The 116,571-nt window shown below is 46.4% G+C and overlaps 9 protein-coding genes, 2 long non-coding RNA genes, 2 other non-coding genes and 1 pseudogene across 26 annotated transcripts in view; 7 read left to right on the forward strand and 7 right to left on the reverse strand.

Annotated features, from left to right (window-relative positions):
• LOC100841752 (succinate dehydrogenase assembly factor 1, mitochondrial) overlaps positions 1 to 4,528 on the reverse strand; it is a 5,848-nt gene extending 1,320 nt beyond the window's left edge. The window contains exons 1-4 of one of the 4 annotated variants that reach the window (XM_014900051.2): positions 4,196 to 4,528; positions 3,959 to 4,082; positions 3,809 to 3,883; positions 214 to 519 (exon numbers count right to left, since the gene is read on the reverse strand). In XM_014900051.2, the coding sequence (XP_014755537.1) occupies positions 214 to 477 (264 nt within the window). In that variant the 5' untranslated portion in view covers positions 478 to 519; positions 3,809 to 3,883; positions 3,959 to 4,082; positions 4,196 to 4,528. The remainder of the gene's footprint in view (positions 1 to 213; positions 520 to 3,808; positions 3,884 to 3,958; positions 4,083 to 4,195) is intronic. The other 3 variants (XM_014900050.2, XM_003573603.4, XM_024462244.1) reach the window with 3 other exon arrangements.
• A 13,744-nt stretch (positions 4,529 to 18,272) lies between these two features.
• Positions 18,273 to 19,392, reverse strand: LOC100842052 (horcolin). 2 transcript variants are annotated; one of them, XM_003573604.4, is made up of 3 exons: positions 19,232 to 19,392; positions 19,043 to 19,102; positions 18,273 to 18,819 (listed from the first exon to the last, which is right to left on the reverse strand). In XM_003573604.4, exons 1-3 carry the CDS (start codon positions 19,232 to 19,234, stop codon positions 18,574 to 18,576), a joined length of 309 nt encoding a protein of 102 aa, XP_003573652.1. In that variant the 5' UTR covers positions 19,235 to 19,392; the 3' UTR covers positions 18,273 to 18,573. The 2 variants fall into 2 exon arrangements, with proteins under 2 accessions (XP_003573652.1, XP_024318295.1); XM_024462527.1 differs by having other exon boundaries at positions 18,905 to 19,102; positions 19,232 to 19,391.
• Positions 19,393 to 20,810: 1,418 nt separating this feature from the next.
• Positions 20,811 to 23,116, forward strand: LOC104583592. 4 transcript variants are annotated; one of them, XR_001407116.2, is made up of 3 exons: positions 20,811 to 22,287; positions 22,373 to 22,425; positions 22,546 to 23,116. It is a non-coding gene; the product is annotated as an uncharacterized LOC104583592 (long non-coding RNA). The 4 variants fall into 4 exon arrangements; XR_731428.3 differs by having other exon boundaries at positions 22,565 to 23,116; XR_731429.3 differs by having other exon boundaries at positions 22,587 to 23,116.
• A 303-nt stretch (positions 23,117 to 23,419) lies between these two features.
• On the reverse strand, positions 23,420 to 28,383 carry LOC100842359 (stromal cell-derived factor 2-like protein). Of its 2 annotated transcripts, XM_024461533.1 has the most exons (7): positions 27,767 to 28,383; positions 27,495 to 27,635; positions 26,357 to 26,497; positions 26,033 to 26,101; positions 24,365 to 24,414; positions 24,095 to 24,224; positions 23,420 to 24,000 (listed from the first exon to the last, which is right to left on the reverse strand). In XM_024461533.1, the coding sequence occupies exons 1-7, from the start codon at positions 28,346 to 28,348 to the stop codon at positions 23,917 to 23,919; spliced, it is 1,197 nt and encodes a 398-aa protein (XP_024317301.1). In that variant the 5' UTR covers positions 28,349 to 28,383; the 3' UTR covers positions 23,420 to 23,916. The 2 variants fall into 2 exon arrangements, with proteins under 2 accessions (XP_024317301.1, XP_003573653.2); XM_003573605.4 differs by lacking the exon at positions 26,033 to 26,101 and having other exon boundaries at positions 23,750 to 24,000.
• Positions 28,384 to 29,654: 1,271 nt separating this feature from the next.
• Positions 29,655 to 39,961, forward strand: LOC100841542 (histone H3.3). Its single transcript, XM_010238203.2, has 4 exons — positions 29,655 to 29,721; positions 39,328 to 39,376; positions 39,501 to 39,591; positions 39,727 to 39,961. Exons 1-4 carry the CDS (start codon positions 29,655 to 29,657, stop codon positions 39,895 to 39,897), a joined length of 378 nt encoding a protein of 125 aa, XP_010236505.1. The 3' UTR covers positions 39,898 to 39,961.
• LOC112271912 lies at positions 29,945 to 31,902 on the forward strand. The gene is made up of 4 exons (XM_024462162.1): positions 29,945 to 30,862; positions 30,949 to 31,593; positions 31,667 to 31,781; positions 31,853 to 31,902. The coding sequence occupies exons 1-2, from the start codon at positions 30,079 to 30,081 to the stop codon at positions 31,473 to 31,475; spliced, it is 1,311 nt and encodes a 436-aa protein (XP_024317930.1). The 5' UTR covers positions 29,945 to 30,078; the 3' UTR covers positions 31,476 to 31,593; positions 31,667 to 31,781; positions 31,853 to 31,902.
• An 8,383-nt stretch (positions 39,962 to 48,344) lies between the features above and the next one.
• Positions 48,345 to 56,443, forward strand: LOC100841850 (annotated as a pseudogene).
• A 2,560-nt stretch (positions 56,444 to 59,003) lies between these two features.
• Positions 59,004 to 60,927, forward strand: LOC100842665 (histone H3.3). The gene is made up of 5 exons (XM_014901158.2): positions 59,004 to 59,050; positions 59,817 to 59,892; positions 60,004 to 60,083; positions 60,175 to 60,265; positions 60,614 to 60,927. The coding sequence occupies exons 2-5, from the start codon at positions 59,818 to 59,820 to the stop codon at positions 60,782 to 60,784; spliced, it is 417 nt and encodes a 138-aa protein (XP_014756644.1). The 5' UTR covers positions 59,004 to 59,050; position 59,817; the 3' UTR covers positions 60,785 to 60,927.
• Positions 60,928 to 62,504: 1,577 nt separating this feature from the next.
• LOC100842144 (purple acid phosphatase 23) lies at positions 62,505 to 66,264 on the forward strand. 5 transcript variants are annotated; one of them, XM_010238204.3, is made up of 6 exons: positions 62,517 to 63,522; positions 63,626 to 63,849; positions 63,963 to 64,153; positions 65,271 to 65,552; positions 65,651 to 65,793; positions 65,918 to 66,264. In XM_010238204.3, exons 1-6 carry the CDS (start codon positions 62,657 to 62,659, stop codon positions 65,946 to 65,948), a joined length of 1,737 nt encoding a protein of 578 aa, XP_010236506.2. In that variant the 5' UTR covers positions 62,517 to 62,656; the 3' UTR covers positions 65,949 to 66,264. The 5 variants fall into 5 exon arrangements, 2 of the variants coding, with proteins under 2 accessions (XP_010236506.2, XP_014755646.1); XM_014900160.2 differs by having other exon boundaries at positions 62,518 to 63,522; positions 65,923 to 66,264; XR_002965754.1 differs by lacking the exons at positions 65,651 to 65,793; positions 65,918 to 66,264 and adding an exon at positions 64,407 to 64,534 and having other exon boundaries at positions 62,505 to 63,522; positions 65,271 to 65,409.
• A 3,053-nt stretch (positions 66,265 to 69,317) lies between these two features.
• Positions 69,318 to 76,243, forward strand: LOC100842453 (reticulon-like protein B21). The gene is made up of 13 exons (XM_010236243.3): positions 69,318 to 70,427; positions 70,530 to 70,562; positions 70,654 to 70,776; positions 70,866 to 70,934; positions 71,055 to 71,117; positions 71,278 to 71,349; positions 71,457 to 71,559; positions 71,672 to 71,746; positions 71,887 to 72,055; positions 72,160 to 72,229; positions 72,506 to 72,571; positions 75,519 to 75,641; positions 75,782 to 76,243. The coding sequence occupies exons 1-13, from the start codon at positions 69,788 to 69,790 to the stop codon at positions 76,030 to 76,032; spliced, it is 1,857 nt and encodes a 618-aa protein (XP_010234545.1). The 5' UTR covers positions 69,318 to 69,787; the 3' UTR covers positions 76,033 to 76,243.
• Positions 76,244 to 76,716: 473 nt separating this feature from the next.
• LOC100843279 (protein ROOT INITIATION DEFECTIVE 3) lies at positions 76,717 to 81,082 on the reverse strand. Of its 2 annotated transcripts, none has more exons than XM_003573608.4 (9): positions 80,816 to 81,082; positions 80,621 to 80,734; positions 80,400 to 80,527; positions 80,184 to 80,322; positions 79,817 to 80,016; positions 78,836 to 78,963; positions 77,731 to 77,924; positions 77,432 to 77,625; positions 76,717 to 77,188 (listed from the first exon to the last, which is right to left on the reverse strand). In XM_003573608.4, exons 1-8 carry the CDS (start codon positions 81,026 to 81,028, stop codon positions 77,473 to 77,475), a joined length of 1,269 nt encoding a protein of 422 aa, XP_003573656.1. In that variant the 5' UTR covers positions 81,029 to 81,082; the 3' UTR covers positions 76,717 to 77,188; positions 77,432 to 77,472. The 2 variants fall into 2 exon arrangements, with proteins under 2 accessions (XP_003573656.1, XP_010234546.1); XM_010236244.3 differs by having other exon boundaries at positions 77,432 to 77,628.
• Positions 81,083 to 86,675: 5,593 nt separating this feature from the next.
• On the reverse strand, positions 86,676 to 87,851 carry LOC104583593. Its single transcript, XR_731431.3, has 3 exons — positions 87,366 to 87,851; positions 87,131 to 87,282; positions 86,676 to 87,045 (listed from the first exon to the last, which is right to left on the reverse strand). It is a non-coding gene; the product is annotated as an uncharacterized LOC104583593 (long non-coding RNA).
• A 4,792-nt stretch (positions 87,852 to 92,643) lies between these two features.
• Positions 92,644 to 92,735, reverse strand: MIR9490 (microRNA MIR9490). Its single transcript, NR_127093.1, has one exon. It is a non-coding gene; the product is annotated as a microRNA MIR9490 (primary transcript).
• Positions 92,736 to 101,845: 9,110 nt separating this feature from the next.
• On the reverse strand, positions 101,846 to 102,234 carry MIR7709 (microRNA MIR7709). The gene has a single exon (NR_126989.1). It is a non-coding gene; the product is annotated as a microRNA MIR7709 (primary transcript).
• Between the last annotated feature and the right edge of the window lie 14,337 nt (positions 102,235 to 116,571).

Raw genomic sequence — 116,571 nt, forward strand, 5'->3', positions numbered from 1 at the left:
AAATATAGACTTTACTCTTCACTTGATTATAACACTTTTTGGTTGTTCAACATTCATGTGCAAACAACAATATGTATAGCGAATAGCTATCAACATTTTTTATTGCAAAAGAAAGAACTAATCAGTAAATCTCATGTTATCATGTAACAGCTTACAACATATCCTTTGAGCATTTATCAGAATTAGGGAGACAGAGCATTAGATTGTTAATACCTTATTTATTTCAAGAGTAGAAAGTCCAGTAATATCAGGATTCTTGAGCTGCTCAAGCTGCCGCTTCCCTCTTCTGACCAAGTACTCAATGTACACAAAGTTCCTGCGGTCGACATTCCTCGCATTCTCACGGAACTCTGCTGAGACAACAGACTCAATCCTGTGGCGCTCCTCTGGAGACTTGAGCCGCGCTGTGCGAAGAAATCCTCTGTATAATGCCAAGGCCTGCCTCTGAATACCAGATAACTTTGCACGGGTCGTCATTTCATCCTCTTTAAGCAATCATCAAAGCCTAAAAAAATGAAACTACCAAATGAGTTATCTCACAGTGATCTGCATATTTTGCAATAGAAATGATACTGCTCTGGATTTTGATACAATTCGACATGTGGCACTATTTTTGTGCCAATTCATCAGACATACTATAAAAGAGCCTCCCGGTACCATTATGAAAACACGGTTATTTGCAAGATCACACCACTACCACTAAGGGCTCGTTTGGTTACAAGGGGAGAACAAACGGTGACATAAATTCCCTAGAGGTGATTTTGAGGTGCAATAGGGATCCTATTTAACCACCGAGGAGATCTCCCCAGCTCCCTGTGTACATTTCGCACTGAGGGAAGGGTTGGAAATCCCAAGCACACACAACAGAACAGAAGAAGATTTCACTAAGAAGAATCAGAACCTTGCATTAGTTACCATTAGAGTAGGCCATACGATAAACTTGATCTGTTACACACATCCAAATGTAAATAAATTATCATGTGTGGAGCAACAAAACGATAATACATCACAACGGTCAACGGTACAAAACATTGACTTACTTATTGTGCTGAGAATTTAACAAGCATATTAGAGACATCGAGCAAAACCAAAGTGAATCTAGATCATCAGGTAGCCATCTCAAAGTTCAGAATTTAATACTCTCACAAATAAAAGTCCATAGTTTAAGAGAATACTACATGCATCAATTATCCATCAAAAGTTTAGAACTTAAAAGTACATTACATGCATCAATTAGCCATCTCAAAGTTCAGAATTTGAAGCATTCAAATGGTACATTACAGAAGCCATAAAACATCTGTGAAAGAATAGGACCAGGAATGAAAATAAATAAACCATAAAACATATCTACTACTCCCTCCGTTCCTATATGCATTAAAACCACGACAAGTATTTAGGAACGGAGGGAGTATCTACTATTCTAGCATACCAAGGTGGATTGTAGCTTTATTTCCAATCTTAATTCGTTATTAAAGACAAATTCAATTAAAAAATTGCAAGAAAATAGATCTATTCTAGCACGCACAATGGAGGGTTGCCCAGTTGGGAGAGAAGGGAAGTCGGTCGCTGGGGGGCGGCGTGGGTCCAATGGATGTCTTATTAATCGATGTATGTTTATTTATTACTCATAATGTAACACAAAATCCTTTTTCTCCATATACTCAGTAACACGACCTACATATTTGTTGATGTGCACAACACACCTGGTAAATCACATTCCTTTGAGTTTCAGATAAATAATTTCTTTTTAAAACCTCGGTGAATGTCAATTGTCATTGAGTAATTACCATTCATAGTTTCAGATAAACTTCATGTTGCTTACTCTGAGGATGCCTTGCTTATACTTTTTAGGTGGTAATGTCTTATCCATTGCAATTGGATCCTAGATGCATATGTGGTTGAGCATTGAAATTTCAATCTGCATTTTGTCTAGCTTGCAATCTGAATTTTGTCTTGTTTGCAATATTACGGTGAGATCTCCACCACAATTTCAGAAAATTTGGTACGGTTTATTTTTATCTTGCTTCTACCAGAATTTTGGTACTGTCTACACATATCCCATCTTTCATCTATTTTTATCTTACTTGTAGAAAAATTGAAATGGATAAGGTGCCAGACTATGAACTGGTTAGGAGGGACAGAATGGCCAGAAACAAGCAAGAAATGGCGTAACTTTCTTGGTCCTGATATAGAAAAGCAAGCTCCAAGCCTTTATCACGACAATCCTCAAGAATAAAACAAGGACAATATTGGATCCAATATTGTGGCAATGATGAGTGCATGATTCAATTCACTTTCCTTCCAATATTTACCGAATTTTACACTCATTGCTCTAGCCATTCCCTTCACATATTCACTTGTCTGCCAATGCCAATCTCTTAAAGCACGACGAACGCACAACACCACTTGCAGAAACAGATGTGTTGTGGGTTTTCTATCAGCTGAAACTATCTTTGTAGCTTCTGCAAAAGCTTTCAAAAATGCTCCAATTCCTTCAGCTGCAGTCCACTCTTCATCGGATGGTTCTGCCACTTCATTAGAATCACTTGCATAGCTATTCAAGACTGTCCTATAAGTCAGCGCTTCTTCAAGCATTGTGAATGTAGAGTCCCAGCGATTTGACGTATCAACGGCTAAGCCGGCCTTCTCAGGTAGATCAAACGTGGTAGCAATTCCATTAAATGCTTGAATTTGTGAGGGTGAGGAATTGATGTGCCTATAGAGATCACGAATCTTGGCAATTCCATTACGAATAATAAGCAAGCCATCTTGAACAAGTATGTTCAGAATGTGGGCGCAACATCTCACATGGAAATCTCTACCACCACGTAACAACCCATGATCTTGATTCTCTTTGAAGCATGCAACTGCTGCTGTATTGTTGCTAGCGTTGTCTAACGTAAGCGTAAACTACTTACGTTTGATTCCCCAATCAGCCAATGAACGAGATAAAGCCTCGGCAATTGCTAAGCTAGTATGTGGATATTTCACAACCTTAAAAGATATGATTTTTTTGTTCAGATTGAACTTGGCATCAATGTAGTGTGCCGTGACACACATATATCCTAATTTCTGGTTAGAAATCCACATATCTGATGTTAGACAGATCCGTGAGTCAAGACTTTCTAATGCACCTTGCAACTGTTTCTTCATCTCCTCATAGGCCTCAAAGCAATCATTCCGAATAGTTTGGCGCCCATGGGTATTAAAAGTGGGTTGCATTGACTCTACCCATATCTGAAAGTACGGGTCTTCAAATTTTCTAAAAGCTACCTCCGCATGTATACAGAACTTAGCAAGGAGCTCTCGGCTTTTTTTAGGATCAAAGACAAATCCAAGGACTGATTGCTTCTTTTTAAGACTTCCTATAAATTTTTTCCTCTCTTCTTCTGCGATTTTGGGGCAGGCCACACTAATATGATTGATTAGACTACTCGTGCCAGAACTGTGAGTATTTGTCAATTTGAGTCTACAATACAAGCAGACGGCCTTTGGAATCTCATCTACGAAAACCAAATTTGGCTCAAAATGCTTCCAGACTTTTGATCTCCTAGTATTGGACACCACTAAGGTCCCATTGGCAGAATTACTAGTACCAGAACTGTCAGACATATTGCTGATATGTTTACAAGCTAGCCTGAAACAATACAACTTAGCAACTTTAAACAAAACACAAACAACACTAAAAATAATTCTACCAACTAGGTTGTTATTTGTGCTGCAAAGCTACTGCACTTGTGCTACAAATCATCAAGAGGCAAAAGAAACCAGGCAAGCTGCGTACAGAATCCAAAAAAATTGCAGATACCTGTACTACGTCTCCTCCTTCTGCGTAGATAATCACAAGTCTTTCTCCTTCCCTTATGAATTGTGACCCCGAGTTCTACAAGAAACACACAATGAGATCAATAATCCAAAATAATTGCAGTTAACTAATTATATTCTTTAAAAAAGATACCTGTACTACGTCTCGTAGGATCTGCAGAAGCTTATTGGCGAGCCAGGCGTCAAAATCCTCCACAGACGAAGAGGAGGCAGAGGACGTCGGCGGGCGTGGGGCAGCCGGTGACGCAGTGTACTGCCTGCAGCCGGTGCCGCAGTGGACAAAGAAAAAAAATTAGTTCTTAATCAACCCCCAAGAAAGAACAAAACAAATCAAAGATCGAAAATAAGGAACAAAAATTCAGATTGTTACGGCGGCTTGGTACGTAGGGGAAGGAGCTCCGCACACCGAGATGGATCTACATGGAAGGGAGGCAGGGAGGGCGAGCAGGGCGGCGGGCGTGGATGAGCAGCTCGGTGGAGGGTCTTGGACCGGGACAAGATGAACTCCGAGATGAGCGCCACGCTGCCGGATCTTCGTGGGAGAGGCGGCGAGATGGGCTTCGGCCTGAGTGTGGAGGAGGGTGGTGGGCGTGGTGCCGCGATAGCCGGAGGGTGGAGGGGGCGAGTTGCCGTCGGGAATCGGGAGAGAAGAGGGAATCAGGGAGTAGACCAGACCAGACCAATCCAAACCGCGTATTCACCCAGACCAAACCGATCCAATAAAAGAAAAATTCTATCCATTCGGATCCACACCAACGAAACCTGTTTGAATACCCGCACCGTTAATCCGCACCATTACCAGGCAGGCCTAGGCGTGGCTGGTGCCAGTGGCTGAGTGGCGACTGCTGCTATGTGGTTCGCAGTGGCCGATTGGGGGAGACGGGGAGATGGGCCGACTGGGGGAGATCGATCGGATCAGGTCGGGAAACAGGGGATGGTGGGCTTTCTTTTATGGGCTGGGCTTTTGGGCTGGCAGGGAGGGGTTAAATCATGTAGGCCTTTTTTCATTGCCGTTCGGTTTCTTTGCTTCTTTCGTTAACCGAGGGTCAAAACCGACATACCCGAACTAGATTCCGTTCTTCGAAGTCCAAAACCGAATTATGAACCGGAAGCATCGGTTTTTGGTTTCGGTTATTTCGGTTCTGTTGTTGGGCACCACACGTTGGCATTTCGGTTATCCGTTAACATGGCCACCGTTTGTGTACCTGAACGGTTTAGATTATTCGGGCTAGACCCGCATGCTTCTTCATTCTCCCTTCTCCGTTTCAAATTAGTTGAAAATACTTGATTAAATTAAAAAAAGCCATCACATTAGGAATTAGGATTTCACATAGGTCACAGTTTACATTTTAGTTGCTAAAAATCACTGTAATTATTTAAATCCTCGCTCGCTAGCGTCCAAGCCCATTTCTGATGATACCGGTTCACCGGTGACGTCAACGTGGTGTGCTGACAATTGACTTTCTGACTTTCTCTTCTCTCTCCTGAAGCCCTGCCTCCTCTGCTTCCTTTTCTTCTTCCCCACCGAAACTCCTCGCCGCCATGTAGAGGCGCTCCGGACACCGCTCCCGCCGCCCCACAGCTCCAAGACGCGGCGCGCTGCCCGCCCCGCCCTGTGAAACCGCGTCTCCGCGCCCGTGCGTCGCCCGCCCCCGCGCCGCGCCCGAGCCGGCCGCCCCCGCTAAACGCGCCGCGCCTCCGGCCCCGCTGCTGAGCACGCCGTCACGGGCGGCCCCGCTGTTGAGCACGTCGTCACGGGCGGCCGCGCCGCCGCCGATGCCGCGCGAGGCCATTGCGTGGTTGACGTGCGGGCCGCAAGCGCCCGCCGCCGCCTCACCACGCGCGGGCCTCCACCATCGCTCCGTTCGCAGGCGCGAGCCGCCGCCGTTGTGCGGCTGCCCCACCAACGCCGCCTCGTGCGGGCTGCACCGCGCCACAACACGCATCGGCCGCGCCACCGGGCGGGGGCGGCGCGTGGTGTGCAGGGCGGGTGCTGCGTGAGCCGGCGGAGCGACAGCAGGCGGGAGGCGACGACGACTCTCGCGGGGGATTGCAGAGCAGGGCAGGGGCGGGCGGGCGGGGGATCTCGCGGCGGCGCCGGCCACAACGAGGGATTTCCGACCGCAGTCGTAGGGGATTTCCAGACGGCAGAGCCATCGACGTGGACCGTGGTTCGGTTGATTGCCACGTTGGCAACCACGGTGGCCTGACCGGTGGGTCCTTCCTGTCAGTTTCGGGGTTTATCGCTAACAACTCCAGACTTTGCGTAATCCGGTGGTTTTAAGCAACTAAAACATAAACTGGTACCAATATGAAATCCTAGCCTGTAACGTGGTGGTTTTTTTAATTTACTCAAAATACTTTTACAAATAAAATAAGGCATTTTCATATTCCCATACAATTTACGCGTTATGGATTGGATTTTGCCTCTGTGGTAGTGCTCCTGTCTAATCTACCTGTCTAATCTAAATGCCGATCTGACTTGTCTGTCTCCGACATTTCTTATTTGACTTATCTAATTGTTGCATTCGATGCTCTCGATTACTTGTGTATATCGAGCCCACCCTTGTCCTACCAAAATTTGACAAATCAAATAATTGGTTGTAGTTTTGGTTATTCAAGTCAAATAATCGAGGACCATTCAAACAACTCCTCACGTCCTAGACACCAAACCAAACACACACCGAATCTTTGGTGGCTGCAAGCACGGTGCCAATACGATGGTTTCTTCCTCCCCATGCTGGCCATCAACGTGTTTCCTTGTCATCCAATCCAATTCAACCACTGCTTTCTCCCTGTTGATTCCATTCCCTAGCTGTTGTATCTATGGTTGTATGCGTATTCAACACATGTTACATAAGTATCTAAATGAAAGAGTCATCCGAATAACATGCGCGCACACGCTGCAAGCTATACAATCACGAGAGAGACACGTTGAGAACTTGAGATCTCTACCAAGACAGTAGGCGACCATGACACGCATGGAACAGACCTGGAAGTAATCCATCTGCGTAGGCTCGTACCCGACGACGTGACCACTGTGAGACATAGTGTGGAGGCAGCGGCCAGGCCAGGACCACTGGATCGTGATACACGCCTTTTTTTTTTACTTCAACATCACCACCAGATCATGCAGATTGCACCTACAGAGGCTCTGTCTCCAGTTCTTTTACCAAATACTCCTAGTTTTTTCCCTGTTGTGGAAGAGGAGCGCTGCGTGCATGGCCTGAGGTAGAAGAAGCCCAATTCCTGCCTTCCAAATCAATTTATTATATTGCAATTGTGGAAGGGGACGTGGTAATTAAGAGATGCTGGATGGGGACCGTGAGAAACAAATGGCAAGAGCCAAGGAACGTGATACACGGGCGTGAGCTGCAGTGGGCCGCATGAATCCAAAGGTCATCATCATACATCTAGAATTCCGATCCGAACGGTCCCTCTTCTAGCTACTCCCTGACGCCAATGATCAGTTCTTCGTCCTTCAGTGTTTTTGGCTGGGCTATTACTCCCTCCGATCTTAAATTGTCATCAAAATATTACATGTATTTAGATGATTTTTCAGAATAAATACATCCATGTTTTGATAAATTTGAGTCAAGAATTTAGAATCAGAAAGGGAATAGATGCCACGTCATTGAGGCTGTAGACCTGTTGCCCTGCGTTTTGTGGCCTGTTGGCCGTGCTTTTCACACTTTGCGATCTGCTGAGACAGATAACTGGCTGATTGTTTTGTCCGTCGAAAGATGAATGGAAAGGGGCGGGCCCTTTTGATCTAAAAAACAAGAATTCGGATCCAGAGCAAGTCTATATGCTTACTAGGTTATGTACTCCTTCTTATTCATAATTCTTGTCTCAAATTTGTTCAAAAATGAATGTATCTATTCTAAAAAACGTCTAGATACATGTAATATTTCGACAAGGAAGGGAATAACTGAAAATGCTACTTTAACAGTTGTTTCTCAGTAGCACTCTATATAAAATTGTAAAATAAAATCAGCCAAACAAAATAAATAAATGTACCACTACAAGAGAAATAGCGAGTAGATACATTATTTTTGGTTCGTACAGACACTATAATTGTTTCTACATAACTTTAAACACACTTAGTACAATGCCACAAAACTGCCACTACGGACAGTGTCGCTATGTGTGATGGTACACTAATAAAACGTCTCTATTATTTTAAACATTGCATAGAGACATTATACCGTCTCTACATTCAATATGACATTTCGTAAAGACATTGCATTGTGTCTCTATACTTTTTAGACATTTCATAGAGACACTATATTGTCTCTACATTCAATGACATTTTGTAAAGACATTAACTGTGTCTCTATACTCATGTGCTACATTGAAAAAATCATGTTGAAACCAATCCTTGAACTCAAGACCTTAAGGAAAACTACACACTCACCTAACCATCTCAACCTGATACCAATTCTTGCTTATACTTCCAATGAAATTATTATGAGTAGTCTGCTACATGTCTCAAACTTGCTAAGAATGTCTCTACACAGCATAAAATGTGTTTCAAATAGTGTCTCTAACCATATCGTAAGGTCATTTCATCAAATATCTCAAAACCATGTCTCTACATGAGTCTTTTGACAATCTATTAAATGCCTCAAAAAATGTCTCTACACCATAATGTCTCAACTAGTGTCTTTATATTTAAGACATTATCCATAACACCTCATAGACTGCCTCTACATGAAACTCTGTCTCAAAATTGTCTCTAGGTAGAGACAAAGAGTATATTGGCTCAATGAAAATGTCTCTACAAGACATTTGTGTTGTAGTGTACGTAGCCTTGTGTCGCACCAGTGGCACCCGGGGTACCACCGTTGCTTAACGTGTGGGTCGCCTCACTTGCCCCCGGAAAGGGCAGCACCCTGGGCAGCACCGCCCGAGCTGCCCGGGAAGTCATCGGCCTGGCAGGACTAGCCGGGCTGCGGGGGTCACCCCGTAAGGCAACAAGAGAATCTCCGTCAGGACGCCCCCCGGGGAGGTCACTTGCCGGGAGATCGCTCCCTGGTGCAGGCACTTACCACAGGGTCGGTACCCAGCAGGCAGGGCATTGACGCCACGTGGCCGCCCGACAGGCTCCCCGCGAGCAGGGCTGGTCAAGGCGTGGAGTATGGCACAAGCAAGCATTAAATGATCCGACAGGAGGGTGGTTCCTTATCAAGTTAGCCCACAGTGAGTGGCTCTCAGTGAATCCAAGGCACGTACCGCCCCAGGTACAGTGCTTTGTGCCATGCATGCATGCCAGCGCAGCGAGGGCAAACTGCCTAGGGTTTTTGCTCGACACTTGTCCCCCATGCACCGAGGCACCTGTGGTATCCCCTTGAGTATAAAAGGAGGACCAACGCCAACGGTCAGGGGGTTCGGTTCTTTCTAGTTTTAGCCCAAAAATAGCAAGTAGCCCCTTAGTAGAAGAGGAGAGAGCGCCCGGGGACTCCCTCGGCAATCTGTAAAGCACTTGTTCATTGGCTAATACAAACTCAGAAGCAGTACGTAGGGTTTTACACCTCAGGGTGGCCCGAACCTGGGTAAACGGACTTGTGCCTCTTTGCGCTTGACATTGGCCTCGCCGGCGATCGCCGGAGCAATCCCCAACGCCCACTGCCGAACCTGAAAGTGGGTGCCTAGCATCCCCGGTGTCTAAGCCCCGGGCTACTACATCTAGCGCGCCAGGTAGGGGGCGCGTGTGGAGAGCTCGCCGGAGACCGCCGGTGCCGTCGTCTATAGCTACGTCCGCTTCGTCTTCTCCGACGACAGAACCCGTCGTTATCCCTCCCAAGCGGGCTGGCGACTCCCGGATCGACCCCCGTGGTGCCCCAACAGCGCACACGCAATCGCACGACGTGCAGCCTACGTCGCAGGGCCAGGAGAACCCTGAGCCCTCCCGGGTGCAGCAGCAGTCGCAGCTGCCACCTCTGCCTCCTCGGCCGTCGGCGGACAACTGGCTAAGGGGGCCAGCAGCTCCCAGCGCACGGAGCCAGTCGCGCGAGCGGCCATGACGCCGCCCGCGCCGGCCAGCGAGTTCACTCGCGGGCTGAAGACGCACAGCGGCAGCTGCGCCAAGAGCACAGTGTGTTGCCTGCGACGCCGACGAAATCCCGCCCCACTCACCTGAGGGCGCCGTGGGACAGGGTGGAGGGCAGCCGGTCAGAGAATCGGCAGCCTTCCGCCCAAACCCCGGCAGAGGCCATCATAGCCGCGCGTGTCATGGTGCACTACGAGCCACCGCAAGGCACGCCGGCGCATGAGGCATGGAGTGCGGAGCTGGACGCGCTCCTTGCACTCGCCGCCCAGCAGCCGCAAGGTGAAGGCGCCCCGGCTGGTTCCGGCCGAGGGCAGAACCCGAGACGCAGAGACGCGCCCCGCGTCTCGGAGCAGGGAGAAAACCCTCCCCTGCAGGGAGGGCAAGGAGGCGAGGATCCTGAGGGGTCCTCGGATTCGTCACCAACCGTTACGCGGGGTGATGCGCGGGCCGTCCTGAACGCCCGCCATCAAGAAGACCTCCGCCAGCCCTTGGAGCGCCGGTGCCGGCGTGAGGCAGAACGCCAACGCCCAGAGGAGCAGGAGGATGCTCCCATGGGTGTCGAGGACGGATGCGCCGGGTGACATGGCCCCGCAAGTTCCGAGCACCAGCGCTCGGAACGTACGACGGGACCGTTAACCCCAAGGATTTCCTCCCGACCTACAAGTTGGGGATGCATGCCATCGGCGCCGACGACAAGGTCAGGGCCAACTGGTTCCCGATGGTTCTCAAAGGATCAGCGAGGACCTGGCTGCTCAACCTGCTCGCCAGGTCCATAGCCTCCTGGGCTGACCTGCGCGAGCAGTTTGTGCGCGCATTCCAGGGCGGCTACAAGCGCCCGGGGAACCATGACGGAGCTGCACACCGTTGTGCAGAAGCCAAGGGAGACGTTGCGGAGCTTCGTCAACCGCTTCTCCAGTCTCTCCTACTCCATTCCTGAGGCGGAGGCTGCCGCCATCATCAACACCTTTGCCATCAACGTCCGTGACCCCAAGATGCGTGAGAAGCTGAGCACGCACCAGATCCGGACGATGCAAGAGCTCTACGCCTTGACGCACAAGTGTGCCATGGCCGAGGAAGGGCGCTTGGCGCCCGAACTTGCAACCAAGGCTGTCGCGAGTCCCGCTGAGGGCTCGGAGAAGAAGGGCTCCCGGAAGCGCAGCGGGAAGCAAGTGCTTGCCGCGGAACCGGGGGCTGCCTCGAGGTCTGCGAAGAAGGTCTCACCCGCTGGCGGGTCTGGCGGCAAGCTGGGCGACGCACCCCGCTGCCCCATCCACGCCAACGCCACCCATGACGCGCAGGATTGTCGCATCCTGCAGGGCATCAAGCAGAGGCGCGAACAGCGCCACGAGGAGCGCCGAGCAGCCGGCGCCTGCTTCAGCTGCGGGGACATCGGGCATCTCTCCCGCGACTGCCCGAATGACCCCAGAGCTGGAGCGAAGCCTGCCGGCGGGGATGCCGGCAGAGAAGAAGCCCAGGGGGGTCGAGCCCAAGCCCGTGTCGGCAGGGAGCACCCTCCCCGGGGACGAGACAAGGCGCGCGCTGAGGAGCAACGCGGGTCCGCTACAGTGAGGGCAACGAGCCAGGCTTCTAGGAGCCCCGCAGCGTCGCCTGCATCCATGGGGGGCTTACGCGCTCTCATCCCATAGCACGGTGAAGCGCCTCACCCTGGAGGTGTGTGCGCTGTTGCCGGACATGGAGCCGCAGCAGCCGCTGAAGTGGTCGCACGTGCCGATCACTTTCAGTCCCGACGATCACCCAGCCCGGCAGCTGGGGTCAGGGGTTTTGCCCTTCGTGGTCTCACCGATCATCAACAACATGACGGTGACCAAGGTGCTGGTGGACAACGGAGCGGGGTTAAATCTCCTGTCCGCCAGGTTGGTGGAGAAGCTTCAGCTGCCGCTGGAGCAAATGAATCCCACCGACCCGTTCCGGGGGGTGAACCCTGAGATCGTGCGCCCCCTGGGTATGGGTGAAACCGGATCGGATTCGGACAGATAATGCCCTTACCGTATCCTATTCCATATTTTTTTTTCCGAATTCGGAAGCGGTGCGGACACGGTACGGATTCGGAAGCGGTGCGGAATATGGCGGATAAATAGTGGAAACGGACATGGTACAGTAACGGAGCGGCACCGGACCGGATGCGGACAAACATGAACGGTTAATACAAGATAAATAAACACCTCATCTTAACAGGTAAGCTCACGACAACCACATCATAACAAATACGGAGTAGTACTTACTAGTACAGTAGTACTTCAGTGGCTACAAGCACATAAAGGTTTTGACATGCTACAGCAACACATTTTCATTAGATGAACATCACCACTTCACCATCGTCTCACAAAAACAAAATAGAACTCCCTTCAGCATCTTATCCTCAATCCTCATCATCAGACTCATCACTAGACATTTATTTCTCCTAACAATTTCCAGTAATTAGCATCTATAATCTTTGTACAAGTGAATTGGTACAAGTGAACATCAACAATTTGAACACGTTAATATACAAGTGATGAAGTGAACCTACAGGAGCAGTAGTATAAGTAGGAGTGTAGGAACCATACCTGCTCCTCAAGGTCCTCCATCGTTATGCTAGAAGCAGCCATCTGCGCAACCTCCAGATCATTGAGGATAGACGCAACATTTCTTTTGGAATCTGATTTTGTACAAGAGTTATATAAGTAAATAACTAAAAATCGTTGTACGGCCACACCTATACTACTGAACAAGAGAACAAACAAGAACTACCTTTTTGAGATGCAGCAACCCAATCTTTGGTACAGATTAATGCTTCCACCATCTCGGGGTCGAGACGACTACGAAATGAATCAACAACACGGCCACCAGCACTAAAAGCAGACTCGGAAGCAACCATTGATGCTTGTATGGCCAACACATCACGAGCAAGTATAGAGAGGACAGGATATCTATTTGCATTAGTTTTCCACCAAGATAAGATGTCAAAATTATCCAAGATAGAACTAGATTTAGTAAGCTTTAGTGGCTGCTCCGACATGTATTTATCCAAGTCCGTTGTGTCACCATCATCAGCTGCGTTGTTTGATTCATACAAAAATCTCTGAAAATCAGTTTCTTCTTCTGTTTCAACATCTGCACTTGCTTCAACATTGACACTAGAGTTGGGTTCCTCGTCTTTCTGTGAGGCAGCAGCATATGCTGCATACATTTGCTTGACAACCAAAGTGAACTCTTCTAGTTTAGCTCGGTATAACATTGTCCCATAAACCCTTCTCATTAAATACTCTACTGCCCTCTTCCTATATCTAGGATCCAGAAAGTAAGCCACAGCTAGAGCAACATTTGACTTCTTCCAATACTTCTCAAACTTTTTATTCATAGAGTTTGCCATTTTATTAATAGTTTCATTTTCACTAGTGCACCAATCAGTAATTAAAGCCTTAACTTCTGCAAAGCTTTGATAAAATAAGTTGGCAGTTGGATATGAAGTACCCGACAACAATTCTGTAACATCATTGAACCTCTTCAAGCATTTACAAAGGGTTTCTGCCATGTTCCAATCATCATCTGTTGGTAATACCTGTGCATACCTTTGCTTGTCAAGATCATGAAGCCTTTCAAAAGCTTTTCTATAATAAATGGCATCTCTGGGCATAAGGTAAGTTGAATTCCACCTTGTCTGAACATCCAGTGCAATACCACGCTTCGTATCCAGCCCACATTGAGTTGCACATTTTATGAAATCCTCCCACTGTGGGGGAGAGCACTTGACAACCAGTACAAATGTTCGAATATTCCAAACAGCAGAGGAAATCTCTTTCAATCCATCTCTAGCAACCAGATTTAGTATGTGACAAGCACATCTAACATGAAAGAACAAGCCATCACAGACTAAGGAGGACTTCTTTTTTATATCAGCAATAACATCATTTACAACTACTTCATTCGCAGATGCATTATCCAATGTCAAGGAAAACATTTTCTTGTCAACAAACCATCTTGTTATGCTTCCACAAAATGCATCTGACATGTTTAGACCGGTGTGGCGGCCTTTTACGTGCATGAAACTGATTATTCTCTTCTGCATATTCCAATCCTCATCAATCCAGTGGATAGTGATACACATATATCCTTTGTTTTGGTTTGATGTCCACATGTCCATTGTTGCGCTAAAGCGGCTGTTGACAGTTTTCAAATGCTCATATAATTTTTATTTTTCTTCCACAAATATGGCCATGATGTCCTTTCTAACAGTGATGCGGCTCTTCATAGGGAAGGTGGGGTGGAGGCTTTTGATGAACTCAACAAAATACTCATGTTCAGAAATAACAAATGGGTACTCATGCATGATAATTGCCATATAGAATAACCTCAGAGAGACATCTGGATCATACTTATATGGTGTAGGAGTTGCAGCAACAGTTTCACCTAGCTTCTTATCAAGCTTGAGCTGCTGCTGACCAGGAACTACATTGTGTGTCTTCAAGTGGTTCTTAAATACTGAAGTCCCATTTTTGTTGTCACGTGGTCTCTTGTAATCACAATGTGTGCATTTGGCCCATTCAACTCGGACCTTCTTGCCATCTATCTCCTCCACTACGTAATACATGATGTAGTCCTTCCCTTTCCATACATCTGATGTTGATTTCTTCTGCCTCTTTGCTGGTCGACCTTCCTCTAAATTATCAACATCGATAACATCAACTGGAGTAGCCCTAGCTGCTGTTGGAACGGGGCCAGATTCAGTTGCATCAAGGGGTGAAGTTTGACTAACACTTGCTGTGTTGCTCTTTTCACGTGCCATTTTCAGATTCCTGTATTCAAATGGCAATAAATTAGAAATAGAGAAAAGCATGTGCAGCAAGACTAATCGATTTATCAACCTTGCAAAATCTGTCATTAATGCAGTAACTAATAAGTAACAACTTACCAGCGTTGGGGGCCGTCCAGCTTGAGTGTCCTATGGAGGCAGCAGCTGCCGGCCAGCAGCCCTCGGGAGTTGGGAGCGAGTGGACGGCAAGCAGGCACGGAGGCAGCGGGCGTCAGGGGAGAGTTGGAGATGAAGGCTGCAGCAACAGGTCGTCGCGGGCGAGTCTGGAGCGACAGCGGCGGCCAGCGAGCGGCGCCTCCACGCCTCTCCTGGTCGCCTGGTCGTGGCTAGGTCGTGGCGCCGCCGCGCCTCTGGTCGGGTCGTCGGGAGAGGGATGGGGATTGGAGATTTAGAGTCCTGTGCGGCTGTGCGAGAGGAGTATATATGGATAGTAGTTAACCGGATATATCCGAATTTTACACGCCGGATAATCCGAATAAAAAACCGGATAATTCGGTATCCGCGGATAATACCGAAACCGTATCCTATTCCGAATCCGATTTAATTATCCGGTATCCGTTTCCGTATCCGCCAGATCCGGATTTGGCCGGAAACTATCCGATCCGGTTTCATCCATACCCCTGGGGCACATCACGCTGCCGGTTACTTTCGGGTCCCGGGAGGCGTTCAGAACTGAGCACATCGTGTTTGATGCGGCTCACACCCCGTTGCCGTACAACGGGATCCTTGGTCGGCCGGCGCTGATCAAGTTCATGGCGGCAACCCATTGCGCTTACGGCATGATGAAGATGTCGTCCACTTACGGAGTCCTCTCCATCAAGTGCGATCTCAAGGACGCAACTTGGTGTGTTGGCGAGGTCGTTAGGGCCGCCGCTGTAGCCGATTCCGGTGACGAAGGCGTCGCCTGAAGCGACGCTACTTCCCCGCAGCGAAGAAAGGCTCGTGTTACCCCGCAGCAGCTTGTCGGGGGAAGCACAAGCTAGAGCTCGTGCCCCGGCAAGGGCCAGAAGCTCAAGGAGGAGGCCGCCAAGGTGAAGAAGGTGCTCCTCCAGGCCGGCAACGAGGAGCGCACCGTCACCATCAGTGCGAACCTCGATGCCAAATAGGAAAGCACTCTCATCACTTTCCTCCGGGAGAATGCCGACGTGTTCGCTTGGGAACCGTCGGAACCTAGGAAGGTGATCGAGCATCGACTTGCGGTGCGTCCGAATGCCCGCCCCGTCAAGCAGAAGATCCACCGGCAAGCACAGGAACGCAAAGACTTCATCAAGCAAGAAGAGAGAGAGAGAGAGAGAGAGAGAGAGAGAGAGAGAGAGAGAGAAAAGAGAGATTGAGAGGAGAAGAGAAGAGAGCAGAGAGATTGAGAGAGAAGAGAGGATAGGTGGTTTAAGTTAATTCAGGTTCAAGTGTTCAGATTTAAGTACAGTCAATTAAATAAGAGGTGTCATTCTTTATTGGATTCAGTTTAACCTTAGGTTCAGATTCTGATTCAGTTTTGAGTTATAAGTTCAGTTTAACCTTAGTTACAGGTTTAAGTTCAGGTTTAAGAGAGAAGAGAAGATTGAGAGAAGAGAGATTGAGAGAAGCATATACTGCTACTCCTGTATGATTGAGAGAAGAGAAGAGAAGAGAGGAGAGATTGAGAGAACAGAGAATTAAGCTAGTCCTATATACAGAGAAGAGAGTACATGTAACGGTGTATAGATCTTGTATGCAAAGGAGCTCTAACAGACAAGAAAAGATCATGAAGTACTACTCATGCTAATCTAGACAAGGACACCATGGTATACAGAGACAAGAACAATGTATATATCTTGTATGCAAAAAAAATGTCATTCACATCATTGCAGTCAATCAGACAAGTTCAGGTTTAATTAAGCATGTACTCCACCCACATCAGACAAGATCATGGTATACAGAGTAAAACTCATGGTATACAGAGTAAAAATCAGAAGATCATGCTTATCTACTCGACTCACATCAGACAAGATCAACAGTGTACAACAATATGAAAGCAAAGCTAATCTAGTCTAAAACAAATATGGATTCAGCAAATACTCCTTAGGAGAACATCATGCTTATCTACTCCACTTACCTTAGGAGTAGGAGTAGATCTTATCTTGATATGGATAGATGTAGACCAATGGTTCACTCCTGAACAAATACTCTTCTGAATATCTCTGAAGATCAGTGCACAACAATCAGCATATATACTCCTACCAAATCAGAAAAGATTAGAGTACACTAGGAGTAAGAACTTATCTTGATATGGATAGATGTAGACCACTGCTTCACTCCTGTAGATGGTGTTCAAAGAGAAAAGATCAGATTCAAATAAGTTTAAATTCAGCATATATATACTCCTGGCAACTCACTTCTGTAGCCTTTTCTGGATCATCACCTCAAAGAAGATGATGAACAAATACTCCTAGTAAAATCTGCACCAGATCATGGAGTACATTAACATAATCTATAATGATCAGAGAGCATAGCAAAAACAGAAACAAGAACAAGAACATATTTTACAAATGCTACTCCTAGCAAAATCTGCACCAAATCATGGAGTACTCAGAGAGCTTTCTGAATTGATTTGTGCACTTAAACAGTACTCCTAGCTAAGCTAGAGGAGTATGCTAATCTGAATTTCTGAATTGCTTGCTGCACTTCAACAAGAACAAGAACAGAGCAATGACATCTCAAAGAAACAAAATAACAGGACCAAAGTACTCCTAACAATGACATCTCAGAGAAAGAAAAATGAACAAGAACCGAGTTGCCTTGTTGTGTACTCTAGCATCGAATTTGCAGCATCGAACAGGAGTAAACAAGAACATTTTTACACCCTTCAACATTTTTATAGCCTTGAATTGAGAAGAAACTGACCTAGATAGTGGCACAAAGAAAAATGACAGTACCTTGAGCTGTTGAGGAGCTGCTCCTCGTCACGCCGCCGCGTTGAGGAGCTGCTCCTCGTCGCGCCGCCGCCTCCTCGTCCTGCCGCCGTCTTGAGGAGCTACTCCTCGTCCCCTTCTCTCGTCGAGCCGCCGTCAGCGGATCTAGGCTCGCCACCACCGGATCCGGGCTCCTACTACTCCTCGGACTGCAGCGACAGTGGCCACGGCTCCGCCTCCTCCCCTTCGAGCATCGTGATGATGACGACCAGATCCGGCCTCATAGCCAACGGATCCGGCGAGACTCAACTCCTTCTGGGACTAAAAGTGTCTTCTTTTGGTCCGAGCGAGCTTCTTCGCGCGCGACGACAGCGAGGGAAGCGCTAAGGAGATGAGAAGGGAAGGTGGAGGGGAGCGCGGCGAAGAAGAGATGGAGAAGTGGAGGGGAGCGAGGCGGAGGTGACCGGAGAGGAGAGCGCCGGAAAAGAAAGGGAGAGCGACGGCGAGGGGGGAGTGGGGAGGAGATCCGGGGAGCTGGCAGAGGATACCTAAGGGAGAGGAGCGCGGAGCAACGCTGCGGAAAACGGAGTTTTTTTTTTGCAAAAGTACAGTCGCGACAAGAATATCGGAACGGAGGGAGCAGAAGATAAGAAAGGAGTGGGTTGCGGATCAAATCAACTGCCCGGGGCGGTTACGTGCCAAAAAGGGATCTCGGAATTATTCATACACGCGTTTAATTATACAACGTAGTGGCTTGGGCTAACCAGCCAGAAGTCCTCCGCGCCACCGATCCACACACTTGCCGCAGCAACCCACGGCTTGGGTCGTGGCGTCACACAATATTACACACGGTGCCATGCAAAGCACTTTACATAAGTAACGTGATCGTAGGAAAAGCAATACGGAAAAAAATACAACAAGGTCATTTATTCTGACAAGCAGCGTCCATGCTAGTGGTGCCACCAGGTCGCCGGCCGGAGAAGGGATTATATTCATGGAGCAAAGTAGACGCCAATAGCGTCCAGCATGTCGCCGGAGCGTCCGAAGAAGCCGACGACCCTGCCGCCATCACGCACCGGGATGTGGAAAGGAGTCCCGTTCGGTTTGCCGTATGTCTTGCTGCCGTCTTTCTCCTTGAAGGTGGAAATTTTCAGAGACGTGACGACACGGTCGTTATCAAACGCCGTCCCAAACGTCCCCGAGATTCCCGTCACGTAGTCCGTAGGGTCGAGAGTAATCTGCATTATTAGGAGTAGCAGAGTGCTAGAGAGAATGAAGAAAAGAACCATATATTCCACAGATCGATCGAGACACTAGAAACGCCGTGCTTTCCGTATTGAGAGTGCGGCCCCAGGGGCCCGCGGAATACGGAACGTAATCGGTGCCGATGTAGGTGAAGGAAATCGCGTCGATGGTGTCTCCGCTGTGGATGGTCACGCTGGCTAGCCGCCCGGGCATTACCTGGACATTCTGCTCGTCGCCACCAGGTCCACCCCATGGCCCAATCTTCGCCGGCTTGCTCTGGATCGATTGAGTAAGTCACACAAGCATATATGCCATGAACTTTTGATTACTGGCCGAATATAACGACTGAAAAACAAGGAAATACTACATGCATCATATTCATGCATGAGAGGATCCAAGGCGTACCATTTTGGCTCCGGACGGTTCTCTCCAACCCACACGATCTATGGCTATGGGTATAGAAGAAGGATGTGGTTAGCAAGTTGCTTGGATGGCTTCCTTGAGCAATCGAGAACCTCGTATATATAGCCCCTGCAGGCTGCAGCCACCCAACCGCTAAGAATTGAAAACCACGAGCTCCAGCAGTACAACTGGGAGTGTGACTCTACTAGGCAGTATGCACCCGTGAAACACATGGAGCGGACCACTAATGAGACGTGGAGTGTCGGCTTTGCGCTGATAATGCGGGGAGGCAGTAGCAAGGCCAGCCAGCCTGCACGTGAGGACAATATAGTCTGTCAGCATTTTGCTATGCTACCCTAGTAAGCATGCTCAGCTGCTGCATCGTGAGACCAGTCATAGCACGAGTAACAAAGGTATAGCACGAGTAACAAAGGTGTTAATTAAAGACATCATTAATGGCTGATTTTTAACCGATTCTTATTTAAATTTTGTTTATGTAAGAAAAAAAATATAGGAGAGAGAAGAGAACTAACTCTTCGTGGAGAGTCAGACTCTTAAGGAAAGAATCGACTAAAAGTCACCTAAGAGTCAACCTTTTATAACCATTGTACAACGTCGCATTTTAAGCTAACAAATCATCTAGAGTCAGTTTAAAGACACAAATCATTACACGCGTTATTTTATCGTAGACTCTAAACGTGGAGAGTCAGTGCTTACTCTACTATTGCGGATGCCCTAAATTGAACTAAGCAATTTTGATGATGTGTCATGTTATTAATGAGAAAAGACAGGGTTTGAGTAACTAGATATATTACCATCACATTACACTTCTCAAAGATAAAATTGAGGAAAGAGATTTCTATGTTAGCACAAATATGTTACTAACCAATATTAAACTAGTAACATAAACTATAACATGTACTTGATCGATCATGTCAAGAAAAAAAAAGCAGCTTGCATCAATCGATGCAGGACCAAGAGCACATAACCCGGTTGTCATCCCGGTCGGACTTATTGGCCCTCCCCAAACGGCGAGCCCCGAGCCTCCCCCCCCCCCCGAGCCGTGTTGCGTCGTCTAGTGCGGTCCCCGCAAGGTGCGGGGCCTTCCTGTGGACACAAGCCGCAACCGGCGCCACGTTGCATACCGATAGGCATGAGAGTCTAATATGCCATTTTCATAATCCCATGCAGCTTACTGTATCATGTATATAATTTTCCGTCAGTCTATCTCTATCTCTATCTCTTCTCTATCTCTATCTCTACTACTTATAAAGTCACCAACATATTCATCCCAATGTTCATCCCATTAAACGTACACGAAGTACTAATAGTCCCATAATCAGACTCACTAAACATGAATTACTTGCTAACCGTGTGCGCTTAATGATTAGCTATTGAGGCTGAAAATTACATCCGCAGGAGAATCTTTCGGCCCCCCACCCGAACCGTTTTTCTTTCTTTTCTCCTCACCCCAGCCATCCTCCAACGCGGCCTCCTCCTCCTCCCTTCCCCTGCGGCCGGCCTCATCCTCCTCCCTTCCCCTGCCCCCGCCTCCACCCCCCACGGCCCGCCTCTGCCCCCGCATACAGCCCGCCCCCACCCCTCCTCCTTCCCTTCCCCTGCGGCTGCAGCCGCCTCCTCCCCACACCCCAGTGACCCCACCACACCCGCCCCGTGCAGCCGCCGCGTCGCCGCCTTCCCAGGACCGGCCCAGCCGCCCGAGGCGCCGCCCCGGATCTCTCTCGTAGCAGGCCAGCCCCAACGCTGCCAAGATCTTTGTGAGAAAGTTGAAATACATCTTGCTTCTTGCAGCCGAGCGAGTCTCGAAGGAGACGCGGTGGTTTCTTTGGGCTCAGAAATTGTTTCTTTCTCCTTGTTTCCTCATATTGTTTGCTCTCTTGTTTGCCTGTGATTTTAGTGTACATCTCTGAATGTCTATTTTTTGGATCTTTGCCATGGTCTTGAAACATTTGATTGATTTTGCTTGGAGTGATCTGGTACCACATTGTTGGGATGATCTTTAGTTTTTCGCTGGAAATAGGTTATCTGAATTCCTAAAAATTTATGATGTGAATGGACACAGCCATGGCTCAGGTAGTCAGGTTGTACCTTCTGTAATATTATCCTGATGATATCCTCTACTTAAATTATGAGGGTTCTGAACTGGCCACTGTCCAATTTCTCTGAATAGCTACCGGTGCCTTGATTGTCAATTTGTCATACATCTAAAAAACCTAACTGTTCATCTTCCGTGGAGTTTTTAAATGCTGCATATTACATTCCTGTTCTTCTAATTTTGTACTCATGTTAAAGCTTTGTTTCTACAGAAAATTGAATTAATGATACTTCATGTGAATGGTGATCAAACCTTACCACATAAACAGTTGTTTGTGTTTTGTCCAAATTTCTATCTGCATAGAAGGCAACGAGGTGTATTGTTACAAAGCTATGCAAGAAAAGAAATTAACACCGAGCTGCCATGGTTTTTATGTTCACACCATTCTTATCTCAGAATCTCGCTTATTTCAGCAACTATAATTTACATGACTTGTTTTATGTTCATTTATATGTATCTAATTTCTTTATATGTTTACTGGTAGAACAAGTCCGGTTTGAATCTGTTTTTTGGGGCAGCTGAATCCCAAAAATCATATGGTACTTATGCTTCCTCGTCAAAAGAAAGTTATCTCCTAACCGATCAGATGGTATGGATACTCCAACCGTTAGTGGTGATGTGACTTATGTACGGTTTTATTGCATATTAGAGAACGATATTTTGGCCAATAGTCTCTTCTCGAATACAAATATATATTTGCAAGTCTGTAATCCTTATTAATGATCAACCATATTATTTTCTTCATTGCAAGATATGGTTCTTCTTTGCAATTGATTGGGATTTGCTCAACTCTGGTTTGTTGTTTGTTGCAGGATGCCTGTAACCTAATGATGGATTAGTTTGCTCTCGGAGTATTCTCCGATCACGTGCTTTTGTTTGTCTTAAGGCTAGATCCATCAGGAGTTCCTAGGAGACTCTTCAGTCCACTTCCCTGGGAGCCAAGGTCAGTGCGACAATGGAGCATAGTAAAGGTTGACTCTTTGTCATGTTTAATATCAGTAGCAACATGCCTCGCAATTGATCTGCAGAGCCAAGAAAATGCACTACTAGGATGGAACCTAAAAATGCCCCCATTTGTACGGTAAGCGAGCGCTTTGACGGTGATTGTTGAGTACTTCTCAGTACTTTTCAGTACTTCTGCCGAAATTAATTCTGACCGTTGATCTCTAACTATGCGCTACTTGTGTAAAATGGTAACAAGATTGGCTGATTTAACACAGTTAATTACGACGGCCGTTATAGGTGGTGAGCTTTGCCTTTGATATCTAGGAAGCCGGCCGGCCGGCTGAGCTTGCCGTCAGCCCACGCCATCGATGGCAAAACTTGCGCATGACAACGAGAGATGTAACGATGGGAACCGACAAACTCGTCTTAATTATCTGGCCAAACATCGTGCGCGACCAATTTCGGGATCTCTCTTCCTTGACTCTCTCCGATCTCTTAAAGCCAGTTGTTTAAGGTCCCAATACTAATTCGGCCCCACAACAGAGATGGCAGGGTGGAAGGGAGAAGTTACAGAGGAGAGATTTACGGGAGAAATTTAAGGGAATTATTGCCCTCATTAAAGGGAGATACCGGGACGGAGTACTTTCCGATACTTTTCAGTACTTTTGTTTCGGTACTTTCCAGTACTTCCTATTTCTCCACCGTTCGATCAATTAGGTTGGACGGTCTCTAAAATTGCCAATCACTGTAAAACTTTGTATGGTATGGATGTGCTTCAGTTTTCTTTTTGCTTGTTAAGGTGTTTTAATCTTTTAATTTTCATTTCAGTCTTTGTACTTTTGTCTTGAGCGATTCAAGACTTGTTGAGATATGATGAGCTCCACGTTAAAAGTTAGCTCCGTGCTACTCCCTCCGATCCATATTAATTATCGAAATATTACATGTATCTAGACAGTTTTAGGCATAGATACATTCATATTTAGGCAATTTTGAGACAATTAATATGGACCGGGAAGAGTATTAAAACTAGCATGAATTTCTTAATATATTTGATTGGTTATAGAAAGTAAAATTTGAAAGTTAATGTCGGTAGTATGTTCAAAAACAAATTTAATTTATGAGAATTAGTCGAGACGCGTGCAAAACTACTAGTTAGCCACAAATAAAGCACAAGACACTCCTCGTTGCCGGTTGTGCTACTGGGCGCCCAGCTTTGGCATTCCGTTTTAGTTCTGTTGCCTTTGGCCTTCGGCTTTCCTCTCGTCTTGCACCATCGGACGGAATTAAAGCTTCTCTTGACATGGATGGGATTTCGCCTCTGTCGTAGTGCTCCTGTCTGATCTAAATGCCGATCCAAGGTATCCCGTGCCAAAACAAGCATGTCGCCCTGGCACAGCACTCCTCTGAGCTTCTTTACGTACTTCGACGAAAAGCAGAGCAGGGATGAAGTGGCTCTCAGCTACTCAGCTACATCACGTGCTCTTTTGTTCATACAAAACAAACTTAAGTTACATTAATAGCTCAGGTGAACTGAGCTCAGCATGGTAAAAATATTCTAATTATTACAACTCTAATCGCACAAGGGACTTGTTATTTCGGTGATGGTACATCTCATGCAGCAATACAGCTATTTGCGCTGGCTCACCGGGACGTAGACGCCTTCAGCTGCAAGCCAGACATTGTCAGGGCGCTTGTCGCCAACACCGCATACCTGCACAGACAGAAATAAGAACCCAATTGACCAACGATTTTATGTCCTGCCATTATCTGAGAAAGCACATCCAAGCATATTCTCGTGCAGTCACCTCTTGCTGTCCACCCGCAATGCGGGTGTACTTTCGATCATGGCTGTGCAGATAACCACCCGTGTCAACGTGGCGGAGCCGAATTCTCTGGTTTTGCCGCCATGTCTTTACATTGCCTTCGATCTCAAGCCTAATATATCAAAGTACGTGGTACAATGCAAGAGATCAGATAGATGAAGGAATGGATCTGACATCACCTCGCTAAAATTATAATGCATGTGCAACACTTACATCACCTCGCTAAAATTATAATGCATGTGCAACACTTACATCCAGTAGTCTCCAGTATCTGACTCAACCTCACCACCAAAGCAACTAACCTGAGATTAGATGAAAACCATTTGATATATGTTCAACATGACTATGTTCTAACAAAAAAAATAACTAACCTAATTAAACAGAGCACCATTCGTTCTTTTTGTATAAGAAGTTCATTTGGCCAATATTTACAGTTGTCACTAAGTCTCCAATTCCAAGTACTCTTTAGGAACCAATAACAAACTAGGTACTGAAATGATACTCAGTCAAGAGTTTTCCCTTATTGAACCCTCTTCCTACGCTATTCCAGCCTGATTGAACCCCATTTCCCTGTTTCTACCCCTTCGACCCCACATGCTTGTTTGATTCTGAACAATACGTACAATGTTAACTTAGTTAGCCAGAGCACCGATGCTGGTGGCAAGCATAGCCACCGTGCGATAGCAAGGATGGTGGGCAGACAATGCAGACGAGAGTAAGTAACAAGCTGCAGTCTGTAGTCATGCAGCTGAGCTCCAATATACATTGAGTCAATTTCGACTTGGAGAAATGGTTTGCAATTTGCAATGACTTGAGATTTTAAAAAAGTATTCAATGACCAAGATTACTAGGCTTTTGTGATCCTTTTCACGAACTGGAGTTAGTAGGCTGTTTTGGTTGAATATAAAAGCAGGTCTACTACATTATTTTAGCCCCTGGTGTGACTCGTATAAAAATGTGGTTTGCAACTGAACAGATACAACTTTTGATATTGAACCTGGTCGGTTACGTAATGTTTGTCAAATCCAGCTGAAATATTGAATGAGCAACAGGGGAGCATACTAGTTTGTAAATGTGCAATCCTATTTATTAATTCATTTTCTTTAATATTAATTATTTTTAAATGCTGTCTTCAGAAATAGTTACAAAGTAGGAGGCTCCATGCATATGTTGCATGGTGATGGTGTGTACTGTGTAGTGACCAACTTGATTTATTTCGCTGACCCCCAACTGCAAATTAGCAAAGCAGGTACTATATAGGGTTCGTTTGGTTCCCAGGCAAAAGCTCAACTAGCCTAGCCCAGCAAGGCCCAGCGTTTGGATCTGTCAATTTATCCTGACTTTTGGAGGCAAGCTAGCTCGAACGGGCCAGAAATTCCTTGCCAGCAAGGGAGAGCCAGATCGGCTCGCCTCCGACGGCAAGAAGCGGTCGCACGAAGAAAAACTGCCTGATCCTCACGGAAACCATGGTCTGGTCCACTCAAAAGCAAACAACCAAACGGCAAGACACAGCAAAACTAGCAATGCCCAGCCATGCTCGGTGAGCTAGCTCAGCAACGGGCCAGCTGAGCGAAGAAACCAAACGCTCCCATAGTTTCTCGTTTTTGTGCCTCAATGTGACTCATATACAAGTGTTGTTTCCCACTAAATGGATACAAATTTTGATACTAAACCTTGCTATGATAATTTTTCTCCCTTAGCTAATTGCATATGCTCCAGGTCAGTTACAATACATAATATTTGTCATATCAAATCCACCTAAAATATTGCATGGGGAAACGAGGGAGTGTGGTACTTTGTATATAGAGCAATATCGTTCATTAATCTCACTTCTTTTTCTGTAATATTTATTATGTTTACATGGTGCCGTCAGAAAAGCTTAGAAATTAAGGAACACCATGCACAATTACGCCAACTCACCCATCCGATGTGGCGCGATGATGGTGCGTAGTGATCAACTTTTTTATAGTGGACAGAGGGAGTATCTACCTAATAGGAAATGACCGGTCAACAATGCCGTTAAAATGCTTCTGAATATACATGATACATGGCCATTTACCATCAACAATTCATAGGCCGACCAATCAGCAGATAAATTCATTTTCACAACAATGAGAAAAACTCCACCAGTAATAACTAAATTGCAGCTAAAGATTGTGTCTGTAGTTGAAAACAAGAAATAACAGTTCTGTAAGGGTACAAGAACCATGATCCAGAATAAGAAGTTAGTCACAAGTTGCTGACCTCCATATTTCCCGTAATGGGAGAAGCATGCAGATGGCTGTGCAACCACTTTCTAGTCCTCATATGTTGAAGCCTTATAGTTGTTCCATGTGTTATAGCATCACCTTGTTTTGCTGAAGTATCTGGTTGAGGTCTCACGATCTGCATTCCGAGACATGTTATGAAAATAAGTTGTCGAGAAAATGCTCAAGACAGAACTTCTAAGCATGAGTTCTGAATGATTATTGGAACAAACTACTCAAATATGTTCCAACATGAAATACCAGAAGAGAAGTAACAAAAACACAAGTCAGGTTACTCTTATCAAAATATATGCTGCAACTTCATATGGCAATCTCCAATACATAACTGTTTAAATTTGCATTCAGTAAGTTCCATATTGAGTTAATTTTCACGAAAAAGAAGGCCAGGAAAATGATCAATAATCTGCTGGAAAGTACCACTTCCAAATGATCAGTACAAGTAACAAGTATGTATCTGAACCCTTAAAAAAAATTATGTATCTGAAATGGCCAGTCTCCGCGTTGGCACAAATGAATTGATGATCTGCAGATTGGCCTTTTATTTTATTTTATTTTATGATACAATTTGGAGATGAAGTTTACCCATCCCCAATGCTCAGCTTGAAATTGAAGGGGTACCACCTATATATGTAATTAAATTGACGCATCAACTGTCAAATTGAAAACAGGGGTCTGTAAATTGGCCATTGTATTTTGCCTTGATATGAGATACAATTTGGGGAACATGTTTAGGGTATTACCAATGCTCAGCTTCAAAAATGGGTTTCTACTACACTTTTTTATTTCCAGCTAACATATAGCCCTGTTAGTCCCCAAATTCCAATCAGCACGAGCAAGATCGAAGATAACGAATAAATTTTGATTACTTGCTTGAATTATATCAAGAGTCGTACTAAGATAACAATGAATCGTGGTGGCACTGGGGCCTGAAAGAACATTTTTCCCAGTTCTTTTGTTTTGCTACTACGTAAAGGAACATTGAAATAATAACAGCATTTAATTCAACTGAATCCTACATTACTAATTTTGGTTAATCCTTCGAAATAGCAGTGCTATATAAGAACCTCAAACGACATCATCCAATTGTGTTGATAAAGCACCAGAGAGATACATACCCAGTAGCTGTTGGCGTCATCCACATTGGGGAAGCTGGTGACTGACTGCTGGCCGCTCCCAGATCCATACGGCACGTCGTGGGAATGCAACCGAAACTTGGTTCTCTCATGCATCAACTTGATCACTGATCCGTACGAAATCTAAACACGAATTAGAGAAACAACCGCATCACTGACCCAATCGACGAGTCATCCCAATCAGAAACGAGCAACGCTAAATCGGTCTAACCCGAATCCCAAATCACAAGTGGGGGAAGGCGGAAATTACCCACCTCAACAACGTTGTCCGGGTCGGCGGCGTAGGATTGTGCCGGTGACGCCTCGGGGAGGTCGAGGCCGAGGTAGAGCAGCAGGGCGAGCGCGAAAGACGCCGTGGCCATAGCAAGCAGCAGGAGGAGGAACCAAGTTCTCTGCCAGAAGGGAACCGCCTCGGCGTCCTCCAACGGCTCACCGCGGCGCTTGGTCCGCTCGCGCGCGAGGGCGCCGGCGAGGCTGGTGGTCGGTGCCTCCGACGGATTCGGCTCGGCGGAGGAGGCGGTGTTGCGGCGGGAGAGGCCCTGCGTCTGGGACGTGGACGGCGCCACCGCGGCGGTGTCGTGGGGGCAGCGGACGGAAGCTTCTAGAAGACTCGCCCTCGGACCGCTGTGAGCTCCGAGGCGATTATAGCGTGCGTTTGTATTTGACACTGTTCGTGTTTTTACTTTTTTTCCGGCTCGAAACGAAAGGTTGGGATGGGAAGAAGACAAGGTGAAGCCACGAGACCGCGACCGAAAGCTGGAGGTAGATGAACCCTGACAAGTGGGACCGCTACGAGTGTTGCATTCCCGGGACCGTTTGTCATTGCCCTGTGACATGGGTTGGCTTTTCGCGCGGGGGAGCTTCGGTTATCAGGCCACGTCATGCGAGGGGTGCGCGACGAATGGCAGGCAAGAGCGTGGCGGTCGTGATGACATGGCGATACGTTATTGGCCAGGAAGACTGGGCCATCGTGGCAAGTGTTCAACGATGGGTTTGAATCGAGTGCGCTGGTCTGCTATGCCGGTCAGGACACGCTCAGTTTCCGCGTAAAATGCTTTAAATAGTTAAACAATCTAATTATCTTACGTTCAAGAAAAGAGGTTAGAGTCTGTGTCTTGCTCTCTTCGTTCCAGAATTTTTATCGAAATATTACGTGTAATTAGACATTTTAAAAAATGAATATATTCATTTTTGTTTAAATTTAAGACAAGAATTATGAAACGAACGGAGTATCAGGAACTAAAACTTTCTGTAGTTCGGTAGAATGTTTGTACGAGTCATATTTGTTCTGACTTTGTAACTTTATGCGAAATCAGTATATTCATAAAAGATATATATAATACAAATATGCATCACCAATTAAGTCTTTTATTAGAGTAAACATATTTTCACAAAAAATCACTATATTTTTAGAAAAAAACATGTACATGATTTACTTTCAAAATATGTTGAAAATTCGGAGTGGTGGCCATCTATCGAGGAAGTAACAATCACAACGACACAAATGAAAGCACAATATATGTTCACGAGGTTTGCTTTGTGGCTATATCCACATGCTCTCTCTACCCACGTTAAATCACATAATACTAAATGTGACAAAACCAGTCAAAAATTGCACACACAGTGTCACACACACACACGGTCACCACCGGTCTATCCCTGCCCGTCGTCCGACCACGTGCCACCTCACGCCTTGTTCGGTTGCAACATTACCTACATGGATTGAGAGTAATTTGGGGGAAAATTGAACTACAATTTCACCACTCCTCGTCTATCCCCGTCAGAGTGGGCACAAGCGAACTAAGCCTCATGTATTCACAATTCAGGTGGTTTCATCGCCGTGGCAAGATGTGGTGTAGTGTCGCTTGCGGCGTGCTGCTTGATTGTTGTTCACTGCTACCCACAAGTAGGTTGTCTCTGCATCGACCATAACAAAACTCTTACATACGGTTGACAAGGTTTGACTCCATTGACTCGGGTTAGCAATGAGACTCCTTGTCCAACATACGGCGCGGCGCGGCGGGGGTGCGCACGGGTGCGCAGGGCGGGGCGGGCACGCACAGAGCGGGGCGGTCGGCGAGGCTTGGGCGTGCGCGGGCGCGCGGCGCGGCGCGGGCACGGGCAGGGCGGAGCGGGCGCGCGATGAGGCTTGGGCGTGTGCGGTCGCGGGCACGGGGCGGGCGTGCAGCGCGGCGCGGGCCCGCGCAGGGTGGAGCGGTCACGCGGCGAGGCACGGGGCGGCAACGCATCGAGCGTGCTGTGGGCGCGGGCGGCAGTTCGCCTGCCCCTCGTTTGCCCTACCCTTTTTCACGGGCGGGCTAAGGCCTTCGGCCCAAGAGGCTTGGGCTCTCCTTTTTTTTTAGCTGGTCTCTTTGTGATTTTTCTTACTAATTGTTGATGATTCCTTGCTTGCGTAGGTGAGTTGACGGGTCCTGATGCCGATCCCGTGACCGAGAAGGGGCCGTCCAAGGGCTCCGCGGCGGAGCGTGCGGCGAACCGACCGTCGAGGAAGAAGAAGGTTGCCTTTCGGCCGCGTGGGGATCCTTCGGTGGTCCCGACGACTCCGATGGAGGGCGGTTGGGCCCACGACTACCTTTTCCCGTCTTCGACGAGCCCTGAGGACCTTGTCCAGCTGGAGGAGGCGGGATATTTCCCCAAGGGGGATGGTATCTTACCTGACGGGGAGGAGTTCAAGCTCGACCACGAGCGGCGTCCAGGGTGCATCATGGTGTTTTTGGCTTGGTTCCATGCCGGCTTGTGTGTGCCCGTTCATCCCTTCCTGATGGAGTTCTTGGAGGCGTATGGCATCGAGGTAGCCCAGCTTCACCCTTCGGCGATCGTGAAGCTGAACGTGTTCCGCTGGCTGTGCGAGACGGTGCTTCACGAGGAGCCCTCGATGAAGCTGCTGCTGTTCTACTTCACCGTGGAGGTGAGGGAGTCGCTCACTCCCGACGGCTTTACCTTGAGCGCCTTTGGTTCGGTGAACCTGAGGCTTCGTCCCGGCTTTGGAGACGACTTTCTGCTCATGCCGGGAAGGAGCACGGCGAAGCTGTTTGACAAGTGGGGGTCCCAATGGTTTTTCCTTTGGGCTTCGAAGACGCGACTTCGACACTCGAGTGATCTTCCTCGATATTCGGGGGTTGGAGGCCTCAGGGAGGTTCCTCACCCTGGCGAGCTTCAATCGACCGACCATTGGAAGGTGACCAAGATTAAGGAAGTGTCTGCCGAGAGGAGCTTTCGTGACCTCATGGAGGAGATGGTGATGGCGGGGCGTTTCATGATGAGGAGTCGTCCGAGGTCCGAGCTTGAGATTCCTCGGGCTTTCCGTCCTCCACAAGCCGTTACCACACGTGAGTGTCGCTTCTTTTTTCCTTTCGGGCCTTGATTGTTTTTCCCTTGCGGTGGTACTTAACAACTTGGGCTTGTCTTTTTTAAGCGACGTTTTCCGAGGAGAGGGTGGCGCTGTGGGCTGCGCAGCTGATAGGTCCATACGGCGGGCCGGAGCATCATGGCTACAAGACCAAGATCAGCGGCGGGGGATGTCACAACATCATCGCGAAGTGTTTCGGGAAGATGGTGCCAATGCGACAGGATCCGAAATTCGGGCGCCTCCTTCGAATGGGCGATCGGTACTCCCGCTTGGCGACACCGTCGATGCTGGCAGTGGGGTTCAAGTTGCGGGACACCTACGGGAAGCTGAAGACGGGGATAGTGGTGCTGGGCCTGGCGGTGCCTGTTGCACCAGTCCCCAAGGTACCTCGTCCGTCGAGCGGATGCAAGAGGAAGGCTCCTCCGACTCCTTCTCCTTCTTACGACAACGCCCCGGCGGATTCGGCGGATCCCGTCGTGGGTGAGTCGAGGTCCCCTTTGAGGGTGACCTTGGACCTGCACATGAAGGGGAAGATTGGACTTGAGCACGTGCTTCCTCCTTCGAGCCGTGAGGTTGAGGCCTTCACTCGCTAGATAAGGCTTCGGCTGCGGAGCGACTCGGTGGTGGAGTTGTCGACCGGTGCCAGCAGTGCGGGCGTCCCGGTGTTTTCCATTGGTCGTGAGCGTCCTGAGGAGGATGCTCCTACCTCGGGTGAGTGCCTTTCTCTTTGGCGGTGTTGATCTTCCTTGGAGATTCTTACACGGTTTCCTTGGTTTGCTCTCAGGTGCGAGGGTCATGGCTCCCGAGGTTTCTAAGGGCGAGCCCCTGACTCAAGCGAGGGGCGGAGAGCTTCCGACGACCGAGGATGGGGTGAGAGACCCTCTCGTGACACTGGAGCTGTGAGCGTCCGTGGCATGCCTCCCTTGGTCCTTCGGTTTTGCTTTTTGGGCTAACTCCCTCTTCTTTGTAGGTGAGGGGTTTGGTCGAGGCCGTGGGCGCCCTTCCTGCCCTCAAGACTCAGGTGGAGGCAATTTCTGCTGCTTTGGACGTGGAGAGGTCCAAGTCTACCCTTGCCTTGAGCGAGTTGGCTTCGGAGAGGGTGCGGTGCGAGGCCGTGGAGGCCGAGCTTTCCTGCGTTTCGGCGGAGCTTACGGCCATGGAGACCAGGGCTCGGCTCGCTGAGGAGCGCCAGGCGGACGAGCTCGCGAAGACTCGTCGAGTCGAGGAGGACTTGGTGGCGGCCAACCTTGATAGGGAGCACGCCCGAGCGGAGGCTGCTTCCCTCAAGGTGGAGTTGGCTGCTATGAGTGACGGCTCTATGCTCGCTTCTCGTGCTCGCCCTCCTTCGGATCGTCACCCCGAGGTGGTTTCGCTTTTGCTTGCTCAGGCCACCGAGATTCGGGAGACGATGATTTGCTTGAGGAGCGTTTCCCAGCCGGACCTTCTTCCGTGCCGCACGATGGATGAGGCGAGCAGGGTGCTTACTTCCCAGGTGGAGCTTATTGAGCCTACCGTGAAGAAGTGCCTCCTGAGTTCGAGTGCTTGACTTGTTTCATCGGCGGTTGAGGGTCGCTATCGATATGCCGGTAGTGATCCGGTTATTTCGACCTGCCGTTCGGGAAATTTCATGCGGAATTTTTCCTCTTCGGACTTCTGGAAGCTATGCTTTCCTGCGATTATTATGGAGCCTTAACCCGGTTACTATCATGCAGGCCCGCGCGCGACGTCTCGCACACGGGTAGCATGGTTCTCCGAGGTAAGTAAGCTCATGCATAACTCGCTTATTTACGGTTCCCCTTAAATGCGTTTTAAGGAGCTTCCGGCCCTCGGGGGACTTGGTTACTTGGCGGATGGCCTCGAGGCACGCTAGGATCCACCAAGGAACAAGTCGCTAGTGGCGACCTATGTCCGTGGACATTTTTAGAGGATGCTCAGGCCAATGGAGGCCTTTTCGCGTTCGTCGATGAGCGGCACAGGGGCAGCGGCTCTTTTACGATGATGAGTCGTGTGAGTGTCTGGTGTCACTCTTAATTTTTCCTCAAGGAATTGCTTTATTTATCCTTGCTTCCTTGTCTTAAGGTATGGCCCGATGGGCACTTACAAGACTTATGTAGACGTGGCCTCGTTGGCGCTTATGATCCCTCGAAGTTTCGTAGGGAAGAGGCCGGTTGGGCGCTGATGATCTCCTTTAGGAAGCGGCAAGGAATGCCCTTGAAGGTCCTCCTTAGATGTAGAAATGCCGGAGCTTGTCGCCGTTCCAGGCATGGACAAGATTTTGCCCTTTCATGTTCTCGAGGTGGTATGCACCATTTCCCAATACCGCGGCGATGCGGTATGGTTCTTCCCATTTAGGGTCGAGTTTGCGACATTCTTTTTCAGTACGAGATCTCCTTGGGAGAAGGCTCGTTCCCGCACCATTGTGTTGTAGAAGCGTGCGGCGCTTTGCTCGTAGACGGCGTGCCTCATGAGGGCTTTGTCACGAGCTTCTTCCACAAGATCAACGGCCGTCCTGTGATGCTCTTCATTTTTTATGAAGGCCATTGGGATGGCTTCTTGGAGCTTTTCGACCCGAGGCGAGCAGAACTCAACCTCAGTGGGAAGAACTGCTTCGGCTCCGTACACCAAAAAGAATGGCGTTCGGCCCGTGGAACGGCTTTCGGAGGTGCGTATGCCCCAAACCACGCTAGCAAGTTGATCTCCCCATGCTCCCCTTGCTTTGCTAATAGTGTGCTCTACCCTTCGACGGAGTCCATGGAGGATCAATCCATTTGCCCTTTCGCATACGCCGTTGCTTTTGGGGTAAGGTACGGATGCGAAATGCAGTTTGATCTCAAGGCATTCGCAGAATTTGATGAATTCCGCACAGTCAAACTGTTTTCCATTGTCCACGGTTAGCTCTCTCGGGACGCCATATCGACATATGATGTTTTCCCAGAAAAAAAATTGAACGGCCTGTGACGTGATTTTGCCGAGCGGCGCTGCTTCTATCCATTTGGAGAAGTAATCAATCGTCACCACGAGGTACTTGCAGCCCCCGTTGCATGCGGGGAAAGGCCCGAGGAGGTCCATTCCCCAGCGTGCAAATGGCCATGTTATCGGAATATTCTTCAGGGAATTCACGGGCGCATGGATTGATTAGCCATTTTCTAGTAAGCTTGGCATTTCCGCAATATGGTGATTGCGTTATGCACCATGGTGGGCCAATAGAACTCTTGACCTAAGGCCTTTGCCGCAGTGGCCCTTGGCACAAGATAGTGGCCGCATATTCCTGAATGGATTTCCAAGAGGAGCTCGGCTCCCCGGTCAGGAGTTATGCACTTAAGCAACACGGCCGCCCCCTTCTTGTATAGGATGCCCTCGAGGAGGACGTACATCTTCGCTTTTGCGAGCAAAGTTTTGGCGCTTGGGCCTTCTGCTTCTTCGTCGACCTCGCCTTTCAAGGCGCGGATAATCGGTGTCATCCAAGAGGGTGGAGTGTCGATGATCATGTTGGTCTTTGAAGCTTCGTCAAGGGCGTCGGCTTCTTCCTTTATGGATGGGGCGCGAATTACTTCGAAGAATGCACCGGGTGGCAACGGTTCTTTGGAACCGGCCGTTCGGGCTAACCTCTCCGCCAGGTGATTTTCTCCTCGTGGAATGTGTCGCGCCTCCATGCCCAGGAAATACCGTTCCATCTTGCGAACTTCTTCGATGTATTTCTTTATCCTTTCATCGAGGCATTGATATGACTTATCCATTTGGTTTATCACCAGTTGGGAGTCTCCTTGGATGAAAAGGCGTCGAACTCCCATGGCCTTGGCCAGCCGAAGTCCGAGAAGTAGCGTCTCGTATTCTGCCATATTGTTGGTGGCGTTGAAGTCAAGATGGACGGCGTACTCCAAGATCTTGCCTTCGGGGCTGATGAGTATAACTCCAGCCCTCGCACCGTCGAGGCGCTTAGAGCCGTCAAACCTCATTATCCAATGTGGTTCGGGGGGCTCGGTTTTGGATGTGATTTCTTTGGGCGAGACTGGTGGAGCGTGCCACTCGGCCACGAAGTCGGCTAGGACTTGGGATATTATGGCCATTCTCGCCGTGAGTTCCAACGAGAAAGGCGCCAATTCCGTTGCCCATTTGGCGATTCTTCCGGTGGCGTCCTTGTTGCCGAAAACTTCCTTGAGTGGGAAGGTAGTTGGCACCATGATGGTGTAGCCCATGAAGAAATGACGGAGCTTTCGAGAGGCCATGAGGAGGGCGTACGTGATTTTCTCGATCTGGGTGTATCGACCTTTCGCTCCTCCCAAAGCTTCGCTTACGTAGTACACCGGGCGTTGGGATCCATCCTCTTCCTTCACCAGTGCTGCGCTTACGGCGACCAGGGTCGCAGCGAGGTATAGGAGCAAAGGTTCCCCCTGTTTCAGGCTCACGAGAAGCGGAGGGGTCGACAAATAGGTCTTGAGCTCTTCGAAGGCCCTTTGAGCTTCGTCGGTCCACTCAAAGTGGTCGAGACTCCTCAGGGCTTTGAAGAAAGGAAGACCCTTTTCGGCTGACCGGGCGACGAATCGTCCTAGGGCCGCCATTCTTCCCGCTAGACGTTGCACATCTTTGACGGAGCGAGGAGGTTCCATCTCCTGGATGGCCCGAATTTTTTCCGGGTTGGCCTCGATCCCCCGTTGGGAGACAAAGAAGCCTAAGAGTTTTCCCCCTCGAACTCCAAATGCGCATTTTTCCGGATTGAGCTTTACGTCGTACTTGCGGAGATTGTCGAAGGTTTCCTGCAGGTCCTGGGGATGAGTTCCTGCAATTTGATTTTTGATGACGGCGTCATCAACGTATACTTCAGCGTTTGTCCCCAGTTGTTCCTTGAGGATGAGGCTGACGAGCCGCTGGAAGGTTGCGCTAGCGTTCCTCAAACCAAAAGGCATCATGTGATAGCAGAAGGTGCCGATAGAGGTGATGAAGCTGGTTTTTTCCTTGTCTTCCTCGGCCATGTGGACTTGGTGATATCCTGAATAGGCATCCAAGAACTCAACCTCTCGCATCCCGCCGTGGAGTCGACCAGTTGGTCGATCCGAGGGAGCGGGTAGTCATCCTTGGGGCATGCCTTGTTTAGGTCGGTAAAGTCAACACACATTCGCCAGTTGCCGTTGGCCTTCTTTACCAAGACAGGATTGGCTAACCACTCGGGATGCCAAACTTCTCGGATTAGCCCGGCGTCGGAAAGTTTGGCGATTTCTTGCTACATGACCTCGCATCGCTCGGTGGAGAGTTTTCGAAGTTTTTGCTTTACGGGAGCTTTGTTGGGCCTTACAGCGAGGCGATGCTTCATGACGTCGTGCGGGACTCCTCCCATGTCAGAAGGTGACCAAGCGAAGAGATCGGAATTCTTGCGAGGTAAGCCGACGAGTTCTTCCTCGAGTTTGCTCGGGAGGGCGGCTCCGATCTTTACCGTGCGCGTGGCGTCTTCTTGGGAGACGCGTACTTCCTTGAGTTCTCCTTCAGGGAGAGGCTTGGGGATGTAGCGCTCCAGAAATCGGTCGCGGATGCTCCTGCATTCGAAAGCATATTGATACTCTTGGATGATTCTTCCTTTTCGGCGCACTTGGTCTCGTGGCGGTAGAGAGTCTTCCTGTCGGAAGATTGCTCGCCGCAGACCGTTATCATGCCTTTCGGACCTGGGATCTTCATACACAAGAAGTTGTGGTGAACGGCGGCGCAGAGACGGTTTAGCGTCGTCCTCCCGAGGATGGCGGTAAAGGAGGCTTCCATGTCTACCACGTCGAAGCGCACGAGCTCAGTTTGATGATTTGTGGCGTCCCCGAAGGTCGTGAGGAGCTCAATCTGTCCGAGCGGCTGAATGGACTTCCCCGGTACGAAGCCGGTGAGAGGATAACGGGATGGCTGCAACGAGCCGTTCTTGTATCCCCCTTGTGGTTCCATCAGCTTCTTCAAAGTGCTCAGGTATAGAATGTCGGCGGAGCTTCCTCCATCTACAAGAACTTTTTTGAGCTCACAATTGGCGACGATCGCCGTCACAAAGAGGGCGTCGTCGTGCGGGAAGCGTATCCCCTTGGCGTCTTCCTCGGTGAAGGCGATCGGCACGCTTGCCCATTTTGGTGGCGGTGTCGGGGTGAAGGTCCCCACGACATTGACTTCGCGATCATATTCCTTGCGCTGCCGCTTCGATCCCCGGCCTATGGCGGAGCCCCCGAGTATCACTCCGACGTGATGCGCGGGTTCCTGAAAAGGGAGGTTGTGCTCCTCAGGTGCTGGGTCAGCCACGAGGACGTTGGCGGGGTGCGGAGCTTCGGCAGTTTTTTCATCCTTGCGTCGGGCCTGCATTCGTGCCTGGAATTCTTCGCGGGCCACGATTAGAGTGTTGCATTCCTCAGTGGTATGGCTTGCCGAGTTGTGGATGAGGCATCTTCCAGTTCCTCCCTCGGTTGGACGAGGTGGCTTCTTGGGTTGCCAAGCCTTGTGGGACGATGCTTGTCCTTCGACGGCGAAGATTTTCTGAACTTGGTCGCCGACGCCCTTTTCCCCCCATTTCTTCTTCTTCTTGGAAGACGGAGCGGGCGCAGGGGGTTTGTCTGATGAGGGAGTTCCTTCGGGAGCGGCGCGTGGCGCGTCCTTCTTGGCAATGTCCCCATCTTCGCCTCGGGCGTATTCCTGCAAGATCTGATAGAGCTCCTCGGTCGTCTTTGGAGGATTGCAACTAGGGCCCGATTCACTTCTCCTTGAAGAAGGCCTTGCATGCATGCGTTGATCACGGTGGTCGACGGCGGATTGGCGATTTGGCTTCGTACCTTCGCGAAGCGATGGAAGAAGCTTTGGAGGGATTCCCCCAGCTTTTGTTTCACGGCGTATAGCTCGTGAGCCTGCACGGGTTCTTTGAAGTTTCCTTGGAAGTTGGCGATGAAGACCTCTTGGAGGCGTTCCCACGAGTGCACGGAGTTTTTCAGCAGGTTGTAAAACCAAGTTTGCACCATTCCGGTGAGCGCGAGCGGAAAAAGGTTGCAATATCGACGGGACCTCTCCCGGCAGCCCGTATGGCAGTGGAGTAGACATCCAAGAATTGAAGAGGGTTCGACTCCCCGTCGTACGGCCGTATAGTGGGTGGCTTGAACCTCGGCGGAAAAGGCGCGTCTTGGATATCCCGCGTGAGCGGATTGCAAGTCGGCCGATTCTTTTGGTTCCTCCGGTGGCGAGGTCCTCCCTCATCGCTTTCGTCGCTGGAGGGGTCACTTGGAGAATGATCTCGGCGTTTTCTTGGAGGGTCGGAGCGTCGACGGGAATTCCTTTCGCCGTCGGCGCGGGCTCCGAATTCTGCCATTTGCTCGTTTCCGTGCACACTGGGGTCTCGTTATCCGCGAGGCGCAGCTTGAGGTGGTACCTGGTGGCCGCCTTGTTCGACCCCGGCGGGAGGAACAAGGGGCGCTTGCGGAGCACTCGCAAAGCGAGGTTGATGTTGAGCGTGCGTGACTTGGAGAGCGCCTTGCGGCAGAAGCCCCCAATATGGGTGATACCAAGGAGCTCCTTGGGCAATCGCGGCGAGCGCTAGTGGAGGCAATCCCGGGTTGGAGGGGTCGTAAGCCGGGACTGCTTGGTTTTCTGGCGCGGATCCTCTCGACGCCACATTGTTTCCTCTTGTAGGTTCCAAGGGTAGGGTCACCACCGGTTGTAGGGAAGGTGGCGCGAAGCCCATCGAGTGAGGCATGCCGTACACTTGGACAAGTTGACACGTCGATATTTTTGAATAGATTCGGTCGACCCTGCGGGTGCGACTTAGTTCTATGTTAGGAGAGGCTTCGAGTGGGTCGTTAGCCAAAGCGTCCGGGTCGATCAAGACTCCCCGAATCACTTAGCGAGAGGTCGAAAGGGGTCGCCTCGTACTTGGGCCGAACGAGGCTTCCCAAGTAGCGAGGTCGAGATACCCTTAAGACTCTAACCCGATTCCCTCTCATTTGGGCTCAGGCCGAACGAGGCTTCCCGAGATCCCGAAACTAGAGCTCCTCTCAAAGAGGCTCTCTAACCCTCTCCCCTCGAGTTTATTCAAGTGAGAGTGAGTGATACATGCCCCCATGGGGGGTATTTATAGCCTAGGGGTCCATGACAAAAGACCATGGCTACCCTTAAGGGAGAGAGGAAAGTGGGGGCAAAATGGTAAAAGTAGCTCCTTTGGTCCATAGCTTTTGTGTGCACCATGTGAGAAAAGTAGGGCTTGGTCCATGGTCCACCATGGACTAAGGGCCCCCTCCTCTCATCTTTCTTGCCCCCTACTCTAGCTCATTTGACCCATTAACCATGACATGAGAGGCTTGACTCCGTTGACTAGTCTTCCTTTGCCACATGGGATTGACTGGGTTACGTAGGCGTCTTGACTCGCGCTTGCGAAATGTTGACTTGGTCGTCGTCACGTAAGATTTACGGCCTGGCCCATATAAGGATTTTATTTTACTACAACAGGAGGAGTGAAGAAGCCTCGCCGGTACCGACCTGGAACTGTTGCTCTCCGGTACGTGGAACATAACAAAAATTTCTTGTGTTGTCTCTTATTTAGAGGTGTGCACACTCAAAGTAATCATGTGATTATTATCACACCCTTTACTCAAGTAATATTTCTCTATGTTATCTCGTATCGAAATTCGCAAGTATCAAAAGGGTGCGGAGCTGCTCATAGGGAAGCTACCTCTTCGGAGACTTGTTCGTGAAATTGCCCAGGTTTCCAAGGTAACATACATGTCTTCATGTAGCTGTGCTTTCCATCCCCTATCAGTTTAAAGAAACAATTGTGCATTTTTTCTAGAAAACTTTGTGTTTATACCTATAATTAATTATGATTGATATTATATTCTCTATAAGCAGAGTGACCTGCGCTTCCAGAACCATGCGGTGCTTGCATTGCAGGAGGCAGCGGAAGCATACTTGGTGGGTCTCTTTGAAGAGACCAATCTATGTGCTATTCATGCCAAGCGTGTGACCATCATGTCCAAACATATTCATCTTGCTAGGAGGATCCGTGGCGAGAAGCTGTGAAGCAGCCGGCAGATCGATATGCCGATTCCAACATGCTACGTGCTTCCACATTTCTGGATTTATGATGGCGGCCAACTACTTTTATTTGCATTGCATGCCAAACTATTTATACATTTGGTTATGCTAGCGTATATGTTGTCGATTTATATATGCAGAACTTGTGTTATAAAGTCCGTCTGAATAACTATATAGTATTTAGTGACGATGCACCCCTATGACTTAATATGTATACATATTTCTTGTTTAAACTTCTATCATCTAGCTTGGAGGATAAATCTTCGACTATTTTAAAGCCCAGTCTGGTTGTAAGCTATGTTTGACATATTTTGTTCATTATTACAATATAACGTGCATACCTAATTTAGTGCAAAAATATGGCTTCTGCACCAAAAAGTATGGTACAGCCTGACTAGCTAGGCGAGAGGTGCAAAAGTTTTTTGCTTTTGTGTAGAGACGCATGGAACATAAACTTTTGCAAGCGTGCATTTATACACGACAAAAAAAACTTATACTACATGCATTTATAAATATTCACGACTTTCTTGTAGCAATCAGAGAATAGAAAGAATGTAAATTGCGTGCGCATAGTAAAATCTAGATTGGATTGGAGGGATTTTTTTTGTGGTTTTGCCCCTCTGCCAAGTGGGATTGCCGAACTCCCTCCCCTCAATCTCAAGGCGAGAATGTCTCGGCGACATGGTCATGTACAATGGTAGAGAAAATTATCTTCTCTTATGTATTCCACATAATTAAAAAAACAATAAAACATGCTACTCCGTACATAATAGGTCATCTCCACGCGACTCGGCGCTTCCTCGACCCCATTCTCCGCACTGGCACTTCCATGCATGCATATGCATCAGCGAGCAGGAGATGAATCCTGCAAGCAACGTCGTGCGGGAAGACCATCGGACATCTGTCCGTACGTGCACAGACATGCTTAAATGAATACAATTAATAAGACAAACGTGAAGGTGAAATCTATCACCATGCGGAAATGTCTTGCATTATTCTCGTGGAAAGATCATTTATTCGTTTATAGAAGGCTCACTTTTTTTTTGTTTATTTTTCTCTTTTCTGAACCAATAACCATCCTACGCGGTATCGCTAACGACAATTTTAACCAAGGAGGAAAGAGTCAGAGATATGTTTTTTTTTGAAGAAAATGGCAGGAGCTCTGCCGTTCAATTAAGTAAAGAAAGAGTACAACTAGTTTTGGGAATAGGGGCGGAGCTAGAAAGAAACCCCCGAAACAATGGACTACTCACACAAATCGTGACCACCCACAACTGAAGGCCTGATTTTCTAGTAGATTTTCTGAGTATCCAGAAGTAAATTTCTTTTACACCCAAAGAATTGAACTGTTCATTAGCATCATATTTAATTTTATGGATGGTGTTTTTGTCACTGGCGAAAATCAGATTGGAGATGCTAGAGCTAGGCTCAGCTTACTGATAATGGGATCACAAAGCGAGCAAACGTTCACTCTCTAGCCATTCGGCTTGACAATCTAAAGTTGTCATCCTCGCAGAATTAAAGTTGTCACTTCTACGGTCTAAAGTTGTCACCATCATGGTTTTCGCACATCAAATGGACGAGTGATGGCTGACATGGCGATTCTGATGCTTCAGAGGGGGTTTTCTGTTAGTTTGGCGTACTGTTCTCCTTTTGAAAAAAAAAACAGGCTCTTCCATCCGTCCTTGCCCCCGGTCCTAGCTGTGCTCAGGGCCGGTCCTAAGATTTCGGGGCCGGAGCGAACTTAGAGAACCGAGCCCTTAATATAAAACAGAAATCAATATAAACTATGTAACGACTTGCATTTATTTTTCATATAATTCGCTTTCGAGTACTCCCTCTGTTTCATAATTTTTACCGAATATTAAATGTATCTAGACGCTCTTTAGAAATAGATACATCCATTTTTGTGCAAATTTGAGACAAGAATTATGAAACGGAGGTAGTATCTTACAAATAGTGTATGGATTTATTAAAAATTGAAAGGAAGAATACTATCATATCATACTAGCACATTCAACGTGGGAGTAAATACACATTTGGATATCTCTTAATATCTTACTTTGTTCCTCCGCAACAACTATCGTCAACTTGTTTGGATAACTGGAAGTGGTTATCTGTACCTAATAATAAAAACAGTAGTGTTTCTATAGTTGTCTGTCATGGCAATTTTGCGTTTTGGTCTTTCCTTTTTTAAGAAATCAACGCGCAATCCAATTTGAAGACGGAACTGAGCTTTTGATGTTTTTCCGGTATTAGAATTGATCTATGGGGAAAGGCTAGGGTTACAGTAATGTTGTTGCAACGAGGTATAATGTCACTGGATCGCGATGGTCAGATTTTCTGGACCTGTTGTTAATCCAATAGTTCTGGCATCGACACTTACGATTTGAGAATCTTCTGGATCTTTCCTGTATGTTCCCTTCATATTTATTCGTATGTGCCTAATTTGGTTTGGATGCTGGTCCTGTTTGGTCTTACGAGATTTAAACTGAATTTGAACACGCAGTGTTTCATCGGCTGGCAGCAGTCCACAGCAGAGGAATGGTTGTTGTGTTGCTCTCCTTTTTTTCATTGTTCTATATATAGTACTCCATTCGATCCTAAATTATTATCGAAATATCACATGTATCTAGACGTTTTTTAAGAATAGATACATTCATATTTGAACAAATTTGAGTCAAGAATTTAGAATCAGAGAGAGTATATTTTTACAGCTGCCTTGCATTTTTCAATTGCGCAAAGTTTGGCACTAGATGTGATTGTCATATTTTTACAGCTGCCTTGCATTTTTCAATTGCGCAAAGTTTGGCACTAGATGTGATTGTCATATCAGGAGGTGCCATAGACGGCCACACATCATCCTAACATCTTTTTATCGTACTGCAATATTTCAGGTACCACACCTATGACCTATCCCTTCCATGCCTGCGGTGCACTTCATATAGCTAACAAGTTGAACTCGTCATCAACCTATCCGTTGCTGGAGCTATTCTTCAAGAACCAGTTCAGTTGCATTTTCTGTTTAACAGAGTTTTAAATCGCTGACATCACTGCAACTCACATGTTGGTTTGATCTAAAAGAACTTATTTGCTGCTTTATCATTTATTTAGGTTCTTTTGGGCATTCTGAAGGCTTTTCAAAAGTACCTTTTGTTCATATATAGGGAGTAGGCAGGAGGCATCGGACGAACACACAACAACTAATCATGGATAGCTGCAAGAATCTGGATGGCATAAAAGAGTGTTTGGCGAGAAAAATAACGAAACTCTATGACAGAGAGTGTATTTTCTCAACGCTCCAAGGGAATGAAAAGATGCGGGCGTGCCAGTGCACTAATGTACACAAATAAATAAAGACAAAGTAGTTAACATGTATTTTATTAATCTCATGTAGAGAAACGAAATTACAAGTTCTCTTATGAAAAGTGCACTCCCTGTGGCCTACTAACACGGCCAACATGACATGGGCGATTGTGATCTCTTGGTTCACGGAGCCTCAAAAAGCTCTCGCTTAATTACGTCCGCAGGTCAGACCACCTCTGATTAAGCTGCTGCAACGGTGTCGTCTTCAAGTCTTGTCTTCTCCTTGTGCTTGGTGCAGAAGATGGTGGTGATGAAGAGGAAGAGAGGGGTGGTACGACCCCACTCCGTCGATGCTAAGCCACGACCATTCAACCGTGCAGGTGACGAACGGCGTGCTACGCCGTCTTGTCGATGTACGATGAAGTGTCTAGCTGATACGCGCCTTGTCAGCTAGACAGGTTGATGAAGTGGCCTTCGCCTCGTCGGTACCTGGCCTGTAAAATGTCCGCGTCATCGGACCGGACAGGATGTCTTGCCGTCACCTAGAGTCGGTGCCCAGCAAGAGCATGTGATGTGGTGATGAACTTCATCGGTACACGGACATGTCGGTAGAGTGGCTTCGCCTCGCCAGTGTTGGGGAAGATGGTTAGATGCCGGAATGTCATCGGCAACGTGGATGAGGGAGTAGACTTGATGTTGAAGACGACGATGTAGGAGCTGTCGGGGGTGCAAGAGACCTCGCCAGGAGTTGGTGAATGGTGCGCCCAAGCGGGCGCCAGGTATGGCGGTATCTCGATAGACAACCACGTGGAAGGCCGCCACGAGCGGCGGCATGCTGATGCCAAGTTGGTGAAGAGCACACCAAGACGGGTGCCGTGTATGGCGGTGTCTCAACGAACACTTTGTAGAAGGCCGCCACGAGTGGTGGCATGCCAATGCCAAGTTGGTGAAGAGTGTGCCAAGGCGGGCGCCGTGCATGCAGGTGTATCAGATGACACCACGTAGAAGGCCGCCATGAGCGGCGTGTTCATACATATGACTCATACCTGTGAAAAGTGCGCCAAGGCGGGCGCCATGCGTGGCAGTGTCTCAGCGGACACCACGTGGAAGGTCGCCACGAGCGGCGGCATATTGATGCCAAGTTGGTAAGGACTGCGCCAAGGCGGGCACCGTGTATGGTGGTGTCTCAGCGTACACCACGTAGAAGGACGCCACGAGCCGCGGACTTGTGAGCCGACAGGCACCTCCTGCCGGTACAGACAACCTGTACGATGTAGACATCGCCCACAACCATGCAGACGGCAGTGGTGTTCGGGCTTGCGTTGTCGATGATGGCTGTTGCTGATGAAGGTAGCGCCCCACCTAGGTTGGGCACTATGTAGAGGCTCCAGCCCACGATCGACCGTCGAGCATGACGGTGCTCAGGCGGAAACCTGTTGGCTATTGATGAAGACGACGCCTCGCATTGTCCGGGTGTTGGAACATTACGCTCGTCTTAGTGTGGTGCCGGGCAGACACCGGTTGGTTGTTGATGAAGACGATGCCTCGCATTGTGCGGGCGCCGGAACGTGGCACACCTCCATGACATGGCGCCAGCAACGACGCACGATGGCAATCACGACCACATAGAAAGGTGGTCGTGGGCACCATGCGGCCAAGCTCCGGAGATGGCGTCGTCGTCGTTGCTCGAAGCCGTGAGCTTTGTAGCCACGACCTGGTCCTCCTCTGCATGGGAACAATAGATTATAGGACATGATATTACCTTCATGCGTGCATGTGTCGATGGTTGGGGGTGGGGGGGGGGGTGGAAGCAAGCCAGCCGCCTCCACACCATTGCGGACGTGCGGGGCGACTACGTGTGACAGCCCTTGCTGCCTTCACACGGCGATACTCATCACGGGCAGCAGAGCGCAGGAGGCCGTCGAGACGGCTGGACCACCATAGTGGCCCTGCCTCCAACATGGCCGCTGGCTGTGCGACGGTGGCTTCCGAAACGTCAGCTCGGCAACATCTACATCTGCCTATGCCCGATGCATGTATCAAGTGGCCGTGTCTTCTCCTGTTCTCCATCCATGTGAACCTGGTTGGTGCTGCTAGGCATGCGTGCTCCGGTGCAAGGTACGCCGCCATGGGCGCATTCTCTGCTACGTAGCCCTCGTGGTCGATCTGCGCCTCCGGAACACACCTGGTAGATAGAGAACCATACCTGCGCCTGGCGGCCTCGTCGGTCTTTTTCATGTTCAATCGGACCTGCGCCTGGTCCTCCTTGGCGTCAACGACGGCGTGACAGAGATCACAACCATGTTGCAAGGTGGTCGCGTAATCACGCCGCCAAGCTTTAGTGAGAACGGCCCCTGCCTATATATCCATGGCAGGTGTCGCGTGTGTACAACCGCGCGTGGTCAGCGCGCCAGCGAGCAGCACTGGTGCTACCTCTTTCACTTCGCTGCTCCTTGATCTGTTCACCTTGGGTGCGTCGTGGCTTGCGTCGCCGCGTGGGGCGCGTATTGTGCTGCCATTTGTCTGGCCTCAGGCTTCCGATCTGCTGGACCTGTTCGCTTGGGATGCTCGGGGGTCTGTTCACCTTAGGCCCGTCCAAGCGCTGTCCCGTGCCTGGCCTTCTGGATCAAGCTCCCTGTACCTGTTCGTGATCGGCGCGTCGTGCGCTGCCCACCGGTGTCTAGGGGTCTGCCTTCCGCCTTCCCAGATCGATACTGGTCTTGCTTATATAGGGAGCCGGGCAGGGCATCGCGCGTACGTGCTGCACGCGGCCGCTCGGCCTCCTGATTTTCTGTTTCAGTTTGGTCCGTTGAGATAGAGACCGATAAGGTTGTTTCTTATCCGTACAGAGCTGAAGTGCGCGCATCGATCACCACACGGACGCACAGCTAGTTGTGTAGACGGGTGCACCACATGATCGATCAACCATCAAATCAGCCCGCATATATGTATGTTGTATGCATGTGCCAGCAAATAACCAGCCCTTGTTGCATGCGGGTACTAACTAGTAATCATTCCGGGCTTGACGCTAGCCATTAGCCAAGCTCCACGATACACTAGCTCACAACTATTTTAAACATGTGCCGTGCATTTCAATATTTTTTTCTTTGACGTTTGACTTAATTTCGCGTCGAATTTGGGTACAAAATCTCGTCAAACAAAGAGATCTATTAAGAACTTGGTCTGCAATTGTGAATGGGCAGACTGCCAGTACTTTTATATGTCAAACGTAAACGTAACTACAATTCTTCATCTTTTTCCAGCAGCCAGCACACCACTGGAAAGAAAATCTCTTCAACATAAAAGTTTAATTGTATGGAATATCTCATTTCTTTTGCTGCTCCCTTGCATTACAAATTTTGAGTCGTTTACTGTATTTGTTTCAAGTAGATGCCAGTTCAAAATTGAAAACAATCTTCAGTACACAACTTTGGCAACAGTTTTTCTATCGAAAGCAATACTTGCAGTTTACTGGAGTGCCCTTTTATCACCAAATGAGATAACCTTTATTATTTCTTTTTTCAAAATGGGTCGTTCTTTCCTATGATATATCTCGAAGTCCAAAAATTCTAAATTGGGTTATTTCTTTGTGGAAAACAATATATATTTTAATTAGGTCATTCCAATGTAGACACGTGCGTTACTAAGTTCTGAACGTTAACCATCACACGGCATAGGTACATTTGCTGTTTAACACAAAGGCGCATGATATATAGGGAGAGTTGGAAGGGTGGCAAACAGTTAGCGGCGCTGCAAACACCAAGGTGGATCGACAACGGGAGTGCCCTGCTCACCAATCATCAAAATTTGGTGGCAAGATGCACGCAATCAGCTTTTAAAATAGTCGCGACGACCATCTTACGCCTATACCGTGGCAACGCACGGACAATGTACTAGTCTTACTCTTACCAATTGATCATCTCTATTATTTTATCTACTCATCTACTCATTTCTTTTTCTCACTATTTGGATGCGTATTTCTTAGACGACATGACAGTCCTACAATTTTAGTCAACAATGAGATCTAACTAAAAGATGGCACAAGCTACAAACGTACACTAGATTAACGAATTATTATTTTTACCGTTTATCTAATCATCTTGTCCAGCGGATCTCACTCTGGGCAGTTCAGACGATTCGGCTTCATCGGCGTCTCGGTGAGCAGTAGCGCCATCTCCGCGTGGCGTCTGGACTCTAGATTACGCCGTCTACCGAAATTGCCGATCTGTGTTTTGCGTGTGCGTACTCGATTTATTGGATTTCTCTCCAATCCACGTCGTCGTAATACTGACCAATAGCAGCGCGCGATCTACCCAGGGTGATTCGCGTGACCACGGATCCCAGCCGTCCGTCCGGTTCAGATTAGATTAACTGCACCGCATAATGTCCCAATCAATCTGGCACAAATTAAGGAACCTACACCCCTAAAATCGGTTCGTGTGCCTGTGTTAGTTCGCCTATAAATACCCTCTGCGACTCTGCGACTCTGCTCTCAGGCTATTTCTACATCACACACAAGGAGTCAAGGACCGATCAACCTGAGCGTTCACAACATCCACAAGGGTTCCAACAACTGTCAGAAGTAAACCGATCGATCCCCACCTACCTGAGTGTTCTAATCCCGACAATTCTATTTTAGCATGTCCTAGGTTGGTGTTTGCTTGTGTTTAGTGTCTGTCCGGCTGTCTCATATGGCCGGCCTGGGGTCTCCCTAGAAACTTTGGTTGCATACATAGAAAACAGGCCCGGTGAGTCCTGTGATGCCTTTGTTTTTTTTGCTTAAGCAGCATAGTTTTGTGGTCACCGCACGTACAAAACAAGAGCTTCACTTTTTTTTTTTGAACTCCTCTTTTCCTTTCTAATTCTCCTCTTTGAACATTTTTGCCTCAGTACCTTGTTGTTTTTCCTTGGTAGGATCGAGTACAATATTTGATATATCATCCAATCTCGACTTTTAGAGTTCATTATTTGGCACTCCTCATTTTTTTATTTTGCAGAAATGTAATAAAACCAACATGGTTTCAATTGTTTGAACTTGAATTCCCAATTCAAAACTCATACCCCCAATTGTTTTTTATGCTAGCTAAGTTTTATTTTTGTACATGATTTACCATATTGTTTGTAGGATGGCTCGAACTAAGATGACAGCTCGTAAGTCCACTGGAGGAAAGGCTCCAAGAAAGCAACTTAGGGCAACCTGTGTATGCATATAGTTTGTCATTACTATTCACATCAGCATCAAATATCTTAATTTGCTAATTTACCAATAATATTGAATCGATTTCTTGATGACGTGACCACAGCCCTCCACGTCCACCGGAGGAAAGGCTCCAAGGAAGCAACTTAGGGCATCCTGTGTATGCATATAGTTTGTCATCACTATTCACATCAGTATCAAATATCTTAATTTGCTAATTTACCAATAATATTGAATCGATTTCTTGATGACGTGACCACAGCCCTCCACGTCCACCGGAGGAAAGGCTCCAAGGAAGCAACTTAGGGCATCCTGTGTATGCATATAGTTTGTCATCACTATTCACATCAGTATCAAGTACCTTAATTTGCTAATTTACCAATAATATTGAATCGATTTCTTGATGACGTGACCACAGCCCTCCGCGTCCACCGGAGGAAAGGCTCCAAGGAAGCAACTTAGGGTATCCTGTGTATGCATTTAGTTTGTCATTACTATTCACATCAGTATCAAGTACCTTAGTTTGCTAATTACCAATAATATTGAATTGATTTCTTGATGACGTGACCACAGCCCTTCGCGTCCACCGGAGGAAAGGCTCCTAGGAAGCAACTTAAGGCATTCTGAATGCACATAATTTGTCATTACTATTCACATCAGTATCAAGTACCTTGATTTGCTAATTTACCAATAATATTGAATCGATTTCTTTATGACGTGACCACAGACCTCTGCTCGTATGACAGTTCCCACAATAGGTGGAGTGAAGAAGCCTCGCCGGTACCGGCCTTGACCTGTTGCTCTCTGGTACGTGCAAACTAATAACTTGTGTTGTCATGTTCTTATTTTGAGCTGTGTGCACTCAAAGTTATAACAAATGCCTTCCATCCGTATATGTTATCTCTCATAGCAAAATTGGCGAGTATCAAAAGGGAATGGAGCTGCTCATGAGGAAGCTACCTTTTGTTGGAATTTTGGGTTAGACCCAGCGCCCAATCTGAAATTAATTCCTGAAAAATCTCAAAAGCCCATTCATGCAGTGGGATGAGAAAGTGTGAATAATCCCACCTTGCTAGTTTAGGGGGAGTTGGACCAATAAATAAGGTATGTTGGTTCTCACCTCTTGAGCAACTGAGCAAGGGAAATCTCCACGCGCGCTCCTCCTCCTCCTCGCCTCGCCTCGACGCGGGTTATCTTTTTGGCAGTCGGAATCCGTTGCGGACGATTAACAAATCCCGATAATTGCGGAGTCGGTTTTGGTTTCCTAAACCGAAACGAAGTCCGCCTTCGTACCTATATAATAAGACGACCGCGGCCTCCGAGAAAAACACACCACAACTCTAGCCGTCACGCCTACGATCCAATCTCACTATTCGCCGCCGACTGCTACTCCATCCCGTCGACTGCGTGCACAGATCGCCGGAGAGCAGGCCTCCGGAACCCCGACCTTCGAGATCCTGCCCGGGAGACGGTCGATAAGGTTTTTGGGGAGCGTTTCACGCGACTGCTCGCTTCTTCACGTCCCTGTTTCGTCGGCATCTTCATCACCAATGGCCAACGACCTCGGAGATCCCGCGGCTCAGGCTGCCGCTCTAGCTCAGCAGCAGCAGGCTGCACAACTCCAAGCACAGCAGCAGGCTGCCCAACTCCAAGCCCAAGCAACTGCTGCTGCACAAGCGCAAGCGGAGGCACTGGCCGCCGCTCAGGAGGTAGTCAAGGCGGCGGCTGCTACCGACGTGAACATCGACGCCACCGGACTCGTCACCGATCTCAACAAACAAACACAAGAAAAGAGTACAGCTCCGTACGTAATCTATTCATTCTTGTTGATTTTGATTAGTAGTTCTATTATTCATGCCGTGAAATTAGATGAGTTTTATTGCTGTGCGTTGCTATTTAATTTGTCTAGTTTGCATGATATAATATGCTACATGTTTTACACACTGTTTTTCTGGATTAAATATTCATCAAAATTACCTAATTACTCAACACCTTTTCAGAGACTTGTTCGTGAGATTGCCCAGGTTTTCAAGGTATGCTTCCTTGAAATCATACATGTCTTCATGTAGTTGTGTTTTCCATCCCCTGTCACTTCAAAGAAATATTTCTGCTTTTTAGAAAACATTGTGTATACAGTAATTGTGATTGATATTTTATTCTCCTGCTTATATTTGCAGATTGACCTGTGTTCGTGGCTATGGGCGCATGGTGGGCGGTACAACACGGGAAGACTCAAACAATTGCTTCTTAGCAGTTGTATGTTGAGGCTTGTGTTGTAGTCGTTGGTGCGATCTGTAGTGTGCTGGGAGATAAGCTCGTTGATGCTTATCTGCACTATCAGGATGCCAAAGAGTTGTGGGATGCGCTCGATGCTAAGTTTGGCGCATCTGACGCTGGCAGTGAGCTGTAGTCATGGAGCAGTTCTTTGACTATAAGATGGTTGTAAACCGATCTGTAGTGGAACAAGCTCATGAGTTACTGACTATGGCTAAGGAACTTGAGCAATTCAAGTATCCACTACCCGACAAGTTTGTCGCCGGGGGCATCATCGCCAAGCTTCCTCCCTCGTGGAGGAACTTTGCTACTTCACTAAAACACAAGAGACAAGAAATCTCTGTGGAGAACCTGATTGGGACTCTTAATGTTGAGAAGAAGGCGAGAGCAAAAGATGCTGGCCCCAAAGGCAACACACAAGAGGGGTACGTCCACTGCCAACATGGTTCAGAGGAACAACCACAACAACAGTAACAACAAGGGAAAGGGAAAGGCATTCAACAATGCTGGTCCAAAGAACACTACCACTTTCAAGAAAAAGAAGAAAGCAGGCAACAAGAACAACGATCCTTGCTTTGTGTGCGGAGGACTTGGCCATTGGGCGAGTAACTGCAAGGAGCGCAAAAGACGACAGATTCGACAAAAGTTTGCTAATTTGACCATTGGCAACAATGAAGATGCAGGCAGGTATGGTAATTTATTTACTGTATTTTTTTTATGTCAGTCCACCGATTGGTGGGTCGATACAGGTGTAACTATTCATGTGTGTGCTGATATTTCCTTGTTTTCTTCATATCAGGCCATCTGCTCCTCAGTGATGATGGGGAACGGCGCCCATGCTTCTGTTCATGGTGTTGGCACGGTGGATCTGAAATTTACTTCGGGAAAGATCGTGCAGCTGAGGAACGTGCAGCATGTGCCCTCCAATCAGAAGAATCTTGTTAGTGGATCCCTCCTTTGCAAGGACGGATTTAAGTTAGTGTTTGAGTCCAATAAAGTTATTGTGTGTAAGTATGGACAATTTATTGGTAAAGGTTATGAGTGCGGAGGTTTGTACCGCTTATCCCTTTCGGATTTTTGTAATAAGGTAGTGAACACCATCAATTCTATTAATAATGAGTCTAATGTTTGGCATTCACGACATTGTCACATTAATTTTGGTTGCATGACGCGATTAGCAAATCTGAGTTTAATTCCTAAAATCACTGTGCCTAAAAGTTCGAAGTGCCAAGCTTGTGTGCAAGAGAACAGCCTCGCAAGCCTCACAAGGCTGCTGAGGAGAGGAACCTAGCACCGTTAGAGCTCATACATTCTGATCTTTATGAGATGAACGGTCTATTAACCAAAGGTGGAAAACGTTACTTTATGACTTTCATTGATGATGCGACTAGATTATGTTATGTGTATTTATTAAAATCAAAGGATGAAGCATTGCATTATTTTAAGATCTATAAAGCTGAAGTCGAGAATCAACTTGAGAAGAAAATTAAACGTTTGCGGTTTGACCGCGGTGGAGAATATTTCTCCAGTGAGTTTAATTCATTTTGTGAGGAACATGGCATAGTTCATGAGAGGACGCCTCCCTATTCGCCCCAGTCAAACGGGGTTGCTGAGAAGAAAAACCGCACGCTGACTGACTTGGTCAACGCCATGTTATACACTGCTGGTTTATCCAAGGCATGGTGGGGGGAGGCGCTATTGACTTCGTGTCATGTCCTAAATCGTGTTCCCACAAAAGATAAAGAAGTCACCCCATACGAGCTATGGGGAAAGAAGAGACTCACACTTTCTTTCTTACGGACTTGGGGTTGTTTGACGAGAGTCAATGTGCCAATCACCAAGAAACGTAACCTTGGACCAAAAACCGTTGATTGTTTCTTTCTTGGCTACGCACTTCGGAGTGTTGGCTATAGATTCTTGGTTGTAAATTCTGGAGTACCTGACATGAGCGTCGGTACAATTATGGAGTTCAGGGATGCTACATTCTTTGAGGACATATTTCCCATGAGAGATATGCATAGCACATCTAGAGAGGATCGTGATGTACCTGCTGAACCCGTCAGTTCAGAGGAACATCAGGATCATGGTGTAGCTCCTGAATCCGCCATCCCAGTGGAAAATCTTGAACAAACACGTGATGAGATTCCTGAGGAGTATGACAATGAAGCCTCTATTAGGGGTAAGCGACAAAGGATTGCTAATCCTTTGGTGATGATTTCATTGTGTACCTTGTGGATGACACCCCTAAAACCATTAATGAGGCATTTGCATCTCCGGATGCAGACTATTGGAAGGAAGTCATTCGTAGTGAGATGGATTCTATCATGGCTAATGGTACTTGGGAGGTCGTTGACCGTCCGCACGGGTGCAAACCTGTAGGATGCAAGTGGATATTTAAGAAAAAGCTTAGGCCTGATGATACTATTGAGAAGTACAAGGCGCGGCTTGTGGCCAAGGGTTTTACCCAGAAAGAAGGTGAAGATTTCTTTGATACTTACTCACCTGTAGCTCGATTGACCACAATCAGAGTATTATTATCACTGGCTGCCTCATATGGTCTGATCGTCCATCAAATGGACGTTAAGACAGCTTTCCTTAACGGAGAGTTGGACGAGGAAATTTACATGAACCAGCCAGATGGATTTGTAATAAAGGGTCATGAAGGCAAAGTGTGTAAGTTATTAAAGTCTCTATATGGCCTGAAACAAGCTCCTAAACAATTGCATGAGAAGTTTGACAAAACTTTAACATCTGTCGGCTTTGTTGTAAACGAAGCTGACAAATGTGTATACTACCGCCATGGTGTGGGTGAGGGAGTTATACTTTGTTTGTATGTCGATGACATACTAATATTTGGGACTAACCTCAAAGTGATTGAAGAGGTTAAGACTTTCTTGTCGAAGTGCTTTGACATGAAAGACCTTGGTGTAGCTGATGTTATTCTGAGCATCAAACTCGTGAGAGGCGACAATGGTGAGATCACTTTGTTGCAATCTCACTATGTGGAGAAGATCTTGAGTCGTTTCGGCTATGCTAATTGTAAATCTTCTCCAACTCCTTATGATCCAAGCGTTCTGCTTCGAAAGAATCACAGAATTGGAAGAGACCAAATGAGATATTCTCAGATTATTGGTTCACTCATGTATTTGGCTAGCGCAACTAGACCTAACATCTCTTTTGCTGTGAGCAAACTGAGTCAGTTCAATAAGAATTCGGGAGATGATCATTCGAGTGCACTCGAGAGGGTCATGTGCTATCTAAAGGGCACAATGAGCTATGGTATACACTATACTGGGCACCCCAAGGTACTTGAGGGTTATAGTGATTCAAAGTGGATATCTGATGTTGACGAGCTAAAGGCCACGAGTGGATATGTGTTCACACTCGGAGGGGGCGTTGTTTCATGGAAGTCTTGCAAGCAAACGATCTTAACCAGATCAACAATGGAAGCAGAACTTTCAGCATTAGATACATCCACGGTTGAAGCCGACTGGCTTCGTGAGCTCTTGATGGACTTGCCGATTGTTGAAAAACCAATACCGGCGATTCTTATGAACTGTGATAGTCAAAGTGAACAGTTTTAAAGATAACATGAAGTCATGAAGACACGTCAGGAGACGTCTGAAATTTATCAGAGCAATGAGAAATTCCGGAATAATAGCATTGGGATATATCCCAACGGCTAAAAATCTGACAGATCCCTTTACAAAGGGTCTATCAAGGAATGTGATAGAATCTGCATCAAGAGAGATGGGGTTGCGACCCACGTGAGTTACCATGACGGTACCAACCTATGTGATCGGAGATCCCGTGAATTAGGACTTGGGAAACAAGTCATTGGATAACTGAGGAGAGTGTACATTCTTTATCCCACTCCGTTGACGATGCATTACTCTCGTGCACTGTATGGTAGGTTGTTTAACTTAATGTGTTCTAACGCGTTGCATTAATTTGCAAGGAAGATACTGTCCTACAGAGTAGTCTCTAAATAACACACCTATATGAGCCTGACTGTTGGTCGCAGTCTATGAGATTTGGGTGGTCTCTGCTAAGGTCATGAAAAGGCCTGGAGAATGACTTATATGCTCCACACCGCGGGGTAGCATTCGGCAGCCCAGTACCAGACAACAATTTAGTGAAGCTCTAACACAGAAAACTGACAATTCAAGGTTTGTCCATTGTTCAGTTGTGCGTGAGTGAAGCTATTTGTTTAGGTGGATGTTCAACCTTAACCGGTCTCCACTGAAACGCTGGTATATCAAAAACAGAATTTTGGATCAACGGCAATTTTATGTGCTTATGAGATATTGTGGGGGATTGTTGGAATTTTGGGTTAGGCCCAAGGCCCAATCTGAAATTAATTCCTCGAAAATCTCAAAAGCCCATTTATGTAGTGGGATGAGGAAGTGGGAATAGTCCCACCTTGCTAGTTTAGGGGGAGTTGGACCAATATATAAGGTATGTTGGTTCTCACCTCTTGAGCAAGTGAGCAAGGGAAATCCTCACGCGCGCTCCTCCTCGACGCCTCGTCATGACACACGTGCGCACCGCGTTTCGTGGATCGAGTTTGAGTTCGAGCCGTGCCGGGTTGTGCTTATCATTTTAGCAGTCGGAATCCGTTGCGGACGCGTAACAAATTCCGATAATTACGGAGTCGGTTTTGGTTTCCTAAACCGAACCGAAGTCCGCCTGCGTGCCTATATAATAAGATGACTGCGGCCTCCAGGAAAAACACACCAGAACCCTAGCCGTCACGCCTACGATCCAATCTCGCTGTTTGCCGCCGACTGCTACTCCATCCCGTCGACTGCGTGCACAGATCGCCGGAAGAGCAGGCCTCCGGAACCCCGACCTTCGAGATCCTGCCCGGGAGACGGCCGATAAGGTTTTTGGGGAGCGTTCTCACACGACTGCTCGCTTCTTCACGTCCCTGTTTCGTCGGCATCTTCATCACCAATGGCCGACGACCTCGGAGATCCTGCGGCTCAGGCTGCTGCTCTAGCTCAGCAGCAGCAGGCTGCACAACTCCAAGCACAGCAGCAGGCTGCCCAACTCCAAGCCCAAGCAACTGCTGCTGCACAGGCGCAAGCGGAGGCACTGGCCGCTGCTCAGGAGGTAGTCAAGGCGGCGGCTGCTACAGACGTGAACATCAACGCCACCGGACTCGTCACCGATCTCAACAAACAAACACAAAAAAAGAGTACAGCTCCGTACGTAATCTATTCATTCTTGTTGATTTTGATTAGTAGTTCTATTATTCATGCCGTGAAATTAGATGAGTTTTATTGCTGTGCGTTGCTATTTAATTTGTCTAGTTTGCATGATATAATATGCTACATGTTTTACACACTGTTTTTCTGGATTAAATATTCATCGAAATTACCTAATTACTCAACACCTTTTCAGAGACTTGTTCGTGAGATTGCTCAGGTTTTCAAGGTATGCTTCCTTGAAATCATACATGTCTTCATGTAGTTGTGTTTTCCATCCCCTGTCACTTCAAAGAAATATTTCTGCTTTTTAGAAAACATTGTGTATACAGTAATTGTGATTGATATTTTATTCTCCTGCTTATATTTGCAGATTGACTTGTGCTTCCAGAGCCATGCAGTGCTTGCGTTGCAGGAGGCAGCGGAAGCATACTTGGTGGGTCTCTTTGAAGACACCAATATATGTGCCGTCCATGCCAAACGGGTGACCATCATGTCCAAGGATGTTCATCTTGCTAGGAGGATCCGTGGCGAGAAGTTGTGAAAAAGCCACACCGTTTGATCTGTTCATTAGCATTGTAGTAGTACAATGCACGTGCGTTGCCACGGCCTCTTAAACATATGCACACGAAAATTGTTAGATTGATTAGGCTAGCAAGCGTTGTTGATGGCTCTTTACGCATGTGCCGGATTGGGAGCTACACGTGTGCATGTCTGTTGAAGATCGATCACTTTTCATTTCCGTATATATACGTGTGCAGCAACGTTAATGTATGTATCATATTTGTGTTGTATTTGATGTACGCATGGATTGATTAGTGCGGATCGATTAGATCGATACGTTTGCAGGTTGCGTGTGTGGTTATATAAAGATTGATTTGGGCCCGTAGGCTACGGATGGGTTGAGGCTTGAAAAAGAAAAGGGTTAAAACGCAACATTGCTTGACGTACCAAACCAACGATGGGAGCATTGCTCCTTTTATTATTATGGCTAGATTAACTCCATGGGTGATATTTGGTCTAAAAAAACTCTATGGAAGGTATTTTTGTCACTGCCTTTGACATGGGGACAGTTTTGCCAATTGTACTCGACAGCAAAAAAATCCGATTGGAGATGCTAGATCTAGCTTCATACGAGTAGTTTTCAAAACCCTTACGAAACCGGTAAAGTGACGGCTTACTGAAATTAACCAGGAATGAAACAATTGCTCATCGGAAAGATCAATATTATGCAACTAAAAAAACAATAGTATTATGCATTCGAACAGTTGAACCGACAACTGACTAAGGGCATGTACAACAGGCCACCGTCAGCTGTCTGTAAGGAGCGACACTTAGGATTTTTTGTGAGGCGGATGAGAGAGAAGAAAGAGAGAGAGGGAGGCAGTCGGTCTTGTTCCCGTTGTATGGAGAGTTGGGCTTCTTCATGGGCTATATCACGTCCGGAAAAACAGCTTTTTCGGTTGCTCTTTTCCTCTTCCCAAAAGACAGCTTGCTGTCTGAGTTTTCTAGTTGCCGTCTGTAACTGACTTGGAGGTACACTACTACAGACGGTTAGGGTCTGAACCACTGCACATGCCCTAAGTCGAATAGGCAACATCGAGTCCTTCCCGGTGCTCTCGGAAGTCAAACCGGGGTACCACTAGGACAAGCTCACCTCCTCTCCGCCGACGCAGTCTACGTCGCCCTGAACACCGTTGGGTTCACGTGGCAGGCGGGTCCGGCCGCGACGGAGATGGAAGTGATCGCGCTCGACTGGCTCGCGCGGCTCCTCCGCCTGCCGGAGACGTTCATGGACCGCACGAGATCGGGTGATCGTGGCACCGGCGGCGGCGTCGGCGTCATCCTTGGTTTTGTCAGTCGAATCACAGTATTTCTCGGGAGGCATGGCTCCTCACGGGAAGAGGATCGTGACGAGACGGCGGGCGTTGCTACACAGCGCAGGCATTTCCACGTGGCTTTGACCCCTTGGGCCCCGCTTGAGAGCTTGGTGTTGTTTTCCGGTTATAAGACTACACTCCTGTAAATTACTGGACACAAACGGAAATAACGGAATCCTTTTCGGGTGACCATGCTCTGTTTGGATTTTTCGAGGGGAGAGAGAGCGTGAATCTTTCAGAAATTATGTTGAAGGCCGCCGGCGGTGACGAGATGGTGCTCGAGGTGAGGTAGAGGCGGGAGCTAGGAAGCTTGTGGTGAGGTAGAGAAGGAAGCCGAGGAGGTTGCGGAAAAATAACGCCACCCGTCGTCGCAGCCTCGCGCCGCCGGACACGCTCCAGTCGCCGCCGCCGCCGACGCGCACGCTCCAAGCACCGCCGCCGGAGCACATCCCGTCGCCTCGCGCCTCCGCAGCTAGAATCAGACTAGAATCGTCGCCAGTACTTGGTTGATCTACAGCAGAGGAGGGCGCCGAACTTGGCTGAACTAACGTCGCCCCGCGCAAAATCTTCTCGCCGCCAATCCAGCTCCCCTCGGCCGCCGCCGCGGCCTCGTGTCCGCTCGACTCGCCTGCCGCTGCCTCGCGCCCGTTCGAGTCGCCGCCGACGACGCGAGCGACGCCTCGCGTCCCCGATCCAACTCTAGGGTTCTTCCGTCACCGACGAATTTGTTTTCGGGCCTCCTCAGCTCCGTATCGATTTCCGCGTGTAGTGGGATACATCCGAACGTAAAAGAAACCGACGTACCAATCGCGTTTTGAGGCCTCCGTCGGGAAAGTTTCCAGGCCCGACTAATACCCGGTGTTGGGCCTGAAAACGACATTCAAGCAGGCCCGGGATAATTAGGCCGGGATTCCGGGTGGATTTCCAAAAACGAAACGATCCCAGAGAAAAAGGCGGAACGGAAGTTCTGAAACTTCCATGTGCATGCAGGATTTCTCTACGATCCGTGTGGTCGTGATGCCGGCCAATAGGAGCGCGTAAAATACCAACGCTGATCCGCGTCACCACGGAGCGCAGTAATCTCGGCCGTCCGATTGGATTAATTGCACGCACCATCGATGCCAATCAATCTAGCACAAATTAATACCTGCCTATGTCGGTTCCTGACCTCCTATATATAAATACGCAGAACCTCTGCTCTCAGACAATTTCTACATCAGAACAAGGGCTGATCACCTGAGTACTCACAGCACAAGGGTAGCAATTGAGAGGTAAACCGATTCCCCACCCTTTTGGTACTCTATAACCGTAGTTTTCTTTCGTTTAGCCTGTAGTACCTAGCTAGCTTTATGTTTGCTTGTGTTGGTCGGACTCGTCAGCATGAACTGTGGCCGCTGTGGTGCCTTGTTTATTCTATCAAAAAATTGTTGATAATCTGATCTTAGCCAAACTTGTTTTTTATATATCACACCGTAATATTTTAAGGTATAGCCTAGATAGTTAAGATCCCAAGATTTGGGCTTCTGCCTTTCTTTTACTCCCTTTGATTTAGCTTTGTATTAAAGTTGTATTAAATCAGCGACACTTGTTATGAGTGAGGGGAGTAGTAACAAGGGGGGATTGGGAGAGAGGTGGGGGTGGGAGGATATGTAATAACGTCACATATCAGCTTATCAATTAATCCGATCACAAAAACTAGGAAAACCAAATGTCAAGTGAAAAGAAGTAAAAAAAACCTACTCCACTTATTTACATACAAGACTAAAAGGGCTACCAACATGGAAACGGTCTTCAACGAGCGCACAAAAGAGGTGTCTCAGGCGTTGTAAAAGGGCATCCCACTGGGAGTCAACACAAGTTGCATCAACTCCATTCACTTGCTCAGCGGTCAGGGGAATTTAAGCACACGAGTGGAATGAGTGCTTTCAATCGTTTCAGATGTCTTGATTGGACGATATTAACTATATTATGTCTAGTTTTATTCTATTTGAAGTGCTTCAACTTTTTTACATGATTCATTGACCATTTTGGTTGCAGTATGGCTCGAACTAAGATAACAGCTCGTAACTCCACCGGAGGAAAGGCTCCTACGAAGCAACTTAGGGCATTTTATGTATGCACATTGTTTGTCCTTACTATTTACCTGCATTTATTCTTTACTATATTTACATTACTATCAAGCATGTTTGTTAATTTATCAATAATATTGGTTCCTTGATGACAGGCCGCCGCTCGTAAGACGGCTCCCACAATTGGAGGAGTGAAGAAGCCTCACCGGTATCGTCCTGGAACTGTTGCTCTTCGGTATGTGCAACATAATAGAATCAGTGTGTGCACACTCAAGTAATTGTCCCGTTATTATCATGCCCTTCAATTCGTGCATGAAACCTCGCAGCGAAATTCGCAAGTACCAGAAGGGGACAGAGCTGCTCATAAGGAAGCTGCCTTTTCAGAGACTCGTTCGTGAGATTGCCCAAGTTTCCAAGGTATGCTCCTTGAATTCATACATGCCTCCAGTTGTGAGCTTTCCTCCTGCTGTTTTAAAGAAATCTCTATGCCCAAAACTTTAAGAAGCTTTTGACTTATATTAGTTGTGAGTGATATTATACTGGCTACATACACATGTGTTGCTATATATGGATAAATAAATTAGATTACTCCCTTACATGCATGTCTAGCCATTGTTATTGTGATTCATTCCACATCTTTAAAAATTCTATCAAAATGTTGAAAACGTAGGTCGACGGTTGCCACCAATTGACATTCTTATAGACTCGGTCACAATTTTTTTTTGACATTCTTATAATTTAAAAATTATCCTTCTACATTTTCAGAACGACCTGCGTTTCCAAAGCCACGCAGTGCTTGCATTACAGGAGGCAGCGGAAGCATACCTGGTGGGTCTCTTTGAGGACACTAATCTGTGTGCCATCCATGCCAAGCGCGTGACCATCATGTCCAAGGATGTTCATCTTGCCAGGAGGATCCGTGGCGAGAAGATGTAAAGGAGCATGGCGATGGATTTGTCAGTCCCAAGATATGCTACGTCGTTTCCACATTCCTAGGTTTATGGTGGTGGCCAACTACTTTGATTTGTCTATGTCAAACTGTTTGGTTATGTTAGCTTATGCATGCATCGACTTAATTATATATGCAAAACTCCTTAGATATATATAAAGTGTGGTATGCATAACTATACTTAATGATGAATTCCTATGACTGAATATATAATATTTCTTGTCTAAACTTCTACCATCTGGAAGGATCAACCTTCGCGTTGAACAATTTTAGAGTTCACATTACGGTTGCTAAATTAAGCTGTGTCATACATAATCTGGTAACTAGCAAAGTATCCTTTGTTGCGGTGAAACAACAAATTTATGCAGGAAACACATGTATATACTCCCTCCGTCCAATAGACGATGTCTCAACTTTCACCAAATTTGAAAGCATCTATACACTAAATCATGTTTTGATACATCAAAATTTTGACAAACTTGAGAATTTTTTGTTGAACGGAGAGATTATATAGCATCATCATACCAACATAATTTCTCGCATTTTCAACAGCTCGGCCCAAAACCTATAGCCCAGTATTCCTTCTACTGCCATGTCTTTTTTTTTAACTAATTCTCCTGCCATGTCTTTTCCCTCCACTTGACGTGGAGATTTGTGCCTCCACTCCATAGCTCACGTCCTTACCATCATCACCACCGGCCACAAATAAAACAAGAATAAATTTCAAGAAACCACATTTTTAGGCATGCTTCTCAGAGAATGACAGATTGCGATAATTTTTTCATGGAACCACGATTCTTGCGCCTAATCTTCTCGGTTTATCCAAAATTAATGTTTAAGCGCATTTGACACTTCTCCTTACAAGCGGGGTCCACTGTCAGGTCGCAGCCCATTTATGCATTAAGCCCCCTTCATATTTTCATTCGCACACTTCTTTCCTCTTCTTCCAAGGACTAATGAGAATAGTGTGCAAATGAAAATATAAAGGGGGCTAAATACATAAATGAGATGGACCTGACACTTGTAAGAAAAAGTGTCAAATGCGCTTAAACATCGGTTTTGGGTAAACTGAGAAGATTAGGCGCAAGAACTGTGGTTCCGCGTATCCCAATCTGTGGTTCTGTGAGAAGCATGCCTCAAAGACTGGTTCCTTGCAATTTACTCTCGAAACAAAGTACCTCTTCCTCAAATTTGCCAAAAATTGATATATCTATTCTAAAAATGTCTAGAACATGTAATATTTCGACAAAAATGATGGAACGGCAGATATATGCTTCATTGAACAAGCAATTTGGAAAATCTGGTTGATCAAGCCTGTTATAATAAGCCGCGTGAGGGCAACATTAAAAGTTCATCGTGTGGCAGTTTAGCAATTTTTAAAATCGTATAGGTCTTAATAATGATATAACGGGATTCCTGGCATAACATGAGGAGTATACACATAATTTAGTCAAAAAATATGATTACCTGCACTGCACCAAAAATGTACGGATACAACCTGAGTAGTGAGAAGAGGTGCGGAATTTGTTTGCTCTTGTATTTTTGGTCAAAATTTGCATTCGTGCATGTTATATCACCAAAAAGATTTGTATGGTCGATCGAAGCGAGCACAGAAAATAAAATATAAATAAATAAACTGGCATGAGAGGAGATGCTAGCTGTCCATTTCAACGGGGAAAAAAAGTACTCCGTTGCGTATAGCCAAGCCTACTCGAACACAAGGAATATCCAGTGAATTATCCTCTCCAGATTATTATTTTTGGGAACGCCCTCTCCAGAATGATCCGCCGATTCATACGATGGACTACTCCGGTAGCAGCTAGCCGAATGCCGAATAGGACATACTAGCTGCCATCGCCATGGCCGCCGCCGCTAACCTCCACCACCACCGCCATCCGCATTGCCTCCTCCTCCTCCTCTTGCCACTATCATCATGCCTCCTGTTATTCCAACCCGTCGGCGGCATTCCGACGACGCTGGACGGCCCGTTCACGCCGGCCACCCGCGCGTTCGATCGCTCGCTGCGGCGGGGCAGCGAGGACGTCCCGCTCTCCGACGCCCGCCTGGCCCCGCGCGCGCGCCCGCCTTCCCCGGAGCAGATCTCGCTCGCCGCCTCCGCCAACCCCACCTCGCTATGGGTCTCCTGGGTCACGGGCCGCGCCCAGGTCGGCTCCCACCTCACGCCGCTCGACCCCACCTCCATCCGCAGCGAGGTCCTCTACGGCGCTCGCCCCTCCTCCTCCTCCGCCGCCGGCGCCGGAGAAAAAGAAGAAGATGGCTACCCGCACGTGGCTAGGGGATCCGCCGAGGTCTACAGCCAGCTTTACCCGTACCCCGGCCTCCTCAACTACACCTCCGGCGTCATCCACCACGTCCGCCTCTCCGGCCTCGCCCCGTCCACCCGCTACTACTACCGCTGCGGCGACAGCTCTCTGAAAGCCGGGCTCAGCGAGGAGCGCTCCTTCACCACGCTGCCGGCGCCGGCGCCCGGCGCGTACCCTCGCCGCGTGGCCGTGGTCGGGGACCTCGGCCTCACCGGGAATTCCACCTCCACCGTCGACCACCTCGCGAGGAACGACCCGTCGTTGGTACTCATGGTCGGCGACATGACGTACGCCAACCAGTACCGCACCACCGGCGGCAGAGGCGTCCCCTGCTTCTCCTGCTCCTTCCCCGACGCGCCCATCCGGGAGTCCTACCAGCCACGGTGGGACGGCTGGGCAAGGTAAGCCTCCTCCCTTTGATCTCGATCTCCATTGTTGATTTCACGGATCATGTTTCATGTGATCGCATTAATTGCGAATGTGGGTATGGATTTGATTAATCAGATTCATGGAGCCGCTCGCGTCGAGGATCCCGATGATGGTCATCGAAGGGAACCACGAGATCGAGCCGCAGGGGCACGGCGGCGCGGTGACCTTCGCCTCCTACTCGGCGCGATTCGCCGTGCCGGCCGAGGAGTCGGGGTCCAACTCCAAGTTCTACTACTCCTTCGACGCCGGCGGTATCCATTTCATCATGCTCGGTGCCTACGTCGACTACAATCGCACAGGTACGTGGTGATTCTTCATTAGTTTGGTGTTTGCATTGCACGTGGGTGCAATTAGATGTATTTAATCTGCGCTTCAGGTGCTGACCTTGGGTGTATACCTGCATTCTTCGTAGGAGCTCAGTACTCGTGGTTAAAAAAGGATTTGCAGAGAGTTGACCGAGCAGTCACACCATGGGTTGTCGCCTCTTGGCACTCGCCCTGGTATAACAGCTATTCCTCGCACTACCAGGAATTCGAGTGCATGAGGCAAGAAATGGAAGGGCTATTGTACCAACATCGGGTTGACATTGTCTTCTCTGGACATGTAAGCATATGGCATTTGGTAATTGCGTATAATGATTCACTTTGGTTTTTGCGTTTTAGTACAATCACCGTTGTAACGTCATGTTTACTGATTGCCAAATGTAGTACCTACCAAGTTAGAACCACCCGTTTTAGTACCAATGTTAAGGCTTCTTTTATTTGCAGGAGTTTTAGAGGAAACAGTTCAGTGTGTACAAATTAGTCTTGCCTTGTGGTTCGTAAAGGCCCTTAGTAATGTTATTCTTGTAGGACAGAACGGTACGTTGGTAGGCGAGAATTGTGCTGCAGATTTACGATAAAGATATTCTGTGGGACGGGAGTGGGGGCGCTTTGAAGCAAAGAAAACAAAGTTGCAAAAGCTGAGATGACCACTTGCTAATTGGTAAGTAATATGGTCCAAATGCACCAAGAAACAACAATGATGATCATGGATCACCATGAAGAAAGGGACAGCAAGAATGTTGTTGAGGTTGTTTATCTTCAGTTTCTCATATGGTTTTTGCTTATTAGTATAATCACCGCTGCAGCAATCATGTTTCCCGATTGCCAAATACTTCAGTTAGAACCACCTGTGTTAGTACATCGACCAATGCGGAGGCCAGAGGATGCACTCCTTTTCGAGAAAAAAGTGTCATACCAATGTTAAGGCTTCTTTAATTTGCAGGAATATTACAGAAAACAGTTCAATGTCTGTACAAATTAGTCCTGTGGTTCGTAAGACCCTTAGTATTGTTTTTCTTGTAGGAAAGAACAGTACATCGGTAGGAGAGAACCGTACTGCAGATTTACAGATAGAGAGTCTGGAGGTGGGGGTGGGGGTACATTAAACTTTGAAGCAAAGTAAACAAAGTTACAAAAGCTGAGATGACCACTTGCTAATTGATTAAGATGGTCCAGATGCACCTACAAACAACAATGGTCACCACTTGTTGTTGAGGTTGTTTATGACATTAAATTCTGATGTTAGTCTCAACACATCTGTGAAAAGTTACTACCCCAATTCCCAAAAAATGATGCAACAAAGTTTCCTCCGCATTCCCTTAATCTAGCTTACTCTTCCCAGTTCTCAGTGTCAATCTGGTTCATGTCTGATTTACTTGAAAAATTGAATTATAAAGGTACACGCCTACGAAAGGATGAACCGGGTATTCAACTACACGTTGGACCCCTGCGGGCCTGTTTACATTATCATTGGAGACGGTGGTAACATTGAGAAGATTGACATTGATCACGCAGATGACCCTGGAAAGTGTCCCTCGCCAGGTGACAACCATCCTGAATTTGGTGGACTATGTCATCTGAACTTCACTTCTGGTCCCGCCAAGGGGAAATTCTGCTGGGAGCGACAGCCAGAATGGAGTGCATTCCGGGAAAGCAGTTTCGGCCATGGGATCTTAGAGGTGAGTTACGCCACTTTCTCTTCCTAATCATGATCAATTGATGTGTGCGTTGCATAAGGGGATGTAATCTATCAGTTCTGACATGGGAGTTCATACAGGTCGTGAACTCAACATATGCCTTATGGACATGGCACCGTAACCAGGACACATATGGAGAAGACAGTGTGGGGGATCAGATATATATAGTGCGGCAACCCGACAAGTGCCTATTGCAGCCTACCAGTGTGATTTCGCGAGATTGGTAATATGATTTTCATGATTTGATGATAACTTCCAGTTAGCTATCTGTGATGTTATATGTATATTGCATTTGTGTTTGTGCCTGTGTGGGTTCTCAATCTCTTTTCTCGTTTGTGATTGTATAGGACAGTCCTTCGCCCGGATGCCCTTCATTGAGTAGCAGCTCAGGTGCTCAGCAAGCTGTTCAAAATGGTGAGCTCCTTTGGGCTACATGTATGATTTTGATCAGTACAGTTTTGAAGGAACATTTATACTTCTATTAGCCTTGAGTGTGCAAAGGCCAGGGAAGCAGCTGGCAGTATGTGGATAGTGTGCTGGTAGCTGACAGATTATTTTGTTTGTTGTAATGGGGTTATACAAGAATACGATACAAGGAAAAACAGAACCAAATGCACATCACAGGTGAGGTCATGTTTTTTTCTCCTTCATGTGTCCCAAAAATCTAACCTGCAATTTTTTGAGAGAATGTTAACCTGCATTTGATGCCATGACTTTGTAATTGGTGAACTTCAGTACACTTTTTTAAAAGCAACAACGTGTTTTGTTGATTAAGTAAAGCTACTACAACAGATCAAATAAACTGAAACAAACGTGAATATGTTCCCTAATAAACGAAAGTTACACCAGAAAACATTTTTTGAGTCATCCGGAGATCGTTAACACGAACAATTTTAATATACCATGGAATATTTTTTTGAGTTATGTGAATATATTTTCAATTTTGTTTTCAAAATATTGTTTGAATGTCTCAACCTAAGTAATAAGACAGTATAATGAATCTTGTTTCGTGTGCTGAATTTGAAAATGTACTACTCCCTCCGTCTGGAAATAAGTAATGTGGATCTGTATGGGGTCACTTATTTCCAGACGGAGGGAGTATTTTTAGGGTTAATTTGATATATGCCGCTGCAATTTTCATCTTTTGAAAAATGTCATTGCAAATCTACAGATTATTCAAAAAATGCCACTACAATGGTTCATTTCTGAAAGCATGAGAATTGCATTTTTCAAATTTTCTAAAATTGCAGTGGTGTATATCAAATCACTATTTTTCAAGTGTATCTGACACATGTGGATACGGTGGTATCTTACACATGATTCAACCTACATTTTTGTTAAGATTAGTGGCTGGGCCCAACAGAGAGAAAGAAGAAAAGAACACAAACCTTAACGAACAGTGGACAGATTTTGGGCTGTGATTAACGGCCCGGACAGGGCTGTGATTTAGGCGTGTGTTAGCAATCACACGCTTGTGAGCTCCTAGGCCTCCTGTCGATCAGTCTTCTCTTTTCTTTTTTAGAACAATCAGTCTTTTCTCTTTTCGATCGACCCACCACCCACTCGTGGGCCATACCTGCGATAGCATGATCTCTTTCGGGCTTGGGCTGCACATGACGCTAACTTGCAGCCCACCAACTCTTTTCATTCTTTCTTTCCGTGACCGACGACAAGCATTGCTCCGGGAGCAATGGAGCTCTGAATCAGCCGCCAGGAGCTAGGCGGAACCCTAGCCGCTAGGAGCCTTCCGATCAGCGTTTTTTTTCCGGTTCCTCTCGTCTCCGACCGCCGATCCAGCATCGGATGACGAGGGGAACCATAGAGTCTAACTTCTTTGTGAGGTTTTGTGTCATCGCGACGGCGTCTTGGTGGAGGAGGCGACGACGTATGGAATAATAGTCTCCCGGCTCCATCCTCTTCCTGGCGTAGTCAACACGATCTACTCCATGGAGCTAGCGGATCTCGCGGTTTGTTTTTTCGTTATTTTGCTCTTAGTCAGTTCGGCGACGAATCAGTAGGTCGACAAACTGTCTTGCAAGGGGTGTGTCCCCGGCCAGAGTGCGTTCAACGATATTAGGTTCTCAACGGTTGTGGTGAGCGACTCATGCGGCTATTCAAAACCTATAAGGGTAGTCCAGGTTGTGTAGCTTTGGTCTTCTGCATTTTCATCACCGGAGAGATGGAGAATTTCCAAGTTACGGATGACGAATCAAGAGTTGTTTACTTCAAAAAATCTTGATGTAACTTTTAGTTTCATTAGGGGTTTTTGTTGTTGGTTTTCGTTTCAATTTCGATCGCTTGTACTTTGTTTATTGAATCAATAAAGCCAGATGTTTCTAAAAAAAAACTCTTTTCTTTCTATTTCTCCGCTTTGCAACTTCCAAAGTTCCAATTTCTAACGAGAGAACGAACATCGTCACATCGACTAGGACGTGTGCTCGAAACTTCCAAAGTCGTGCACTAAACAAAACTACATGTAAATCTCTTTTGAACCATCAAATTTATGCATCGAGGTCTTCTAAACAAAACAAAATGTTGTTCCTTTTTTGTGACTTAAAAAAATTCCACCATTTGTGAAAACTCTTCGTTTACCTTAGAAAAAACTTTATATAGTTCAACAAAAATGTCCCGACGAACAATATTTGAAAAATGCTCCTAAAAGTCCATGTACCTTGAAAAAGTTGTCCATAGCTCATGTTCCTACGTGCGCAATGCATGTGCCACTGGCCAGTGTAATCCTCCAATGTGTACTAGTTTGAATCATGTATAATGGGGTGACGTCAAAACTAAATTTCACATTTATTTAATAAAATTTATTAAATTAACTATTAATTGCAAGATAGTACACTAGGAGATAATCTATTATTTGATACTCCCTCCGATCCATATTAATTGTCAAAATATTACATGTATCTAGGTGCATTTTAGGCATAAATACATCCACATTTGGACAGATTTGAGACAATTAATATGAATCGGAGGAAGTATGTTTTATTGACTGCTCTAAATGATGTGGAATATTAAAAAAGAACGGTCATATCTACCATTACATATGCCCTTAACTTAAACTTTAAAAACAAATTTAGGCTTTATTCGATTCAAAGGAAATCAAAACATAGGAAAAGAACAAAACTTAGGACTGCCATAGGATGGCACATGCCATACTAAGGAATTGTCCAACTTCATTCGTACAGTCAAAAAGAGTTTGGACCTGATGTTTAATTTCCTCCAAAAGCAAAGGAATTCAATGAGATTTCTAAGAAATCAATTTGCTTGTTTCTTACGAAACGAATGCATGTACAGTAGACTTTCTTTTGAAATCCTGAATCTTTTAGATTTCCTACAAAATCCTGTGAAACGAACGAGGCATGCATATTTGTGGCTGACCTTCAAATCAAATCGACGGACTAAACTCTAAAAAAAACACGCATCCATTTTACCTCTATCTTTATCATGCCACAAAATTTAAGATCGAACAGAGCCGGGGAGCAGCAGCCCGGGCCCCCGGGGTCACATCAGAGAAAAGCCGGATCTTTCACCCCTTCTTCGCATGAGCCGTTGTTGCTGGATCGCCGTCAATCCGTGCCACTGCCATATAGCCGCATGCAGGCGGATGGGGATGCAGCACCGCCGTCTGGGCGTCTGGCCGGACTACATTGATGCTACGCAGGAGGTCAGGTCAGTCCGAAAGAGGAATGAATTGGCTGCGCACGGAAACAAATGCAATCGAATTCGCCAGCACAGCACAACAAAGTCCACAGAACCAGTCTCTGTCGTCTCAACTCTTCCTCGCCAGGCAAGGCAGGCAGCCGAGATCCCAAAGCAGCCCGAAAGACCCAGCCACTGCATCAGCAGACCAGAGCACAGGAGGCACCCACCCACCATACCAAAAGCTCGCACCCCCTTCCCTTCCCTGCTCCAACCCCAGGACCCCAGCCTCCACCCACCCCTCAAAAAGAAACGGGAAACACCCGCAGATTCTCAGCCTGCGACCGATGTTCCTTCTACCTCACTCCCAAACTCTCTCTCGCTAACCGAGAGACAGGGAACACTGAGCTTGAGTGCAGCGCAAGGCAGTTTGTGTGCGCAGCCAGGGTCAGGCGGAGCAGAGGAAGTGGAATTCTGGAAAGCCTCCAAACGCAAGCAACCAAGCGCAGAGCACAAACACGGCGCCAGAGCCTGCCTGCAGGAAGTAGTACTACTACTAATCTAGAAGAATGCAGCAGCAGGGGGAAAGGGGCGCGGCGGCGGCTACTAGCACGAGGAGGCGCCTGACGGTGCCGAGGAGGACGGCCGCGGCGTCGGCGGCGTCGGTGTGGGAGACGCGGATGAAGATGGACGAGGTCAAGGGCGGCGTCAAGGTCTTCAGCGCCGCCGCCGACGACGCCGACGAGGAAGGCTTGCGGGTCTACAGCCGCCTGCGCCGGAACCAGAGCGACGCCGGCGGAGGCGCAGCCGCGGGTACTGGTACGGGCGCCGCTGCGGCGGCGGCGAAGAAGAGGAGGAACTGGAAGGCGTCGGAGCCGGTCACGGCGATCGGGGACCTGCGCAAGTCGAGGTCCGACGCCGCGGCGGCGACGGGGATGGTGACGGCCAGGCGGGCGGTGGCGACGGTCGCCGCGCCGGAGAAGAAGGTGGCGGCGGGCGTCGCCGAGGTCAAGGAGGTGGTGGTGGTGGAGGTGGAGAAGAAGAAGCCGCCGCCGCAGCAGCCCGAGAATTTTGACGAGGAGACCGAGGAGGAAGAGGAGGAATGGGAAGAAGAGCTGGAAGAAGAAGAGGAGGAGAAGGAGGTGCTAGATCAAGATCACATGGCCATTGACGACGAGGGAACTGTTCCGGCGACTGATCTTCATCAAGGCAAGAATTATACTACCTCTTTGTTGTTTCTGGAGTTCGAATTCATTTCTCGATGAATCGATTTTTCTGATCGCGATCTTGATTTGGCGTCCTCTGTTCCAGTGGATGAACAAGATCTCGAGCCACCGACAAAAAGTGAGAGCAAATTCTGTTCAGAATTATTATTATTATTTATGTTCATTTCCTCTTTGGCTTCTAATGATAATGATTCTCTGTACAAGTGTAGAAGGGGTAAAGCCTGTGGCAGCGGCCCTGGAAGATGAGAGAGCGGCCAATCCAGAGCCGGTGAAACTTGCTGCGTCGGTGAATCTCAAGGCGATGAACCCAGAGCCCATCACCCCTCCTCCAGGTGAATTCCTACCTACTCCACGGATGCAGACCTTGTGCTGCTAATTCAGGTGAAATTTTACTGACTTCCTCTGTCCTGATAAAATGCAGCGGAGAAGAAACCAACTCCGGTGATAGTCCACCGCGTGACGAATGCAGAGCCGACAAGACCTTCTCCAGGTATCCTTGTTGCATTTCTTAACGAAAATTTGGGTAACCTTGAATGCAAATTTAGCATTTCCTCAGCTACAGTTAATCGGCGACTGAAAATTTAGTAACCTTCTTTTCTTGCTTATTCAGAGAAGAAATCATCACCAGTAAACGGTCGCCGGATTCCAAAGCAAGAGCCCCTCAATACTCCTGGTGAGCGCCATTAGCATGTTCTTTCTGCGTTATCTTTTGTTTTTAGATAACGAGAAATGCATCAAGATGATACAAAAAAAAGATACTCTCGGTCTCTACAGCCTTATGTGTTCTTCTTCTTTTATGGTTGTTTGCTGATGTATTCTTGTTGGTCCCGAAGAGGAAGAGTATGAGGAGATTCAGGGCAGGCCATCAGGACCTAGCAGAACCAATGGAAGAATGCAGAACATTGGTTAGTGCTCTACGGCTTTAAAGTTTACCAACTTGGTGCTTTTCTTTCAGATTTAAGAAAATGGTTTTGATGGGGTTTTTTCTTCCTTTTTGGCACTGTTTTTGCAGTGGATTTGGTGATGTGGAAAGATGTGTCGAAATCTGCATTCGTGTTTGGATTTGGTACTTTCTTGCTCATCTCCTGCTCCTATGCCAAAGACCTGAATTTCAAGTAAGCCACCGTTCAGTATTCACTGCACTCTCACTATCAAGAGACAGAGAAATTACTGACATTTTAGCAGTAAATCATCTGACATTCCCTGACAAACCTCTCAATTGAACAGCACAATAACAGCAGCTTCGTATCTAGGCCTAGTCTACCTTGGCCTAAGGTTCCTTTGCAAGTCCATACTCAACAGGTAACACCAAATTTGCTCCATATCAATTACCTAAATAATTTTCCCAAATTAATTACCTGCATAATAAAAAAAGTAAATCATCAAACCTTTTCTTGCCCAATAACTACTAAATCCCTTGATGTAAAAATAAATAAATGCAGAGGTGAAAGTGTGGAGTGTGATGATGAGAAGGACAGTGGGAGGTACCACCACCACCTGGTAGGGGAGGAGGATGCCATCTGGCTGCTGAGGCTTGTGCTGCCCTACGTCAACGAGGTGCTCCTGAACCTCCGGTCTCTCTTCTCCGGTGAGCCTGCAACAACCATGAAGGTAAAGCAAAAAAGCAGCTGCTGTTTCGGTGCTACTGTACCCTGGACGCATGCATCTCTCTCTAGATTTGTACCAACTGACAGAGTGATGCATGTGATCTGCAGCTGGCACTGCTGCTGTTTGCAATGGCCCGGTGTGGCAACTTTGTCACCCTCTGGACGCTGGCCAAACTGGGTAAGTACCACACATTCATCACCATCTATGTACATCCTTGTCTATCTTCTGTTTCTTCATTTCACCAAGCAGTTAAAGAAAGACATAAAGTTGGTGAAATAATCACTCCAAAGTTTAATGGGAAACTGAATAATTAGTGCCTGTCGGTATAAACAGAAAAAATAAATCTTCAACAAAAAATTCTCATACACAACCTAGCTTAGTAACTTTAGCTAGGACCACAAGCATGCTGCTGCTGACCATTTTTGTGCCTGTGATCTGTGGGTTGTTTTGCAGTGTTCTTTGGCATCTTCATCATTCCAAAGGTCTGCTCCTCTTACTCCACGCAGCTCGCAAGATATGGTAAGAGAAACCAAAGCTCCCCTTTTGTCGTATGAAAACTTGTTCATATTTTCCACCAAAAATGTGATCTACACACAGAAAATATGCAAGAACAACCTCCTACATCAGTCCATGATACGTGGTCCTCACTGAATTCCCAATGACAAGTTTTTGTTTTTTTTTAAAGGGGAAAAGATCCCCGGCCTCTGCAATGGCAAGTTTTTGTACTCCGTATGCCTTATTTTTGTTCCTAGGGATAGCTGCTGCTTTGTTTTTAAAAAAGAAAGCATTTGTGGTTGTTGGATCCAAGTTTTCTCCCCTGCGGCATGGGTACACTATTTTTACTGGTCCCCAACCCCAAGGCCAGAGCCGCTAGAGCATGTGCGTAGGTAAAGGAAAATTAATGAGCAAGGTAAATTGTGGAGCAGGACAGAAGGATTTTATTAAGACACCAACATCGGTATTTGAGATGGTACATACTACCTGTACTGGTAGTACTCCACTATGCCATTTACATTAGGAAGCACTGCAGATTCTCTGATGATCTCTAGTGAAGCGAGATATAGATGAGCCAGAAAAGTCTTGGATGGCGAGCCAATAAGAAAAAAAACATACATTTGTTCTAGAAACCACTGTTAGGTTCATATAAGTTGCAACAAAACTTCTGCGTTGCAGATACTATTAAAGGCAATTTATACCCTGGGAAATCTACATGTACTTTAGTGTAATAAAGTGTTTTTGATTTGATCCTGTTTTTACCACTTCAAAGGAGAAACCATGAATCTTTCATTTGCACTCCTCAACCTTCATTTAGCTACTCATAAACTAAAATTGAGGATGTACTTAGACCTAGTGTTATACTATACGGAGTATGTGGTAAAAAGGTGAAGTGGTGACATCTGTCTAGGAGCAAAGTATAAACTTGCTTAGCTAACACTAATTATTAGGACCGCATCTAGACCCAAGTTTTGTGGATGATGGGAACAAGGTAATAAGTAACAATCGGATAACTTTTGGCTTTGGAGGAAAAGTAAATTAGGGAGGGGTAACTTTTTCGTAGGAGAGGGGCGGCATGCACGTGCGAGGTGCCGCGTGGTCAAACATTGGCTTGATTAACTGTCGTTGATGCCTGAGGTGGCTCAAGCTAAAAAGGATACTCCACCATACTAGATGCTTGTACCAGGACGTGACCCACACCTTGTCTCCTTTTCTTTTCAAGGGGGAAAAAAGTGAAAAGAATCTTACTAACGGCTAATGTTAGTCCCATCATTGGTGTCGTTAAGGACTTAAGGATTGTTAATTTATTGACAGCGGAACTTTGCGTTAACTAATGGTAGTCAGTATAATTACTGTATTTATCGTTAGAGTATTGATTTTCGTTGTGTCAGCTTTTGAGCTGTGGCTGTTTGTCACTTCCCCGCTCTTCTTAACACGTTAGTGCAACCACTCTTGGACTCTAACGCTCATGAGTCATGAACCATACCAGCTTTTGGCTTCTCTCCTAGGCTGGATTAAGCCTAAACTTGTGAATTGGGCACTAATTTACGTTAATTGGTGAATCACTGATATTTATCCTTGGAAACTTTACTTCTCAACCGTTGGATGTGTCCTCATCATGAGAACTATCCTAGCTTGGTTTGCTACATTGGTAGTCGGCATGACAGAACTAGACAGCCACAAAAATGTTGGCTTCTTGAGATTCTTTCACCTATGCGGCTATGCATATGTGATATGTACTACCAGTACTGAAGCTTCCTCCTAGCATTGCCCTTTTCGCATGTGTAATGTTGGCACTTGGCCACTCCCATCCAAGCACATTTCCCATCTCTAGATCCAATCCCCACCTTCCCTTCTGGCCAGCCCCTCTATTGGGCCATCTGTTTGTTTACCAACCCATCAACAATAATATATTGACAATACTCCAAAAATAAGTAATTCGATAAATAAATAAATAGATAGGTTCATGATTCATGTGACATGATCATCGAATTCGTTTCTCGTTAACAAACATAGGGAAGATCCTGATGCTATAAATGATGTTGTTGTGCTACCATATCTGCCACTTCTTAATAAAGTGGAAGCATCAATCATGTGATGAAGTTGATTGTGATGATGGATGTTTGCATCACAGGCAGTTCAACGAGTCTATCAGAGTCATCAAGTCCAATGACTTCACTGATTATTAATTAGTGAAGGTGGTCGGTAGATTGTCACTGTCCAAAGTCTATGCATATATTTTGATGCTTCTTCCTTTCTCACATTTCCTGCTCATCTTGTCTGATGTCACCAAATTTCCTGTTTTTACCAGACAAACCCATCCAGAATTCCAGATATATGTAGCAAAGAGACCTGATGTACCTCTAGTAGTTGACGCCGTGGACCAACCGGCACTAACTCTATCTTTTTTTTTCCTGTTTTGCTTTCTAGATGAAAAAGGAAGTTCAGAAGAACAAGAAGAAACATATATCATATCCAACTTTATGCTTAGCTCTCTCAATCTTTTATTTAATTGATATGGACTAGGTCACCTAATTAGACCCAACTTTACCTTGTCTGGTCTATAATCATAGTGGTCAATCCTATCCTCATCGTGTCCAAAGAAAATGCAAGCCACCAGGAATTGGAGAACAAAAGGCCATGGGCAAACATGATATCACCCCAGACTAAAAAACGTACATCGACCATGATTAAAACCTATAATAATAATAATGCATAGTTCTTTCCCTCAAGGGAGGAATGAAATATATGTATATATATATCTATGTATATCTATCTATATGTATCTATATATCTATGTATATATGTATATGTATGTATGTATATGTATATATATGTATACACATATATATATATATATGAGAGAGAGAGAGAGGACATGTGCTAAAATATTCGGATCTTAATTTGTTGCTGCATAATTATACGAAATTAAATTAAGTTGCTTTAATTGCTGTCCATGAATGCGTGGCAGGCAAATTCTGGCTGGAGAGGTTCAGAGATGCATGGGAGTCTTGCTCCCACAAGAAGGCGGTTGTCGCAGCCATGTTCACTCTCGTCTGGAACGTCTCCTCCACGGTTGCTCGTGTCTGGGCTGGTAATAATAATATGATCAACCTCTTCCATGTACCCCGTCTCGATCGTCGAACGCAGAAATTAATCAAACTGCTGTTGATGTGGAAAATTATTTCGAATTCGTATTAATACTAAACTTTTGTCATGCATGATTTCGTGCAGTGTTCATGCTGGTGGTAGCGATGAAATGCTACCAGCAGCGCATGATGGAGTTCGGCTGGAGCAGCTCCGTGGAGGAGGCCGGTGCCGATGAAGCCGTTGAAGATGACGGCTTGCAGCAGGAGCAGCAGAAGGAGATGGCGTCTCCGGTGGCGAAACCTGGGTTCGTTTCGGTGCGGCAACGGCGAACGCCCGTCTCCGGGGAGTTCGCTAGGGAGAGGCTGAGGGCGAGAGGCGGCATCCAGCCGAGGTGATAGATAGGTTTTAAATTTAGGAGATTGCCTTTTCTTCTTTTTTATTTTTCTTGTGGTAGTTTTGCAAGGTGGGGGGCAACTGGAAACAACAGTTTGGGCTTTGTGTACACCGGGCAATCTAGCCTGATTGTTGCTCCTGTAACGCTGAAGGATTTGGCAGTGGCAAAGCAATAATGAAATCGATCAATAAGTAAAAAATCACTGTACCTAAGAGCATGGCTGTGCAAGGAATTCCACACAATAGATCGCAGCCATGCCAAAAAAAACTTCACCGTTGCTGTTGCTGTTGCTGTGAATTTCTCTTCAGGAACGGAGAATTTTCATGAGTTGCAGAATGCAGTTGAAAAGAACATTGCAACACCAGATCTAGGAAAGAACAAAATATGGTGACCGCAGCCTAGAGGCCTTCTTCTCACAAAACAGACCAGGTGCTGGACGCATGCAGACATGACTGGCCACAACAAGGCGCCCGGAGAGACAGCAATTGCAAGGAACGCGGTTCAAAAAGTTTAAACATGATTGGCCACAAGTCGCCTGGAGAGACAGCAAACTATTCAACCCACGACCGTGCAAAACTGGCAAATCCGGTTTGTACCAGGCCGGTGCTGTGTTTTGAGCACCCGTGAATGGACCTAGAAAGTTTACCAGCTGTCCATGTTTCATTGTTTTGGCAAAGTAAATGTATTGTACCAACCACAGCAAGATAGGTTAACCAAGTTGCACAAAGTTCAACACATACGAACCAATTTGAATGTACAAAAAATGGCACTGAAGGTGGGCAGTATCAAAATTCAACAGTCCAGGCATGTCCGCCTATGTTACTTGTGTCGGTGGTAAATCATCCCATACAGCCGTAGTGTCTATAAGTTCAGCTGCATCCTGCAGGACTGAAACCAAACCAAAACTAATACGGTGCTGAGTTGACCATTCTAGTCATAATAGACGATCAGATACACGATTCACCAATGCAGAAAACTTTCTTCGTTTCTGTTAACTCGGTCAAATCACAATTTTCACATATATCAACTAAATTCACCAACCTTCGCTCGATTTGAAGATGTTTGTGTTGACACTAACTCATTTTGACATCCATTAGAATCACCCAGTTTTTTATAATACCGACCATCTCATTTGTTGATCTATCACCACAAGCTTCCTGCACAATGATCCAAAATAATAAATTGCCACGTAAAATTTCACCACAGATGAGCTTTGCTAACAAAATTTTCTTAATAAGTTTGAAGCCGGGTAAGAAAATGAACTTATATTCATCAGGTGTTTGAGGGCATATTACCATCTAACCCCATTTCAGCTCACAAGGTGGACACTGATAGACACTTACACATCGTCATTCTTTTCTCTAAGTAAACACCCAAGAAATATATTATGCAGTACTCACCTAACTGACAGTAATGATCTGTAATATCCACTCACGCAATATCATGTGTCCATTGAAGATGGCGTCTGACCTAGAACCTGATGCACAAAAAGATCTTGCAACTCTAGGTATTTACTTCTCCATTCTGTCCCTAGTTGGTTCGGCATGCCATTGAGAGTGCTCGCCCCAGAATCAAATAAACTAGAATTGCCGTGCTGCTGGAGCAATGCATAACAATCAGATACAACAGAAGGAAACATAAAATGGAAGGTTACAATAATGTGTTGCATCGAATGCAAGGAAATACAGAATCAACTGACCTGAAGTGAATCCAAGCAACGCTCTAGAAGGTTAGAGCTGCGATATTCAGCAATGTGAACATCATTTTCAGGGTCGGGCAGAATTACAGCTTGTGGTTCAACTTCTCCATTTGCTGCACAAACTTTACGCAGTGGTTGCAGGGGTGGCAGATTTACTCTCTTGGGTGTTACTATGAGAACATTAGTTACTGGACCTGTTAAACAAGCATTTTACCAAAAGCTCAAAAGATTGTACTTTCCTAACATGATTCAGAAATTAAATACATTACAAATGGTATGAAAAAACACCGGTACAACTCAGCCTATTTATTTAGAAACAAACAATTCGGACAAGTTCTATAGAATAGCATGTTCCCGCATGGACGAGGAGTTGCCAAATAAGACATGAACGCCACAGAAGCACATACTACATTCAGATTCGGTCAACAACATGATCTTTTAGGCTTCATCCAGAAAAAAGTAGGACCTGGCTTTGGGTCTGAGAAGATCTTGCAGCAGACTATTTCTATATGGCACTATAATACACAAGTACTGTAACAAAATACAGATTGGCCCTTCGATTGAAGATCAGCACTCTATGGGTCACTTTAGTGACTATAAATGACGCTTGCCAAATAGATACAAATATTTTCCCTTTTTTGGCTGGAAACTCTAGGCATGCTTCCTAAACAAATGTGTGCTTACAAATTAATATAGCAAATCCTACTTCCGGCAGGATGGATTGGTAAATTTCAGTCAAAGTAAAGTATCCTTGGGAACCAATATATGCAGAAATAACTTGTGCATACAGATGCTTTTACTGTTTTAAATAGATGTCTTTGGATAGAATTAACAATGTTACCTAGAACAAACACTACAAAGGTAACAAACTAGACTCATGAGTCATGTAAATCTGTTGAGGATGCCATCATCTAATACCATCTCATTTGCTCTTCTTGAGGCATTGAAACAAGTAATTATCGTATCCTCTCTCAAAAGAAAAATAAATCATCAACTTCATAGTCCATGTGATAACACAGAATACATATCAAACATGTTTCAACTCTTTCACTACTTTCTGCATCGGCTGGTAGAGAAAGGTCAAGTATAGAAGTAACTTATGGACCTTGAGAATGTTTGAATTTCCTGGTTACTTGCTGAGTTCTGGTATCCCAAACCCGAACACTGCCATCTTCTGATCCGGAGACTAGTAGAAGCCCATCTGTGCTTGATGCTAAGCTGGTCACTCCCTTGCTGGAACAATTAAACAAATAATCAGGATCAGCATAAGAAGTCCTGTAACACAAATAAAAGAAACACTACGATAAAGGGACTCAAACTAAACAGCATTTAGTAGAGCCGGAGAGTATAGTTAGTCACTAGGGACCAAGTAGGAACAAGTGAGCCAAAGAGTCATAGTGTTGAGCAGTCCTCATAAAAGGATGGCAGGCACTTCTTCCAAAGTCAAGTATGAAATCAATCTCTCATCTATATATTCTACTCCCTCCGTCCCATATTAAACGACTCAAATTTGTCCAAATATGAATGTATCTATGCCTAAAAAGCGTTTAGATACATGTCATAGAAAGTCACTTAATATGGGATGGAGGGATTATGTATCAACCGCTCTAGTCCTCCAGCTGAAACCAATTACTACTCTATTTGCCCTTCTAACACCCTAATCCCTTCATGGCATACCCTCTAGCCATCTTCTGCATGGTTCCAATGTGAGCCAACTTCACATCAGTTAGAATAATTCTTACTCAGATATAGTTGATTTCTGAAGCAACAGTTAAAAGTTGCAGTATATTTGCATACAACAGTCAACAGGTGAATCACATTTGGGCATATCAATCGTACTATTTCTGTTCTTCAGTAATACTAGGCTACAAATTTATAACATACTCGAAACAAAGCAAAGTACAACAAGACAATACATTATTTGATAGAAAGGGATTGACACAGCTACATTAGATTTCCAAGGCCCAATTAGAGATGAGACATAAAAAGATTCTTACGTCGTAGAAGACATAACCTACACATTAGAGCTATTTAAATCACAAGATAAAAGAGAAATGCTGATGAAAAGGTATGACAGTCGGCAAACCTGTGGTCATCCAAAGCGCCAAGAATAGATGAATCACCACTGCCCTGAGAGGTGACATCAACACCCATAGCAGTAACATATATCTTTCCATCTCTACCACCAGCATAGAAAATATGACTTCTTGGGTCTAGTTCAATGGAATCAATGATAGCAGGAAATGAAATACTTCTTATCATCCTGCCCTCAGATAGATTCCAAATCTGGGGAAAGACAAAAATATAAGCAAGGAGATCCTTAATTAGGCCAAGATGCTTAATTTATGACCTGTAAAGAAGGATGCTAACAAGAATGTCAGGAACTTGTAGATTCATGCAAGCATGCACAACATACAACTCAAAAGACGATAAAAATAAAAATGAAGACATACTTTACAGGTGCGATCCTCTGAAGACGATACAGCAATTGCTCCATGGAAACAAGCAATGTCAGTTACAGGAAGTGCATGCTGATTGAAGCTATACAAGTATGGTGTCTTTGCCTCTGACCTTGCCAGCTCATCAAGCATCCTGCAATCAAAACCACCAAACCGGATCAAACAGTATACACAATAGTTCACTCGATATCACCTAATCAACAAACATACGTGATAAGATCCCAAACTTTGATGCTCCCATCTTCAGACCCCGAGACGAGCAACAAGTCATAGAGGGCAAGACACCTAACATCACGATAGTGTGCATGCCATCGGACAAGAAGCTCTCCAGTAGCCACCTGCACAGGAACACCGAGAAAAATCAGGTGTAGGCTAGAACAACTTTTCACAGTTAGTTTCAGCACAGCACCAAGAAACCACAATTTCCCAACCTCCCAAAAGAATATGTCACCGGAAACCCCGCCTCCAATGAGATAACTCCCCTCCGGGTCAGCAATGAGCGCGCGGATTGGCTCGGTGGGGAAGCTCTTCACGGCCACCTGTGGCTGCAGTTGGAACCAAAGACAAGCTCAAGGCAAGGGTTTGGAGTTCAAGCAGGTGATGTGTGGTTCGCGAAGGGTGCTTACCTTGTCCCAGTGGTAGTAGTAGATGGGGGCGGAGTTGCCGGCGGGGGCCTGGGCGGCGGCGAGGAAGCGGTCGGCAACGGCTACGAGGGCACGTGGCCTGGAGGCGCAGGGGCGGTGACGGATGGCCTCAGCGCCCGTGCGGAGATCCCATGCGGCCACGCCAGCGTCGGTGGAGGAGGCTGCGAACACCAGCTGCTGCGACGGCGGCGCCATGGGGGTGGTGGGGAGAAGGGGAGGCTAGGGTTTAAGTGCTTTGAGAATTTGGGGTTAAATTGAATTTTAGTGTCCAAAGCAAAAGCTGCCGTTTCAAAGTTGGCAAAATTTGCTCACGAAACTCTTCCTCCCGCCTATATCTGGCCATTGGGCCGACCACGCACGGCCCGGGCACGAGGAGGCGGCGGCCCGGCACGGCACGGGTTGGCACGAAATGGATCCGTGCTGTGCTGGTTTGGCCCGTGGGCCACATTTCTGGAAAAAGCCCGGCACGTGGTTAATTCGTACCTGGCCCGGCGGCACGTTAGCCTGAAGGCCCAAGAAAGATAGCTCGGCCTGTTTTCGGCCCGTTCGGGCGCCCCCGTGCGTGCTGGCGACGTGGAGAACTGGAGACTGGGCCGTTCGCCCGTTCGGGAGCCGCCTGGGCGCGCTGATGACGTGAAGACTGGATTAGTTCGTGCGTTGCTTTGGCTCAAAAAAAAAGTTCGTGCGTTGCTGCCTGCGTGGTGTTAGCTGCTGTCCAATTTTGTCTAAAAAAAAAGCTGCTGTCCAATTTGAAAGGCAAAAATAAATAAAGTTGAGACAAAGAGACCAAGTGCCATAAGGATAAATAGTGAGCTTTATTAATTAAGCCTGCCTCGTTAGAACCTTTCAGGTAAACTTCCCTAGGAGACAAACCCTGGTAAGGAAAAAGAGTACAAGCTTGCTCAAAATGAAAATAATTTGTCTGAAATAAAATAAAATTATAAAAGGATAATAAAATTACAGAGGGTACAACTATTCTTGTTCAGCCTCGTCTAGATAAATATTTTGAAACGCGGCTGTTAGCTCTGGGTTCATCGGAGTGTGTTGAGCTCGGTGTTTGGCTAGCACCATATCCTTCACGGTCATCAGTGTGCTCACCATATCAGGTGTGAGACATGCTCTTCTTTCCTCAAATATTCTTCCTGCAAGACTGAAAGCAGACTCCGATGATGTTGTTGAGACGGGTACCGTGAACACATCTTGTGCTAGTATGGAAAGCACCGGATATGTCATCTTGTGGTCCTGCCACCACTTCAATATGTTGAATTCATCCTCGTTGCTTTCTTCAAAGCTCACAATTGGGGACCTCAGGTACGTGTCTAACTCCCTGTCGCCGCCACCTAAATGTGTGCCGGCAGTTGATGATGACGAGCCCGACGAAGAGGAGAAAATCTTTCCGCAAGCCGTTTTCTTCTTTCCTGCAGTTGGTTGTGATGTAGTCCTATGCTGCCGGACTCCGGCATACTTTTCATTGTACTTATCAAAAAGTTGACAAAACTTAGCTTTGACATCAGAGAAATAAGCACAATAATCACGTCCTACGACGTCAGTTAAAAGTGAGAGTACAGTACCAAATGCCTCAATTTTAGCTCTAGGATCCAAAATAAATGCAAATGCATACAAAAGAGGAATTTCTTTCCAATATTTTCTATATTTAGCTTGCATTTTAAGAACAGCCGGGCGTAAATCAATATCATTTTCATATGCTTTTAAGTGGCCGCCAATGTTAAAAGTTGATGCACCATTAAAGGAGACGTGGGATAATAAACACCAGACAAAGCATTAGTTGAATCGGAAAGAATGTACAAAAAATCATACAAAACTTGCGGAGCATGCCAATCATGTTCGGTCAGTAGGATACGTCCGTAATTTGCATTAACAAAAAGTGTGAACCACTCTTTTTCAGGAAGCACAATTTTAAGCATGTCATGCGTAGAGTTCCATCTAACATCCATGTCTAAATTCAACATACGAGGACGTGTTCCACTTGCCGCGCAAAATCTCTTGTAATTTGCAATGCGGGTATTAGAAGCATTCAACCAAGATATTGCATCTCTAATATTGTCTAACTACTTATTCAAATGCTTCAAAGCACATTTAGCAATAAGATTAAGGATATGACAAGCACAACGTTGATGCAATAGCCAAGATGCAGCATATTTGCTAAGGACAGTACTAAGGTGGTTCATGGCACTAGTATTCGATGCAGCATTATCCAAAGTTATTGCAAAAATCTTTTCGGTGAGACCAAAATCATTAACAACTTTAATGATTTTTTCAGCAATTCGAACTGTTATGGGATACATCAATTAATTCAAAGCCAATGATTCTTTTTTGTAGTTCCCAAGTTTCGTTGTTAACATAATGAGCAACAACACTAATGTAATCTTGCTTACGCCTACCACTCCAGATATCAAATGTCAAAGAAACTGAGAAGGTGCATGTAGTAAAGTCTTCTTTTAATTGCTGAAGAGCATTCTTGTTTAGTATTTTCATATCCCTAGTTGTAGTTTGTCTAGAAACCGGTTTGAAATTAGGATTATGAGCAGTTTGAATATATTTGACAAAACCGGGAGACTCACCAAAACCATGCGATAAATCGTCATGAGCAATTAAATAGCAAAGTTCATTTCGGGCTACCTGAGCATCGCAGTTCCAGTTTCTTACCAAACCGTCGGGGTTGAAGCCGATAGTGCTTTGTACCTTCCCTTGTTCCTTGTCCTTCTTCACGTGGCCGGCGATGTGCCTCTCCAGGTGGCCGGTTCCTGACTTGGAGTTCCCGCTAAGCGGCTTCTTGCATCTCTTGCATATGCCCTTCCAGTTGCTTGTCCCATCCGCCAACTTCTCTTCTTCAAGGTCAAACTCTTTCCACACCGGTGATGTAGTGCAGCGCTTCTTTGCGCCGATGGTGCAGGAAATGGTTGCACTAGTGGAAGCGGTGGAATGGGGAGGTGGAGGCATTTGTTGTGTTTGGGTTTGTGGAATATCGGGAGGAATGGGAGTGGGGCTGAATCCATAGGCGGTCATGTCTAACCCCAACTCCTCCGGAAGGAAGAATTGGTTATTTTGATCGTCAGGATTGTATTGATGATTTGGATTGGCCATGAGATTGAAGCGTGAGGTGAAGGAGAAGTGTGTGGTCTGAGAGTGGGCAAATGAGTGTAATGTGCAGCTCTATTTATAGGAAAAATGAACCAAATTCGGAGCTCTAATGCTCTATTCAAAATTTTCGGTCACTCTCTTGCTTTACGTGCCTGCGTGCTTATCTATCATGCCGTCATTTTTTCCGTTTACATGCCGAGCAACGTCCGAGTCAGACTTGGTCCACGCCCGATTGGTCCCTCGCGCACGCGGAACGCGTCGATGCGCCAGGCCGCCAGGCCGCCTGCTCCCGACGCGGTGCACCTACTCCCGAAGTCTCCTCGAGCGGGATTACCACGCGTCCACGCGGAACGCGTCGAGCCGTCCATGCGCCAGGCCGCCTGCTCCTGAGAAATCAGTGCGCCTACTCCCGAAGTCCCGAGAAATCAGTACTCCTCGAGATTACCACGCGGAACGGACGAACGGTCCACGGTCCACCACTCCACCCGTGCCTGATTGGCCGATTGCGCCGCGCGGCCCCGCGCGAAATCAACGCTCGCTCGATTAGCGGCCTGGCGCGGATGACCAAAGCCCGATTGGGTCGCGCGGTTCGCCCAGAAGCAGATATCCCGATCGTGCTTCCGTTCCGTGCGATCGTTCCAATCCTAAAAACCGTGCCTCGTGCCTCTTGTTACGGTTTTTTCATGCCATGCCGGGTGATTTCGTGCCGGTCGTGCCATGCCGGGCTCGTTCCCGTGCTGTGCTAGTTCCGCGATTTGTCATGCCGTGCTCGTGCTAGTCCACGGGCCGCATCTAAGAAAAAAGCCTGGCACGTGACGGGCTTCGTGCCTGGCCCGGCCCGATTTGCCCGTGCCGTGCCGTTCTGTGGGCCGTGTTTTTTACGCGTGCCTCGGGCCAGCCCGAAAAAACACGGCCCGATGGCCAGATATACTCCCGCCTCTATGCTCACAGCCTCACATTTAGTCCTCAAAACTCGAAGAAATATAATGGAACCGTTTGATATTTGAAGACGATTATTACGTTTAGTTCCTAAAATGTGATAAAGTGGAATGGAAGTAAGAATCATTTGGTCTCCCAAAAAGAATATTTGTGTGATATTATGAACATCCCATTACTCACGTATCGTCTCTATTCACTTCGGCCACGGGCTAAAAACTAACTCTGTCTTTGTCTCCCGTAATCACACTCCCCACATCTCACCCAGATTCTTTGTCTCCTTCGCCTCCCACCTTGTCTCCTCCATGGCGGTAGTTCAGCTGGCCATTCCCCACATATTCCGGCCACCATCACCCCCTAGAAACAGACCCTGACCACCCTCTGGCAGCGGTAGGGTCAGGAAACTAGTGGCGGGCTTGGGAGAGGAGGCTGACGGTTGGTTCAAGAGAGGAAGTTGGCAACAGGGAAGGGATCGAGGTCGGCGGCGGGGTTCGGGATAGATGTCCGACGGGTACTAAAGAAAGCAAGCCGGTGAGGAGTAGCCCGGGGATTCCGGGGAGCGGAAAAGGGAGCCGGCGGTGAGGAGAGGTGGCCGACGGCAGGCCATAGTGTTGTCGGCGTTGGGAACTGAAGCCATATGTGTAGTGTATGATTGATTTTTTGAAGACAATGATATACAATACATGCTCGATCTTTTGCAAACGACGATACACACTGTGTGTTTGAATTTTTACGGACGATCATATATGCACTGAATGCTTCGTTCGAGATAGAATAAACTTGTAAGCTGATCAATTGTATGTGATCAAAATGGAAGCTATCTCCTATCGAACAACTTGGGAGAATCTTGAGAGTATGGTGGCATTGTTGTCGTCCTTCTGGAACACCAAGAGCATAGGAGTACTAGCAAGCACCACATGTGTGTATCGCCAAGGAAATACACTTACACTACATAAATTAAAGAGCACGTTGCCCGTCCCCCAACCCACGCTGTCCTCCGCGTTTTCTTTTTGGGAAAATTCCTCCCCTTAATAACTGCACAGAGAGAGTGGCTGTTTATTCATGCTTGGTGCTCACACGGATGCAAGCGGGTCACGTATCTCCTGCTTTTAGGTCAATTTTCCAATTTTCATGTCAAATTTTGAGCCAATATTTTGAAGTTTCAGGTCCCTGATAGCCTAGAAGGAGAACATAAACGTGTGATTCTGAGAGGATTCTTGGCTAAGGGGTCGTACCATTCGAGGGTAATATCCGTTCTTATTTCTCATTGCGCGAATAAGCAACTTTGGTTCATATTCTCGCCCCTCCCACCCCCGAATGTGTCTTTTTAGGTGTAGCCTTGTTGGACCCAAATTAATTGTTTGGACTGAGCTCCTTAATCGAATTATTAATTTGAAGCCATCTCCTAGGCAAGACGGGTTTCCATGGAATCTCCAACTCAGTGGCGAATTTTCAATCAAATCATGTGCCAGGCTCTGGTCCATTCCGATGTCTCGATTGCCAACTATAGGTTATTGAAACTAAAGATTCTTGTAAAGATAAATTGTTCCTTTGGTTTTTGCAGCAGTGGGTCATTTAACTAAAGACAACATGTTAAAACGGAATTAGAAGGGCAGTTCGAAGTGTAGTTTCTGTCATGAAGATGAGTATCACACACTTATTTGAGATATTGTGTCTCCCACTTTGTGTTGGCAATGGTCCAAACTAATCACACCCACGCCGTGATGTTACTAATATGTTAGATTCATGGTTACAGGGGATTAATAAAAGATTGATGACGTTTCTCATGGTTAGGGGCTGTTGCTTTCTATTGGGCAATTTAGCATGCATGAATAATATTATTTTTCATAGAAAGAACTCAACTTCTCTGATGCAGGTCTTATGTTTAGGCATTCACTGTTTTCCGTACTTGGTCCACTATTCTTAGTCCAGTGGATCACCAATTGGACAAACATTCAAATGAGTTTCCATACAGCAACAGAACACACACACATTTAGTATGTCTTGACATCGATTCGGTCGAGAGATCTTGCGTTACTGCTCAAGATATTCACCAGCACGGGAACCCTTGCATCCCCTTCGGTGCAGTAGATTGTTACCTTCTCAAGGTGCTCAGCAGCAAATGATATTCCCTTGGCTGTTTGAATCGTTTGTTCGTCCTTCTCACAATCTAACTGAAATTTGAAGAACGGAGTAATTTAGTAAGACTTCATGTCACTAATAAAATAGACAATAACAAATGCTGGACAGTTCAACCACCTTAAGCTTCAGGTTAAGCTTCTCAAGCAAAGGAGAGTGCCGGAGAAAGAAACTAAGGGAGATAAGTTGTTAGAAAGACACCATTCTCCAAGAGAGAGACTTCTTAGATTGATGAACATTGAGCGCCCTGTAGATACTCCATCAAATGCAACCTTCACATATGTCAAACATAATAAGCACCTATTTTAAGCACATAAATACTGAGACTTGGAAAGAGATTAAGAAGCACCCGTACCTGTCTCACTGAAGCTGATAATTCTATGCTCTCGACATTTGAAAGATCACATAGAGTTACTGCTGATGGCGTTAGCAATATGGACTTGGAAGTGCATTTGCATCGAGAGCCGTCAAAGCGTAGCGACACCAGTTTGTGCGTACGAATCAGAAGATGCTTTGAAACTGAGCAGTCTATTATTTCCAGAGTCTTCAATGACCTTGATGAAATCTCAGGTAATTCAAGAGTGCTATCTCCAAACTGCAGATTTTCTAATGATGGGCATGCATGGTTGAGCCGGTGAAAGATACATGTGACTAGGATAACATTAGTGAGCTTTAAACTTCGCAGATATTAAGACTGAAACTGGATAATGCCTGGGTTTAAGTAGAAAGGTTCCCACAATTTGTATTCGATGGATTTAGCTTTGCGGTTGATAGCATGATCAGTCCACAAGTTAGCTGCAGAAATGGCGAAAGAGTGAAGGCGAAGTATGTCCAATGTATCAATACCCCGGCATTAAAACAAACTTTCTGCAAACTCATTGAACTTTACTCTGTCCATATCAAAGTGATCAATATTAATATCAAGGCATGGTGCTGAGGTCCATAATGGGCGCCACCTTGGGGATAGCACACTTGTACGCACAACATCCCGTGCTGGCATGAAGGTCATGATATGATGGAGTATACTTTCATGAAGGAAGCTAATCCTATCATCACAGCATGACTTCATTTGTTTTCCTGAGGAAACATGATCGAACAAATGGTAGATTAGAGACAAGCATCACACTTTTGCTATTAGCCGTGTGATTGATGAGATAAGTGACTCGAGGAAAAGATGTGAATGATATAAGCAGTAAACACAATTGTGAAGGGACAAATACTTGTTATGTGAACTTACCACAAGATGGCACTTCCTGAAGGTTCCTCTGTGCCGGATTAATTTTATTCTGTTCATCACTAGAACTTTGTCGCAGAAGCATTTCAGCTGAGGATTCAATCATTTGAGGCCTGGAAGGTTGCGTCTGTTCCATCTTTTCTGGTAAAGCCAACTGAAATGAAGATGTCTGAAGCTTAACTCGATCATGTGGCACAATGGTCTCCAAATAAGTCAATCTCTTGGATGCCTTGTCATTATAATCAACCTGAGCACAAAACGCACAATAAATATTTAGCCTGCGCTCCTTAATAGACAGTACTTCAAATGCTTGAGGGATGAAAATTGTAAATCCCTTGCATCTTATGAAATGCAATACATGTACTCTATGCAGGAAAGCATATAAAAGAAAACATAATGCACTTCACAAGAAATAAAAACATGAAAGTTTATTCGAGAGTGAACTTTCATATGATGACTAGTTCAAAATATTTTTCCGTGAATGCACACAACTACAGAACGTTCGCATATCATTTCATTCCTAGGTAGGTAGGGTTTGAAACAAGAACAATAAACAGAAGCTAATGCAGACATGATCGCTCAGCCATGTGGTGGCACGCACACCCTAAATCCAGGGGATTTCGCATGCCCCTTTCATGCCCTCTCCACTCCGACCTGTGCTTCGTCCTTCATAGTTTGCACTAGAGGATGGATGGCTGGCCACTCACTGTTGAAGGTGCGGTTCTTTCCCTCACAACCACCAGGCAGTTAACATGGCCAACAATATCAATCCTCTATGGTGTCCCTAAGGATCTGTGCTGCCCCCATTGACCAGGCCGAGAATTATTGCCACACAGTGTATCCAGGCAAGACACCATCCAAGTCTGCCTTGAGAACAAGCAGCCTGACACAATGTGTTGCCTTGTTTCTTTTTCTTGATCCTAAAGAACACATGTCAGCTAGAGTAGCAATCCTCGCGGTGTGCCAGACAGAAGAAGAATTTCATGCGTCTCCGCGGCAAAAGAGGATTCTGATGCTATGCCCAGACCAAGCGTTGGAGCAGGGCCGAGTAGCAGGATACATGATCTAGGCGCCAACTTAAGAAATTTGGCTCGTCATGAAGCTGGAAGCATGTCTATCACGCCAAGAGCTTATCAACGTTATCCATGACCATCTCATCAAGACCAATGGAAAGATTATATTGAATGTCAAAAAAGTCAGCAAAGTCAAAAGCAATATCCTCGTCAAAGGAATGAGGAGAGTGTGATCCATGTCGAGATCCTTTCAGAACAAGGTACACGCAATTGATTTATACAGGTCAGGCACTCTATGGTCGAGCAATAACTATTTTTTTTGCGGAAGAGCACTAAATGTTTTTGTGCAGAACAACAATAACTTCACTTGTGTGTCGACCGACTTGAGCACTGGTTGAGCCAGAGCAGACTGCAGCACTTGTTGCTTACGGAGTGTATCCACATTTTCATCGATATCCCACGTGCCCTTTTATAAAATAGGAACCAGCCGTAGTTACTGAGTGGAAGGCCGGCTGTCGTTGACTTGTTGTCACTGACTACCGTGAAAGAGCATATAATTAACGTTGGAGTCTCTCTGACTCTTGAAAACCCCAGTCTGACCAGATCATGTGATACGCTAGTCAGCTTGAGAAATTCATACTACCAGAAGCATTAGTGTCCTAAGCTTTAGCATAACTATCAGCATATCAGCATCCATAGAAAAGCAACGAAGATTAAAGAATGGAACATACCAGGTTAACAGCTATTACGAAAATCCTCTGCTCTAGTCTGGCTGCAACTTCAGGAAGATCAACCAATGTATCATGCTGATGCTGATGCTGATCATATTGTGACAGTATCCGCACCAGAGCCCAAAAACTGATACATCTTATGCACTTTCAGGTTCCAACAGTAGCACTAAAAACTGGTAACATATTATGTGCCCTGAGTGAGAAACAAGGGCACATAGGGTATGTGTATAAGGAAGACCTGTAAGTTGCAGACATTTTTGACAAAAAGCTTAATGGAGTTAAGGAGATATATACGCAAACCGTACAACTAGTAGCCAAGTGTTATCATATAGGTCAATTATTAAAGTCAAATATCCAGAGGAAAAGGTTTGTAGGTACCATGTAATAGATCAGGATAATTTCTATTTTCAATAGAATATGTGGTATGAGAGAAAACAAGTATAAGAGGCTATACAACAAAATCAGCAGATAAAGATGCAAAAAATTATCAATGGTATGATGTTATTGTCTCTTAATGCAACTTTGAAGGAGAACTCTCTATACGCTATCGGTCTACCACCTCAAATTTCACACATCGTGTCTGTTGATTTAATAGAAATGTAAGTGTTTTCCTTAAATACAAGAAACTCAGTTTACATTACGCTCGAATATTTTAGAGAAAACAAAATAGTGACAAAAATAACAAAATGCAGAAGAAGAGCACCGAAGCAGTTATAGAAAATAACCAATCTACAACCACAGAGTCTTTCTTGATTCAGAGTATGATGACAGATAAGCATGATCCACACTAAGAATAGAAGCTCATACTAGTACAAGCCTATCTTTGTTCTGAATATGTCTATTCAACACAAGCAAGAACAATGCTATTCAGTTTTCACAAATGAGTCCTGAAAAAGCAATGCCAGAAAGGTTGGAAACAACAACACCACAAGATCCTAAAGCAAAATAACCTGTGGCTCTAATCAAAATCCATGATTAATCGACATCTCCTCCACTTCTAGATCTTAAGGACTAACTTCATAAATGGTTAAATATGCTATCAACCTCACAACACCCTAGTTTACCAGTGATAGATGATGCCCAAGAGCAAGTAGAAACCAATATCACAAACAAAACAGTGGAGATCTGAAATGCCAGCAGGAGCTAATAAATCAACCAACCAAGGAATACAGGGAACAAGAAAGGGGGAACTCACAACTTAGAGACGTAGAACAACCGATTCCCTATCATGATTTGGGACCTCCAGTTGTCTGCTTCGACAACACCTCCTCCATCGAAAAATACCTCCATGGCACCAATATCAGAGAATGGAAATTATGTAGTTTCTATTCCGGAATGATTCGGTCGAGAAGTTCCTGGATGTGAGAAATATGGGTTGCTTCTAGGGGTTGGCATCCAACATTGGAGACAGATATTTGTAGGCACACAATTAACTGCCTTTTGTTCTCTTAAACAAACAAAATACCATTATGTGGTATGTGCCAGATCCAGCTCACACAAGTAACCGCATCTTCTTAAACAATAGTTTCTCTCCTTTTTTTATTCCTACCCTGACGGGTGCATGGTTTCACTTTTACAGAAAGTGAAATGTGGTATTGGATTTCTAGTTATTTCTATAACCTGGGCCCATTGGACCAATAGTCTGCCCGAAATGATTTATTCCTCTATGTGAGGCGAGCACTTCTCCACCATGTGATCCTACTGTCCTCGAGCGTGGCCTCGCACCAAGCAATCTTGATTACTTTATTGTAGAGCTCGCAAGCCATGCATTCTGCCAGCATTGTTCTTGTTGTCGACGCGCCCTTGGTGCATGCCAGGTCCAATGCTTCCGTTGCCGAGCACACTTTTGCATTTTTTATGCCATCAAAGTATGACTAGGAACACGCGCTGTGTAGAGAATTCGAGGTGGACCTAACACACTACGAGAGGGCCTATTCACCTATACCAACTACTTTGGTGTAGTTGATTAGTCCCTTTTTATTTCTACTTACTTAGTGCAAGCTTCCGGGCGGCAGAGCCACTCACGTTAAAGCAAGTCTTGAATCCGGGCGGCCATGCCACTCACGTTGAAACAAGACCGTTGTGATTCCGGGCGAATCCGCTCACGTTAAATCACAACTTATATGCACCAAGTACTTAGAAATAACAAGGCCTAACCGGGAGACTTATATGAACAAAGTAGTACTATATTGCTTTAGGAATATTAGTACAAGAGAGAGCATACACACCTTACACTTGCTCACACCTTGTTCTCCACCTTCTTCACTTCCTTATTCTCAACTACACAAGGTGTGAGGCAAGGGCCTCTATTTATAGGACTACATGGCCATTGGATCTTTGACATGTGTCAAAATCTTAGCCATTGATACAAACTATCTAAAGCCTTCCACACACTTCTACATAAATATCTAGATACTAGAAGGTTTCCTATTTATCTATTTTAAACTCCTATTCTAGAGTATTCCAAAGCTTCTTCATGCATATCTAAACACTAGAAGGTTCCCTCTTTTATTTATTTTATATTCTAGAGTATTCCATAGTAATGTCTTCTTTCTTGTAATATTGAGAACACTCTAGAAGCTTGCATTGTATTCTCCAACACGCTGCCTCCTCACGTGTCCTGAAGCGACGAAGCTGTAGCATTGGCCCTCACGCGGCTTAGCGCCAAGCCACACCCTTCTAGCCGTGTGGGCCTTGGCTTTTCACAAGACACCCGCACGACCATTAGGGTGTGGCCTCGCACTAAGCAACACGAGGGTCACGACCCACACAACCAGAAGGGTGTAGGGTGTGTCCTGGCCGATACGTAAAAGATGGAGCTTCATCACATTAAGGCGTTGGTCTCATGATGAGGCAGGGACATGTGCCTAGTCACACTTTGATGGCATTGGGTAGAGTGCCAAAGTGGGCCGGGCAACGGAACTATGGGACCTAGCATGCACTAAAAAAAAGGACGTGTTGACAACAGGATCAATGGTGGTCAAATGCGGGGTTCACGAGCCTACAATATGTGATGGAGATTACGTGGGGCGAGGCCACACTTGATGGAGGGAAACATTGTGATGGTAGGGCAACATGGTGGAGAAGCGCACGCCTCATGTATCAGAATAAATCATTTGGGCAGGATATTGGTCAAATGGGCTAGTTTACAAAAATGGTTAGAAATTGGATACCATATTTCACCTTCTTATGCGAGTAAAATCATGTACCTGTCAATATAAGCAAAAAAGATGACAAGTTATTGAGAAACATTATGAACTGGATCTAACACGTACTACATAATTATATTTTGTTTATTTTTACAAAGAAGATGCGGTTACTTGTGTGGCCACAAGTAGCTTTCTCCATTGTCGAACATGCCAACCCCAGGATCAGCCCATAGTACTCATATCCAGGAACTTCTCTTCGACCACCACAACCCTAAATGAATCATTCCCGAACAGAAATAACAAAATTTCCATTCTCTGATATTGGTGCAATGGAGGTGGCGTTTGATGGAGAAGGAGGTGTTGGCGGAGCCGACAACTAGAGGTCCCAAATCAGGATAGAGAATCGTTGGTTTTACATCTACGAGTTGTGAGCTCTGCCTCTATTCCTCCTTGTATTCCTTGGTTATTTGAATCATTAGTTGTTTGGTAGTTTATCATTCTACCGGCATTTCAAATTCGCACTGTCCCAAACTTGGGTGTTGTCAGCTTGAGAGCATACTTCACCTTGTATATGAAGTACTTAAGATCTAAAAGTGGAGGGATATTGATTAATCTCATATTTTGATTGGATCCACCGGCTATTCTGCTTTAGGATATTGTGGTAATAGTTGTTTGAAATATTGCCAATATTGGCTTTCTAAGACTTATTTGTGAAACTGAAAACTGAATGGCATGTTTTCGTCTTGTGTTGAATATAGATATATTCAGTACAACGATAGTCTAGTACCAGCATGAGCTTCACTTCTTTGTGTGGATTATGGTTATCCATCCCCATATTCAGAATCAAGAGTGATTATGCGGTTGGAGATATCATACCGGTGATAGAAGATTTTTGAGTTATGAAGGAGTTATTTTCAATAATTGCTTCAGTGTTGTTCCTCTGTTTTTTTGTCACTGTTGTTTTCTCTAAAATACTCAGGTACAATGTAAACTAAGCTTGATGTATTTAAAGAAAACACATATATTTCTATTAAATCGACAGAAATGATGGGTTAAATTTTGAGGTCGCAGACCATGGATACATGTTTGGGAACGTATCCAGAGAAAACCTTCTCTAGGTGCAAATCTTAAAAATTCTTTTCAGCGGAGCGGATTGCGTACGGACGCACCCGGTCAAAGGTGGGATGCCAGCCCAGCCACCTTTCTCTCCAGATCTTGTTTTGTCGGCATTCTCTGATAGTTCAGGGAGACACTGCCTATGTCCCGCTCGACGGCCAACCAAGCTGCGACCCGCTACTCTCATCCGACGCCAGGTTTCACCCTACCCTAATCGATGTTATCTTCATCCATATAATCCAAGGTGGTGACCAGCGAACGGCGGCAACACAATGGCCAGCAAACAGCGGCGCGTCCCCTCGTGATAGAAACTAAACATCCACCGTTACTGCTCCACCCTCTGATGGAGGTCCTTACCTTATCCCCCGGCCCAACCAACGGCAACAATAGCCATCCCTGTATATGAATTTTCTTCTTGTATAGAATGGTGTAGACATTGTGATTATCTGATGTAAGTCATCCATGACTGGTGTTGATACTGTAAAATTTTATTACTCTGTGAATTACTGATTCACTTTCTTTTGCATATTTCAGTTTCACCGAATGTGGTGTGAATTTCAGTTTCACTTAATTATTGATTCACTTTCTTGTATAATTTTTCTTGGGTGTACTGAAGATATATGGATTGATGAGAGGAGAATTGATTTCGAAAGTTATTTAGGATTCATTGCAATGATTGATTTCTAAATACAAATAATTTCTAACACCAGGCTCCATTTGGTGTGGCTATGCATCATGAAGAGGTAGAATTTTCCCTCTGAAAAATCAACACCAATATACACCTCTAGTTGCAACACCTGCACATGCCGCGGGTGTGGCGCGCGCGGGGGGGCCGCAGCTAGGGATTCACGCAGGACACAGTGGCATTGCGCCTGCCAGAGGGTCAGTTAGCATCGCATGAGAGCCGGCGACCAGGCTGTTTATCCATGATCCAATGGTCTAGATCTGAAGTTTTCAGATTTGCGCCGGAAATGAGTTTTAACAGGATACGTTCCCTACTTGTTTTCTCTCATACTGCATATTTTACTCAAAGTGCAAATTGTCCTGATATATCAAATGGCAACTTATAAATCTTTTTCCCTGGATATTTGACTTGAGTTGGTATCCAAACAGTGGCTTACTATATGATATAAGATGAGATATGAACTCAAATAAGTCACTGTTTGCATGGGAGACGCAAAGAACTTGGAAGGATAAGATTGAGTTCATATGTGAACCATATATTATCAAGGGGAAGTTGTAGAAAAGATCAGTAAATGACCAAGATGAAGTTATAGAACAGGCTCGCCTTAACAGCAAGCAGATAAACAAAGAGTACACTTTCTAGCGACAGAAGCAGATATATACACCGAAAAAAACAAAAAACAAATCAAATCTCCAGAGTCCACGCCAACTGAGAACAGCAAGCAGCAAGGATTTAAGTTGTAACTGGTAAACATGAGCGAATAGACCTCTATAAGACTGCAACTTATTATACCTCATACAGCTCGAATCGAATCGAATCAGTGAGGTGTGGAGTCTCACCCAGTCGCGCCAGGAGACCAGCGTTATGGCCCTCGTCCAGCCGGCGGCGAAGCGGTTGCGTCTCAGGAAACTCCTCCGAGTACATGCAGATCGTCACGCCTCCCCTGTCTATCGACTTGGGTGTGGCAGACACATGAGATCCAGTCCATCCTGGACTGGCTGATCAAGGGACCCACCTGTAAGAGCTACGGCTCCTCCTTATATGCTCTGTAACTGAATATTGTTGGCGTGTGGAAATTGAATACGACCTGAATTCTCGCCTGTCTGTCTGAGTCTCTCATCCCCTTCGTCTCTTCCTCACCTTTGTTCCCCAAATTACCGTGCGATTCCTTTCGTCGGAGTAGGGTCGCCCCACAGATTTGGTCCTGCATGCTCCCTCCGCCTCTGTCCCCCCACCCAACTGGGGCACAGTGGCGGCGACGCCGCGCCGTCACCGATGGGGGGCGTCAGCGGGAGCTTCATATGGGACCCCGACGGAAGGTTGTGTCCCGCCTCCGCGCCGTTGCCGATGGGGGCATCATCGGGAACGTCATATGGGATCCCGACGGAAGGATGTGTCTGCCGTCGCCGATGGGGGCGGAGCGGCCGATGCGGGGGAGGGACGCGAGAGATAGAGGAGATCGACGGGGAAGACAGAGTCGAAACTCGAACGTTGCAGGAGAAAAACGCCCGATTCGGGCCAGCGCGGCTGCAGGCTGCGGAGTTCAGAGGCCTTTCTTTTCGTATTTGGGCTGCAGCCACGGCCTAGAAAACCAAACAACCCAATATGGTCGTTACGTGGACCTCTAGGGCTAGCCTGCTGAATTCAATTTTCATCAATTTCGTCATTTTCAAAACTTCAGCTCAGCAATTTTTTAAAAATGTCTGTCACGTGGGAGTATATAGTACTTCCTGCGTTCCGATATTCTACATTTGTCTGAAAAATCAAACTTAAAGTTTGACCAAATTTATACAATATTTGCATGGTCGTTACATGGAGTAACATCTAAACTCTCAGTTAGTTTTATTAAATCTGTCGTCATATATATTTCCATAGTCCATACTATACTTAATTTATATTATAGATATTAGTACATTTTCTTGGTCATATTTTAAAAGTTTGGCCTAGAAAAAAGCTAAAACATCTTACATTTTGGAAAAGAGATAGTACAATACAATTTATAGTAAAACATTAATGTAATTTGTACTTCAGAGATTACATATGAAATGGTTTTGAGACCAGAATAGTCAAATGCTAATTCAAAAGCTTAATAAAACAGAGGTTTAACAAAGGTCCATTTATTGATCTCAATCTCACCACCGTTCAATCTAATTTAAATCACAACCCTGAGACCACTACTACAACAGAACTAGTTATTTCTGAAACATGAAAACCCCTCTACGCTAACGCAATTCAGACGTGTCATCACTCAAGTGTCAGAGATGACTATCGAACTTCTGACACGTCGAAGCACGTCAGAGACAACGAAAACCTTCTGACGCCTCTTAAGCTGCACATGTCAGAGAGAATTTTCTCGAGGGCCGACGTTAGCGCCTGCCGTTCCCTCCTCTGACGCTTTGGCACCAATAACGTGTCAGAGCTGCTTTTAGACTGACGTTTTTTATGTGATAAGCATCAGCGCTGATGGTCCTAGGATTAAAAAAAGAGACCGTTGACTTTTTTTATTTTGCGAGAATACTAATTTGTGATTTAAATCGCACGGAAACAAATTGCATCAATGAAAATTCATATTGAACGACGGTTCGAATACTTTTCATTACTTTGCATACAAGATCGACTAATACATTTCATTGCAGTACTCCATATACAAGATCGATCGAATACATTTCATTGCACTAGCTCCAATCCATACAAATCAAACGCTATGCATTGCTTTGCATACAAGATTGAATACATTTCATTGCACTACATACAAGGTCGAATACATTTCATTGCATTGCATACATGATCATGTACACATAGAAATGTCGATCGCCAGCGCCGCGGAGTAGCTGAGGTGATGGAGAAGAGGAGATCATCTGAAAAGACGAAGAGAAGTAAGCTGTGGAAGAGGAAAGGCGGAAGAACAGGGGGAACGAGATCCGTGGAAGACAAAAGGAGGAAGAAGAAGGGGAGCAAGATCTGTGGAAGAAGAAAGAAAAGCAAGCTGTGGAAGAAGAAAGGAAGGCAGAGGAAAAGAAAATATAAGGAGATGGGGGAGAAGGTGGTTGTGGAAATGAAGAAGAAATGCACATAGGCCTTTTTTTACTTGGAAAACCTCTGTATTCTTACGAAAAAGACGATGGTCAGATGGGATTCTTACGAAAAAGACGACGGGCTAATGGTGTTGGAGTTCGACTAGATCTAGGCATGGTTAAACTTCCGAAGTAGTCGTCGACGAAGAAGAAGTGGATGAGGCAACATGGATGTTGCGACGGCGACGGTGAGGCAGCAACCGGACGTAGCGGAGAGGTGGTCGGCTGCGACTGTGTCTACGAGCGCTCCCCATAGGTGATGAAGTGTGTGTGCGCGCTAAGTTTTGCTACTTCCTAAGACGACCGCTTCGTGCCGGGTCATTTATAGGCGAGGCAAAGAAGACAGAAAACCCTAAACTAAAGCTGATTTTCAGTCCAAGGAGCGTCAAAGAGATAACAACATCTCTGACAGTTCCCACTCTAGGAAACATCAGCTTTGAGGCACCTCTGATGCGTGCGGCGGGAGCAAATGTCAGAGGTATACAAACTCTTCATTTCCCGATTGAACTAACTGATCAACTTTACGCGTGTTTACATATGTGACGTTCAGTTGAACGAACGTGTCAGAATTATGCATGCTCTTGGTTTTCCGCTCGAATTAACTGAGCACTTACACCTCTGACTCATTTTGAGGTAGCAAACGTCAGAGGTATATCGATAGACTCTTGGTTTCGTGAGCAATGTGCGCGCGCTCATGCACGCTTGCACACGTTTCCACTCAATTAAGTGATGCTTCCTCTTCCGGCCGCTTCCTCTTCCCACTGCTCTCTCCGTACGTTTCCGTGCAGATGAACATTACTCACGTCTCTCTCCTATAGCTGTCTCCTCTTCCCACTCACGTGCACTACTCTCCGGCTAGCTGGCTCTAGCTCGATCGATACTGCAGTGGCCAAGGAGAAGGGCAAGGAATGCCTCGACTAGGCGGAGAGCTCAGCAGGTTGCCGTGGGCGCCCGTCCTTGACTCCGCTGTCCGCCACCTGCCGTGGGCGCCTTCCCAGTTAGCCTCCGCCACCGGCCGACGCTGCCATGAGTTCGGCCGGACGTCGCCGTCGCTCGCTGCCACCAAAGCGGGCAAGCGGCCCCGGTACGAGGACGACATCCAGTCCTCATCCCGCGGCCAGAACCCCCTCAGTGACGACAACGACGCCGAGCTCCAGCACGTCCTCCGAGTGTTGCTCGTCCTAGACACTTGCGAGTAACGTGGTCGTGCAGCCAACCGACGGCAAATGGTCGCCGCGAGGCCGTCCGTTGGTTCAGGAGAGGAACGAGGATGGCGGCAGGGTTTGGGACAGAAGTCTGATGGATACCGAAGAGACGCAGCCGGTGAGGATCAGCTGGAGGAGACTGGGGAGCGGAAGAGGGAACCGACAGTGGGGACCTCAAGAGAAGGCCAACAACAGGTTGCAGTATTGTGGGCTTGGGCGACGGTAACTGAAGCCATAACGTGCAGTGTACGATTGATTTTTTGAAGATCACACAATGCATGCTTGATCTTTTGGAGACGATGATACACAGTGCATGTTTGAATATTTAAAGATGATTATATATGCACTGTGTGCTTCGGTTTTAGATAAACATGGTTATTAGAGATAGGATAAACTTGTCACCCGGTCAATTGTATGTGATTAGAATGGAAGCTATCTCCAGGCTCACCACTGGATATCGAACTAACTTAGGAGAATCCCGAGAGTATGGTGTCATTGTTGTCGTCCTTCAGGAACAGCAAGAGCGTCGGCCGTCGGATCCTAGACCCCAATTAAAAAAAAATCCAATCTTTTGAAGTACTAGCACCAAATGTGCGTATCACTACCGACTAAAAATATACGTACACTACATATATTAAAGAGCATGTTGCCCGTCCAACACAAATGGGAGCAATTCATCATAGACCACCAACCAACACAAATGGAAGCAAGTCATCATAGACCAACCAACACAAATGGGAGCAACTTTGTCCCACAACAGTACTACTCCGTACATGCTACAACCAAATCTCTAGCTAGGCTGGGTCTCAGCATCACCAGCCAACTGCTAAAGCTCTATCCTGAAGATACATTCAACTGAGTCGAATGCTAAGTTCAGCGCTCTTTGGACGAACATTCAAATAAGTTTCGATACAACAACCAAACACATGACACGTTTAGTATGTCTTGACATCGATTCGGTCGAGAGAACTTGCGTTGGCGCGCAAGATATTCACCAGCACAGGAACCCTTGCATCCCCTTCGGTGCAGTAGATTGTTACCTTCTCAAGGTGCTCAGCAGCAAATGATATTCCCCTGGTTGTTTGAATCATTTGCTCGTCCTTTTCACAATCTAACTGAAATTTGAAGAGTGCAATATTTGAGTAAGACTTCATGTCACTAATAAATAGACAATAACAAATGCTGGCCAACGGCAGCCACCTTAAGCTTCAGGTTAAGCTTCTCAAGCAAAGGAGAGTGCCGGAGAAAACAAACATAAAGAGATAAGTTGTTAGAAAGATACCATTCTCCAAGAGAGAGACTTCTCAGATTGATGAACATTGAGCACCCTGTAGAAACTCCATCAAATGCAACCTTCACATATTTCAAACATAATAAGCACATGTTTTAAGGACATAAATACTGAGACTTGGGAAGAGATTAAGAAGCACCCATACCTGTCTCACTGAAGTAGACAATTATATGCTCTCGGCATTTGAAAGATAACATAGAGTTACTGCTGTTGGCGTTAGCAGTATGGATTTGGAAGTGCATCTGCATCGAGAGCCTTCAAAGCGTAGTAACACCAGTTTGTGAGTACAGATCAGAAGATGCTTTAAAACTGAGCAGTCTGTTATTTCCAGAGTCTTCAACGAGTCCAATGAGTCCTGAAAAAGTAATGCCAGCAAGGTTGCGAACAACAAGATAACAAGATCCTAAAGCAAAATAACATGTGGCTCTAATCAAAATCCATCATTAATCAACATCTCCTCCACTTCTAGATCTTAAGGACTAACTTCATAAAAGGTTAAATATGCTATCAACCTCACAACACCCAAGTTTACCGGTGAAAGATGATGCCCAAGAGCAAGTAGAAACAATTATCACAAACAGAACAGTGGCAATCTGAAATGCCAGAAGGAGCTAATAAATCAAACAACCACGGAATACAGGGAAAAAGAAAGGGGGAGTTCACAACTTAGAGACATAGAACAAACTATTCTCCATCATGATTTGGGACCTCCAGCTGTCAGCTCCGCCAGCACCTCCTTCATCGAAAACCACCTTCATGGCACCCAGTATCAGAGAATGGAAATTATGTAGTTTCTATTCCGGAATGATTCGGTCAAGGTTGTGGCGGTGCAAGAAAAGTTCCTGGATGTGAGAAATATGGGTTGCTTCTAGGATTGGCATCCAACATTGGAGAAAAGTACTTCTAGCAACACAAGTAACTGCATTTATTCTCTTAAACAAACAAAATACCATTATGTCGTATGTGCCAGATCCAGCTCAAACAAGTAACTGCATCTTCTTTCTTAAACAATAGTTTCTCTTCTTTTTTTCCTACACTGACAGGTGCATGATTTCACTTTTACGAGAAAGTGAACTGTGGTATTGGATTTCTAGTAATTTCTATAAACTGGCCCATTGGACCAATAGTCTGCCCGAAATGATTTATTCCTATATGTGAGGCGTGCACTTCTGCACCATGTGATCCTACTGTCCTCGAGCGCGGCCTCGCACCACGTAATCTTGATCACTTCATTGTAGAGCTCGCAAACCATTCATTCTGACCAACATTGATCTTGTTGTAGACGCGCCCTTAGTGCATGCCGGGTCCAATGCTTCCGTTGCCAAGCGCATTTTAGCATTTTTTTATGCCATCAAAGTACGACTAGGCACACGCCCTGCCTCCTCACGTGCCCCGATGCGACGAAGCTGCAACTTTGAGGCATGGGCCAGGACAGACGTTTTTGGTCGTGTGGGCCTTGGCCCTCACGCGGCCTAGCTCCAAGCCACACCCTTCTGGCCGGGTGGGCCTTGGCCTTTCACAAGACACGTGAGCACCAAGGCCCGCACGACCAATAGGGTATGTCCTGGCACTAAGCAACACGAGGGTCACGACCCACAGAACAATAAGGGTGTAGGGTGTGTCCTTGCCGACACCTAAAAGATGGAGCTTTTTCGTCACATCAAGGCGTTGGTCTCATGATGAGACAAGGACGTGTGCCTAGTCATACTTTAATGCCATTGGGCAGATTGCCAAAGTGTGCCGGGCAACAGAACTATTAGAACTAGCATGCGCTAAAAAAAGGATGCGTTGACAACAAGATCAATTGTGGTAAAAATGTGTGGTTCACGAGCCTATAATAAAGTGATCGAGATTATGAGGGTCGAGGCCACACTTGATGGAGGAAAGCATTGCGATGGTAGGGCCACATGGTGGAGAAGCGCTCGCCTCATGTATACGAATAAATCATTTGGGCAGGCTATTGGTCACATGGGCTAGTTTACAGATATAGCTAGAAATTCAATACCATATTTCACCTTCTTATGCGAGTAAAATCCTGCACCTGTCAATATAAGCAAAAAGATGACACACTATTGAGAAACAGTATGAACTGGATCTAACACGTACTGCATAATGATATTTTGTTTATTTTTAGAAAGAAGATGCGGTTACTTGTGTGGCCACAAGTACCTTTCTCCATTGTCGAACATGCCAACCCCAGGATCAATCCATAGTACTCATATCGAGGAACTTCTCTTGGGCCAACACAACCCTAAAGGAATCATTCCAAAACAGAAATAACGAAATTTCCATTCTCTGATACTCATGCAACAGACGTGGCGTTTGATGGAGGAGGAGGTGTTGGTGGAGCCGACAACTAGAGGTCCCAAATCCTGATAGAGAACGTTGGTTTTACGTCTCTAAGTTGTGAGCTCTGCCTCTATTCTTCCTTGTATTCCTTGATAATTTGAATCATTACTTGTTTGGTAGTTTATCATTCTACTAGCATTTCAAATTCGAACTCTCCCAAACTTGGGTGTTGTCAGCTTGAGAGCATACTTCACCTTGTATATGAAGTACTTAAGATCTAAAAGTGGACGGATGTTGATTAATCATGTATTTTGATTGGATCCACGGGAAATTCTACTTTAGGATCTTGGGGTAATTGTTGTTTGAAACATTGCCAATATTGCTTTTCTAAGACTTCTTTGTGAAACTGAAAACTAAATGGTATGTTTCTTTCTTGTGTTGAATATGGATATATTTAGAACAACGATAGGCTAGTACCAGTATGTGCTTCTCTTCTTTGTGTGGATTATGGTTGTCCATCACCATACACTGAATTAAGAATGATTATGCGGTTGGAGCTATCATACCGGTGAGAGAAGATTTTTGTGTTATGAAGGAGTTATCTTCCATAATTGCTTTGGTGTTGTTCCGCTGTTTTTTTGTCACTGTTTTGTTCTCTAAAATACTCAGGTACAATGTAAACTAAGCTAGACGTATTTCAAGAAAGCACATATATTTCTATTAAATCGACAGAAACGATGGGTGAAGTTTTGAGGTGGCACACCATGGATAGTTTATCCGATCTTTATCTCCTGATTTTAATGCGTAGCCTCTTATACTTGTCTGGAAATGTATCCAGTGAAAACCTTCTCTAGGTGCAAATCTGAGAACTTCATTTCTGCAGCGGGGATTGTGAACAAAGGTGGGATGCCAGCCCAGCCAGCTTTGTCTCCAGATCTTGTTTTGTTCACATTCTCCGACAGTTCAAGGAGACCCGCATGTGTCACAACTCGACGGCCAACCAAGCTGCGACGCGCGACTGTCATCCTGCGCCAGGTTTCACCCTACCATGATCGATGTGATCTTCCTCCATCCATATAATTCAAAGGCGGTGACCAGTGAACGGCAGCAACACAATGGCCAGCAAACGGTGGTGCGTCCCCTCACGATAGAAACTAAATATCCACCGTTACTGCTCCAGCAAGCGGTGCGCTAACCCTCTGACGAAGGTCCTTACACCTTGTCCCCCATCCCAAGCGACACCAACAGTAGCCATCTAAATACAAATGAACACCTCTAGTTGCAACACCTGCACATGCTGAGGGAAGGGGGTGTGGGCGAGGAGCAGCATCTTTTTCCCTGGATATTTGACTTTAGTTGGTATCCAAACAGTGGCTTACTATATGATAAGAAGATGAGATATGAACTTAAATAAGTCACTGTTCGCATGGGGGACACAAAGAACTTGGAAGGATAAGACTGAGTTCACAAATGAACCAAATATGATCAAGCGGAAGTTATAGAAAAGATCATTAAATGACCAAGACGAAGTTACAGAACAGGCTAACGCTTAGCAGGAAGCAGATAAACAAAGAGTACAGTTTCTAGCGAGAGCACCAGATATATGTAATACACCGAAACAAACAAAAATCAAATCAAATCTCCACAGTCCACGCCAACAGAGAACAGCAAGTAGCTAGGATTGAAGTTGTAACTGGTAAACATGAGCGAATAAACTTCTATAAGACTGCAACCTAATATACCTCACGCAGCTCGAATCAAATCGAATCAGCGAGGTGTGGAGTCTCAGTGTCTCACCCAGTAGCGCCGGGAGAGCGACTCCGCGGTATGGCCCTCGTCCCAGCCGGCGGCGAAGCGGTCGCCTCTGACGCCGCTCCTCCAAGTACATGTAGATCTGGTCCTCCATGCTCCCACCGCCTCTCTACCCCTACCCGGCTGTGGCACGGCGGCGGGGCTGCCACGCCGTCACCGATGGGGGCGTCAGCGGGAGCATCATATGGGATCCCGACGGAAGGATGTGTCCCGCCGTCGCCGATGGGGGCAGAGCGGCCGATGCGGGGGAGGGACGCGAGAGATAGAGGAGATCGACGGGGAAGGCAGAATCGAAACTCGATCGTTGTAGGGCAAAAACGCCGGATTTTCGGGCATAACGCGTCTGCAGGCTGCAGCTCCTACCCAAGGCCCAAAAAACTAGACAGCCCAATATTTGCATGGTCGTTACATGGACCTCGAGGGCTAGCCTGCTGAATTCAATTTTCAATTTCAACACTTCAGCTCTGCTAATTTTCAAAAATGTCTGTCACGTGGGAGTATAAAGTACTTCCTGCGTGTCGAATCAAGATATTTTACATTTGTTTCAAAAATCAAACTTCTTGAAGTTTGACCAAATTTATACAATAATCTACTAACATGTAAAGCCCTTAGTTAATTTTATCGAATCCATCATCATATCTATAATATATGAGTCATTTGCCACAACACACCGTCTAGCCTAAAACGGAAAGTTTGACTCTCTTTTTTCCTCTGGATGACGCTTTTTGCTTGGGAGGATGACAGTTTTGAACATATATTTTTTTCTCTAATTGAAATTTTGGCCCCAAAAGAGTAGCACGATGTGTCAACTTTCACATTATTTGATTACAAAATTGTTTAGCATTTAGCCTCAAGTCGAAACATAACAGTCCACAAAATCTTCGGTTCAAAATTCAGGTCTGAGGGTATTGTGGGAAAGGTGAAAGTTTCCGCTTTAGGCGCAGCAGCGTGTTGTGGCAAATGACCATGAAATTGTAATGGTACTGAGCACAGACGCAATCCGATGGTGTGTTTTGACAAAGGCCGGAAAATGACGGTGCCATGTGGCCAGTTTCTCCAAAAAAATCTAGTTATATAACAAATCCCCATTTCATTCAATGGACATTTTAAGAGTCCTAAAAAATCTAGCCTTTTGTCGGGTTTCATTTTAAGTGTCGTGCCTTGCATACGATCCAACATCGCTATCTTTCATTTTAAGCAATGTCAGTTTTAGGAAGTGCATGCCGACTGAGACTATACAAGTCGGCTAATTTTTTTTTAAATAATACAATTTTTTTAATCATTTTTAAAAATAATACGCGTTTTTAAAAAATATCAAAAATAATACGGCCTCGGCCTAGGCGAGGCCGAATGGGCCCAGTCGGCCTGGCCGAGGCCGATTGCAGGCCGCCTGCCTAGCCCGCGGGGCCCCCACGCGCCAGTCGGCCTGGCCCAGGCCGACTGAAGCCCAGTCGGCTTCGCCCAGGCCGACTGGCCACTCGGCCTGGCCGTGGCCGACAGGCCTCTCGTGGGCTGGGGGAATCTTCTTTTTCTCTTTTCTCCTTTTTCTCTTTCCCTTTCCTTTCCTCCCTTCCCATCGCGAGAGCCCAGGCAAACCCACCGAGCCCTCTTCTTCTTCTTGCCTGCACCTTCTGTTCTTCTTCTCCTCTTCTTCTTCCTCAAAAATGCCCCCAATTTTTAACCAAAATGAATGAGTTTTGATCCCGTTTAACCCACAAAACTGAATCCCCTTGCTATTTAGCACCCAATGACACCTTGATCTACTCTTTTCGTTGAACATTTTGAGCTAATTTCTTGTTGCTAAGTTGGGGCAATGGTGGTGGTTTGGAGGAGTTTGGAGGTGGTGGTGGTGCTCATCCTGTGACTGTGAGGCTTCTCGAGGTTGGGGTTCACAGCTTCAAAGGCAAATCCTAATCTCTCACGTATTTATACTATAATGTATATGTTTATGAGGATACGTGTGTATGTATATATAGAAGTATGTTTTAGCGTTTGGTAGTGTTCATTATTTTGGTCAACTGTTAATGTCGTACTGCTTAGTATTTGATGCGTCTAAATATTATGGCCGGTAGTAATATGTTTTGATAGAATAGATTTTTTTTATGCCGTACTGCTTAGTATTTGACGTGTATTAATATTTTTAATATGCCGTACTGCTTAGTATTTGACATGTATTAATATTTTTAATATGCCGTACTGGTTAGTATTTGACGCGTATTAATATTTTTAATATGCCGTACTGCTTAGTATTTGACGCGTATTAATATTTTTAATATGCCGTACTGGTTAGTATTTGACGCGTACTAATATTTTTAATATGCCGTACTGGTTAGTATTTGACGCGTACTAATATTTTTAATATGCCGTATTGATTAGTATTTGACGTGTATTAATATTTTTAATATGACGTACGGCTTAGTATTTGACGCGTATTAATATTTTTAATATGCCATACTGGTTAGTATTTGACGCGTATTAATATTTTTTATATGCCGTACTGCTTAATAATTGACGCGTCTAAACTTTTTTTTAGGCATCAGAGATGTCCGGTGTAGTGAAGTTTGTTTTTTACTATGGTTCCGGTACTGTCTTAACAACCGAGCACGGAGCTGAGCTGAGTCAGTTTAAGTATGTGGAGTTGGGTCTAACAGCCCCTCAAACATGGACGTTTAGTCAGCTGCAGGAATGGTTGGCAGGATGTTTAGCGGTCAATCCTGAAACATACACCGTCCTTGTGCAAACATTGTGGACCAAGTCAAGTTCGAATATTTTCTGGGTTTTGAGGCCGATAGACCGGACATCAAAGGGGGTGCGCTGGTTAGAAAGTTGCGAGAAAAGGGGAACTACACCTGTCGCCTTAATCCAGGTTGTCGCTCATGAGACCAATCCAGCTGAAGGCGAGGGTGAATCAAGTTATGACTTGTCCAATGCAAACTCTGTGTCGAATGCTGGAGGTGGTGGTTATGAATCAGGCCAGAGCTCCGGGGCAGTAGGAGAGGATGAGTACACTGGCGAGGCAGATGCGGACGAAGAAGATGGTCACTTGCAGAACGAGATGGAAGATGAAGATACAGATGGTCGTAGTTCTTATGACGATGAGTCTCATGAGTCGGACGAAGAGGAGGTGCCGATTCCTGCATCATGGAATCAGCACTTCTCTTCAGCTATGACCGTGAACGATGGGCACGACTCTGCATGGCACTATCATCAGAACAACATTGCGAAGGGTGTCAGATTTCCTGACAAGAAACATCTGCAGGATGCCATAGTTGCTTGGGCAATGCCCACGCAAAGGGTTTTCAAAACAACTGTCTCTTCACAAAAATATCTGACAAGAGACCCAAATTACTGAGCCTCAGATCACTCGGAGCCTTGAGGCATATATAATGTGGCTTCTCGGGAAGGTGATGTTCACCGAGAACCACGTCACCACCATTAGCGCACGCTACATCCCTATTGCAGTGGAGATCGCGAATGCAACTTGTGGTGACAACATCACATAGAGGAGTTGGGGTTCGGCCGTCTTAGCTGCTACATACCGAGGTATGTGCAACGCTTGCCAGCTTGCGTCGCCCAAGTCAGCCCTGCTTGGATATCCTTTATTGTTGCAGCTTTGGTCGTGGGAGAGGTTTTCTATCGGCCGACCAGACGTTACGGGTGATCACCCTAACCCTGAGCAGGAGTTGTTTGACTTAGAACACATCGACCTGCCTACTTTCGCGAATTTTTGGACACGTAGCAAGGTATGTCGAATGTGAAATTCATACATTAGTTTACATAAACCATGAATGAAGCTAACTTCTTTTTTTTCAGAGACGCTTTGCACACGATCAGGTCAGGAATTGCTACCCATCATTCAATGAGCAGTTAGACGTGTTGCACTTTGAGGCGGTTGTCTGGGAGCCGTACACACAGGACGCCATCGAGGATAGATACACTGGCGGGATGTCCCCGGTCTGCACGAGAGATTACGCTTACTGGATGACAAAATCAAAGATCATCTTCGACGTCTGCGTGGAGGAGATGGCCGAGCAGAGGGTCATGAGGCAGTTTGGGGCACGCCAGTTGGTCGTTCCTCCACAGACGGAGGATCCACTTCCACAGGTCGTCCACAGGTATGTACAGTTCTCCAATTTATGATTGTCGTCCAGAATTGTCCATAATTTAATTGTTCAACTTTCTATTGCGATCTCAGGTTTACCAGGAAGGGAAGTACCAGGACCCAGACTCAGTGGCTGCAGAGGGTTCAGTCGTACGTCACAGAGTGGGAGACTGCGATGACACGGGTTTGGCCATTGGCGGCCTTTGATCTCGATCTATTCAATGGATATTTGCAGAGGTACATGACAGCTACCCGATTGACCATCATTCAGCACTCTCACCCCCAGGAGATAGCCGAGCCGAGTTTGCAAGATATGTACCCTAGCCAGTCTACTTCAGGCTCTAGACAGCACGCGGTAAGTATCTTCTCTTAACATAATGCATGTGTTTGTTACGTACTTTGCCATATATAAGTAATACTCTTCGTGCCAATTGCAGGCTCAGTTGACACAGGATTTACAGGCTGAGTTCGCTGCGTATGGACGTTCGCTTTCGACCGGTCCACTTCTACTACCACGGGAGCCGCACCGGTCCTGGCTTAGACGAATGGAGGAGAAGCTACGCTCTGTTTACGCGGCTATCACGTGCACCCACACTTCGGACGTCGTTCACCACCAAGCGTCCGTACGGCCCCCTCGTTACTCCACGCACCAGCAGCGGCCACGTCAGCAGGAAGCACCGCACCCCCGACACCACCTGCGTCCACGTCTACCAGAGCAGTCGACGCCCAGGCCACCACCTCCTGAGCAGGCCGGAGGTTCGTCGTGGCACCAGCCGCAGTCTTCTTTCGACTATTGGCACCAGCAGCAGCCCTCTTTTGAGGCTGGAGGTTCGGCGTGGCACCAGCATCAGCCCTCTTTTGAGGCTGGAGGTTCGTCGTGGCAGCACCAGCAGAGTCCCAGGATGAACTTCGAGTTTCGTCCACAGACCCAGCCACAGGGTATGTATATTTCTATCTATTGTGTTCATTACCATGACTGCTACGCAATTGTAATGCTAAGCACTTTCCCACATGCAGGAGCCTACGGGCATCACTCGTCGTTGTCCGAACCCTCGTGGGGTAGTGAGCAGGATCACGCCCAAGGAGAGGACTATTCTGTCCAACACAGCTGGATGTTCAGTACTCCGCCACCAGACCCCACACAGGAGGATACACAGTATCATGAGGACGGGTCCGTGATTCCTCCGCGCAACATAGTGCCACCTCATAGGTATGGCTGGACCACGCCACAGGCACCCTCGGAACGCCGTCCCAGACGCCATGCCTAATATTTGGATGTAGGTCCTATGTATGAGAGAGACATGTTACTAATTTTCGCATTCTTATTCAAGTTACATTTGCATATAAATAACGACAGGACTGAAATACATATGCAATAAAAAGACTAAAATTAAAACCGACAACTTAAAATAGACGGGAAACGGTGGCGGGAAAAGGAGGCGGGAAACGGTGGCGCAAAAACGAGGCGGGAAAACGAGGCGGGCAACGGTGGCGCGAAAAGGAGGCAGGAAAACCAGGCGGGAAAAAGAGGAGGGAAACGGTGGCGGGAGAATGAGTTTGAGAGCCTATAAATACCTCATCTCCGGTAGTCATCCAAGCATCCTTCCCACTACTGTTTTTTCCAATATTTCCACTACTGTTTTTTCCAATATTCCAGTGTCCCCAAATGAGTTTGCCTTGCTCGGACCAGGGCGAGAGGCCGAGGAGGATGAAAGATGCGATGTTGCCTCGGGGGGTGGAACATCTCAGGTGTTGGTGCGGCAATCTATGCAAGGTGAAGGAGGTGACAGATTTTTCAGATAAGCTGGGCATGAGGTTTTTATGTGCGCGAACTATGAGTATGAACCACCTGTCCCGGTTTCGCCGTACGACAAGCCTCCGGTAAGCACATTTAGGTGTTCTAAAACATGTTTTCTGTGTCATAGCAGATTTGTAACAGTAGCTTTTTTGTAGTCTCCTCCGCCCCTATGCATGTGGTATCGTTGGATTGACACGGAGATGCCGGATTGGGCGGTAGAAGAGATCAAAACAAGGTCCCAAAATACATGGCAGCGTTTCCACGCGGAGGAGCGTGCGGAAAAAGCTGCAACCCAGGAGAAAGAGGAGCAAGAGAGAGAGATGAAAGAGCATAGGGAGGAACAACGTCGTTGGATTGACGAAGCACTAAGGAAAAACAGGGAGAAAGCGCTTGAGATGCAAGAGGAGGAACGAAGGCGCAAGGATGCTCGTGAGGGAGAAAGGGAGAGGCAAAGAGAAAGGGCCGCCGTGGCAAAGGCTGCAGAAGAACGTGGCGATACGAGCGGAAAATGGCCTAAGTGGACTCAGTAGTGCTTGTGTTTCTAATGTATTTGCTATCTTTAATTATGTCCAACTGCGGTATTATCAATGTATGTTAATTTAGTCATGCCTTGGTTCCGTAACCAGCACATTATCGATGTATGTTAATCTATCCAAATGTCAAGTCTTTCAGTTCAAACAAAGCGCAAAGAATCGAGATAGAAATTGTCCAGCAAATTATCGATATATGTTACTCTTTATCCAAGTTGTCAAGTCTTTTAGCTCAAAAAACCGCAAGGATTCGAGACAAAAAATGGGCCTCGGCCGTGTATGCGTTGCTCATGCAACGAACTAGCGGCGAAATCGGATCCGGCGTGTTACTTTTATCCATGTTGTCGAGTATTTTAGTTCAAAAGACCAGAAGGATCCGAAGAAAAAAATGGAATTATTTCGAATCGGCGCAGAAAAAAAATGGAATTACTTCGAATCGGCGCAGAAAAAATCCACTTCGATCGGTCTGGCCTTGACCAAACTAACTGAATCCAGTCGGCCTGGGTGAAGCCAACTGGGCTTCAGTCAGCCTGGGCCAGGCCGACTGGCGCGTGGGCCCCCCGCGGACTAGGCCGGCGGCCTGCAGTCGGCCTGGCCGAGGCCGACTGGGTCTAATCGGCTTGGGCCAGGCCGACTGGGCCCAGTCGGCCTCGCCCGGGTCGAGGCCGCAGTATTTTTGTAAATTTTGAAAAACGCGTATTATTTTCGAAAATGATTAACAAATTCGTATTATTTCAAAAAAATTAGCATACAAGTCACCGGGTAATTTCGTAATGATCTTCATTTCGGCCGTGTTATGTGTAGTGGTCTCCAGATAGAGCAACTCTAGCAGATCCCGAACCCGGCTGATCCGAACTAGACGAGTTCGGATGAACTAAATTCCATTTTTCAGTTTAGAAGAACACGGGCAGAATAGATACCGAATTTAAATCCGAACTTTTGAAAACAAACATTTGCGCGCCAATTTACGTCGAGCAACACAAAATAGATCAAGTTCTATGACACATAGAAAGTTCATACAACCTACGTCAAACAGAAATTATAACCTAATAGATAAACAGCGGTGCCGGCGCCGCCGCGGCCTTGTCGTGGAAGTTTAATTGTCGTCCTTGGAGCGACGGATGGCCACGACGAGGTCTTCCTCGTAATCTGCCTCCCTCCTCTCCGCTAATTCTTTTGTCGTCTTCTCCGACGCGGCGATGGCCTCGTCCCGTCGTCCCCCTAGATGGCCGCCGGGATGCGGCGGCGTGAAGTGGAGGCGGAACTCTCCGCCTCGGCCTCTCCCCGAGAAGCGGAGGAGGTGCTCTCCGCGCCGAACTCCGACTCCCTCACGCGGAGCGCACGCACGACCCGGATGGGCTTGCCGAGCGAGGATATACGGCAAGGAGCGGTCGAGGCCCGCCCAGTTGCTCCGGTGGGCTTCCACGGTGTGCCAGACCGACCGCCTCCACGGCCCCCACGGCGCCCCCCCTCCCCCCCCCCCCCGGGAGCCGGAGCTGTTGATGCGCTCTATTCTTCAGTCCACAGGTGCTCACCGTCGCCGGAGAAGAAACCTAGCGGCAGGTTTGTTGGGTTTACGGCGGTGGCGTGTTCGGATTTGGATCCGAACTGCCCCTCCCGAGCGCAACATATAAGGCACGAATTAGGCTTCGGTTTGCGGGGTGTATTCGGTACATGGTCTAGCCCATTTTTCGGCCAAAATTGAAAAACAGTTCGGATCCCCCGTTTAAGAATCTGCTAGAGGTTCTCTTATCTGGCACAGATTGCTTCGTCTAATGAGACGCTGGAGAATTTTATGCCCAAAGAAGAACCTACCGTTGCTGGACAAGTGTTTAAAGCTGATGGAAATCAAATCAGTGAAAGCTCCCCGAATCCAGGCCTGATGAAGTGAAGGAAAATCTTGCTGCCTGGCTCGAGAACACCACGGGCGTCTGGATCGCGTCGTGTGATCCTCACCTGAAACACATGCTGCGACGTCGGGCTTAGAGCGTAGCTAGCAGATCCCTCAAAACCGCGCGATTTGAATAGCCCTAGTTCGGTTGAACTGAATCGGGATATTCAGTTGCGAAAAGTTGCTCGCGGAACAAATACTGTATTCAGAACAGAAAAATTTGAAAAAGAGAATCGCACGAATAGTTCAACTGAATTGCGCAGAATAGAAGCAAACCAAACATGAACTAATTTAGCGAACGGAGCACACATAGATAAAGCAAAGTTCATAGAATGCATCTAATAAACCGAAGTTAGATAAGTTCATACAATACAGTAATAAACCAAAATTATACATAAGCGAACTAATTCAGCGGAGGGGTTCATCGCCGGCGCCGGCCTACTTGTCGGTCTTGGAGCGGTGGATGGCCTCGCACATGTCGATGGTGAACTCCTCTGCTCGGCACAAATCCTCCAGGAACGCCATCCTCTTGGACCTCGCCGGGGCCTCGTTGACCGCCTCGTCGTCCTCGCGGACGAGCGAGCGGCTGACGGCCGTCTCCTCCCTCGCCCGGTCCTGAGTTTCCCGACGGATGTCGTTGAGGATGAGGGTGATCCAAGACTCCTTCTTGGCCCACTCGATGGGGTCCTTATCCTCATCGGATATCAGTTGATGTCCCATGTGGAGTCATCGTCGTCAGTTGGCGGCAGCATCTCGCCGACCTAGGGTTGCCGGAAATGGTGGAGGCGGCGGAGGATGCAGGGTGGGGGAGGAGTCTTGAACCTCCATTTCTTATCGGTGACGAGGGAATGACCCATCGGGTCCTCACCTTTAGTATACCTGCTACGGCCCAACAGGAGGCCCACTCGGAGGCCTACTATAATCCGTGAAGCCTAACTACCCAGGCTTGCGGCTCAAGACAAGAAGAGATAAGGAAACTAAATCAGGATTTATCTCTAATTGTAACCAACCCAGACTCTACGCCCGAGACCTAGCCTCCTATATAAAGGACTAGGAGGGGGAGCCGGGGAGGAGATCCTATTCTCTGATGGACAGATTCAGACGGATCCAATCTGCGCACCAGAACCTCTCCCATACACGCCTCCATGGCAGCCTTGTACTCTCTCCATCAATACAGATCAGACAAGCAGGACGTAAGGGTAATACCTTCCGAGGGCCCTGAACCTGGGTAAATCGTGTCCCCTGTGTCCTTGTTAGCCGATGGAATCGCCAACACACACCCGTGCTCTCCCTACTCGAAAGACCTCTAGTTTGGGTATGCCGAGGTAGCCCCTCGTCAATCAGTCTAGGTCGACGAAGATGGACGCAGCGACGGTGGAGGCGGATTTGGGCGGTGGCGGAGGGGGTTTCGCGGCGGCAGTGCGTTTGGCCTGGGAACCGAAAAGCCCCCCTCTAAAGTGTAGATATACATGCTTCGGAGGTGGCGTTTCGGTTCCCCGAAAAGATTTTTCTGGGCCAGGCCAGTTTTCGTTGGCTGATCGGGCCATTTTTTGGACCAAAACTGAATACCGAGTTCGGGCCGCCCCAGTTCGGTATCTGCTAGAGATGCTCTTAGATGCTTTTGCTGCTCTAAATGTTTGCTCTAATGTTTTGTGGTCATCTCTGCTTGGCAATTCCTAGCCGGTTGTTTTGGCCTTTATTTTGCTGGGCTAGTTTTAGCCGGAGAATGTTGCTTTGCGTAGTTGTCCTTCATGTGCTGAACATCTATTGTAAGACATTTGTTTCATTTTCAATGAAAATGGAACAGGACGGGCGCCTTTGGTTCTAAAATATAGTTCACTCGATATAAAAAGCAAAAGCTGTCATTTCAAAATTTAAAGGATGCCGTTTGGGGTGGTGGGGAGAAGGGGCTGCTAGGGTTTAGGGCTTTGAGAATTTGGGGTTAAATGAAATTTTAGTGTCCAAAGCAAAAGCTGCCGTTTCAAAATTGGTGAAATTTGCTCACGAAACTCTTCCTCTCAGCTCTTTGCTCGCAGCCTCGCACACACATTTAGTTCTTAAAACTTGAAGACATAATGGAACCATCTCATATTTGAAGACGATTATTACGTTTAGTGCCTAGAATGGTGATAAAGTGGAATGGAAGTATGGAACCATTTGGTCCTCCAAAAAGAATATTTATGTGATATTCTGGACATCCCATTACTCAAACATATAGGTATCATCTCTATTCACTTCGACAACGGGCTAAAAACTAACTCTGTCTCTGTCTCCCGTCACCATACTCCCCACGTCTCACCCAGATTCTTTGTCTCCTTCGCCTCCCTCCTTGTCTCCTCCATGGTGGTAGTTGCGCTGGCCATTCCCCACAGATTCCGGCCAGCACCACCCCCATAGATACAGAACCTGACCACCCGTTGGCGGCGGTAGGGCCGGTCAGGAGATTAGCCGCGGGCTCGGGAGAGGAGATCGGCGGTGGGCTCAGGAGAGGAGTCCGACGGTTGGTTCAAGAGAGGAAGCCAGGGACAAGGAAAAGATCGAGGACGGCGGCAGGGTTCGGGATAAAAGTCCGACGGGTACTGAAGAGAGCAAGCCGGTGAGGAGTAGCCCGAGGAGACCGGGGAGGGGAAAAGGGAGCCGGCGGTGAGGAGAGGTGGCCGGCGCCGGGGACATGAAGAGAAGGTCGACGACAGGCTGTAGTATTGTCAGCGATGGCAAGTGAAGCCATATGTGTAGTGTATGATTCATTTATTCAAGACCACGTTATACAATGCATGCTTGATCTTTTGCAAACGATGATACACAGTGCGTGTTTGAATTTTTAAAGACAATCATATATGCATTGTATGCTTCATTCGAGATAGGATAAAACTTGCAAGCTGATCAACTGTTTGTGATCAAAATGGAAGTTATATCCCATCGAACAACTTGGGAGAATCTCGAGAGTATGGTGTGATTTCTGTCGTCCTTCTGGAACACCGAGAGCATCGGATACTAGGCCCCAAGCAAAAATCCGATCTTTTTTGAAGTCCCGCCTTCGGTACATAATAAATGTCGGGATTTAGTACAAAGTTTATTGTGGAGTACTAGCAAGCACCACATGTCTTTATCGCCACAGAAATATACGTAAACTACAAAAATTAAAGAGCATGTTGCCCGTCCCCCACACCACCCCCAACCTCCGCGTTTTCTTTTTGGGCAAATTCCTATATGTTTTTTGGGCGAATAACTGCGCAGAGAGAATGTTTGTTTATTCATGCCCTGGTGCTAACACGAATGCAAGCGGATCACATATGTCCTGCTTCTAGGTCAAGTTTCAAATTTTCATGTCGAATTTTGAGCCAATACTTTGAAGTTGCAGGTTCCTAATAGCCTAGAAGCAGAACAGGAATGTGAGATTCTAGGAGAATTCTTGGCTACGGGTTCGTACGAGAGTAATATTCAGCATTATTTCTCATTGTGCAAATAAGCGTGACACTTTGGTTCAGGTTCTCGCCCATCCCACCCCGAATTTGTCTTCCATAAAAGATTGAGGATGGTAGGGGCTGTTGATTTATGTTGGGCAATTTAGCATGCATGAATAATATTCTTTTTCATAGGAAGAACTTAACTTCTCAAACGCATGTCTTATATTTATGCAC

The sequence above is a fragment of the Brachypodium distachyon genome, chromosome 3 (genome assembly GCF_000005505.3).
Source record: "Brachypodium distachyon strain Bd21 chromosome 3, Brachypodium_distachyon_v3.0, whole genome shotgun sequence".
In the NCBI taxonomy this organism is placed as follows: Eukaryota; Viridiplantae; Streptophyta; class Magnoliopsida; order Poales; family Poaceae; genus Brachypodium; species Brachypodium distachyon.

Coding starts and splice junctions, on each gene's coding strand:
- LOC100842052 (XM_024462527.1), bottom strand. Junction 18,820..18,904: donor CTCTCAATACGGAAAGCACG/GCGTTTCTAGTG, acceptor CTAATAATGCAG/ATTACTCTCGACCCTACGGA.
- LOC100842359 (XM_024461533.1), bottom strand. CDS start 28,348: ATGTCACAGGGCAATGACAAACGGTCCCGGGAATGCAACACTCGTAGC. Junction 27,636..27,766: donor ACCCGGACAACGTTGTTGAG/GTGGGTAATTTC, acceptor ATTCGTGTTTAG/ATTTCGTACGGATCAGTGAT. Junction 24,001..24,094: donor TTGCGGGTGGACAGCAAGAG/GTGACTGCACGA, acceptor CTGTCTGTGCAG/GTATGCGGTGTTGGCGACAA.
- LOC100841542 (XM_010238203.2), top strand. CDS start 29,655: ATGAGGCTTGGGCGTGTGCGGTCGCGGGCACGGGGCGGGCGTGCAGCG. Junction 29,722..39,327: donor GCGGCGCGGGCCCGCGCAGG/GTGGAGCGGTCA, acceptor TTACTACAACAG/GAGGAGTGAAGAAGCCTCGC. Junction 39,377..39,500: donor CCTGGAACTGTTGCTCTCCG/GTACGTGGAACA, acceptor GTTATCTCGTAT/CGAAATTCGCAAGTATCAAA.
- LOC112271912 (XM_024462162.1), top strand. CDS start 30,079: ATGGAGGGCGGTTGGGCCCACGACTACCTTTTCCCGTCTTCGACGAGC. Junction 30,863..30,948: donor TCCACAAGCCGTTACCACAC/GTGAGTGTCGCT, acceptor GTCTTTTTTAAG/CGACGTTTTCCGAGGAGAGG.
- LOC100842665 (XM_014901158.2), top strand. CDS start 59,818: ATGGCTCGAACTAAGATAACAGCTCGTAACTCCACCGGAGGAAAGGCT. Junction 60,084..60,174: donor CCTGGAACTGTTGCTCTTCG/GTATGTGCAACA, acceptor GAAACCTCGCAG/CGAAATTCGCAAGTACCAGA. Junction 60,266..60,613: donor AGATTGCCCAAGTTTCCAAG/GTATGCTCCTTG, acceptor CTACATTTTCAG/AACGACCTGCGTTTCCAAAG.
- LOC100842144 (XM_014900160.2), top strand. CDS start 62,657: ATGGCCGCCGCCGCTAACCTCCACCACCACCGCCATCCGCATTGCCTC. Junction 63,850..63,962: donor CGTCGACTACAATCGCACAG/GTACGTGGTGAT, acceptor CATTCTTCGTAG/GAGCTCAGTACTCGTGGTTA. Junction 64,154..65,270: donor ACATTGTCTTCTCTGGACAT/GTAAGCATATGG, acceptor TGAATTATAAAG/GTACACGCCTACGAAAGGAT.
- LOC100842453 (XM_010236243.3), top strand. CDS start 69,788: ATGCAGCAGCAGGGGGAAAGGGGCGCGGCGGCGGCTACTAGCACGAGG. Junction 70,428..70,529: donor GGCGACTGATCTTCATCAAG/GCAAGAATTATA, acceptor CCTCTGTTCCAG/TGGATGAACAAGATCTCGAG. Junction 71,747..71,886: donor TGCAAGTCCATACTCAACAG/GTAACACCAAAT, acceptor AAATAAATGCAG/AGGTGAAAGTGTGGAGTGTG.
- LOC100843279 (XM_010236244.3), bottom strand. CDS start 81,028: ATGGCGCCGCCGTCGCAGCAGCTGGTGTTCGCAGCCTCCTCCACCGAC. Junction 80,528..80,620: donor GTGACATATTCTTTTGGGAG/GTTGGGAAATTG, acceptor GTTCCTGTGCAG/GTGGCTACTGGAGAGCTTCT. Junction 77,925..78,835: donor GAAATTCAAACATTCTCAAG/GTCCATAAGTTA, acceptor CTTGTTTAACAG/GTCCAGTAACTAATGTTCTC.